The 140,972-nt window shown below is 40.0% G+C and overlaps 3 protein-coding genes across 6 annotated transcripts; 1 reads left to right on the forward strand and 2 right to left on the reverse strand.

The window, feature by feature from the left end:
• Positions 1 to 3,345: 3,345 nt before the first annotated feature.
• On the reverse strand, positions 3,346 to 12,995 carry wfs1a (Wolfram syndrome 1a (wolframin)). Its single transcript, XM_053326528.1, has 10 exons — positions 12,443 to 12,995; positions 11,323 to 11,402; positions 7,747 to 7,891; positions 7,471 to 7,644; positions 7,128 to 7,208; positions 6,908 to 7,050; positions 6,044 to 6,289; positions 5,502 to 5,780; positions 4,792 to 4,955; positions 3,346 to 4,534 (listed from the first exon to the last, which is right to left on the reverse strand). The coding sequence occupies exons 1-10, from the start codon at positions 12,993 to 12,995 to the stop codon at positions 3,346 to 3,348; spliced, it is 3,054 nt and encodes a 1,017-aa protein (XP_053182503.1).
• Positions 12,996 to 20,973: 7,978 nt separating this feature from the next.
• crmp1 (collapsin response mediator protein 1) lies at positions 20,974 to 30,535 on the forward strand. 4 transcript variants are annotated; one of them, XM_053328005.1, is made up of 15 exons: positions 20,974 to 21,324; positions 21,794 to 21,820; positions 23,214 to 23,302; positions 23,539 to 23,723; positions 23,822 to 23,986; positions 24,424 to 24,485; positions 24,608 to 24,688; positions 25,585 to 25,653; positions 25,747 to 25,867; positions 26,017 to 26,173; positions 27,663 to 27,804; positions 27,928 to 28,098; positions 29,447 to 29,626; positions 30,053 to 30,218; positions 30,355 to 30,535. In XM_053328005.1, the coding sequence occupies exons 1-15, from the start codon at positions 20,974 to 20,976 to the stop codon at positions 30,444 to 30,446; spliced, it is 2,058 nt and encodes a 685-aa protein (XP_053183980.1). In that variant the 3' UTR covers positions 30,447 to 30,535. The 4 variants fall into 4 exon arrangements, with proteins under 4 accessions (XP_053183980.1, XP_053183970.1, XP_053183988.1 ...); XM_053327995.1 differs by lacking the exon at positions 21,794 to 21,820 and having other exon boundaries at positions 20,974 to 21,336; XM_053328013.1 differs by lacking the exon at positions 21,794 to 21,820.
• A 10,976-nt stretch (positions 30,536 to 41,511) lies between these two features.
• pcdh7a (protocadherin 7a) lies at positions 41,512 to 77,619 on the reverse strand. Its single transcript, XM_053332127.1, has 5 exons — positions 76,196 to 77,619; positions 73,662 to 74,838; positions 68,007 to 68,789; positions 43,938 to 44,139; positions 41,512 to 42,305 (listed from the first exon to the last, which is right to left on the reverse strand). Exons 1-5 carry the CDS (start codon positions 77,617 to 77,619, stop codon positions 41,767 to 41,769), a joined length of 4,125 nt encoding a protein of 1,374 aa, XP_053188102.1. The 3' UTR covers positions 41,512 to 41,766.
• Positions 77,620 to 140,972: the final 63,353 nt, after the last annotated feature.

Below are 140,972 nucleotides of genomic sequence, written 5' to 3' on the forward strand. Positions count from 1 at the left end.
TGTCTGAATTGTGTGACTAAGTGAAGCTTTGATTGTTTACAGTGAAATGCTTCATTTTCAAGTGACCTTGGCCCTGATGGGATTATTATAAGTGGTCTGGATGTGTAGTAGGTGGAGTAACAGAATCAGTGCAGAGGTGGAAAGTGTCAAGTCCCTTTGCACTTTCAAATCTTAAAAGTACAGTTCACTGTGGAAACCTTTAATCCCAAGAAAAGAAATGTGTTATCATCTATGTTTCACTTGTCTGCTCTCTCCTCACTTTTCACCTCTTTTTCTTACAAAATCAGTGTTCACAGACATTTATGTTACCGCCTGTGAGCTTAAGAGGGTTCTCTGAAGGGTACCCCTGCAATGTTTCTGTCTTAACTGTCTGCTAGTGTTGCAAACACACTCTTGCACTGATTGGTTTAACAAAGTGTACAACACTGTAACATCCATGGCAACCATGAAAATGGCTTACATTGCAAGAGGCCACAAAGCATATAAGTTCCAGGACTCAGTCCTCCAATGATGAGTTGTATTTTAGAGCAAGTCAGTTGTATTCGCATCATAACCACCACCACTACATACAACCAGTGAGAGGAGTTGTGATCAGGAGCACAGCAGCAGCAGCAGCATGTTGCCATTATTCAATGCTACTAGTGTGTATATCTATCATAGTTTAAAAAAGGCAAATCTAACAATACAAAAAACATAACTCAAATGAGGTGAATGACAGGAATGTGCATTAATAAAATAATATGAAATCTTACAAAATGTTGTATTGGATCCTTTTTATGTCTATCTGTCTCTACCACACACCACTAAAATCTTTTTGAAACATGAGACTGAATAAAACGACCTAAAAGCGGGGTTTGTTTAAAAGAAGCACTTTAATAGTCATTGCACGCTCCCGTCAATTCCATCACTACATAAAGAAGGCACTCAAATTCACAGTGTACAGGCTCAACATCACTGACTGGCATTTACCAGCAACTAGAGGTAACATTGTACTTGTGTTCACTTGTGAGGCTTATGACATCATCATAAATGTGACAACATTGCCTTGACATTTGAGCAACGTAAAGGCACACTGCGTTGTGAAGCAAAACAAATAGTGTCTAATATTTCCATTATTGGCAGTCTATGGCTATGGAATGAACACTGTCAACTTTTCTTCTTGCTCTTAGATTTTGGAATAAATGTGATCATAGTTTTGTCTTATGTTGTTTTCCTCATCGGACCACTCATCCTAGGCTGTGTTGTAAATTATATATTAAAAAACACATCTAGAAGTCATCCTCCAGGTTACTTAATGCTCAATCAATCTATCAATCTGTCAATCTATCTATCTATCTATGATTGACTGCTTCTGCCAGACACCATAAACAGTAGGACAGTAGGATCATAAGCTATGACATCTTTATTATGATATTTAAGTCTGAGTTTGTGATACAAACTGACTACAGCTGCACACTCTGACAGGTTTGTGAGCCAAACATTAACAGCCTTATTATGAGCAAACAAACAGTTCAATGGGCTATTTTAGGTTTTTAAATGTTCGACATTTTATGTGAATTTAACCATAACACAAAAAAATCTGATCATAACCTGACAAAAAAATCTGATCATAAACAAAACACATTAAGACAACATGTGAAGACCACAAGGCAAGAAATAATTAGCTAACAGATCCAAAACATATAGTCTGCCAATAAAACTATAAATAAATGTAAATGTACATATTGTAAACATGTACTCATGTAACACAAATACAAAGGCTCACACATATACATGCAATCATGTACACAGCTGTACAATCATAACACAACAAAACAACAACATTGCTCTAAGGTGAAGTTCACTCTGATAATATTTTATTGTTAATGGCTATACAGTATCTCTATAGTTATTCAGAAGCACTCAGCATGCAATATGGCCTTCCCTGCATATCATTTGCTGCCATAAATTAAAAGGCTTTTGTGCAGTTCTTATAACAATTTTTGAAACTGGCAAACTTTTTAAAATGCATGACCATGGAAGAAGGATAAATTGTTTTAGACTATTCAACATGTCTTGCAATTATTGAAACACTTTAGAGGTACATAAACTGAAAGAATAAAATCTTAGTATCAATTGTTCTATCCAAAATATGAGATGTTTTTCTAGATAATATCAGCATGAAATAAGACATAAGCTGTAAATTAATTTTGGATCACAGTGTAAACACTGAAAAAAACTTATAATAAGTTATAATGGTGTATGTATGTGCATTTGTTTTATTTGTTGCTCTGCAAAATGTTCTTTACTTATTATGTATTTGCTGACTTGCCTGAAGATTTCTACATTTCTTTTAATTGACACTACTACTACTACGACTACTACTAATACTAATACTACTACAACTTAACTATAAACCTGAGACAAAAATTAATGTTAAATATAACATATCATAGAGTATCACCATGAATGTTAGTAGCTACCGTAAGATTTTCAAACCTCACCTGAGATTTGTATTATTTTCCATTCAACTACTGAACCTATGACTGGGTCTTTCACTGTGACATCAGAGCTCACCTAAGAGGCTGCAGTTCACCTGTGTGTGCACCTCTGTGGTGCCCAGGCTGCTGCAATAACTGAAAGTTACAGTTCTGTTGGAGAAATGACTAACCTATAAATAATATTCATATCTTAATGACACATATGCAATGATAACTAGTCTTAATAAACTCATGGAAAAAATAGGGATGACATTAATAATAAATATTTCTCCCACTAAATTAAAAGATTAATGTTTGGATTCTTATTACTTAAGCTCAACTGTTACACTCTGGTTTCTCTTTAAAAAGGACAGGGAAAGGGAAGTGTCTTAACCTGTGTTGAGGAGAAATTTTCCACCAACAGTAATAACTTTGTTTAATTAAACTCAATGTCTAAGCAATAACCACAAATTAACACCTTAACACTTTAATTAACGCCTACTGCTTGAAATTAAATATAATATCAATATCTGGTGAAATCGTTTTTAATTCTGTGATGTTTGGGTCATTTAAACTATAAAGATTAGATTCTCCATCTCAATGTCTCACTACTGCTGCTGGTATTGCTGAAGTTGAAGGATGCCAGTTCATCAGGCTGAGTTGCTCTTTCACGCTTATCATAACAGTGCACAGAATTAAAGTGGCTAGATTGTATGACAGTGGTAAAAATATTGGTAGGAACAATTTAGCAACACTTGGTAGTTAGGGACATGTCCCTATCATCCGTATCCAACTCCAAAGCCATAACTTTATAACTTTGTCAGCTGTGCATCTTGTGCTGTCTCCATCAAGTGTTTTTCTTTGTGTCTTGTTGATGACTTCGTTCTCAGGCAATGATTTTTGCTGACAGGAAGGGAGAAAAGAAAAAATCAAATGCAAACTTTAACGCTTTCATTGTAGTACATCTCCAGTCTCTCTCTATCTTCACCTGCCTGCCTCCAGTAAATGGTGAAGCAACACAATCCAAACAGTTGATAGCCTTCAACTCAAAGACTGGAGCTCTAACTCCTAGATGGCCCTCCAGCTCAGTGCTGAAGCCCACCAAGTTACCAGGGTTCAGGTTAAGCAGGACCTGCTGGAACTCATGACTGGCCATTAGGACTATATCACTGGCTGGGTCCTCTGCCTCTACATTTCCATCCTTCACCATCCCTATTGTCACCGCGAAGCGGAAGCTGTCGAAGCGCTTGACATGGCAGGTGTGTGTGGCAAGAGCTTTAATCTGACACAACTCTTCCTCTTCTTGCATTTGCAGCAGTATGGGCAGTGAGACTGTAGCCGATGCAGAGCTGGCCAAACTGGCAGCTGTTAGGTTTGCAGCTGTAGCATTCTTTGGCTCACATTTAGGATACACCTCTCCATACAGGCAGCGCAGCCAGTCTCCCATAAACACTGGCAGCATGTTGATGACTGACTGCGCCCCATTCTCTGTCTCAGCCACACCGGCATGCTTGAAGCGACCAACCCAGGTGACTCTGTGTCCCTGCAGGTGGCTGCAGAAGATCTGAGTCTGGGTCATGCCTTTAGTTTTCCAGGCAGGAGGCCCACACACCTGGCTGTAGCGGTTCCAAGACAGGGTAGAGTTGTACACCTTCTGTCCTTCTGAATGATACACATAAATAGAGAAGAATAGGATCACCATGGAGATACAGAGTAAGATAAGCTTGACTGGGCCATGACGCGTTAGTGAGTGGAAGACATCCAAAATAGACATGCTAAACCGTGTCCAGAGCCGCAGGGTGACTGGGATTGCACACACAACCAGGGTTACAATGACTTTGGTCAGCTCCAGTTCGAGAAACCACTTGAAGACCTGGATGAAGAGCATGGCAGCAAGGCCCAATGCCAAGACAGGCAGAGCGAACAGGAAAAGGAAGTAGGCCACACAGGTGCGGATCAGACCCACAGCAGAGGAATTCTGAAGGAGCACCACTGAGAACTCACACCACATGAAGCACACAAGGTATGGCACCAGGAAGCAGTAAGTCCCCCGGAAGCCACGCCTTCTGGCCATGCTAAAAGTGGACAAAGAAAGGAAAAAATAGGATGAAAAATAAATAATTTAGAGGGCATAAACTTCAATTAGTCCTAATTCTCAAATGTGTTGAAATGGATTTAAAAACAAACATAAAACAATAGCTGGGTTTTTTTAATTCTCAGGAATCAGTGAACACATATAAAGTAACCAAGCAGGCCAGAGAATAAACCATTTAAGAGTAAAAGTGAATGAGCAATGACCGACATGTCCAATGGACCAAATGTCCCTGCTCACCTGAAGAACAGATAGAACAGGTAGATGTACAGCAGGCATGGGAGACTGAGCTTCAGCTCCACTGACTCCCCTAGTGGCAGTGTGGTGAAGGTGCGTCCAAGGAAACAAATCCATGTAATCTTCCCCGGCAGTAACTGAGTCAGGCTACACAGAGATGATGCTACCTGGATTGAAAAGGAAGTACATTCATGAACATTTTTAGGTTATCTTTGAAGGATTGTCATAATTAGTTTGCCTGTGAGCGTATAATGTGCGATTGTCATGTGAATAAACCTTATTTATCTTATTGTGATCCCGTGTATGTGTTACCTGCTCTCAGGTCTCTCTTGCAAAAGAGATCCTGATATCAAAGAGATTTCCTGAATAAGTAAAGCTCAACATATTTTATTATATAATAATATTGTCATTATAAGGGAGAAAAAATAATTTTACTGTGCATGCGACTGATAAAAAAAACATTTAACCATGTACAGTTCACAGTTGTTAACTTGTTAAATACATGTGGGGTTTATTGCTATTCTATCATGATAATAATAAGATAGAGAAATGTTTATATAAAATCTGGGATGTTGAAGTTTCACACAAGTACTCCTGCAATGCATAGCCTATTTTTAAATATTGTCTGTGAAATTTGATATTTAGAAAGCACACATTAATCAAATTTGTAATTATTAGGTTACAACATGATCTCGTGTTGTGTCGCCTCTGACCTCTATGACCATAGCTTTGCGTGCATACATCACAGCACTGGGGCTGAGGCTCAAGTAGCTGATAGCAGTAAAGAGGATGGCCACTGTAGAGAGCTCAGAACAGGGGATCCAGCCCTTGTCAGCTACAGGGAACGAGAAAATGACGAAGAAGACAGAGAGGATAAAATAGAGGTACGGCTCGAGGTTATTCCAGCCAAAGTTGGTCTCTGCTTGTTCCACATCTAGGCCAGGTTCAAAACGTGTCAGCAGAGATGTCAGAGCTCTAAAGTTCTCCCAAGACTGGAAAAATGAAATGGAAAAAATAGTCAAAGGAAGAAACACACAAACTGTGTGTGTAGTTTGGAATAATTTATGGAACTAGTGACAGAAAAATGTTTATCAAATCTTGGGAAAGTGAAAGTGAAAACCAAGTGCTCAAAACAAGCAATCTTGAAAGGAGAGAGGGACAAGTAGCAACATATCTGCATTATGAAACAACCCAAAAAGGTGCTTGTAATATCCACCCTATTCATGCTGGAAAGAAAACACTAAAGTACACTCACCTTGCTGCTCTGGAAAACACGCAGAGTGCAAATAATCATGGAGATGAAGGAGAGGTAGAAGACAAGCAGAGGGATGACACAGGCAAATAAATCAACTGTCAGGTTGCTGATAATGAAGAAGAAGATGAGTGCATTAACGTGATGTGTAGGGATGACTGTGCTCAGCCACTGGACGCCGGCTCGTGATGCCCAGTCGACCAGGTGCTCCTTCATCTCAATAAAGGCACGCAGCGGGTACTGCAGCATCTGAAGGGAAGAGAGATAGATATGAAGTGGGAATGAAGACATTAGCATTAAGAGTTGCAACAATTAGTCAGTTTATTGACTAATTAGATATTTTATGATTTGGTGGTTCCATTCAAAACAAATATTTACTAATAGAGAAAATAATTGTCAGATTAATCAAACATAATCACTAGTTGCAGCCCTATTAACGTATGAAAACTAAAAAAAAGACGTAGTAAGTATTGAAATGACTGAATAGGAGTAAAAACATTGACAATAATTACATTCACTAGATTTTATGAATATGTGAAAACACAATGAAATGTGAAGACAAAATATGATACCATTAATCGTGATTTCATAAACATAGCTGTTTTTATGGCCCTAGTTTGCTTCCCGTGCAGCATCGTCCCACTTCGGCCAAAACTCCAAACACCTTTGTTGGACTTCTTTCCTCCTGAAGATAGCAGCTCAGCCTTGCACACACACACACACATACACACACACACACACACACACACACACACACACACACACGTATGCAATGTCTGAATTATTTTAATTAAGAATATAAATGCCTGTCTTCTAATGATGATTTTGTACTTTTTTTTTTATTTTAATTTTAATTGGTTCTTTTACCTCTTCACTGCTGTCATAAGCAATTGTAGGGCTTTCATTCGTGGCTGTGACTTTGCTACCACTTTGAGGTGCAGAGGGGACAATACCCTGTGCATAGTTCTTAGTCATCTCAACAAAGTCATCCAGGTCCACCAACTGTCTGGCTGAGAAGACACAAAGAAGGCAATTATAATAAAGGATACATTCTATTATTTCTATATGTATCTCTCTGAATACTCACACTCTTTGCTGACCATGTTCTCTAGCACTTTCTGCGTCTGGTCTGTGGTTGGGCTTGGAAGCCTGTTTGCAGTGCCACCTGCTGGTGAGGAATGAACATAGTTACAAACATCACCCTGAATGCAGACATGTAATGTGATATTCTTCAGCATGACAGCTGCAAATGTTGAAATCACTAAGGGGAATATATGTATATTTCACAGTAATGGCAACTATCACATGAAAACATGCTGAAGGATTTTGGTTAATCTGTCATACATCAGGTAGGATTGTTGTCACAATGCAAAGATACTGGTATTAATAGTGTTTTTAGCACATGTCTGTGATGTGTGGGTGTATCTTACTCTGCACTGCATGGACCTGGCTGACATTTCCTAGCATCTCAGCCACCGCCACCTTCTTCTTCCTCTCTGGATTGAGCTTCCAGTACATCATCATGGCAGCTTTACGCACCGCCTGCTCAAACTTACTCTCTGTTGACAACTTCCGCACATCTGCCTCATTCTCTGGAGTGATTCCTAGCAGAGGATGGCAGACAAGAAGAAGTTTAGAACACAACAAGCATAAATACATGTAAACGTGGAGACGCTTGTGCAAATATTGTATTCTGTGACATTAACCTTTATTCTGGATCCAACAACGCTGTAGTGCTCTTGCTGCTCCTTTTCTTCCCTGTTTCGCTGCTTGAATAAACCAAGTCACAGCAAGACAATTATTTTCCTCTGTGTCCTTCTCTTTAGCAAGAATCAAGTAGTGCTGACCCAGCTGAAAGACAAAAGAAAGGGAGATTAATTCAGCTTGTGTAGACTTGGTCTAAGTACAACCAGGTATAAAGTTCAGTGGAATGTACTCTATTACAATAGAGTACATTCCACTGCATGTATTTAGAATACAACATAAATAATTACAATTATTTCTATATAATAATAGAATTGTAAGTTGTATAATACAAAAATGATTAACATTATTACATGAACTAAGATTATTATTTAATCAGCCATTTACTATTATTAAAGACCCAGAGTTTGAGATTTCTGGTTTTGGTTCTGGTTTTCTTTCTTTTTTTTTTGTTACATTATTTTTGATAATCCACAAAACACAGTTTTTATGGTAAAAAACTAGTTCCAATACAATCACAGTGAGTTATATGAAACCCACTGACAACAAATGACCATAAAAATTCCCTGTTCCCCTAGCCATCAATGTCTCTGTCAAAGCCAACTGCTGTTCTTTCCAGGGGGAGCAGAGGCCCAGGAGCATATCAAATTACCGTTTTCTAATCTTAACTGTCATTTCATAACTTCATTCTCACTTCGTTACTATCAAATGCGTTTGGGGGGCATTAGTATTCTGACAAAAGGGTGCTATGGCCCAGCTGACAGTTAGAGTCCTGTCTGTCTGTGTTCATGTTATATACAATAAGAAGTCTCAACCCTGCTGTATTGGCATGAATAATTAACACTGATTCTTTTTTTATAACATTATATCCAACCCCAGCAGTGATAGGGTCACATGTTTAGACATTTTTACTTACACACACACACCTTGCACTTATTTAGGTGTGTCCTATGTCCAAATACATGACATACAACATGGAAAAGTTAAAGCTACACAGCCAGCCAGCTTAGGAATTTACCCTTTCAGAGTCGATGGGTACTGTCTGGTCTCATCTTCCAAGTCTAGCCCCCCTTCTACTACTGCCATAACCATTTCTTGTACGTGTCAGTAGAGAAGAAGTAGTAAAGAAAATGTGAATGTGTCATTATTATTTGGACAAATATAGGGCATGCTGCAATACATTGTTATAGTGTTTCTAACTGTTTATAGTGCAATTCCATTGGTGTAGTTTGTTTCTATAGGTATGTAAACATATGTGCACTGAAAGAAAACAAAGTTAAACAATTGAACATTTTGGTGAAATGGAGCAACAATTTATACTTTTAGAATATCTGTATATTGGGTATCTATGGACTTACACACAGGCTTACTCACCAGTTGTTGGGTACAGCAAGATAGGTTTGGGGTAGGAAGCTCAAAGAAAAGGGGTACAAATCTTGGAATAATGAAGGACTTGAGGCTTAATCATGTATGTACTTATAGTGGACTTAACAGTTCCTCCAAAATGCCCAGTTGTTACACCCTTGTGCCACATTGTCCTGTTTTCTTCCACTGTACCTGCATTTACATAAAATTATTATTTTATGGGCCCCTGACTGAGAAAATCACACACTTATTACAAAGTGATAACCATATTTGTTTGTGCGACAGTATCTTGTGTATCATATTGAAACCCTGGGATCATCTTCAGAGTGGACATAAATAGACACATGCGCACAACCAGAAGGAGTGAACCAGCAGCAGACCCGGCCCTAACCAATGTGGCGCCCTAGGCAAGATCTTAGGTGGCGCCCCCCTTGCATCGAGGTAAATTCCACTGCTGGTGTACATACTCACAAGAAACTGAATAGCTTTATCTTGGACATTCTTTTATTTAAAGAAAGCAATTGCCCAATCAAAATACTTAGAACAAATTAGAAAGAAATACAAAAAAATATGATATGAATATATGAAATATAATATAAATAGCTTACATAAAGTATAAGATTTAAATACCCACAAAATAAAAAGTGTAAACAAGTGACATGCTGCTGCATCACTTCTGGGTGGTGCTGCTGAGGTGGAGGCAACAGGAGGAGCGCTTGATGCTGTAGGTGGCCCAAGATTTGAGGAGTGGGACTGAGAAACCTCAACAGTGCATCTGAAGAGAGAAGAGGAGTATGTGACACCAGTCTAATAATAAATATGATATGATACATAATATGATTTCAAGAATAAAATGAAATGAAATAATATAAATGAACACCTAAGAGACACATGCATGATGTTCACTATACTGTACATGTATAATATACAATGTACTTTTTCTGATATGCACATTATATAAGATTCAATTTTATTGTCATTACAACAAAATGCTGATTAGCAGAATGCAAAGAAGTAGTAAACTGCAGTATAATATAGAATGTGGGAATGCTGAGTTATGCTATAACATGAATGATGTGCACTTTAACACTGATGTAAAGTTTAACACTATAAACACACTTTAGACAATATGAACTGTAACACAACATACAGCTACTGTAGGCTTACAATTATAATAAAAGGGTGGAAAAGGAATAGCATTTTGATTGACTATTACAAGCTAAGAAAACCTTAGCTAACCCAGATGTCAATAAAAATGCTGAATAGATCTAATATTTACACATTTCCCTGAAGAAACCCAGCGAGCACAAACCCTAATTTCATCGTTTGATTTCCGGTTAAAAACAGGTTGATATGAGGTCTGAATGTCTTTTCAACCGTCTGAAAACGGTTACAACATCAACGTGTCACAAAACACACATTTGTTTGCTTCCGGTTGATTGTATTGATTATTTTGACGTTTTTCTATAAATGAGAGGAGGTGAAATGACGTCTAAACAAAACGTAATTTCAAAGCATTTAATGTTGAATAAAATATCATAAATATGAAACTATATAGGCTATCTCTGCACACTAAATAAGCTGGGACTTTTCTATACAGCAATTCCCGGTGAAATATGTTTTCTATGTGAAAGTTGAATAAATGTCTCCATATAGCCGTTTAACAACAAACCATGTTATGCTAATGGTTAACGTCGTTATCGTCGTTCTGCAACACACAAATAATGTCATGACATCATCTTTATTGTAACGTTACCTCTGTCTTTGTCTCGTTTTTCCTCTTCTTCTTTTCTTGTTTTCCTCCCCTGGGCACCAGACAGTTTGGGACATTTTGACATGTTGTTGTCGAGCTTGTCTTGGGGTCACGTTAAAAAACGACCATCCTCCCCCAGGTAGCAGGTACAGTCTAATTAGTGGGGGGGGGCGTCTTAGGAAAGTAACGTGTCATCATTATTATTATTAGTATTCCTATTTAACAGGCTTTGCTATGCAGTTAAATTAATGTGGGCTTATTATCTTCATATTAAGACATGATACCAAGTAGTTTTAAGAATAGTGGAAGTTACTTTTTTTTTCTTCCCCCGTTTGTGGCGCCCCCTGGATGGACGGCGCCCTTAGCATTTGCCTATACTGCCTATGCCACGGGCCGGCCCTGACCAGCAGGATGGAAAACAATGCCAAGAGTCATTCTGTGTGCATGTGATTTCACTCACACGGGTTTGAGCTCTGGCATCACCAGCTTTTGCTTTCTCCTCCATCTGTTCGAAGGATAAATCTTCCTCTGGTTCATCATCTGGAGGAGAGGTGAGAAGAGGACAGGGGATGCCTTGAATATATACATATCATTCTCAATCAATCAAAAACTACTCCATATAACTTTACACTTGGTTATATACAGGTATAGGAGCATTGTTACTTAGCGCTTATTTTTACACATAATGTGTAAGCTAGCAATGAACAAATCCTACCTGACATATTTCTGGTAACATGAGCATAAAATGAAGTCAGAGATGGAGTAGAAGTGAGAGTGTGTCTATTTTAAAACTGTTTGTGCATCTGTCTGTCCATGCAGATATACAGTGACAAGACCCCAGAAATCCATCAACGCTGAACGCCTATGTCACATTAATACTTGTCGATTGTATAAGTTACTCCCAGTTTCCCTAGTGCCCTTAAGGCAAAGGGTCTTTGCTTCACAGTGAGCTGCAACTCTGAAATATAATGGCAGTAAAATATCACAAAGTTTTAATCAATAATTACATTATTTTCTCTCAAAAATGTATATTTAAATAATTTCTAAATGCAAACATTCCATTCACATTTTTCTGAAAAAAAAAACTTGTTAAAATTTGTTTTAACTACGTTTTCGAATTAAACATGCTGTGTTTAGTTCAAAAGCTATGTCTTGCAAGGAAAACATAAACAGGTATGTGCTGCATGAATGGAAATAGGAAAGACAAGTAGCTGCAAGACTGCAGGTTTGCATGATCACTAATCTTCACCTGTCAATCCATATGACCTGCTCCTTTCACTTACTCACAAAAAAGTCACTGAGTACAGCAGTGATCGAACAAGCAGGAATTGAAATTGCAGCCCAAAATACTTCACATTACAGGATTAAAATGAGAAAACATAGTTAGCCAAAAGCAGTTCTCTGTTCTGGTCAAGAGAGATGTTTAGCCAAGGATAGGTTACTCTTCTACACATGGAGAGACATTCTAAAACATAGCACAAGGCTTATCGCCTCAACACAGCAAGGAGTCTGTGACTTCAGCTTTCAGGGCCTTTAAATGTGTCATTTAGTCTTCAAGGCAAAAATGAAGGCATTCTTACCATCCTCTTCATCATTGGCATCCTCCTCCTCTGCTTTTCTAAGTCTTTCTTGTACTATTACCCGCTTGGCCATGGACGCAAAGGTGCGTTTCATGGGGATGGTGGAAGAGGCGGAGGGAGATGTAGTGGAAGCAGTGGTGGGGGAAGCTGGAGGGGAGTCTGTGGGAATGCTACATCCTATGCTGGCTGCAGAAGTGAGCTTAGATACTTGAGGAGTAATAAGTAGTGTTTTGTGTGCAGCAGGAGATGGAGGATTAGAGGAAATATCTGTGGATGTGGGTTTAGAGGACACAGCGAGAGATAAAGGTTCTGCGCTGTCTACAGAAGGAGGGGAATCCATTGATTTAGACATGGTGTGAGTGGATGGTAGGGAGGAATATGATCTGTCTTCTTTGGTTTTTTCTGCAGAGGATGGCGATTTAGTAGGCTGAGGGGGAGGAGCAGAGTGGTTATTGGAGATGTGTGACGGAGGAGTCTGTAGAGGAGATGGCCCATCCAAGAGAGGGCATGATTCCTGGGTGTTGACAGCAGTTGATGGGGAATCCTTCTCCATCTGTCTTGGAACAAAAAAGTATGAGACTAATATAACATGTATCTAAGGACAACCATAAACTGCAGCAAACTATTCAAGTTAATTTCTAATAGTCTCAGAATAGCAACAGGCATGGGACTCAGTGAACTTGCTTGTGAGGGAAATGTACACCTAAAATATGATACAACTACAACATGATACTGCTCCTTTGAAAGGAGAAAGAATTTTGACAGGGTAACATCAGTGAAACTCTGTTCTACTCAATGTGAGTCAAGGTCTAAAACAATAAATAAGTTGTTAATATACAATCAATCAAATGGTTGGACATACTTTCTCATTCACGTGAATGGGAGGGTGTGTCCAAACGTTTCACTAGTTCTGTACGTTGCAATAAGATATAATTAAACTGAACAAAGTGGCAAATAAACGGACCATGCAGAGGTAAAATTTATTATTTGACAGGAAAATATGAAGAGGTGATATTAAAGCCAATTTATCATTGAAACAGCTGTAATTATTCATAGCCTCCCATTTGAACTTTGATTTTTGCATCCTTCTGCAAATACGGACACTGGAAGGGACTCTGAACCTCAAGTCAAGACAATTCTCAATACTGAACCAGCACCAAAGCAGCACTCATTCAAGTAACATAAAGAAACCTTACTTGGTAACTAAACGAGCAGATGTCTTCACGATTTTAAAGTGAATTGTCCTTTAGAAGTTGTAACTGTGTTGCCTGTTGAGGTCCATTCCTCTCCACACAGCTATGCGAAACCAGAGACGCACACTGAGTGTGCAAACTCTCGTGTGTCTGGTCCATAAACAACACGCCAACTTTAGGGCCCGCCCTCTTAAAATAGACTCTCCCCTAATTGGGAATGATAAATGTCCATCAGACGGTGAATTATCCGAATGGCGGTTTGCTAATTCCTGTTGTGTGATTAGGTAACGCTTAATAGATTGTCAGTTAATTCATTCACACTTTATACATTTGGCTAATTGATATGCCACCAATTGAGCTGAACTCCAGTTATATATTATATATAATATTTAATCAGCCTCTATGAAACTGATTTTTGTTTGTTAGTTTTGTATTGTTTTGTGAAGGCTTTTTATCAAACTGGTTCAGTGGCCTTCGTGCTAGGTTTACAAGGTCGTATCGTGCCTTAATCTGTGAATTATCATTCAATATCTAGCTATTAAATGTAAACTGATGCATGAAGTCATATTTGTGCAGTGAGAGTATTGGTGTAATGTTCCTTTACAGTGACGTAACTACCTGTATGGCTGTTCTGGGTAATAAACAAACGTTCACGATGAGAGCAGATACACCCCCTGATAAAAAGTAATACGATACAGTGACATAACATGGTGTCAGAAGTGGTCCACAGCAGAAAAAAAGACTGCAACAAATCAAAGAACACCTAGAGAGGGACTACGTGCTGAAACGGGTGAAACAATACTGTATCAGTGGATGGCCAGACAAAAGGAGCATAGGAGGACCATGTTATCCTTACCATCAGCATCTTAGACAGATAACACACTGGTCACCAGGGCATAGCAAAAATGTTGAGAGCGTGCAAAGCAGTCTGTATGGTGGCCTGGGCTGAGCACACAACTTCTTCAGATGGTGGAGGAGTGTGAGACATGTGCAAAAGAAAGACTGAATCACAGAGAAACACTCCTGCCAACAGAATTTCCAGCCAGACCCTGGGAAATGGTTGGTGCAGATTTATTCGACTGGAATAACAGCCAGTATCTGGTTGTAATCGATTACTTCTCAAGGTACATTGAAGTCGCCACACTGAGCATCACCACAGCAGCCACAGTAATGGAACAGTTTGAGCCAAAATTTGCATGGCACAATATTTGAGCCTCATGCAAAAGACCCATATTTGACTCTCATAGCATATCGTGCTACGCCACTAACCAATCCAGTAGGGGCTGGCTCAATTTGCGGCAGCGGCATCTTCCGCGGCATTTCGTGCGGCACCCAGAGATGCCGCAGAAAGTGCCGCTGGCTGCCGCCGACAGCGGCATCTTCCGCGGCATTTCTTGCGGCACCCAGAGATGCCGCAGAAAGTGCCGCTGGCTGCCGCCGGCAGCCGCACTTTCCGCGGCATTTCTTGCGGCACCCAGAGATGCCGCAGCTAGATGTCGCTAGTAGGCACTTTCCGTGGCATTTTTTGCGGCATTTTCTGCGGCATTTCTTGCGGCACCCACAGATGCCGCGGCTAGATGTCGCTAGTAGGCACTTTAGTAGGCACTTTCCGTGGCATTTTTTGCGGCACTTTCCGTGGCATTTTTTGCAGCACCCAGAGATGCCGCGGCTGCTGGGTGCAATTATGTGATACGGCATGCCGCTGTGTGCCGGGGGATAATGCTTGTGTCACCATGTGCTGGAGCATGGAGGAACACGTAGGGGGACGGGGCAGATGATAATAGCCTAAGTGCGGGATAGGCTATTAGTTTGAATTTCGGGGAAACCTGAGGAAGTATTTAGCAATGATATCCAAATTATAGCCTACTACAATTTGTCCAGATAAACCATCAACCACGAAACATCTCAAAATTATAGCCAAACAGATTAATAGATTTGTTCTGCTGTTTATTTATTATTATTTTTAATAATTCTCTTCATTTCTGCCCTGTTCCTAACTTTAAGCATACGTAATTTTGATGAATTCAACCCTTGAAATTACATTTTTATGGTTTCAATTAATAGCCTTGCAATGTTTTCCATAAAAATTTATTAACAAAAAGAAACAAACACAACAATTGAACAAGGTTGTGTCTGTGTGTGTGTGTGTGTGTGTGTGTGTGTGTGTGTGTGAGAGAGAGAGAGAGAGAGAGAGAGAGAGGGAGAGGGAGAGGGAGAGAGAGAGAGAGAGAGAGAGCTATATGCACACATCCACTACTTACTGAATTTCAGCCTGCTCCTGGTTTCCCGTCCTACATTATTGGACAAACGGATTAATCCAGGTGTGTCTGACCTCAACTTTTGGTCAGACACACCTGGATTAATCCGTTTGTAGGACGGGAAACCAGGAGCAGGCTGAAATTCAGTAAGTAGTGGATGTGTGCATAAAGCACATTAATCTTCAAATCTAGCCCACACTTTCAAGTCCATTTTATCTATCAATTCTTGATTGAAAGTGTCATATTCTGTCTTTTTTCCAAACACAAATGTGAGGTGTTCTGCTGGAGAACATTCGTCGTAGTCCTCGTTCCACACTTTCAGTTTCTCCAGCAGGTCCTTTTTTTCTTTGTTGTCCATTGAAAGAACCGCTGGCAGTTTCAATTGTTCTTCAAAGGATCTCTTTTTGCACCAGTCTGCAGCTGCCACAACATCGCGGAGAAACACATTTTGCTGCAGTGAAGATGAAAACATGGTCCAGGTATGGATGTCATTCTCAAATAGGGTTAAAATTTTGAATTTTTTAATTGCACACCATTAACCAATAGAGCCTAGTTCATAACTTGTACGTAATAAGGAGGACCTGTAAGGTGTTGCTGAGGTGATGAATATCTCAATTTCCAATAAGTTACCATTGTGATCTTTTTCCGGATAAGCAACAGCAGATAGATGTATGGATTTCATCTACCAATTTTGTATTTGTTTAGATCCACTTTTACAATATACAATAATGGATCTGGCAAAATGTTTAGATATCTGTGACATTTAATATTTTTGATATATGGTGTCTCTAAATGTGCTGTATGGCTTCCCCCAATCAGCACTCACTACTGATCAAGTTAAGTGGGCTATAACATAAACCTGTAATACAAAATTACTTTTTCATTTCACAATAAGATGCAGCAGTACTTTCTGAGAGCCAATATGTAAAGCTCTTTTGTTAGGTGCAGAAATAGTAACTTGTTACCTCTTCCTCTGTGTCTGCTGTTATCATATCTTCAGCACTGGAAAATAAAAAAGAAATTATATAGGTTAAGTGTATTGATGCAAAACCACTTTATGCCACAACTAGCGCCATAAATTATTTACTGGCACAAATTTGGCATCTACACCCACACTGCAAATAAGTTGTGTACCTTTGCTCTTCCCAGGTAGTTGAGCACTCCTGAAGCACTTTTTCAGCTCGATATCGGCACATGTTGCTGCTTGTTTGCAACCACCGGATCAAAACCTAAAAACCAAATAACAATAAATAGAGTGAAGTCACGTTTTCATTATGCTGTAGTTGTGGTATTATTTTAATTGTCAAAAGCCCATTGACACTCATGGCTCCTACAGGCATATGCCATCAGTCACTCACTATTCTATCTTTTTATATTTATCTATTTATATCATGTACATGTAATTTCTTGAAGAGTTGACAGAGTTGTTGATTGGACTGAGTGCTTCTATTTGTCTAGGTATGTCCATGAGAATGTAAGTACTGTGGATAAACTTTGAGAATAAGCAGTGGTTGGAGAAACATGCTTGTTATAAGCTAGTGCCTAACTACTTTGGTGAGAGGGGGAGGGGGCCTTGCTAGAAGTTTTAAATTTGCCTACTTAATTGTCAAATTACTTGAGTGGAAATAGCAGACGCTTTAAATTATACAACTAAAATCAAGGCACACATTTGACTAAATTGATTATGACTTACCTATGTTTCTCCAGTCGTCAATGTCTCTTTAGGGATTTGAAATACAGGACTGACAGTCGTACGCTGATGTGACAAATGAGTGGGCAGTCGTCAAAATGATTTGACACGCTCTCGGGTTGCCAGGTGTGACAGGTAACTCTCCAAAGTAGGTTATGATATTTAAAAATGCGGTTTTATACACAATTTTCCATAATTAAAAAAAAAAATCTCTCATAAAAATTAAGTATAGGCTATTTTAGTAGGCCTTGCCTCTTATTATGTCACATATCTCCAACACTATAACAAAAATACACAAATCCGTTTATCAGTATTATAGACCAATTGCCTAAAAAGCTGATGTTAAAAATGTGACGCAGTCTCATTGTGTCATAAAGTGTCACAAATCTTATTGTAAGTATTGCCTTAGCACACGTCCATTTTAGTTATAGTGGATAAAGAAAGATGAGGACAGGGAAACCCAAACATGGCAACCATTCTATATGTATTCTTTAGGCTACGTTTAACATGTGTGGCATCAAAACATAATTATTTTCTAACGTTGACATGTCTGTAAATTGCCATCTAAAGCCTAAAACCATGCCACAGTCATGAAATCATTGCCGCGTAAAGTGCCTACTACCGACATCTAGTTGCGGCATCTGTGGGTGCCGCAAGAAATGCCGCAAAAAATGCCACGGAAAGTGCCTACAAGCGACATCTAGCTGCGGCATCTCTGGGTGCCGCAAGAAATGCCGCGGAAGATGCCGCTGCCGCAAATTGAGCCTGCCCTCTCTCAACCAATGGACATAGCCCCTCAGAGCTATTGATGGGGAGGAAACTCCGTACCACAGTGCATGTTCTCCCCTCTTGCCTCGACCCGGGATGGACATATGTCACAACACAGAGAGAGAGAACAGGGGGAGAGAGAGAAACAGTGGAGGAGGTTCAACACCAGACACAGAGCTCACGACGTGGCCATACTGAACCCAGGAAACCATGTCTGGGTGGTGGATATAAAGGAGAAAGGGACGGTGACAGCCAGACCAGGGTCACCACGGTCTTGCTTGATTAAGACCCCCAGAGGGACCCTTCGTCGCAACCGTGGCCATCTTATCACCTTACCAGAAGCTGGGGCTGAACTTGTGGAGCCACCAAACCCTGTCCCACCAGAGGACACTGCACCAGTCCATGTTCCAGCTCCAAGAAGGCGGTATCCTACTAGAGAAAGACACCCCTCGAGTTACCTTAAAGACTTTGAATTGAAATAAGATAGATGGTACTCGGGTGTCTGAGTGAACAGCATTGGGTAGAATAAATCCCCTCACTCAGCGGAAGGAATGGGTAGTCCAACCCACCTTCCTAGTTAGACAAAAAAAAAAAAAGTTCAAACAGAATAAATGTTAAGTTAAATGTTTGGTAGGACTGAAGAAACAGGGCAGGTTTTGGTTTGGCTTTATTTCAGTTGAAAAAGTTTGAGTTACAGCCTGGAATAATTTCTGAATATTTGGAATGGGAAGAAACTAATAGTTACAGATGTGATGAAACCACGGAGTTGCACTGTGATTACATTAATAATAACATTGGTAATGTACTCAGCAAGGGGGATGTGCAGTGAGAGTATTGGTGTAATGTTCTTTACAGTGACGTAACTTCCTGTATGGCTGTTTTGGGTAATAAACAAACGTTCACAATGAGAGCAGAAAGCGTCCAAGTGTGTCTTATAAAAAGTAATAAGATACAGTGGCATAACAATATTGACTTGATCATTTGTTAATAGTGAGCATCAAGCATTTATGATACATCCTGTATTCATTAAAGCAAGAAATCACCATAACTCATGTTTTATGTGTTTCATGTAACACATAAGAGTGAGACATGACTGTCGCAATGTCAAAGACTCAAGGGTCATATATGTCTCGTTTTGTTAGAGCAACAGTCCAAAATGCAAATATTGAGTTTACAATCGCGTAACAAAGAAAGGCATGTAATTCTCACAAATGAGAAGATGAAACAATAAACATTTGCCATTTTGCTTGTTAAATGAAAAAAAATGAGACTGATGTGCAAACAATGTATTTTATGCACCAAATGACCAAAAAGTAGTCTCCATGTGAATTATAATGTAAACCTATAGGCTACAATAATCCATTGAATTATACAATAGTAATGATTGATATGATTTGACAGTGTCAAGGACACGTTGATGTTACTGCCAATTCAGTGATGTTGTAGTATCTTCAAAGGTGCTGTCGTTTTTATTCTTCAAACGTATAAATTAACTTGACAAACATGTTTCAGTGTATAACTGATTATAACGGTCTCAAAACAGCGAAAACAGCCACCCATAAAACCAAGACAACACACAAGTATTGACGGCTTAATATATTTAACATTAACATGTGTAGGGCATTACAATACATATTTTCTGTTTCGGTCAATGCATTAACTTCATTTACGTTACTGGTTAGGCCCATATTGGCAAGTAGACTGAAATCAAAAATACACTTGGCCAGCCAAAAAGTGACTGTCATCTAAAGCATCAATGAAAAGTTGAAGCAAATGTCTAAGCATGGCATTAAGTAAGCTACACCTTAACTACGGTAGACTGTGTTTGTTGCATTGTTTCCCTGGGAGCTGTCCACCCTGCGGTAGTTCTGAAAACACAGCTCTCAGCTCCTCTCTCACCCTTTCTTAGTATCCTCCTGGGCCCCGAGAACGGCACGACTTAAACTCTCACTTTGGGCTCCCATCAGCAAATATCTAATGATCATACAGGTCACTTCCCGGCACACGGCCCAGTGGAGATAAAAGCTCCTGCTGCAGGATGGACACTTACCTGGGCAGCAGCTCTTATTAAATGCCCAGAATAATGCGAGAGAGCAGCCCCCATAACAGCAGCAGTCAAGTCTGATTGGCACACCAGACTATTTACCAGTCTGTCTACTCTTCCAGATGTGGGTTAAAAGATGACACATGCTGGTTTAATCCGTTGATGGTTTGACCTGCTCAGCACGCACAGCATCCCTGCTTTAAAGAGAGAGAGGGGGGCAACAATGACAAAGAGGGAGGCAAAAATCCAGACGATAGCTCATTTTAATTGTGGGTGTGTTAAAAACTGGGCTCCTGTGGATCTCAACTGGTTCACACTAACACACCACTCCTACCAAAAGTAGAGCACTGCATCATTTCTTTGTGTGTGTGTGTGTGTGTGTGTGTGTGTGTGTGTGTGTGTGTGTGTGTTTCAATGAGGAGGCAGGCCAGAGAGAGCTGCCTCTCACAGTTCACAACATCGAATAAGAGCTTGGGAGAGGCGGTACTGTCAGTGACCTGGTTAGACGTAACACAAGAGAGGCTGCTGTCTCCATCTCTTCAGGTTTGGGGAAGCCTCTGTTTCTGGTGGAAGCCACAATGTCGGACTGCAGAAGGCAGTGGAACCGAGAGGATGAGCTACCTGTCTACCTGGCGGGGCCGATTACCACCGGGCCGAACCAGCGGAAATCATACGGGATGTTCAGCTCCGTGGAGGGGGCGTTTGAAAGCAAGACCATAGATTTCGATAACTACGCAGTGGGGAGGAAAGGGAGCCGCACCCCGAGGAGCGGGAGCCGGGAGAGGGTTTTGGACACTGGTGACCCCACTGGCAAGGCGCCCAGCGAGGCCCATGAGGGGTCACCAACCAGCTCTCCCGGGGATAGAGACGACGGGCGCCCCGGTGTTGAGGTCAGATATTCATCTGGAAAAGGAAGCCCAAATGGGACGGTAAGATTGACGGTTCTTAGCTTTGTCTCCGTATATATCTGGATGGCTTTTTGGTTGAAATTTAGATATAGGCTACCTGTCTGAAAACCGCCTAGATAACAGCTGGCTGAGCACTTGACCTACTTAGACAAATAAATAACCATTAGGCTATTATATAGGCTGAAAGCCTACAGATTTGAATTATTTCTTTTTAAAAAGCAAAAATATTGTGTTTTGTCCTCGTTTTGGAAAAGCGCCTATTTCTACGCCTCGGGAGTTGTTATTTCGATACAGTTGCCTCAGTCTGCATATATGATCGTCTTATGTGCTGCATTGCAGTTTTGGCCATTTTGGTCTACATCTACGCAACTCTAAAACTATGCAAATGCATAAACAAGTCGAGCACAGTTTAGTCTGTGGTGCTGAACTGGATAGCGCCAGACACCATCTCTCCCTGTATTGTTATTGTGATCTCACGTGAGCTGTTGAGATGTGTGTGAGCGACTATAAAAGGGGTGTGAGGGCGCTAGTGTCTACACAGTCTCTCTTGATGCCGCTAATGCCTCCGGGCTGACTCTCTCTCTCTCGCGCGCATGCATGCACGCACGCACTCACGCACAGAATAGTCACCTGTCCTTCTCTGTGCGCGCTCCACGCTTCCTAACGCAGCCGTACGGCGGCGGATTCACCGCTCTCTACTTCACACACATAAGGAAACAATAACCAACACACATAGCGGGAGACAAAGGGCTCAAAAGAGTAGTGTACGGCCTTGGTGTCACAGCAACCCGCTTCTGAGTTGACTGCCCGGGGGGTAGAGTGACGGAGAGAGCATGTCTGGGACCAGTTACCAGGGGAAGAACAGCATCCCCCATCTGACGGTAAGGGACCCGGCCTGGTCAGCGTTGACCGGAGAAGCTCTCCGCTTGTCTACAAATCCCTGCTGCCACTGCCGGCAGATGGGATTAAATTCTTAGTGCGGCGGCAAAGAGCAGAAGGCCCCTCTACTGTTTCTCTTAAGTGAAATAGCACACCCATGACACAGAGGAGGCAATTCTTTATGCCTGTGTCAAATCGAGCGCGTATTCTCGCCGGTGGGTTGGACAGTGTTGTGTAATCTCGCCGCCTGACAAGGAGATTAACTCAGTTGACGTGACGGTCGAACCGGGAATCGCACAGTCAGGAAACAATGTCTGGCATAAAACAGCAGAGGTGTGACGCTGGTTTTGTGAAAAGGTGCATTCCTTTTCAGCTATATAGCATGCATTCTGCAGAAAGTCTTACTTTATCATTCAATGGTAGGCTATTATTAAATGCAAAATGAAGCCAAATGCAAAATGTAGTCATTATTATTAATAATTAAATTTCATGGTGTTGACAGAAATGAACCCATTTGACTGGATTCATTTTTTTTTTCATTTTTAAGCATCCTCATGGGTATAGATGCTCAGCATTCAGCAGTCAGCTGTCAGCTGCCTTCATCTCTCAACCATGGATGATCACAGGTTACCATGGAGACATAACATCTTCCTCATGCTGTTGCCAGGCATCCTCCATGATAGAGGGTGTGGATACTAGTGCTTAGCAGAAAAATTGTGCCTGTTTTATTGCTGTGCTTCTAAATATTCTGCATTTGATTGTACTGAGAATCTAATACAATATACAATTAATGCATTTAAGAGAGGAAGACATATAACATTAATATTAGCTTTGAGAGACCACACCCATGCAAATAAAAGCACTTGTGTGCCTATGCATTTTCACCCAGCCTCATCCACTTCACTATGCCATAATATTGCTATACGGTCATATATTACATAATTACATTGTGCAATATATCAAAATGTTAGGACTTAATTCAGCCCACCTCCCGTTCTCTCTCTTCCTCTCTCTGTGCCTCTCCCCTACAGAGCGAAAGGCTGTTGATTAAAGGAGGGCGTGTGGTCAATGATGACCAGTCTCTTTATGCAGATGTTTACATCGAAGATGGCCTCATCAAGTGCGTATACAAGATGTTTGCTATGTCAAAGAGCTGCAGAGGCATAAAAATATAGGCTTCAGTATTGAAAATATTTTGCAGCTGATAATGATTTTACTACTACACTCCCCATATTTTCTTTAACAACTCTGCATCCTCCACAAACACCTCTCATGCACACTCATGTATTTTCCTGCACTACATCTTTCCCTGTCATCTCTGCACCTCCTTGTCCATGCATATTTTATCCTTGGTAGGCAGGTGGGGGAGAATCTGGTTGTTCCAGGGGGTGTCACGGTGATCGAAGCTAATGGCCGCATGGTGATACCAGGGGGGATAGATGTCAACACTTGTCTGATGAAGCCTTTCCTGGGCACACAGCCTGTTGATGATTTCCTCCAGGGCACCAAGGCTGCACTTGCTGGGGGCACAACCATGATTAGTGAGTGTAGATGCATGTGGCATATATGTGCTACAATACTATAACTACATATGCACTGAAATTGCACTCTTTGTATCTTAACCCTTCCCATTTATTAGTTGACCATGTGTCCCCCCAGCCTGGGGACAGCCTGCTGGAGGCATTTGAGCACTGGCAGGAGGCTGCAGATAAGAAGGCATCTTGTGACTACTCCCTACATGTTGACATCCCTGAGTGGAATGAGACTGTTAAAGATGAATTGGAGTTGTTGGTGCAAGAGAAAGGTACCTCAATCTCTTGTTATTACAATATATCTTAGAGTTCTGGTAATTGTTGTAATTCTTGTTCCAGTGTTTTGTTTATCCCTATTTTGAACCCAATGTGCAAAAACAAGAGGGACAGATATAGAAAGAATTTGGCCTAGTGCTGAATCCTCTTATAATGGAAATCCATTGTTTTCATTGCACTGCTGTCATGGTGGCAGAGTATAAAATGTGCTTGTAATCTGTTTAAAGTAAAAAATCACTTTTCTTTTGGGGCAGCTACAAAACAGTTCAGAAGCTGAGCCAAGACAGCTGCTTGTGAGTTGAATGTTGTAGTTCTTGGCTCAGATGCTTGACAAGCTCTGCATGCTTTTTGTGTCACACGAGTTTGTTGGTCAATTTTTGTATTTCAACTTCATCACCCTCTAACTGAGGCTGCTAATTTCTACTGTTGTCAGGTATCAACTCCTTCCAAGTCTACATGGCATATAAGGATTTGTACCAGATGACCGACTCTCAGGTATTTCTTATAATCACTATTGGCACAAATCACTTATACTGTACTAATGTCCTCATAGAGTATGTGTCATTCTGCTTGTTTTGTTCCACTTTTAAACCGTTGTATTCTCCTCTCTTCCCCAGCTATATGAGGCTTTCTGCTTTTTGAAGAAACTGGGTGCTGTGGTGTTAGTTCATGCTGAAAATGGAGACCTGATTGCTCAGGTAAGTACAACCTAACCCGTTCTGTTTTTGTCTTGTAGTGGCAACCAGCCTTTTACCTCTTTCACTATCACCACCTGCCTATGAGCTAGTGTCTTAACTCATTCTGGCCACAGATATTTACTGTGGTGATATCAAGAAGAATATAAAAAATGGATGAACTAAAATACCAGCAATCGTTTCCCTTTATAGTTTGCTGCAATCTCCACTGCAGTTAAGAGATATTCTAGTTACATAATTCCCCTGCTCTCAGAGAGAGAAAGGATTAATGTTGCTGCTGATGCAGCTGCTGAGCATAGGAAAGGACAGTTTTTCCCTGGGTGGTCACCATTGCTGTTGACTGTTATTACACTAATGATGATGATGTAATGGTGATTAAGATGGTGTGGGTGAAAGGTGCTGACAATGATGACAGCAGTGATGAAAAGTGGTGATCGTGCAGATGATGGTCCTGATTAAGGGGACAATTATGGTGAAAACCATTATGTATGTGAAGATAAACGAGAGTAATGCATGATAATGGGAGTGCTGATGAATGATAATTATATACATTTCAACCTAACTGTAACAGAAATAGGGAGATATGTGATCGAAAACTGAGAACAAACAAAAAAGAAAAAAAGGAAAGGGGTAGGGGTGTCCCAGTTTCATTGTGTTCCTAACTGTGCTGTCGGAAGCAGAGCAGTTGAAGTCGACAAGAGCTGCCTACAGTGCACTGGTATTTAGGATTACAATGCACACTTCATTTTCTTCGATAGTGTGACAGACCATGAGATTTTCATTTTACAGCCACGACATGCCAGCAAAAGCACTAAGACATGAGTCTTGTGGGTAAAACATGACTTGACAAGTATGTAATGCTGACAGTGACATTACAGTTATTTTCATCTGTGTTTCAGGAACAGAGAAAAATCCTTGGGATGGGAATCACTGGACCTGAAGGCCATCCTCTGAGTCGTCCAGAAGAGGTGATATCATTTTCATTTTGTTTCATTCATTCATTCATTCATCCATCCATTGTTGTATAGGTTTTAACTCCTTTTTACTTCCTTTCAATGCAGCTGGAGGCTGAGGCGGTGTTCCGTGCCATCACCCTTGGTAACCGCGTCAACTGTCCAGTCTACATCACCAAGGTGATGAGCAAGAGTGCAGCCGACACTATTACCCAGGCCCGGAGGAAAGGTCAGTCTCTCTTTCTTGTCGCTACATTTCTAGCTCATGCTCATCAGGTTCTCAATATGTTTATGTGTGCATGATTACATTTTACTTACTATTCTACTTTTCACAGCTTTTCACAGTCTGAACTGAAATTTACCACTCTTCATCACTAGGTTCTGTGGTTTTTGGGGAACCAATTACAGCTAGCCTGGCCACTGATGGTTCTCACTACTGGAGCAAGAATTGGGCTAAAGCAGCGGCGTATGTGACTTCTCCACCTTTGAGTCCTGACCCTACAACCCCAGACCATCTCAACACACTTCTGTCCTGGTATGACATTTCCTTTTCACCTTTTCAGTAGTAGATGCAAATTCACTGATGTCATCTTTAAATGCTTGGTTCCAGTGTTTTACAGGATATGGTTGATAATGCTCTTAGAAGTCTTACAAAAATAGAGCCCACAGTCTATTTCATGAGCACTGGAACATTTTCATATTCATGCAGAGTGCAGACAGATGAAAATCTTAATTTAGCTATGACCTCTGCACAATGTGAAATGTAAATCAGTTTGATGACACCAAAGGAGACATATACAAGTAGCTAATCCTCATTGTTTGTCCCCTTAGATATTAGTTTGGTATTCATGTCACAAGCAACCTCCAATATAATGCTCAATGTCAAACTAGTTTTAGTAAAAAAGTAAAACAGATGGAGAGAAGATGTGTATGCATAAAGAGAAGAGGGGTAGGGAAAAGCTGGCTTGACTTGATATTTGATAAAGGACTGCAAACTCATTTGGAAGTCACTTTAATCATATATAAGTTACATACATTGTTAATATTAAGTTAAATTGTTATTCAAGATTGAAAAAGTGGACCAGATCAGCCCCACCTCAGGTCTCACCTCAAACATACAAAATGCACAGAACTTCCTGCAGTGCACTTTTGACTGTCCCCGATTCCATAAATAGCAAGTGAACCAGAACCCTTCATCATCTGTTGCCTTGGCTACCAAGTACCTCCCTCCTTTTCCTCCTCCTCCTCCTCCCCAATCCTCTGTGCTCCTCCACCCTTCGTCTGCAACTCCACCTTCTCTAGGCGGGTCCTTGCTGTCATGCCAGTGGTGTGATACTGCTGTTGTCTTTGAGCTTCTGCTGAAGTGACAGGGTGTATTTTTAGGTTCTTTTTCAGACACGCGAACAAAAAAACCCTCTTTTTTCCTTTCATTTCAGTGACATTTATTATTTCCATAATAAGCACTGTGATGGCATTGGGGCAATGATCCCACAGCCTAATATCATGGAGTAATCACTGTAATTAACAAATGAATACGGGTCCTTAGATGAGAATTTATGATAAAGATCACCCCTTATCAGTCAAATTCAGCCTCTTGTAATGAGCTAAGTGAGTATGTGCTGATGGTTTTTTGATAATACAGTCTATCTTTATGTGATAAAGGTAAGGCTTCCTCGGACTAGTACTAAAGCTGCATTTAATCATTCTGACTGGTTTAGCTGGCTGGCCTGTCTGCCCCAGGCCTTCTTCATGACTTGTATTTTAACGCACATGCTCAATGAGGACACCTGGTGGCTAACAGTAGGAATGTCTTTCTTGTCCCGTGTTGACCATTATTTCTACGAAAGGGAGTGAATACTGTTTTTTAAAAGATTTCTGCAACCAGATAGCCGTTAATTAAAAGTGTAATCTCAAATATATAGTAATAGTTTAAGACAACAATCTGCAAGGATTATGTAACATTTATCAGGTTAATCACTGGTGTTAAAAGCATGCTGATGTTTTTGTATTATGGTTTGATACAGTGGGGACCTACAGGCGGTGGGCAGCGCTCACTGTGCGTACAGCATTTCTCAGAAAGCAATTGGGAAAGATGACTTCACCCTGATCCCAGAGGGAACCAATGGAGTGGAGGAGAGAATGTGTTTCGTCTGGGACAAGGCTGTGGTGAGTGCTGAGAATATATGTGCATGTGTCTTGTGTGGAGCTGCAAGTGTACTCTTTGTACTCTTTTCTGTTAACGTGATGGTTTTATCTAACATGCTAAACACCCACTTCTCTGTTTCTCAGGCCATGGGGAAGATGGATGAGAATCAGTTTGTGGCAGTCACATCTACCAATGCTGCAAAAATCTTCAACCTATACCCACGTAAAGGTCGGATAGCGGTGGGCTCCGATGCTGACATCGTCATCTGGGACCCTGATACCATCAAAACTATCACTTCCAAACTTCAGCAGTCGGTGAGGATGAAGGAAAATAGGGCTGGGGGATTGATAGAACAGGTAGGATGAGTAAACTGTTGATGAGAACAGAAAGACTAAAAAACAATTCATAAACTTATCTTCAAATACTGAATCTGTTGCTGAGGGAGCAGAAGCACATGAAAGACAGGAGTGCAGCAGAAAGGCTGCAGGAGGAGGGTTTTATATGCAGAGTGTGAAATAGGATAAAAATCAAGTGCAAGATCACGGGAGGTATAGAGAAATTTGAGGTGTACCTTTAAGTTGGAGAGATATTCAGTCAAGCCTGGCGTTACTGTGCGCAGTATGATGCAATACTGCAGGGGTGTGGTGGAGTCAGAATAATACATGACATGCACAGACAAAACTACTGGTTATTAGGATTATGCAGAATATTAAAGAAAGCCAAGATAAGAGAATATGATCTTTAAAAGAGTAGTTTAGCCAAATGTTCTTATTTACCTGAAGTGGTATGTAGCCATGCAGATATTTTTGGATTTCTTTTTTTGATATATGCTCTGGCCTGGCATTTCTATCAACTAAAGCAATGTTTTCTGGATTTTTTTGCATTGCAAAAAATACATTGAATCAATTTTAAAATGACACTGTAAAAGAATACAGATCTTCAAAGGAAAGTAGCTCCAGTGAAAAGAGTTTACTATGAAGGCAGCAGATTATCAGGACACTGTTTTTTTAATCCTTTGAGCACCATGAATGAAACTCTATAAAGTATATTCACCCCCTGTTGTATTGGGGTTGCAGCAGAAATATTAGAGACAGACATCTAAAAACCTGGACAAATAAAGCCAAAATTATCTGCATGGCGTGATGCCAACAGAGGTACGTTAGAAAATATAAAGTTTTTTTGTTGTGATTTTTTGCTATTTAAATATCCCTTAAATTTCAAGACAGAAAATGAGACTCAGGAGAATGGCCTCAGATAAGAGGTGAAAATTTGCTTTGAACGATGTGACACAATACAGAGAAGACATTAGACAGTAGTTAATGTATTCAGTCCGCTCTACCACTCTCAAAGACCCTAATCCAGACTGGTGCCGGCTTTAGGTTATAATCCCCCTTCACCCCTCACCCATTCTGTGCTACCATCTCCCTACCCATCCCCCTGTATTCACACTGTCTCTCTTTTCTATATGCCCTCAGCCTCTCACTTATTCATCCCCCATCTCCTCAAATGCTGCATTTTCCTGCATCTATTACAATGCTTGCTAATATAGCACAGTGGGCTCAGACAGTATAGGGTACCACTTTTGCAAATGGTGGGGGGAGATGTAAGAGCTCTCTTTTGTCCTCCTGCTTGATGCCCTCTTTTTGATCCCTCTCCACACAGGCTTCAGAGTACAACATCTTTGAGGGCCTGGATTGCCGTGGGGGACCAGCGCTGGTGTTGAGTCAAGGTCGGGTGGTATATGAGGACGGAAAACTGCAGGCACAGCAGGGTACTGGTCGATTCATTCCCCGCAAGCCTTTCCCAGACTATGCTTACCAGCGCATAAAGTTCAGGAACCAGGTACAGTCCATGGATGGTTTTAAACACATTTCCAAAGCAGTATTATGACATTTAAAAAGATTTGCCATTGAAAGATCCAGTGTTAGTTTACCAATCATTGGACACTGGAAAAGTGAACAGTTTTACAAGAAGCAGACAAGCTAGAAATATTCATAGATACCCAAACAATGTAATTTACACCAATGTTTAACTACACAAGGAATATGTTTGGGTTTTACCATGCCATCCACCTATGCTGGTAATTTAAGAATAAAAAAATAAAAAACATTTTAATAGCAAATCATAATTTTCACAGTGGCTGATTACAGAAAAACAAAATTAACCACGTAGTCCTGTATTATGGTAACTAGTAGTTTACAAACTGTTTTGTTGTTTGAGGATGACAAATAAGTTGGCTTCTTGTGTGTTTCTGTGTTTTATATTCAGGTTAAGGGCAAGCAGGGTGTTATTCGTGGGATGTATGATGGCCCTGTGTATGATGTCATTCCTTCTCCCAAATATATCACACCAGCACCGTCGGCCAAAACATCACCCACAGCTCACCAGCCAGCACCAATACGCAATCTTCACCAGTCCAACTTCAGCCTATCAGGTAACAGGGATAACATACTTTAAAACCTAGTCATTCCTCTGAAGCTTTTAATATGTTATGTGAAACATATTGCAGCATATTGAAAATGTTAGATTTCTAGTAGTAATTTTTACATTATTTTATCTTTGTTTCACAGGGGCACAGATTGACGACAATGTGCCTCGTCGGTCTGGCCACCGTATAGTAGCACCCCCTGGTGGTCGCTCTAACATTACCAGTCTTGGTTGAACGATTGACACTTGTGCACAAAGTGTGGTTGTTGTGGGGTTTCACCTCTCGAGTGTGTGAGCATATGTGTATGACTGAGAGTGTGAGCACACTGGCATGGATGAATACCTTTGTATTTTTTTGGTACAATGGTGACACGCTCTTTATAGACCATTATGATTTTATCAGTTTGCCTTGAGTCCATGCTCACTGAGAGGAAACACATTTAAACTTAAATGTACAAAAAAAGTGTGATCTACAATCAAAACAAGTGACACCCACAAACTCATGATCGGGGCAATCACACACACATACACACACACATACATATGCACACACAGATCTGGTGTTTGACCCCCTCCAAGCACCCAAATATAACCCCAGTGTTATGTCATAATGTTGTTATCTCCTTGTCCATGAGCATGATTTCCTCCTTACTCTTCCTCACATCCCATGTGTTACTGTATGGGTCTCTTCAGACATGGTGCTCCTCTCCACCCATTTGGTGGACTGTCGTAGAAATAACAGATAACAGATATAACATCTTTGCAATATTTGTTTCAATGTGGCTAAAGTGGATCAGTTATACATATTGCATGGACACATCTTTAGGTGTTGCACTACTTGTGGTTTATTTTTTACAATGGAAGAACACTAAAATTGTATTAGAGGCACATTAGTATTCAACAGCACAAACATATTCTTATATGAATGTTTGCTTTGAAAACATAATGGCATTGACTGTGAATAGAGCCATCTGTTGCCACATTTAAAACATTTTTTAAAAACATTACTGTGAACTTCACTAAAAGCAATGCAACTTCCTCTCCACACTCCAATACTATATGCAAACGTATCAATACTCTCCTATAAAGTGTGAAACAACTAAAGTAGATTGAACCAAACACAGAAACAGCTTTTGGCTGCAAAATCAATTTCTAGACTGCTGTATAGTACCTGCATAATAGAATTTCACGATGAAGAATTTATGATGTGTGTTATAGTTTTTTTGCCAATCACTCATGCCAGAAATAGGTCTTTGTTGTGATGTCATGCTCAACTCACTGTTGTAAAAGGGCTTCAGCTCCCATTGCTCTTTGAAACTTTGCTGAAAATCGTTTAAAGCTGTTTTATTTTATTTTATTGATTCCGGGTGTTTTCTTGGTAAATGTTAAGTTTCTATGCCGCTTTGTTTTTGTTGCTGTTGTCTGGTGTCTCCAATGGAACCACTAATGATCAATAAAGACTTGACTGTTGTCAAAAATAATCGTGCAGCAACCATTCCTGTGAGTTAAAATTACTTCAAGTCCTTTCTCATGCCACATCTTTGCCTTTGTCAGCTGAATTTCTCTGGCATGGATAATTTGTGCCAATAAATTCTGTCAGGTTGAAGTGCAGGTGCTTCAGTTATGGGTTTAATGCCACACAATGCCTAAGGGAACTAACACAACCATCCAAGGGAGATGCGATCAGGTGAGGGTAACCTAAATTCAATTCCGCTCCAGTTAACAGTGGAATTGTTTTCTTTTAGTTTCAGAGGGAAAGTTAAACTAAGAGAGAGTTAGACAGGGAAAATGTGATTTGAATACCAATACTAAAAAAACCAACAAAAAAACGGTCCTGCACCAATACCATACGTATTTAAAATATATTGGTCATCATGAATATACTTTTTTCTTATCAGTCCATTTTTATGGTAAATATGTTATCAGGTGATGGACGCCGACACCAGGAATTGATTCTTATCTTAGAAGAAAGTGTTAAATGCCTTGAAAAGTTTGTGGTGACAGCAAGGATAAAAGAGTGAACACCATTTAAATTGAAACCTACAGGGAGTCTGTGCAATTTCCACATCAGAGCAGGTTGACAGATACATGCACATTAAAAAAGGTGAGAAAAAAGATAGCTTAAAGTTGAAACAGAAGTGAAAACAGATGATAACCTTTATCTGAAAAGGAAAGAGAACACAAATGACTAAGAACAGATCTTCTACCTCAGATGCAAATATCACGATGAGTATGAAATTAAAATCTTTCATAGATAAGGATTGACTGTAGGCTGTGATGATTATAAAAGTTTTGTGGCAATGAACATAGTTCAGTGTCTGTTTATAGCCTCTTTTCAGAAATTCACAAAAGCCTGTTGTAACAAATTGAAAAATGAAAAATGGGCAAATAAAGAAGAACAGGGTCTGGAAGAGATGCATAGTTTTAAATTTCTCCTTCTGATGGAAATACTGAAATGGAAATGATCTTTTTAGATGTAGCACATGAAACTGGGTGTAAGCATCCAGATCAGATCTTAATAAGAATACACTTTCATTATTTTGTGAAATTTGATTTTTTACTTTACAGATATGCTGTAGTGTGCGGTTCAGCACATTGTTATTGATTTTATAGTTCCTTCATTTCATTTTATTTCAAAGTTTTCCTTGGTTGCTTTGAAAGTGTGAAAGGGCAAGACACAACAAAGCCTCAGTCTATAACAAAACAAACCCAACCAAAAAACAAAGAAACTACAGTTAATACTTGCAACCTCCTGACCTTTTGAACAGATTTATCCAAACTCCTCACCTTTTGTCCTGTGCCCTATTCCTTTACCTTTAAACGTTGGTCCATGACAATGTATCTTAAGAATGAATATCTGAATTCCTGTATGTTCTGCAACTTCTTGGTCCTGAAAAAATTAATCCTAATGTTTTTGACCAACTATCTTTACTTTATGTCCACCATCAAGTCAACATTTTGTACACAAGATATATAAAATTCTCACTCATGAGTGTAATAAAAAATAAGCACTATTAGAGGAGCTTATAATAAGACTTGTACAACTGAACTTTTCATCTTGTTAAATTCTACAGGTGTCTGCTTATTATCAGATTGAAAATGCTTTCATTTTGAATGTGTCAAACACTGTATATAATTAATTATGCTACATCTGCAGTTTTATATACACCCATCTGTGTTCCCAGAGGAAGGTTTCCTTTTGTTGTATTCCTGAACACTAACAGCTAATTTCCCTCACTTAATTTTCCCATTTCATCTGGTAGAGATGTGCATCACTTGTTCTAAAGTGGTTTTCTCAAATGTAAACTTTTTGTGGATGAGTTTGTTCCAATTTGGTCCTTATTTAGTCACACATGCAAAAGTTGTATACATTTGTGTGTTATTGCTCTCTCATTAAACGCAGCAATGCAAATGTCAGCATACTAATGTGGGAACATGTGATCTTTTCTGTGAAACCTCTTTGCTACTACTACTTCAAATATTTTTTTATTTAATACATACAGATTATAAAAAAGAACATTTTCTGGCTTCAACTACAGACAAACTGATTCTAGACAACATCACCTTCACAGAGAACAACAGAGGCCCACATGCTGCTGCTGCCATCTGCTCTGGGACCAAACCAAAGGGATATATTATTGAGCTTGTGAGACTTAAGTTTAGCATTTTCTGTGGCAGGTCATGAAATCACAGATACTGAAAACATTGTCTGTGTGTCAGGGGTGCACAGTTGCCTGAATAGGTTCCATAACAATGTAGAGACTTCTTATATCTTTAAAGAAGTGGGCTGTTGTTACGGAACAGGATTGACTGTATCCAGGCAAATTACTGAGCCAGCTGTGCTGTTCTTCTACCACTGACAGTCCCTCAGGTCCCTGCTGTGCATACCTGAAAAGTGCATCCAGCTACTATACAATAAACAAAATTTTTCCTCTGAACTGAAACTCCATTGTAAATGACATTCACAACAAGGTATTTCAGTAGAATAGCAAATGTAATGGATTTGATAGTAATTTCTTGGGTATATAATATGGAACAATAATCTTTAATCTTTCAACATTTGTTATTAATATGAGGAGTGAAACACAATGTTTAAAATATAACAAGGCGCAACTGATATTGGTTTCAAGTTGATAACACTGGTGGTGCCTTGAGCATGAATATCATACTGTCCTCTAAATGTATTTGACCTAGTGGTCGCAATAACCCTTTTCTATATGATTCTTAAAGATGATCTTTTTATTTATTTATTTTTTGTAATTTACATTGAGACATTCAATTGTATAAACCATGAATCTAACAAATTAAGCACACAAAGGGAACTCTCACAGACATAGGATGATATTCCACCTGCAACACTGCCATTTGTCCAGTTGGTGTCCATGTTGAGCTTTTGTTACAAGGTCAACCTTGTTCATGAGCCAGGCTTATATAGATGTGGGTTCATTTGGAGTTTATGAGATGTATTGTCCCCTGTGTCCCAGTCCAGGCAAACTTGAGACTTTACATGAGATGGTGAGACTCACTACCAGTCTTTCCTGCTTTCAAGAACAGCAAGATTTGATTAAACTTTGAAGTAGAGCTATATTTTTTTTATATTTTTTTTCTTAGTAATTACAATCTATCCTCAGTCAATCTAAAACCTACCATCAAAGCACAACTTTTCACAGCTGGAAGCTGTCAATTTTTCTGATCACCAATTATCTGCAGGCAAGCTGAAACTTTCTCTATTAGTAGTTAAACCACACAGCAGCAGCAGAGATGTGCACTCATTGGGAACCAGAACAAGAGCTGGTTGTCTCTGGTCTTGAAGCCAGGAGCTGTCAACTATGGGCCAATCAGCAGATGAGACACACCTCTGCAATCACTTGAAAAAGCAAATCACACGTCACCATTTGCAGGTCATTACCACACACACGCATGAACGCACACACTCAGGCACTCACACACACACACACACACCCACACACACACACACACACACACACACACACACACACACACACACACACACACACACACACACACACACAGATCATACATGTCTATGTGGGAATAGAGCAATACTATATATAACCATATGTTTACATATATATATATTTTAGATGACACTCCTCATGTGGATATGCCCCATCCAAAATCTTATAGCCTCTTTATCCTCATGGTAAATATACAAACAACCTAACACAATGATGATGGTGCCTCTGTCTCCAGCACAACCATGACGAACATCATCAATATTATCATCAATATATAATGAAACAGCATAAACTAGGGTTAATTGAGGCTTCAAAGTTAATTAAAAAATATTTGATTTCCAAACAAGTATACGTCATATATTTTGAGAATTAATGCTGTAAAACAAGCTAGAAGGTAACGCTGCAACAAAAATATTTTATAGTTATCACCTTTTTGCACCTCATAAATTATTATGAAGATGTGGATAACTCAGTTTTAATTTCAATGTTTTCACTGTAGAGTCTGATACACGTACATAACCCACCCAAGGATATGCTTTTATACAAAATCATGTTATATATGTTATTTCCTGCTTTTCTACCAAGAATGCTGATAGCACAGCTTTGATGAGTTCAGGCTGATGTGACCATGAAAAGATGAAGAGACATAAATGACAGCCTATGGAGGAACACAGGGAGGATCAAATCTCACATCAGCCGCCTGGCATATCAGTGAGGAAGAATGTTTACAGCTCTCCTGCAAGGCTTTTCCTGAACAGAGGAACACAGCACCCTGACAGAATTGATCACATCTCTGATGCTTTATGCTCAGCTGTAGTGATGCTGAGTGTTTCTTTGGTGTTGGAGGGGTTGCAACACCCTTCTATAATGTTAACTTACTGGACATCAGAAAAATATTTCATTCTGAAAGGAGAAGCACAAATGAGGAAGATAAGGAAATTATACGATTATGTTATGTTTACTTTGAAGCCACAAGCTGAAGGTTCTCTGTTTGTGCATGTAAAGGCAATTCAAAGACATTTGACTTCAGTTCACTTTCAGTCAGAAAAGGAATCTGCTTAAACCACTGAAAGCATTTGACAAATCCAAAGACCATTTGATATACTGGTCAGTGTGTGAAGAGGTTAACATTCTGGGTTTTACCTCCCTCTTAACATTTTCCTCTATCGTTATAAAATCAATAAAATGCACATCCACTGGGTCTATCCCTGGAATTTAATTAAGAGTTCTAAGAAACTGACATCCTTTTTTTTTGCAGCGCAGACAATTCCTTGTCCATTTATCTGCTGAAACAATGTGATTTATTTACAAAGGCTTTTATGGACACCACTTATTTGAGATGAGTTACGGTGAGAGGTTGATTGATACAATACCTGAGGATTTTGATGTTTCAAAGAAGGTTACTAATACCTTTTACTGTGCAGTTTTATGATTTTCCTTTTATGTGTGTTTTTATGACTTTATTGCAGGCAGCAGAACAATTGGTCCTTTGGGATGGTAATGTCTAGACTGTTCTCTCCTGACAACATAGAACTGTGGTCAGTAAATCACATTTTTTAGCTAAAAAACTGACTTTTACAGGATGTGACACACTGTGGCATTTCAGTACACAGTAAGTGATTATACTAATTGCAGATAACAAGGATACTAAATTCAATGGCCTCCGGAATTCCTGAATTGACATTTCAACTAAACTCCAATACAATGTAAGATTGCTGTAAGCCATCAGGGTAGAAAAATGGCTCCGGTCCTTTCCTCAAACAGCATAATTCATTCAACCTGTGATGTGAATATTAAAATGTAATTGTTTGAAAAATTGAATGAGTAGACAGCAAAGGAACTCCATTAAGTGATGGGCGCAGATTAATAACCTGGCATGTAAAACTAAAAAACAGAGTAGATGTAGCGATTTGGTTGTTGATGCTGAGGATAACAGATGATTGTACATTAAAATGTGTTTGATTTGTTGGTGGTATTTGTACTGGCGGTTTTGCTGTACATGAGATGAATGATTGCCTACTGAAATAGACTGGAAAGCCTTTCAAATCTTTATCTTATCCATGAATGACTAGCACACGCTATAGCAACATCCATCCATTTCAACAGGACATCTCTTCCTACTTTTTTGCTCTGATTTAAACTTCTCAATTGCACCATCGGTAATCCACCTATTATTCATCTTTGTATCAGATATTCCATAAAATATGAACACTGAACATCCCTCCGTTTATAAAAGATAATTTGCCAGATTGTGTAGTGGGCCTACTGGATCTCTTTCTGCTCCTTTACTGTGCAATGGGCATGTGAGGTTACATTCTTGGATAAAAAAAACCGGATTTCTTGTTCCTCCACTCCCTTTTAATGACTGTATCCTTCACTACCATCATATTTATTCCAAACTCCGAGGAAGAACGCCTGCTACAGAATTATCAAATGCAGAAAACTGTAGCAATAATTATTCATGGCCACATGGTGGCAGTGTTTTATATTGGACAAAGGGAATTACGGATTGCGGGACTTTTTGACATTTTGAGTCCTTCATAGTAATCTCTGCAGTAGTTAACACCTCTGAAGCATTTTCTGATAAGTCTAAATCCAAATTGCCCTCTGCAGTTGAAAAGTTTTCTTACAGTGGGATCCAGTTGAAAATTCACCTTTCAAAGATAAAGTTGACGGGACTGTGTCGCACTTTAGAGATATTCCAGAATTACATTCTAGCCTGCATAGGCGCAAGAATGGAGAGATATTTGGTCTGTTGGTTGGGAATGTTTAAAAATTGAACAGTTACTTAAATTACTTAAATTAACTGTTACTCTCTAGTTGTAAATGTAAATAAATTGTTAATAAATGTTTTGATCCAGGGATTTTCCACAACCTGGCAACCTAAAATAGTTCTGGATTATAACTGATTTATAAAGCATAAAAAAATAATTTTGTACAAAGGTCTCACCACTTCTGTGTGTATGGACCATAAAATAGCTGGTTGTCTCAAACTGATACTTTTGACTTTGGAGTTTGGAGTTAGAGTTCCAACTATTGTTACTTTCACAGTTACTGTCTAAAATAGAGTATTCAAAAGGTTAAGAGACACAAAAGTGTTTGAAGTTTTTAATGTCAAAGTCAAACTTTTACATGATTCATCTTCATACCAAACCATTCGTCGACAGGTCCTCTTCTTCCTCGTCATAGCAAATGCAATTAGTTCATTATGTAATTACAGGACAGGAGCAGCAAAAACAGAGCCAGCCCCCGTAGGAAAATAAAACAAAGAAGAGGAAAATAAAAATAACAGTTTTTTTTTCATTTTTTCTCAAGTGCAGATTTGAAGACCTTAAGCATGCCAATGTCTGTTATGGTTTCCAGTTGTCTGTTCTACAGTGTAGTTTTATCTGTACATGGCTATAAGAGTAACAGCACGAGGGGGGATGACAAGTACATGGTGTCCGCTGAATTGTCTTTTAAAAATGTCTTGATTGGTGGATGATAGATCTCAGATGTTATACTCCTCTCTGTCTGTCTGTCTCCCCTCACTGTTTTGCAGTAGACTGAAACATATTCATGTTTAAACGTGCAGTATAAAAAAGATACACACCCACATGGATTCATGTACAGCAACTTCCCTTAAATCCGGATTGGAAAGGTTTGAAAGGTGCTATAATGAAACTGCCATAAAACAGCAGTTTGAAGAAATAGTTTCCACTTTAAAGAGGCAGGGCTGTGTCAAGAGTCTCTTTCCAAAACTCGCAAACTGGACCTTAGTTCCTTACAACCTGTCAGGCATCCAAGGGATTGAGACACACTTATCTCAACTCTTTCTCCCAGAGAATGAGCTTGTGTCCGTCTGTGTCTCGGAGTATGAACCCTGCAGGATATAGCACATTTTTTCACCAATTCAACATGAACGCTCTGTGAATAGAGTAACTCCATATGTTGGGCCTTGAGTTTTGTTCCATTCACAGCACAGTTTGTCAATAACAGAGCTCAGAGATTTGGGGGTAATGAAGGCTCTGGGAGTAAGTAGATCAGTGGGTTAAAACAAGCTAAAGGTGTCAGTCATAGAATTGTAAAGTTGAAGGTATATACAAAGTGTAATCACGCACATAGAACACACCCATTTTTCACTGTAATTACCATTGTAAAATAAACAGTCATCATGGTACTTTCTGCTTTACTGTTGTCACATATCTTTCAGTGAAGGGACAGTCAAGCAACATATGTGTGTTGCCACGTAAAAACCACAAGTAGTCAATTTGTAGGCTAAGCATTGTTGCACATCTTACCTGAGTGTTGCTCTTGATTCTAATTCTAAGCTCTACAATAATCTATGAATTAAACTGCAATACATCCTTAACAACCATGTCTCCTCCACTTCATCTGATCCAAAACAACCAGAAAAATGAAGAGACAGACTTACTGGAAATTTCCAGTGTTACATTCGCCTATCCAGACATTAATGAGATCAGCGCAGATCAAGGGAGGAGAAGAGAGAAGAAAGGAAACTCATTAAGACCACAGGGACGACCTAACCCTATTATCCCTATCACACCATTGAACCACACACTGATGATGGGAATTAAGATGTGCTGGCCTCGATCCACACCCACTCTTCAGCCCAGTGCAGCAGAGTGTGTCTGGAGTCGTGCAGTAGCTGCTGGGAAGGACGAATGTGAAGGAGTCTGTTATCTGCGCTATTCAGCACAGCAGTATGGGCGTGTTCAGGTCGGCACTGTGCGGTGAAAAAGGGTTGCAGCAGAACTCTGCGCTCACACATACATTGTGTTCTGTTTTGTTGCAGCCTGCGGCACCATCCGTGCCAACTCCAGGCTCTGGAAACAGGCAGGGCCAAGGTTACCCCAAACTCTCTCCACGATAAAGAAGTAACAGTTTAATCCACTGAAGCTAACTCCCTTGCTGCTATCATTATCACCATTTCCCTGTAAGCACACATATATACTACAGATGTATCCAAATAGGCGTGGTATCCAAAAAAGGCGTGTGGTTTAAAAAAGACAGAAAAAAAGTTAGCATTATCTTTCTTTCATGCAGAGTCCTTTTTTTCTTTTCTTTTTTTTTTCTTACAGAAATTTGGTTTTTCTATGAGTCCTACTTACAGTTGCAGAATATCTCGTATTCCCACATTGTCTATCATTACATACAGTAGATGTTGTTGAAATTCCCTTTAATGTAGCCCCACACATCAGTCAGAGAGATGAGTAATTATTTAAATACATTTCATGTTTAAATACTGGCTGGAGGGGATCAGGCAAAATGCTACAGCTATTTCAATGAGAGGCAATATGTTAAAATTATGATTAAGAGCACATACACACATAGTGCATATCAACTGCACATATCTTAATGTGGGTTTGTGTTCCTACTTATGTTCTAATATGCTTTATGTATGCGAGTGTATGTGTTTATATGTGTTTGTGTATGCTTAATGCTTCTGTATTAAAGGTAATGCAAGTTATACTTATGTTACATGGCCACTGAATCATGTCATAAACTGTGGCCTTATGCATGTTCACATTCTATAAATGCACTGTATGAGTTTGTGTTTACATGCTTTGAGTTTTAGTGTGTGTAACTGTGTGCATGCGCGTATGTGTGTGCATGTGTGTGAGAGAGCATTTATGATACATGAAAACTGTTTGGATACCGTAGATGAGCAGAGATCTTAGCATCTCAGTCTACTCTGAAACGCTGAGAGAAAACACTTTCGTTTTTATCAAACACACATACATATATACATACAGACTGGGTGTGAAGGAAAAAAAAAGATAAACATATTTTCACACACGCAGGAATATTGGAACAGCACTGACACTCTATGAGAACCTTGTATTCTGCATGGTTACATTTGATTATTGTAAAAAAAAGAGTATCTTTTCACATTGTTGCAGTTTGTTCTGAATCCTTTATGTTTGAAAGAACAATACCTGATTTTTGAGATCAGCACTTTTTTCCCTATCTTATAACTGTACAGTGACCACACTTATGTTGGTACTTTAATACTTTGTTCATGACTTGTTAAAATTCTCACGGGATTTGCAGGTTGATTGGTTAATATTCCCGTCTTGTGTTGTTAAGAATTGATTAGGCATTACAAAGTTTCATTGGCTTGAATTAGATCCAAATAACTCAAAGACCTTTATAGCATCAGGATTTACTCAGTCTTAGTCTCTTTCTTCTTCACACACATCCCTCTGTGCCAGAGGGTCAGGCATGCATTGGATTCAGGTAAAAAGAAGAGGAGATTAAGTTGTCCTCCTCTACATGGACATAATAGGATCTTTACCTGTAGGCAACTTTTACTAGTAGTTAAAAAAAGTTTTTTTTTAGAAAGTACTCTTGACCAGAGCTAGTTGTTTCATCACTTGCTTTAGTTTAAGTGCCTATAAATATTAGTCAGAATCCAGAAGTTCCAAATTGATATACGACTTTCAGAAAACATCTTTGACATTTTCATGTCTTCACAGGTTTAAAAGGCCTTCCAAACTGATGACTTGCCAGTAAAGTCTTTCCCATCCCTTTTTTTTTTTAGAGTCGTGTGGTGATTGCTCTATTGCAAGGCTGTCACAGGTAGACCTCACGGCGTGACAATGTGAGGCAGGACGTGGTCTTGTAGTCCCCTCCCGTCCGCGTCAGTGGTATGACCTCAGGCGGGTTATGGCCTTCTCCTCCTTCCTCTTCTTGCTGACGCCTCCCGAAGCCTGCACTGCTAAACGTGTCGTAGGATGCTGAAGTCATCTTGCGGTTCAGAAGGTTACGGTTGTGATCACCCATGTTCCTGTTGCGATCTCCACTACCCAGGGTGCCGAGAGGATCACCGTTGGCTAAGGGTAGTCTCTGACCTTCTCCGCTGATGACCACCCCTGGTTCTGAGCTCCCTGCACTGCCAGCGCTCTCGCTGTCACTCTCATGGTCGTTACCACGGAGATTGTTGTTGTCGTCTCCTGGGGCGAAAGTGGAGAGCCGTGGGGGGTCGCTGCCATGGCGCTGGCGCTGGCGAGGCGATGGACGGATGGGCATCCAACAAGTGTCAGAATGGCCAAACTCATCACACTCCCTCGTACACTTTCCTGTCAGAGCTACATCTGGCAGCTGTCTGGCATCTGGACACAAGAAAGAGACAAAACACGGGATTGAGGTGTGAAGTGAAAGGACAATTAAGAAAAAGGGCAGATAGATAAAAGAGTACAGCAGGATAGTTGAGATGAATATTGGGTGAGGGAGACAGGAGAAAGAAAAATTAGGGGACAAATGTAATAAGAGAGAGAGTGCAGAATTTGAAAAAGGCAAGACAGGCCGAAAAAACCAAACCCCAAACCAAACAAATCTGTGAGAGGAAAACAAGAAAAAATGCTGACTTCAAAATAATCCCAGTAGTGCTCAGCATTACGTACATTTAAGGTGAAAGGTGACGTCAAACGAAACAACTAGCGAGGCCAAGTGAGAATATTGAATGACAAATCTAAATCACTTTACATGCAAGGAAAAGATTAATTTACATATTGTTCCTATTATAGCCCCTTGGTGTTGGTTCAAAAGGTTAGTGAGGCCACCAGAGACTGAATATTAATGTCATACAGGGTCAAGTGTCAAAGGTTATGGTTATTATCTATGTACACCAGTCATTTATGAATCAATACTGACATAACGTTTAATGGAGACAGGAATTATAATGATGATAGATGAGGTAAATGTGACTTTCCTGCCAATTACACAAGCTTGTGTTACAGCTGGTTCAAGGTAAAGAATACACCTCATACACTTATAATGGAGAACTGAAAACAACTAACTTCATTCACTGTTTGGTAAATTGTATACTTGAATGACACACAAGAAATTAAATATTTCTGTTGTATTCTGAAAACAAATTACAATTTGGTTGTTTATGTGCAGCAGCAGCAGCAGCAGTAAATTCATGTGAAACCAAATAAACCCATAATTATACAGTATAATTACAACCGACACAATTAATTATCAGTTCAATTCCTCTCTCTATCTCCATGATGAAAACTTATTGAAGAGATTTCAAACGTCGCTGTGAAAGTGGCATTTAAGTGGAAGTACATTTACAGTCGCAGAAATACAGTCAGTCACCAAGGTCATAGTGAACTTGATGCTTTCCCAATTATTCCAGCTCTGGCGTGAGCATATATTGAGAAAGAGAAAAAATCGGAGCAAAGAAAACCTTTTTGTTTTGCTTCTCTCCATCCTTGACAAAAAGTCAGAGAACGGTAAAAACACAGTTTTGTGGGTGAAAGGAAAGATTTGAGCTGCTGACTGACAGCAAGGCCACAGATGAGCCTCTGGCACAAAATACTGCCACACATTAGCTTTTTTGAAAAAAGCACTTCACATAACACACACAGGCTTTCAAACAAACATCAATACAACATTTCTTTATTCTACAAAACATATTCCCTTCATGAGAAGAGAGAAAAGACTTCTAAGACCTTGACAGTAGGTCAAGGTTTCAATGGAAGTGTTTATCTGTGTGTGTGTGTGTGTGTGTGTGTGTGTGTGTGTGTGTGTGTGTGTGTGTTATCAAAACATGTGTAAGCCTTTCACAGAATATAGCACATATAGCCTTGAGAGACAATGAGACAATATATGTAAGTAAATATATCTGGGAGCCTCCTGACTGCTGTTCTGAATGAGTTCAATGAATTTTATTGACTGTTTACTGTATGATTTGTGTGGTTGTGTGTGTGTGTGTGTGTGTGTGTGGTAGCTCTGACCATTCTCCACATGCTCCTCCTCCCCCACACTGCCTTCTGGTGTGGTCCGCTCGTAGCCTTCCTCGGGCAGTGGCAGGGCTCCCAGTCGTGGCCCTGATGAACTCTTGCTGCTCGGTGTCTCTGAGTCCTCCATGCCACTGTCATAGCAACCGCCATCCTGGGGTTGGCTGACTACGGAGAAGGTCACCCGGCGAAGGGTCCCCTGCAGGGAACATACACACACAATATGGGATTAATCATCCACGATTCCTAATCTGAGATTCTAAATCTGAGGATTAGGCTGGTGGGCAGGGGTCTGCAAAGACATACTGAGATTATCTGATCGTGTTCGCCTTGATTATGGGTTTAGCTACTACAATGCAGAGTAATACTCATCAACCAATCATGGCAGTTTTTGAAAGTTTTTGGTTGGGTTTTAATCCCAGTTCAGATTAATGCTGCTGGACAATGCTGATGTTTACAAACCTCTGGCCTGCTCAGGGACAATTATTTTTCATCAGGAACAGCACCCAGTAGTAACAGCTGGGTAATATAAATAACCATCCGAATGACCCTTTAGTTCGTGTTTTGTTGAAATAAGTGAATATTTTAAATGCTAAGTGGCGATAGTAAAAATATTTTTTATTGTCACCAAATGCCAAGTGAAAAAAGATTTTAAAAATTGTATTTAAAACCTGATATGTCTTATTATTCTGTGTAATAGAGCCCCTTTGTTGTCCATTAAGAATGCATCAGTGAACCACTGTTGCACTGTAAAATTCAGCTGGCATAAACAGTTAAATTCATGCACTCCAGAATGATGTTGTATGACAACGCTGTGGTTACGGTCTGGTTAGGTTTAGGCACAAGAAACACTTAGGTAGGGTAAGGAAAAGATCATGGTTTGGGTTGAAATGATCCCTTGAAAAAATGGTTTGTACCTCCTTAATGCTGTGCAACCTTTATTGTCATGACAACAGTTAACATCAAAAGGTTATGTTTTTTTTAAGAAAAAAATGTCCCAACTTTTGGTTAGAAACAGTAAGTGGTCACCTGCAGCAAAGTGCACTTTTTGCCATCTAACCATCTACTGACCCAACCTGCCACCTCCTAATAAAACAAAATTATCTTATCAAGTCAACTTATATTGACATCACCTGAATTGCATCACTTCTTGCAATTACGATGGATGGCGTAAGTGTAAGTGTGTGGGTTGGGCCTGAATTTTAGACCTATAATTTTTCATGTTAGAATGGGCTGTGCACAGCGTTACAACATTCCTTCAATAAAACGAACACGGCCGCTGCAGTTTCCCACCTACACACTTCTGCTGTGTATGCAGGATAGTTATGCGGATAAATACATACTAGCACACTAAATGTGTACTAATCCGCAGCAGAAAATAGTCCCCAACAAATTAACTATTTACTCATGTTTGACGAACATTTGCTACAGTGCTCAGCTTTTTTCTGAAATTATTTAGTGTTTGGCACTAATGAGCTTTGGGCTGAGAGCCACAGACGGGCTAGGGAAGCTGGAAACTATTGAGAGATGGATTAACGCATTTGTTGGTTTTGGTCTTTTCACAGGATTTGTTGATAATAACAGAAATAGAGAATATTGCCGGCCTTTTTGCTTACTGTTCCTACAGCTGGATGTCAGAGCATCATTGTGCAGAATGACGTGCAGAGTTTTCACATCCATCTGCTGATAGAGGAAAGTTTCTCTGTGGTCACAGAAACCTGTGTTTAAAGCATACCTACAAGCATGATTTTGACATCACAACTAGACTGCATCTGGTTGTGGTGTAGTATGCAATTTACACATGTGAACGTGAAGACCCAAATGCAGAAATTCTGTATTAATTAATGAGCGAGAAGAAGAAAATGTCATTTTAATGACTTCAATGAGGTAAAACCATGTCAGACACAAATTATTATCCCAACCAGTGTATATTTATATATCTTAAAACATGTCTGGAGGGGATCTTTTTGAACTTTCTTTTGTTCCCAAGGCTTGCAACTAAAATAAAGATTAAAAAATAAATAATAAATCCTTCTTTAATTGGAGTTTAAAAGGCAAGCACCTACCACCAATGACAAATCACACAATCCTGCAATCCTGCAGTGGAAGTGGTGCTAATTCAGTAATGAATCATGTCATTCACTCAAACTGAGCATTACACCTGCTGCAGATTCAACACACAAATCACCATAGTCTAGTTAGCAGACCAGTATTCATTTTGCAGAGGGAAAAAAGATAGTAATAAGTCCATGCTGAGAGAATATCACAGAGTTAAATTACTCTGTCTGGCCTCAAGGGATCACTCTGCACCAGGAAGCCCATTTCTATACAACACCCCCACCCATATGTCTTCTTACACTCAGTTATCTGCTAGCAAAATTACAACCCTTTCAATTTAGATCTGGTTTGAAACATGTGGCGTACACTGAGGAAGTGAAGGAACAGGGAAGACGCAGATTAGGGCAGAAAAACTTCAACTCAGAACGTCACCTTGGGATAATCTGTAGGGAAAGTGATGGACGCCAAACGGCACCAATTCACCTATTTATTCAGAACACAGAAAGAAAAGGGAACATTTGGACATTTCACCTAATAAACATGCAAAACAAGAGAATAACACACCTAAATGAATTAAGAAAAGGGGAGAATTAATGGAGCACTTGTTTCTTCCGCCATTTCTATGTAATGTTTAGATGGAAGAGGGATGTGAGAGAGTTACTCCAAGAGCAGGGAGGGTGAGCACAGGCAAGAATGAGGATAGGAAGTGATATTAGAGTGTAATGAAAAAGCAGCGGTTCTTGGAATTTCAGTGGCTTCATCTTAACTCTCCACAGAGAGAAATGTATTTTTAGAGCATTAGCTTAGATGAAGCAGTTCAACCTATTTTCCACTTGTTCAGACTAGGAGCAATGGCAAAGAGAGGGAGTTAGAGAAAAAGTGGACAAAAGAGTATGATGATGCTGAGTACAGAGCCAGAGAGGGCACAGGTTTTTGTTGTGTTAACTGTGTGATCTCACCATAAGAGGTTTGTTTTTCTGAGATCAGAGGTATCCCAATCACAAGTACTTCCTCTGTTTCCTGACGTGTTTTCTTGGGATCAAGGACCAATAATAATTTGACAACATGGCAAATTTTCAGTATTTCATGATAGTAATGATGTGAAATAATAATTATTTTTGATTTAAGGAAGGCAAGAGAAACAGTTTCTCTACATACATTTCCTCTCCAGCTTTCAAAAAGGCAATATAAAACAGCAAGAAAATGAGATTACTGAGGGTTTGGGATTACTTTTAGTCCCAGTTTGTGCTTCTTATGTATCACCATTATATTCAAGTCACAGAGCTAAGCATTTTTACCCGGTGATCTTTGATAAACTCAAAAGGTCATTTGACAAAGCGTATAGTTGGTCTGAAGGTATTTCCAGAATACTGAAAGATTTCTCTAACTGTCTGGATGAAAAGATATTTTTTGCACAATAAAAATGATTTTAACCCGTCTCCCAAGTTGTGCCTTTTTTTCTCTATAATCCAAACAAAGATTGTAGCCAGAAAAAAACAAAAAACCAACAGAAAAAACAAATCCAAAGCCATTCAACATGAATAAAAATAAAAAAGGACAGTATATGTTATAGGCAAGGCAGGTTTACTTATAAAATTAATTTCATACTCAAGTGCTTTACAAAACGGACAACAATGAACATGAATAAGAATGACTTAGAATAAGAACAATCAAAATGAAAACAAGACTGAAGGTAAGAAATACATATAGAACAGTAAAAGAAATGAATAACATTGCTAAAAAGTAAAGGGGCATTACAAAGGCAGCATTAAGGATAAAACCTATGAAGAATGAAAAGTGATGGCAAACAGATGTGTCTTCAATTAAGATTTAATAGTAGTCAGCATCGTCTCTAGTCTGAGATCTTCAGGTATAGTTTGTTCCAGATGTGAGCAGCATACATGCTAAAAGCAGCTTTAACATGTTTATGAACAGCAAGTAGACCAGAAGCAGCTGTCCTCTGGGAGGCGCATATAGCCTCAAGTCATACTAGTATATACACATAATATGTTATGTTTTCATAAAAAATAACCTGCCAAAGAGCGAGGTGGGATAGGACATACAGTCGTAATTTGAGAAATGTGTGAAGAATGATTTTTATTGTATAACAGACAATATTTTTTCCTCTCAGTAGCTAGACTTATGGTTGAAGGTTTTGGAAATACCTTCAGAACACTGGTAAACATTATTAAATGCCCTTCTGGGTTTTTCAAAAATCACTGGGTATTTATCTATCTATCTGAGAAAACAGATCTGTGACTCAAATATAATGGTAATACATGAAAGGCACTGTGGTTTGGATTACTAAATGAACACAGATATCCAGCCTGTGCCACAGGGCGGGACTTGATTGACAGAGAAGTGAGTGACTACCATTGGGAGACCATTGCCGGTTGCTTTCTCTCTCTTTCTCTGTGTTTTCTATTATAGAATTCATCTGTTCAGCCATGATTTCATCTAATTCAATTTCTCTCTAACCCTCTTTCTGGCCAGAGCTGCCCCCTTTCATTCCTTCATCCCGATAATTTTATTTTCTGTTGCTCTAACCTTTCCTCTCTCAGCTGATCCTGCAGTCAGTTCTGCTTTTCACAGCTGTAATTCTCCCTCCTTTCTATGTTCTTTCCTCTCACTTCCTCCTTCCTTCTTCTCTTTGCTAGTCAGCTTTATGATGTGGCGATCAATGATGTGTCCTTGACCTCGTTATGAGTCCCTCTCCTCGTCCCCACAGCAGGCTTTATTGACCCATAACTCGTCTACATTCCCTAACCCCCTTTCCCCTCTCTTTCTCTCATCCTCCAGCTTCTCTAACTCAAAAGTCTTTTACTCGTTGACAGACGTCTCCTCTATTCTTCTGCCAAATCTCCTATTTTGGCTTCCTTTAGTCATTAAATTGTACTAACTGAACACATATTCTGTCTTTTCTCCCCTTGCTTCTTATCATTGCTGTCACTCCCACCCCCACAAAATTTAACTTTGAACTCTTTCACTCATACTTCTGCTACTCCCCAAACATTCTGACATTTTTCTGTCAAAATGGTCTTCTTAAAGCTTTTCACAGATGTCATCTGCTCTTACCTTAAATTGATCTCTTTTTTAATTTCTTTTTTTTACCAGCTTCCTACATTTCTCTAAAAACAAAATAAAAAACTCTCTTCACCCAAGCCTCCCTTGACATTTTCTAACCTGAGTTCCATAGGACAAAGCATTTTTGTGCGTGAGCGTCTGTATGTGTGCAAGTTTTCGATTATTTGGCAGAGTGGTTGCAATAAAGATTAAATGACTAAATATCCCAAATATCTTGTGAACATCCACACACATTCAGACTTGTGAACATACACGCACACATGCAGATGAATTGGCTAAAGTCCAGTGTGGCCTATGAATTCATGCCTGATGGAATATTAATTGAGTTTGACAGAGGACATAAAAAACCTTCCCCTTAATCTGACACGGGCCATTACAGTTCAATACTGACATGGGAGCCTCACTTATCTGTGCAGAGAGTGTGTTTGAGTGTGTGTGTGAGTTTGTTTGTGTGCATGTATTGCAACTCTGCTGTACAAGCATATGAGTATCCTGATACAGTATGGGAGTTATTGTGAAGTTATTTCTGGCAGATCTTTGTGATTCAAACACAGGTATGATGGGTCTGAACTCAGAATAAACTCCACCATCTGAAACTTGCAGCTCTGAAGGAACCGTAGAAAAGAAATGTTCCTAATATAGCTTTCATTTCAGGCCAAAAGCGTATTGCTGTGCACGTGTGTGCATATGCTTATGCATATGAGTGCGACTTCACACCTTTATGTTTGTGTTTAATTTGCTGTGTATGAGTGTGAGACTTTCAAGTCCTGCAAGATGTGTTATGTCAGCCTGTGAGAATACACGTGTGTGTGTGTGTGTGTGTGTGTGTGTTTGTGGTGTGAGGATGTGCATGTGTGTGCGGGCACAGGTTGGCTCAGTCATCAAGGTAATTAGTGTGTAAACCTCCTCGCTGTCGGTTCAAAGAGAATTAACGAGCTCTAGTTAATTAACAGTCGCCCTCTCTACTCGTTACGTGTCTGCATATTCAACACATGTATGCTTGCGTGTGTATGTGCAACATCTGCACATCTGACTGCTTGTGCGAGTGTGCGCACATTTGCAATGTGAGTGTGTGTTTTTGTTTGTCCATGCCCTGCTACACTCTGGTTTGCATAATGAATTGACAGGATGCGGCTTATGCATAAACCAAAACTACAAATATGGTTGTAGGACTAGAGCCACATTTCCCTTTGGCTCACCGCACATTCTCGTTTATGTTTGACATCATCTAGGTATGGGGGAAAGCCACAGTGTAATGACTGACTATATTAATAATTTGTTTTGTTACATGTACAGCATTGTTCCTTCCTTTGTTTAGATAGAAGTATTTTGGATATAACAATGCTCAGATTGGAGATCTAAGTCACATTGCAGCCAAATATATGTTCATGTTATACTTGCAAGCAGAGAAAGGCTGTCATACATAATCCATAGCTGACGAAAGTGCATAAACCTACTGTAGATCTAATTTTACATAAACCTGACTGCAAAGATGCAGTACACTAAATAAAAGTAAGAATTAATGTACAATAATTAATTATCTGCACAAAAATATGATTAGGGTGTTGACTGATACAGCCTACTTAAGGTTGATAACCAATATTTTTCAGATCAATATCCACTAGCAGCATGTGATAGCTTTTTGCTTCTGAATTTATATTTGATGGAGTGGATGAGGCTAAAATAATTGACAGAGGCTATTCAATGATTACAATTTAACTAAACAGTTCTTAGATCTTAATTACATTAAAGATGTGTTTCTTGCCTACTTGCTTTAGTTTATTAAAAATTTAATAGACTGTGGCAGCAGAGATTTATACGTTTTAATGGATAAGAGTGATAATATTTTTCTAATATTTGACAAATATTCATCAGTTATGCTGCCTGTTTTCATCTTTCTTTACCCAGCATCGCACTTCCTCTTTCCCTCTGTGTTGCTGCATGTTTACATTTGCTCAAAAGAATAAGTAACTACAGGTAGAAAGATAGTCTTTTCTGCATGATGGTTATGTTTTTGTCTGGAAGCAGGCAGACGTCAGACAGTTTTATGATCCAAGTGTCAATCAAGCGGACATCCTGTTTGCAATCGCTTCCTCTAGATACCTGATATTTTCCTAACGTTGATTGAAGGGTGCGACTTTGCGCACTAATTTCCCTGCCAGTCCTCCTTCGCTGGTGATTTCAACTTGTGGATACAGGCGTTTTGATGCTAGTATCCACCGCTTAAAATGAGATGATTTTCATGCCAAAAATTGGATTGTGTGATCCTCATGGGGTACTTACAGTCTCAATTAAAGACCAGATTTATGACATTCTTTGAGTGGCTTAGCAGTTCTAGAGGACAGGATGACCTATTCAGCATTGAATGGTTAGAGAAATGCTGGCATTAAAACATAAAATACAGTTTAATTGATTAATTAATATAAAAAACTGAATGTGAATATTTACAGAATATATTGATGGAGCTTTCAGGAAACCATACTAGAAAAGCAGATATCTGATATTCAAAGAAAGATCAATGTACAGTAACAGTATCAATATCACTATTTATATCAAATTATATCACCTCATCCTGTTCCTCATAATTTGATTACTTCTTTACTACATAAATATAACTGAGCTGATAAAATGTCAGTCTTCTGCTTATTCCAGCTATAACCATGATACGTAAGGTGATATTGCACTATACCACCAAAGCACACAACGAAAACTAATATGCTTCTGTTGACACCACATGGGTATAGTCCAGACTTCATATCTGGAATGCTGATCAGTCAAAATGACCTTTGCTTCTGCTCTTTTGCTTTGCCGCCGTTTAGAGATCATGTTGTGCTAATGCTGCCAGCAAATGTGTATCTGCTCACACTTTGGGAGGGAAGTGAGTGTTGGAATTAATAAGTTAACTCAATGGCTGCAAGTTTATTATAATAAAAAAACATTTACCGAAACGTAATTAGTTTGTATTGACAGCTTTTGTATTCAGTTACTGAGTAATTTAACACATTTGCATGACATGTAGAGATGCTTTGTGTGGAGTAATACTATGGATCAATGCACAATAATATCAACAGTAATTCCTATATGTTAAGTGACATGTCTTTTGAGTGTGGCTCCACTAACATGTTTCATTACCTCCTTAATTCAATTATTATGTTTCATTGTCACTCTTTACTTTTGTTTTCTACCATTTCAATTGTGTTGCCATGTATATTCTGTTCTCCACTGCAGATGTCTTGATTTATCATTTTACTGGACTCCCCCCCCCCCTCACTCACCTCAGGAGATAGTATTTCATTATTAGAATTTTCCATTTTTTAAATCTTGTTTAAAAAAAAAAAATCACATCACCTTTGAGTTTTATCACCATGCCAGTGAGGCTAATGAATAAAACAGAGCAAAACGAGTAAGAGACTCAGTCAATTGGTCAGATTTCACTTAACATTTCCTCCAAAAAATCTCTGAAATATTTGCTAGAAAATCTTTTGAAACCTTTTACTGTTGACTGCTATGCATCAAAGGCAACAAAGAACATAAACAACGGAACATGCTGACAGAGAGCCTCTTGCAGAGGCTGTGTGAACAGGATAGATATGTTAACTATTCATGTGACAATGATATATTTACACTGGTTATTTAAATATAGAACTGATCTAAAACTGCTTGAACAGAGTAATGTGCACAGTGTTGGAATGCAGTTTCTTGAGGCTATGCTGAAAAAAGAGCAGACATCCTGTTTACACAGTGTACCCATTAGGTCAAGCAAACAGGTAAAGACAAGTGTTGAGAGAGAAGTGTCGAGTGAGCAAGTGGGAGAGCACCAGCAACAGATGAATAAAACAACTGATAAATGGATGAGTAGCAAAAGAATTAAGACAAAGAAGGTACCAAGAGGCTGTTAATCAGACATCAGAAACAAAGAAAAAATAGAAAGAGAAAGACTTCCGCAACCTTGCATGACACAAACTGAAGTAGAAATGTAGAGACAAAGAATGCTATTTAGGGGAGAGACGGTGGACTGTGGTATTTGTAGAATGCAGAAAATGATTAGGAGCAGGTTGAAACTCAGCTGAAGCAATATGAATGGCATTTCTTCAGCTGTTGATTAGCCAAGGTGCCTTGTTACAACAACAAATACACACACACACACACACACACACACAGTCACCCAGCTTCCACGCCGATATTGTAAATCTACACATTAGGCACACCTGCTTGTTTATGCTCACTGCTCACACTTGCAGGTGTGCACGCACACACACACACACACACACAATGCAGTGTGTATGTTGCAATGGGACCACCTCTGCAGTAAGAGCAATCCTTCCTTATTTCTCTGCTCCCTTCACCCTTCGTTCACTCTCTCATTTCCCCTTTCTCTGCAGGCTACTTTCTACCCTCTTTCTGCAGCCCACCCGTCTTCTCCCCCTCTCTTCTGTCTTTCCTCTGTCTCAGCCTCCCTCTGTCCATTGCACCCTCTAGAAGCAGGTGATGTAGAAGGGTGCTCAGCAGTATCTGACTATCAGGCCTGACTCTGTGAGAGGAATGATAATCACTGTGCTGCACTGCAGAGAGAGAAAGAAGAGAGGGAGCGAGGGAGAGACAGGCAGAGAGGGAGGGAGGCAGAGGGGGCATGAGGTAGAAGGAAAGGGGGGCAAGTGCGGCAGTAGAAAAGAGGGGGCAAAATAAAGTGGGGAGGGGAGTAAATGAGAAGAGGACTGCAAGAGAGTAGGACAAAGAGAAAAGAGGGAGAGGAAGACAAAGAAAGAAAGAAAAAAGAAAAAGAAAGAAAGAAAGAAAGAGAAAAAAGAAAGAAAGAAAGAAAGGTGGAAAGAGGGAAAAAAGGAAGATTACAGAAATATAGCACTGCTTCAGTAACATATACCTCCATCTTTCCCTCACATAAACACCTCCTCCACCCCACATCCTTTCCTTGCTGCATGCACACTCCTGCATAGTCACACACACACACACACACACACACACACACACACACACACACACACTTCCAACATCACTAACACCACAATAGCTTGTACTACAGCAGCCCCGTGGTATGAGGGAGAGCCTTAGCCTTGTGTCTGAGCATGAGAGAACATTAACTGCAGCAGCGAGGTCATCTGATCGGCACTATGCGGTCCCTCTCTCTCTCACTCTACCCTTCACACTACTGCAGTCTGCTGTCGGCCCCCTTATGGTCACCACTGGAACTACCAGCCGTGCTATCCACTGACACGCCTGTCCCGATGAACAGTTTTGCAGCATACAATGTATGTAATATTGAAGCACGCTGGCCATAGACATCTTTTTTCTTTCTGGGGGCAATTAAAGCCAAACCCTGTGGCCAGTCCTTATTATAACAGCCCTAACTAATTACTGTAAGTGTGTGGGTGTGTATTTTGTTTGTAGGTGTACATGTAGTGTGTACATTTATGTAGAGAAAGACAGAAAGAGAGATCGCTTCACTGCATGCGGGTCTACTGCATTGCCATCCACCACAGCTTTGTTACCATCAAGCTGTCCACTCTGGCATTGAGCTTTCTCCCTTCTCCCTGTCTCCATCTGGGCTCTCCACCCTGCAGATACACACTGAAAATCACTGACTCTATTCACAGTGTCAGGCCTTTGAAATGTTTATCCTTTTGTGCTGTCTATAGGGGGAAAAACAAAACAGAAACAAAAGCTCATAGAGTGAGATGTGAAGCGAGGCTTACCGGACAAATGCCCATGACTCAGATTAGCTCCTTTGTTGGCGTATGTGCATGCGCGTGTGCGTGATGTTCATCACTTTCCACTGCTAGTCCCTAAAACAGTCATCTCTTATAATATCCATGACAGCAGTCATTGTTAAGAAAGATGCAAACAGGATGGTTGCGTACAAATGGTCTTCTGTGTGCACGCGTGAGTAAGAACGACCATACATATGTATGATTACTATTTAAATGGCATTTACTGCCCATTCTGTGTGTATATGTGTGTGTCTGTGTGTGTGTGTGCCAACCATTAGACTAATAGTATGCGCATTAGGAACAGGCTTTTCCCACCCACTGCTATTGTCCATTAAGGTTGACCAGAGAAAAGTGAACAATGACTTCACTGTGGGGGCCAGTGTATGAAGGAGTAAAAGTTAGGATGAGGCTAAAGATATGACACACAAAGCCAGCAGACACATACACACAGACAGACAGACAGACAGACAGACAGACAGACAGACAGACAGACACACATACACACACACACACACACACACACACACACACACACCCTCCCTGTTGAGAGTGATTAGGAGTGCTGCTGTGGACAATAGACAGAGTCAATAAAGGACCTCAGAGACATCCGGATACAAGAGCAAGGTCTCTATCCCTCCTCTCTCCCTCTCCACCTCCACCTCTCCCCTCTCTCTTCTATATTTTCTATTTTTCTGCATCCTTGTACACACGCTTTTTCTGTACGTCATTGTATTTCTCTCCACCAAAACTGCTCTTCCCCTTCACTTTCCAAACTATTCCATTTATCCTATCTGACCCTCCTTGCTCTATATATTTCTCATTTTTTTGTTGTCTTTGCCCTTTTTCTCTTGCATGAACTCTGTCTCCTTTGTGGTGCTCCCGTCTTTTATAAAAATGGGTAGATGGGCTGAGTTGACAGACTCTGACACGGAGGAGCGCCACAGCAAACTGAAATCCATCCTGTCAGTTTAGAATCAGTGTCACTCATTTTACAAGGTTAAAGATAGCTTTGCCTAATGTGCTGTCAGATACGAACAAACGTGTCGACACATAGGCCTTGCCAAACATTAAAAATATCACAAGCAGCAGAAGCACACATATAAACAGTAAAGTATAGAAATGCACACACACACTAATACATGCATGCTCTGCACTCCAGGAGAAGAGCGTGTTAACTCACCCACCTACATATAAATATGACCTAAAATAGTAATACAGCATATCTCTGTACTGGAGTATTAGATATTTCTGAGTGTGTGAGTGTGTGTGAGTGTGTGTGTGAGTGTGTGAGTGTGTGTGTGTGTGTGTGTGTGTGTGAACCCCATCTCAGCCCTATCACCCCCGTGACAGACACAGTGCCACAGAAATGTCTTGGGGCGCCTCGCCCAATGTCTTGACAATAGTCTCAGTGTGTGTGAGTGACAGAGAGTAGCTCGGGGACACAGAGGGGGCGTTATACTGGGTAGACGACATGCACGCACGCACACACATATACACACATCGGCAGACGCACACACACATTAAAGAGGGAAAACAGTGCACTCTTTCTCTCCCCCTGCGCAATTCCTCATTCCCTCTCTCCCTGACGCAGAGAGACTCAATCATTCTCTCACACTCTATCTCCTTTGACGCAGAGGAAAAACATAAAACAACTGCTCCCTCACTCTCACTCGCTCGCTCACTGTGCGTGTGCGCGAGCGCGCGTGCATGCGCGGATGCAGACTGTATAATTAATATGGCTTTCATTTTCTTTGAGCTATGAAGTATGCTTTTGGTATGCAAACAGACTTCTTGTATGTGAGTGCGTGACTGTGAGTGTATGTGTGTGCGTGCCGTTTGAGTGCAGAGTCAGGCCATTGAGTGGAAGGAGAGGGAAAGAGGAGAGTTAATGAGAAAGCAGGGGAGAATCCAGCCCGTTCCCATCGATAACCTCACACCACACTTCAAGCATGTACATACATTGGCTGCAGTTTTGCAGTCCCCTTTGAAAATTATGGTTCGGCATTAGGGTTAAGAAACGACTTGAGTGAATTCATATCCAGCAGAGTTTCAGAGAGCTCAGCCTTTGCTGAGAAGTCTGCCTGATTATTATGCGACTCCTGGCATTAAAAAAATGTTTAAAAATGCAAATTATTCCACAGCTACTGCAGTAAGATTGTTAAGCTGCAGTTGAAAAAAAAATCATGTTTGTGGCACACAAAAACTACAGGTATATATTGCACTAATTATACTATTTAAATATACTGTTTTACTCTACAGTATACTAATATAAGTGTATTTGAGCTGATAGCCTAGGCTTACAGTGGATCATTTAGGGATAGCAGGGTAAAATAAATGTGTATTTAAATATTGCAATGTTTACAAGCTTTGTCTATGACTTTCATGTTATTACATGAAGAATCCGTTATGTTCATTATTGATTGTTATTATTATATAATTAATCAGCTGGTTTATATAATGTGAAAGAAAATGGTGAAAAACAGGTATACTGGTTAACTTACTGGTTAACACCATTCCACATAACCACATAACTTCTGATGTATGTTGTACCCATATCTCTACCTATTTCACAGCACACTGAAACTGCCAAACAAAAATCCCCATTAAAATGTCCAAAACACCAAACTAATTTGCTTGTATTATCTGACCAACAGCTCAGTCAGACAGTCAGTTTATTTACATAGAAGACTATGAAAAATAGAAAATCTTTACGTTTGAGATGCTGACAAAGCTAGAGCTTTTTGGACATTTTTATTTAAAAAATTACGTAAAACAATACAGTCTGTGTTGACCAACTAATTGATTACTCAACTAACCACTTTAGAAACAAACACTGCTCTTGTTACTCTGCTGTGAAAACCTGTACGTCCAAAATGTTGTTTTTAATGGACAAAGCTATGAGACTAGGTATTAGTGAGATAATCAAATTACTTTTAATGGGACATTATCATAATAAGAAGTGTTTTTCCCATCTATTGAGGACCAATATTTTACTTTATCAAAAAAACTTAAAAGATCTACAAACCAACTTATGTGTTATATTATATGTATATGTATATGTGCTTGTATGACTTCACCATATACTAAAAAGCTCAAACTTTGAATCAAGACCTTTGTAGATGCAAGTGTACCATCTAATTTCTGCACAAAGAGAAGATGTAATGTGTATAAATTAGTTTCCTAACAATCTCGATCTCAGACTCACATTCTACATAAAGCCCCATAAGGGAGTAGGGAATGAATTATTAAACCATTCATAATGATCATATGAGAGTAACATCACTTTGTAAAAGTCACGCAGTGCCATTTTCCTGCAGCAGCGACTCAACATACACATGAAAAAAACACCAGGTTCTTTGATATTCAATTAGTAGTTTAGTCAGTAATTTTAAATTCAACGTTTGATCACACTTGAAACTTCACTTGCTGCTGCTGCTGCTGCTTTGTGGTTGAGATCTACTGAAAATGTGGCCAAGCATGGTGAGCACACTTGACATCTGCCTTTTAGAAAATTCAGAAAAAAAAAACAGGGAAAAAAAGAAAAACCCATAGTGAGCATGTTGAGGTGAAACCATTGATTCAACATATTTTTGATGGAAGGCTCCCTGCAAAGGCTCTGCTGGATTTAAAAGGGCTGTCGTCAGCAAAGGCCGGCATTAAGAAACACTCTTGCACATCAAATTCTAATCAAAGCCTACTCTTTTTAACAGCCGTGAAAGCTTTCATGTTAACACGACACCACGACCAAAGCTTTATTCACGCTTTTAAAAGGGACTGACCGGTCAATGAGTATGTGTGCGCCTGCGTCTGACAATACACCATATCTGTGTCAACACACTCTATCCCTGCTTCTCATCTTACCGCTGATACTGTGTGTGACTCCCACAATCATGCATAATTTGTTTGTGATCCCCACTTACACTGTGTACGCCTGTGCATGTTCATCTATGCATGCGCACAGGGATGTGTATTTTTTCCAGACCATCTCAGGCTGTCGGCTCAGATGTGAGTATTCTTTTATCCAGCCAATAAGAGGTTGCCCATTTCATCCCCATGGAAATCTGTTTGCGGCCCTAATTGGCAGATAGATTTGCATGACTTTGATTGCAATATTTTAGTGTGCTTGTCTTTAAGTTTGTGTGTAAGTCTGTGGATCTGAGTAATGTTCAATAAGAGTGTGTTTCTTTGTTTGTTGGTTTCATTTCCATTTCAAGTACTGTTAGTTGTCAACTTCGTAATATCTCTGTACTTCTGAAACAGGAGAACAGAATCTCCTAAATAATGCATATCTGACCTGTGCCGTGTGAAACCATTGAGAACCATCTTTACTGTGCAATTACTGTGCTGTATGAGGCCCAAACCATTGATTCAGAATGCAGAGTGCCTGCATGTAGACAATTAAAATATGTTGTCTCACACATTATGGACGATGGTAGTAGTTGATGTAATTCATTTGTAATATCCATGGGTGAGAGTTAAAATGGTGCGGTGTGAGTGTGTGATTATGAAGTGTGATAGAGTATGAATGTGTCAAACAGGTCAAACTATTTTAATGCATCTATTTGAAAGCACCGGGGGGATTTCTCGCCACTGGCTTGACCGGCTAGTTCTTGTAGATCAGCTGTATCAGTCTGTGTGTGTGAGTATGTGCAGGTTTTACTGTATAAGCGGGCGTCACTTATCTGGTCTATTTTCTGACATCAACAGGGAAGTGGGGTTGAACAAGAATCATAAACTCAAATGTGTACATGCATACAAACATGCACACATAAAATGAGAGAGGCTTGGGTCAGTGGTATAATATGAAGCATCGCTGCAGGCAGAGACCTGCCCACTCAGATTTATGTAACTTCAATAGGGCAGGTAGAAAGCTCCCACCTCACACAAACACACACACACACACACACACACACACACACACACACACACACACACACACACACACACACACACACCAAAATAGCCTGAAGAGTCTGAACTAGCTTTACTCATGGAGTAGAGCTCCCTCCCCTCCTCTCCTGTCTTCTTCTAACCCTAGACCCACATACCTCATTTATATCTTTTTCAGTCCATCTCCTCCTTCTCTACACTCTCTCCATCAGCTTCTCACCCCTAGGCGGTACCTTAGAACGCATTCTTGTTTTGTAGCTTCACATCTACCCTACCCTAACCCTTTCCCCCTCACCACCACCCACTCTTTTCCCTTCTTAAGACAAGGGTACTGAGCAACATTTCCTTTTCTCTTCCTCTCCCCCTTTCTCATCCTCTATCTCCATCTTGATCTTCTGATTTATCTATCTTCCACCAACAATTCTAAAACAGATGGCTACACTTAGCCTGGGGCAAAAACATTGGCTTTGGACTACAGCGCTACCAGGGCCAGTCTTTCGCACTCACACAAGATCTAATAAGCTGATATCCGATGAGAAATGTGTTCTGATATGCCAGTAGCATAAATGCATAAACCATATTGCACAGTACAGTTATTCACACCTTAGGCTTGTTCCTTGGTAGCACGCTTAATTTTATCCAATCAGAAAAATGAAAAGCAAAGATTAAAGCTGACTTTAACGGCAGTCTAAAAACAGAAGAAGGAGGGGGAGAGGGAAATGGAGAGGGTTGTTAAGGGCCATTTGCAAAATTTAAAGAAACTATTAAGTGTTATTAAAAAAAAACTTTGGAACCATTAAAAACATGTTTTGAAAAGCTGGAGATGGAGAGTGATGAAAAGAGATGAAACCACTTAGGGAGAACAGAGAGATCAATCAGAGGGAAGACAGACGGAGGAGGGTGTGTGTGTGGGGGGGTGTAGACAGACAGACATTGGGGATGGATTGGGGATGAAGGGTTGGAAAGACGACACACATTTATTGGATGAGTTACAGAGTACTGCAGAAACAGAATGTGCATTATATGGAATAGTCATTCATTCTGTTGTGCTTGGAAATAGATTTTTATTCTTGTCATCTTAGTTTTGTAAGTTTGTGCATTTAACCTCCCGAAGCAGAGAATCACACATACTTTACGCATCGATTGACTGAGGGCAAAGGTGTGAGGTCAGGCAGGATTTATCCCTCAAGCGCTTTTCTTTTCTTTTCGTTTTTTTTGATTCTTCATACAACTACAAACATCACTTTTGGTGTGTAACACCAGGTAAAAACACAAAAACCATGGAAGCCCAAGAGAAGAAAAAAAGAAAAAAGAAAAGAAAAAAAAGCATTATGTATTTTCAACCATGCTGAATCCTTTAGAAGTGGACAGAAAAACTGTAATTATTTTACCACACAGCTTGTAAGATTAAGCTTGAAGTTACAGAGCAGAAAAATACACAAAAATACAGAAGACTGTTCAAACTTAAAATCCTGCAAGCACAGACTTGAATATACAAACCTTCTGCAACAGAATTTACAGCTATAAGCTTCAATGTACAGGCTTACATCACTAAGATGACTGTTATAAAACTCAATGTTCAAGCAGACTTTTCATAAATAATTTCATAGAGTTGTCTAACAAAAAGAAGCTGAAAATGTTATGACAGTGTGGTTGGCAAGGTAAACAAATTTCAGTCACTTCAGTTTACTTTACCTAAATTTGATTCAGTTTGAGTTGACTCAGTCCAACTTGATTCCATACCACTTGAATTATTCAATTTAACCGAGTTGGGCTTAGTCCAATTCAGTTAAATTCAAAATTCCATTCAAGTCAATTGAATTCAAACCAACTCAATACCACTTAATGCACTAAAGATTCTTTTGTGTAGGTGGATAAAACCAGTCACAGGGCTACTAAGCCGTCTAGAATCCCTGTCTAGTGTGAGGAAGAGAGCTTTTGTTTAGCAATATTGGGTAAAATTGCTCAACCCACAGACAGCCATTAAGGTAATGCTGGAAGGCAGATGAGCTGAATGCAGAGCTGTACAATACAGAGCAGAGTCTTGAAGAAGCAAATAAAAGGAAGCATCTCAGCAAGGGGCTTGCTATGTAGGTCTTTGTGTGTGCTCGAGTGTGCATGCGTGTGTCAGGGAGTTAAAAGAGTGTGTGTTTGTAAGCCTCTACGGATATGTGTGATTCTAGGAGACAGAGTGTGCCCGGGCTTGTGCTTGTGATTCCATCCAGAGGGAATGGAAGAAGAAACTGATGTAAGAGCCAGAAAACTTTTCTCCCCGTTCTTGTGTCATCACATTTTTATCAGAGTTCGTCTGCTCACGGTGAAAAGTGTATATGCATAAGGATGTGGGAGGGTATGTAATTATGTGCTATTATGTACACATAAGAGCGTGTTTCAGTGGGCACGTCTGTGTGTGTTAAAATCACATGTCTGATGGTGTCGACTGTGTTTGCCCCTGCCTCAGCTTGTCTGTGTGTGTGTGCATGTGCGTGTGTGTGTTTGTGGGAATGACATTCCCACATTCCTGCCATTTCACAGAAAGCTTGAAACAAAGGCTAAAGGGAGGAGTTGTTAACAGAGTAACATTATCAGCTGAACAGCTTGTCTGTATTATCTCGTGTGGTAAACAGCCAAGACAGACCGGGGACTTCCAATCACATTCCAGCTCTATGTGACCTTGATGTGTGAGGAAACCGACAATTTCTCTCCCTCTGTCTCCTGCAATCTCACTCCGTATGATTTCCTCCTTGATTTGTCTTTTTGTCTTTGTCCTGATGTCCTGAATGCACACACGGAACAAACACACACATCCTTGATTTAATATATTTATGAAGATCTTCCACTGACTTTTAGTCTATGACTCCTTCACCCTTTACCTCAATATGTGTCCCTTTGCCTTTCCCTACACTCATTTTCACTCTGATCTTAACTCAAAACATTTAAAGAAGAAAGATTGAGCTGATGCCCCTTTTGTGGTCTCATCATCATTTTCCAGTGAGGACATTTGGACTTAGATGACACATGGTGAGAGCAGCACAGCAGCAGTTCTCCGCCAGTTTCTTTACCTGATAAATTCAGTCACACCACTGCTGTGCAAACAGAGGGAGAGAGTAAGAGAGGGAGAGAGAGAGGGAGAGAGAGAGAGAGAGAGAGAGAGAGAGAGAGAGAGAGAGAGAGAGAGAGAGAGAGAGAGAGAGAGAGAGAAAGAGAGAGAGAGAGAGAGAAAGAGAGAGAGAGAGATAGAGAGAGCACAGTGGCTAAAGGAATTGTTACTTACTGAGTGTTTCACAGCATTATGAATAAACATGCTCCCACCCCACACCGCTGCACAACCCTGTGGAGGTGCACCGTAAAGCCTGTTTTAGTCTGAATACAGCCTTAGAACTGTCCACTTGTGATCGGATCACCCAAGACGCATCACCACCCTGCTTCAAAGTGAGCTCTGGCATGGTAAATTTGTGATGTAAATGCAAAAGGGGCCAACCACAGGATTCTCTGACAGTGGATATGTGACATCAATAAGAATTAAACAAATTACAACAGTATTTGTCTGTTGATCATGGGAAATGTCAAACTATCAATGTTTTACACATTATGTAAACACACTGACAAGTGAGTGTGGGGATGTTTTTCTCTTCATTAAAAATTTAGTAAACCTTAATACTTTTTGACAGATGAGGTCCACTTGCTCACTTAACTACAGATGGTCATAATCAAATATTACTTTGGGGGTCTTATGTGGCCATCAAGTTGCAGTGAAATGTAGCAAAACTTGTGGTTAGTCACTCATTTAGTTTTGTTTTTCTCCAGTAGGTCCACATCCCACTGTAGGATGGCAGGCCACTGAAACTCTACAATAAGCAATGAACTATTAGTCAATGTGGTTTTATGTTTACAATTTTTTGTAAAAAAGTCAGTGTGAACATGAAATGGGAGGTGTTTATCATGTTTTTTCTTTGTCTAGACCAATGGAACTGAACAGCAGGGGTGAAAGCACCTTTAATCTCAGCATTCAGTTGTAATGTGGTCAAGTGCAAAATCAATATGTACAGGGTAAGCATTTGTTCCACCTCCACAGCAGGGCATCTAACACAAACACACATCTGTCTCCTTTTTTTCTGTAATGTTCGAACCTTTCTTTGACTCCTCTCATCATCCCACGTCTTTCTCTATGGCTCATATTCCCGCTGACTCTCACCTCCTGCCTGTCCCCTCCCCTCACTCTTTGTCTGCAGGTCAGTAGATCAGTTTTCAGTCTGGCTCGTTGGGTGCTGCCCGCTTTGGTTACCTCGTCCTTCTCACCTCTCGCTTAACCCCACCACCCCACCTCCCCACCTACTCACCCCATGAGCATATGGTCGGCGGCACGGCCTGAACTTGCCGTGGCTTTAATAAATACATCGGTGTGTTGGTATCATCATGACAGGGGTCACAGGTCGGTTACGGTGTGTCCGTGTAACAGAAAGAGGGAGAGGGAGGGGGATGTGTGTTTCTGTTAGTTTCTGGTCGACAACACCTTTACCCCTATGACCCCTAATGCATGCTGCATGTTATCAGAGGAGGCGTATGTGTGGATGTGTTCATGTGGTGTGCTGGAGTGTGTGGAGGGGTGAGTGTGAGTCTATGACAGACGCTCATCATATTTAATCCTGGAGGGATTTTGTTGAAATGAAAAGCTGCTTTTCAATTTTATAATCCAGTAGACATAATCGCTTCGCCCACGTCCATCCGTACAGTCCAATTAGACGAACAAGACTGGCCGGATGAGTCCAATTCACCACAAACTCATCTCCATAGTCTGTCCTTGCTGTGTCAAAACAGTGTGGCGCCCCGCGTCGTCAGAGCCCAGAGCTGACCTTCACCGTTCTTTGTAGAAGAGTGCAATGCGCAAAAAGCTGCGCTGTCAACCCACCTGTTTCCACTGCAGTCTTGGCCTTGTTAACGGGGGCATTGATTAGACTCTGAAAGTGTGCGTGTGTGTGTGTGTAAGTGAGTGTGTATCTGGTTCGATTCAGCCTTTGTGGCACCGCAGTATCACCCGCCCCCACACACGCTGGGTCCAAAGAGAGAAAGTGCTCACTACAGTAAAAGAAGAAGTCGCACTAGAGAAAATGCTGAGTCGACTCATTCTCAGAGGTCAGTGTAGGTAGGTAGCAGTAGTGGGGTGTTTTAGATTCAGGGTGAGAATTAAAAGGAAAGATAAAAAGAAAGAAGAAGATGACTTACGCACTGCCATGACAAGAATAACAAAACATACCAACCAAAGATAACACATGAACACTGAGTTTAAACACCCCCCCCCCCCCCCCCCCCCATTACATTTGTTTTTAGTCGATTGAGGACAGCAGACAGGAAAAATAGTTTTTCTATTGGAGTGTGAGTTGTGCATTCGTGCGTGTGGGAGTGGGAATGGTTGGTAGCAGTTAGAGGGTAGAAGGAGGCCGATTTGCCCATATTGACTGCAGTGCCATGTGACTGCTGTGATCATTAATGTGTCCTGATGCCAACGGGTATCCTGATGACCCACATCTCAGCAGTCCACTCTCACTCTCTGGCTGCCACCCAAACCAGACCTCTTCCTCTCTCTCTCAGCCTATCTCTCTCTCTCATTCGCTCACTCCCTATCCCCATCCCTACTTTTGAGCATATATTCCGATCCTCTCTTTTACACTTTTCCATCAATATCAGAGCTGGGTATCAAACCTCAATACTTTTTACTTTGGTACTAACCAAAATGTGTCTGTACTGAAAATGTTCATTGCATGTCTGGTCAGATTTGTTATCCTGTTCACTCATTCTCTTATCATTACATTGACTGATTTAAACATAATTTAGCTAGATTTATTAACATTTTGTTCAATTGTTATGTTAGCTTTAGATAAAATGTTATATTTCAGAACTTAAGCCTCTTTTGCTAAATGAAACTAAGAGGGTGTTGTAGGGAAAAAATATTTATACCCCTCAAGGAATGGAAAAAAGTTTTTGGTACCTGTTCTGACACTTAGATTGGTAGGCTATCACATTGGCAGTAGTACTGAAAAATTACAGATGGTACTCTGTCCTAATCAACACACAGACCACACTTTCTGTCTTCAACTTTTCCATTCTCTCCCTCTAACTCAGACACACTCTTATCGGCCGTGCCCAACACATTTACTTCACCTTCTTTTTATAAGCTCACGCTGCATTTTCTTTATCACTACCCCTCTCTCTTGCACATACTCTCCTTCAGCTAACCTCTATCTCTCAATCCTGTACCTGTTCTCTTGACTATACATCCCCTATATCAGACTTTTACTTTCTTTCCCCTCCTCTACTGTTCATTTCTGTATTTATTCATGTCCATTGAAATGGAATATCTTTTCTCTTCCACCTTCTTCCCCTCTCTTCAGTGAACAATTTAGATTCAAAATGAACCGACCGCGTTGACTGAGCTGTTTTATCATCCTGTTGCCTCTCTGATGCAATCTTGCTCTTCATCCATGATGCCCATTTTTTATTACTTGCCTTTTTTCATTGGTTTTTTTTCCCTTCCGATTTGGAGCACCCTAGTGAGCCTGATGATGTGCTGACTTCAGATGAACAGTTTTTAGAGTTTTCACTGACCCAGTAAAGTAGCTTTGAAATTCAAAGTTCCTTCCCCCATCTCGTTTACTCCATCTTCTTTCCCTCCTAACCTGATCTAATGTTATTCCAAAGTCTGTCAGCGTCCCAGTTCCTACATTTGGCACAAACTTGCCACCTATTACTCCCTGAGCCTATCTCTCATTTGCATTCACGTATAAAATGCATATGGCTTCATGAAATAAGCGGTCCCTAAAGCAAGTGACAGACACCCACTGACACAAACCTGCTCATGTCGCTAAACTGTTTGTGTTAAAAAATTCTGACGTGAACTCAGTCACGCACAACCAAAGTCTTAGACACAAACACACACACACACACACACACACACACACACACACACACACACAAAACCACTGGCTGTTGCATATTTTCGGGGTGGGCTAGAGAGGGGAAGGGGGCACGCTTCTCCACAGTGGTGGAGTTAATTACCCCATACGATCAATAATTCATTACGCTGTCAGTTTTATGGTTGTCTCTGTATGTGTGCTGGCATGTTTGGAGTGCACGTAAGCATGGACACCAAACTCTTCCAGTAAGCATTTTCTTTTCTCTGGGAACGGCAGATTAAGGGGATTGACTCTGTAATGGATTAACCTCTGGAGTGTATGTGAGTATGCGTGCGTGTTCCTGCGTGTGTGTTCAGCAGGATCAGTGAGCCCATGTATGAATTGATTAGCCCAAGAAGCTCCTCTCCTTCCCTTTTAATGACCACATCAGCACTTTTTCACTACTGCGAGGATAAATGTGGAGCTGTCCATCAAGGAAATGAGACACCGCCCCTTTAAGAAGGTTTAGCTGTCACTCAAATATCACTCTTGGGAGCACTCCTCATGGACTTGGGAGACCCTGCTGTGTCAGTGTGTCTACAATGATAGATGGTGCCTGTATGTGAGTTACTTTGTGTGTGGGCAGAGAGGTGACTGACCGTCTCTATGCAGTATTTATTTGTCAGCAGGACTTCAGCTTTTAACTGCAGCTTCCTAAGCAAACACCAAAGCTGGCACATCCATTATCGATGCAACTGATATTGTTTACGGAATAAACGTACAGTATATGCTAAATGGAAGAAAGATAACAGCTTGACAAGGGAAACAGAAACACAAAATGACCAATTACCCTGTTGGAAGCAACTCTTCGCCCACTCCCTCTGTGCCCTTACTCCAACTGAACTCCTCAGGGGTTCATATACATGGTCACACGCACGCATTCATGCATGCATACACAAGTGCACATTTGCATATTGTTCGGCTACAGTAGGGGGTTGACTCATATTCTCTGCATTAGATCTTGCTAAACAGAGGGCTGATGTTTGACACAGAGTGCACACACACTCTGACAGCAGGGTACCGTCACACAGTTCACAGGCTTAGGAAGCTGACACAGACACATAAGCGCGTGTGCATGTGTGCGCACACGCTGACAGCTATTTTGTGGAGATAAAATGGTGTTTAGACGTTAGCGACGGGGTGTGCGGTACAGGATGTCAGCGGATGCGTGAATAAGAAGACATGAAGCCAGGGAGTAGGAGGAAACAGATCAGGAGCAAGAGAGCGGACAAAGAGCGAGACAGAGAGTTAGAAAGATCTGACTTAATGTAGCTGACTAATCTTTTAGATCGTTTTGAATATAGAGAGAACAGACTCAAACCTACTATGTCATCCCAGTCCCTTCCCAGAACTCCTACCTGTTTGCTGTACTTGTTTCCCGTCTGGCAGCCATACTCTGAGCACTGGTCAGATCCCAGGGACATGGCATCAGCATTGCCACTGCCCCCACTACTGCTGCTGCTGGAGCCAGCACTCCCCACACAACCTCCACTGCCCACAAAGGTGTTTGAGGGAGGTAGCTCCTGGACTGCCTGATGCTTCTTTCCCTCAGCTGGAGGGGAATGGGGCTGTAGATTCACTGCAGGGAGAGGTGAGCTGGATTTGTAGTGCCTGGCCAGATCTGGGCTTGACTGGTGCCTTCTGCCACCACCCATCCGTGGGCTGCTGGGGTCACCGTCCACAGCGCAGTAGCGGGCTGCCAGGCGGTCACTAGCACTACTAATATCCTCGTCATCGTCGTCATTGGCATGGCGTCGCAGACCGTTAACTGTGACAATGCCGCTGTACAGTGATCTGTCTGACTTTCCTCCACCTGCTGCAGCACTGCCGCCACTTCCGTTGCGTTTGTCCCGCCGAGGTTTGCGTCCACGGTCTGATCCCCCGCCACGGCCTGCCTGTGGTTGAGCCCCTGGAGGACTGAAGAAATCCTCCTCTGGCTCCTTCTTACCAGCCTCATAGCCATTCTTGCCTTGAGCTCCACACTGCCGAGCTGTGACTACAAGGAGGATCACCAGGATAACCGCTGCGGCTCCAGCTAAGACACCAATAGCTACACTGAGGCGTTGTTTCCCTAATGCACGCTCACTGTCTGGGTCTCCTGCAATGTCCAGGGATAGTGGGGCCATCAGGCTTCGGGCCACCTAGGGTTATAGAAAGAAAGAACAGGAGAGTGAGAAAGACGAAAACAAGAAGAAAAGGCACAAAAAAGAGACAAACCATCAATGAGAAAAAAAAGTGTAAAATAGCGACTGTGAAAGATGACACATTGGGTATGAGCCAAGGAGAAACATCAAACAGCATCTTCAACTTAATTAAACTCATCACTGTGTTTTAATGGGATGGTGTGTGTGTGTGTGTGTGTGTGTGTGGGTGGGGGGGTGGGGGTGGATGTTCCATTATTCCCAGACACACAGAGTGTCACTAAATATATAATTGCTGTTGCTTCACAGTTGCAGCATTTCAAGTTGTGTCTGTAATCTGGTACAGGAAATGCCTAAGATTATGCTGCTTAAAGCTGATTAAAAAAATAAAAGAAAACTTTGAGGTCAGACAGTAAAATGAGGGAAAGTAGGAGAAACTGTCAATAAATGTGCAAATTAAGGCAAGAGAGATGCAATGACTGTATCCCATACACAAACACATCTACTGTCTCATCAATGAACAATGTCCCTATTGTAAATGACAGTGTAGGCGTGGAATTGTTAAGGATTTGCTATCACCATTTTTTGGCAGTAAGAATTGAATGGTTAGTCAGATAGAAGGCTACTGTAAATATGTGTGCTTCATGAAATAATATTTAGAACAATTTTCCTTTTGTTTCTTCAGGGTCGGGAGATTTTTGTTCTGTTACGCACATTACATTTTTGTTGCAAGGAAATACTAATTCACTGAGATCAATATATATTACACTTATAAAATACTGAAGGTCTTAGAGAGACAACCAGACAACCATGGTCTTCCATTATAAACACATACACAGGGATGAGTGCATATACACACACACACACACACACACACACACACACACACACATGCTCTAAGCTTGTACACTAATAAAAGGATCATTACAAGAAAGTGGGTTATGCTGAATCACAACACGGCCATTACTGGTTATGAGCCTGACTCGGCAGGAGACAATGAGGCTGTGGAGTTCTGGTCTGTACAGCCATGCTCGTAATATGGGACAGGGTCATGAATCTGAATATACCTAATCAATACATAGCAACTATGTTGGGAAAATCATTAGGAGAGACAACACAAATGCAGAAATACACAGACATTCTGATGTATGCATTCACCTATACAAGTCCACACAGACTGTAAGCTGTCCATTAGTGAGACAACTCATTTTGCAGCCCTGACACCTCATCTCAGACCTCACACGACAATCCCTTTGGCCTGTCAAGGCTGGAAATTATATACTCATGTAATCCCTGCTGCATTATGGATGGTTGGTAATAAGGGATGCAGGAATAAATGGAAGACAGACAGTGGGTGACAGCAAGAGAGAGAAGAAAGATTTGAGCCTGTGTGGTTTGGAATAATCAAATAAAATAAGTATAACCTGCAGTATTAGTAATGCTGCAGTGAGTGCTGCTCACACAACTGCACTATGTAATTTGCTTATTGCGTTATCCAAGTCATATTAGGCTTACTCATATATATTCACTCTCACTCCTTGCAACCCCCAAGCTAAGAATGGGACTGTGTTATATTTCATTGTTTCATCACCGTCTTTCTCTGGGTTAAGTTTCATTGTTTTTGAGCAAGTTGTGTTGGTTCTATTCCATTATTCTGCCTCCACTGCAGAAGGCCTCTCCACCAGGCTCCGCTCTCTCCTCAGCCCCATTGTTCTTCTTTTGCCTGCAGTATTTCTTTCCATTCTCATTCTGCAGGGCATCTCTCTGGCATAGCACATCTGTGAACTGTCTGCTGTATTGTGTGTGCAAAAGACAAGAGAAAATAGCAATGCACTGCCACATCTGACAGTTTAACAGCCAAATTTGTGGTTGGAACTGTGTGAGTGTGCATATGAGATGGTGAGAAGCATTACAGAATGTAAGGTGTATGGTAGTGAGTCAACTCTACTGAGTGCAAGCTATGTATAGCCATCCAAGTGCAGGTGTATATACAATATATGTGTAGGCACGCAGGACATTTAAGTGTTCAGCAGGATACAGGGCTGCAGCCTCCTCTACCTCTTCCGAGTGCATCCCTCTGATGCATCCCAAACTCCCAGTGGAATCTTCCATTCTGCTGCATGTGCTTTGTTCCGACTGGGCTTAATACCACCATATATCTCTTCCACTCTCTAAGGATTCTGTTATCTGCATGTCACTGTAGAAGCTGATTCCTGTGACCAAGACAAGGAGTTCTCTCCTGAACACATTATTGACCCAAGCTTAGAAAGTACCTGATCTCAGTTGTAGTTTAAAGCATTTACAGCACAATCTAAGAACAGAGAACTGTGGTTTGGTTTGGTGGTTCCTAGCAATTAATTGTATTAAAGAAAGCAGACTGTAAGTATTCAAAAACATGAAAACAAATCCAACATTTCAAGACAAAAATCTCAAGTTTTAACATTCTTACAACACAAGATGTAAAAATGTGAAATATTATGACTAAAAGCTGTACTCTGATTCACAGTGTCGTGTACGTCTGATGAACAAAGCACCATAAAGTTTCCCAGATAACAACCATGTCTGAAATCCGACGAATAAATTCCTTCTTCCTCTACCTTCTAACTCTGCAGCATCACATTGTAGCTAATTACCCAACATGTGGTCCACAGTACTGTTGGATAGAAAAGACTGGAGTAATTTTCTGCCGCGGTGCTGCAGCAGTAGCAGCCGTTTTCCTTCCCTAATTACTTCTGGCATCTATCCACCACTCAGTTTGACTTCATTATGAGATGGAGGTATTCTCCCTTCAATGACTTCTACTCAATTACTCTGCCAAGTTCCTCCCTACAATCAAACTAAACTATGCATATTGTAATCAAAGGCAGCTTTTATACCAGCTTGGACATATTACACCCTATTGTTCGATTCAATGGGCCCGGTCATTTAGGCACATTGCAGTTAATTCCACCTGTCAACACCATTGTTCCACTGCTTACCAAGTGTTCAGTTCTAATCCTTACCCCCTTGATTGTTGTGTTTGTACTCATTCTACACTTAAGTGACAGCATTACATTCAGTTCCACTTGCTGGCTATTGCTCAAATACCATATTTTCTTTCTATACTCAGTTGTTTGTTTCAAAAAAGTGCCATGAAACACAACATTTTTGGATGCTGAAATGTCTACATATGAGGTGAGTTAAAACTGTCAGGCTGTGATTACACAGCCTAAGAGTGCTAAAACACAGGATTTAGCCTTAGGTGTCGTTCAAAACATGGCTACAGAGAACGCAAAGGGCTCACAAAGCACACTGTTATTCTAGTTGCTATGCGACTGTCTAGAATATCTATAGTCTAAATGACAAATTACTTACTTACTTACTTTTCCTTATATAACCATATACCGTATATATATAGTATTTAATTATATTTTATTCTCTCTTTGACACAAGTTGAAAAACCCAGGGAAGCAGCACAAAAATATCACATATAAGGTTTACTGTATAAAGGTGCATTTGCACCAGTTGTTGAGGACCTCTTCCTAAAAGAAAATATGAGAGCACGTTCCCAAACTGAGTTCCAAGTGGGGGTTAAAACCACAAGCTGTTTGTCTCAGAACAAACACTGTAACCACAAGGCCATCGGGCCGATTTAATTATTAGTCAATACAAATTACTTTGTCTACACAAGAGAAGTTTTAGTAATTGTTACCTGTTATAGCTTAACTGAACATTTTTAAAGCATAATGGGATGCCCATTTGATTAATACAATGAGGAGAGAGAAGAAGAAAAAAAAGATTTGCACCAGCACAGCATAAGCTAAATTTGAACTCATGCTGTTGTAGTTATTTCTGGTATCCCAGTAATGTCTTTGAGTCTAGTCCACCTCTGCACCTCAGTGTTAATCTTTCAAGCCAACTGTAATCTCTCTGTGAAGTCCTCAGTTACAGGCGCCCACACAGTTTTACAAGATAATAGCGTATGTGTTTGGACACATGTATTTCATGTTGTTTTCCCCTATGAAGAGGATTTTTTTAGTGCAGTTTTAGTTACTTTGTACTCAGTCTGACCGATACAGCTCAGAATGTGCTGCATGGAACAATGAAAGCCCCTAAACCTCATCAATATTCAGGCCTATAGTGAAGAGACACTACTAAAGTACGACTTCTATTTAAATTAACATACTTCAACCTACTCTGTAATACAAGGCCAAAACTGGGACAGGCCCATCTCTTTCTGCCTCTCTAACACAAACTCACCCCTAATGCCCTCTCTCTCTCTCTCTGTCTCTGTCTCTCACACAAACGCACGAACACACGCGCACACACACACACACAAAACGTAATGCTCTCAGCTCTGAGTTCAATGTACCAAGAAGAACCACTTCAGTAATAACAGTTATTTTAACCACACAGTCATTATAAGAATGCATGCTGGACAAAGAACACACTCTAGTAGGATCAAAACTACAATGAAACTGGCAATGCCAATAGCCTTCAAAAGAGAAATGTGGTTCTTTATCTGGAACAAACACAGACACAATTATTTCCTCCGAAAGGGGCAGAAAATTGCAACACCAGACTGTAGAAACTGTACATTTATCTCACTCCATCAATAAAATAATCTTCTTACCAGTTAGATTAAACAGCTACAATCAGTTGTTATTACCATGCTCCTCCATTGTAATGTGTTACCACTGTGGCCAGTATTTGAATGGATCAAAGGACAGTATCATCACTATCATTATTGGGTATCATTACTAACTCTGTGGAACAACAGAGGTCTGCACACACTAAAATAGGACATGATTTCTTGTATTCAAGTTGCATGAATTTTAAAATACTTTTGTTGCTAGTGTTGAAATCACCTTAAAACATATCTTTAAAGATTACCTGTGCATCCACTAGGGTGGCGTTGGCCAAGCTCTCATTGATGAAGACATGAACCAGGGCAGTGGCACATAGAGAGGGCACCCCACTATCATTGACCCTGATCACAAGGCGATGCAGACCTCTGTGGCGCCGCTCCAGCGGTTCCGCCAGGGTAATCACTCCATTGGTGTGGCCAATCTCAAACAGTCTGAAGGGATTTCCCCCCACCAGAGCATAGCGAAGGTCTGCATTAGGGCCAGTGTCTGAGTCTGTGGCTGTTACAGTTCTGACTATGGTACGGGCACTACTGGCAGGTGGAAGAAGGGTGTAGGACTCATTGGCTGGAGAGGTGATTGAGGGGGCGTTGTCATTCTCATCCGTCACAAAGAGTGAGACAGTGGCAGTGGCTGTTTTCCGTGGCTCCCCTGCATCCACAGCCCGGACACGGAAGGTGTAGGTGGAAAGCCTTTCACGGTCAAACGATGCAGAGGAGAAGATAGTTCCTGTATTGTTCTCAATGGAAAACACCTCTTCTTGCTCCTTCTCTCCTTCTTCTCCCTCTGTCTTGTCTCCTGTCTTCTTCTCATCAACTCCATTCATCTCTACAAACAGACTAAGTTCTGCATTCTCACCTTCATCAGCATCAGTCACAGTGACCATGCCAACCGGGCTGTTGGCAAGCAAGTTCTCTTTGACGTAGAATGTAAAGATTTCCTGAACAAACTTTGGGGCATTGTCATTGCGATCGGTCACCTGAACAACAACAGTTGCAGAGCCTTGCAGAGAGGGCGTGCCCTTGTCTTTGGCAATTACCCGGAGTTCATACCTCTCTCGTTGCTCACGGTCCAGAACACCTGTTGCACGGATATCTCCGTTATCTGCATCTATGTAAAATGGCCCATTAACAACAGGGTCTAGGGAATATGCAATCTCTGCATTCTTGCCACTGTCTGCATCTGTGGCAACTACAGTGACAACCCTTTCACCAGGTGAGTTGTTCTCAGCAAAGTGGACCTCCACAACACTCTGGGCAAAGGTTGGGGCATGGTCATTGATGTCTACCACCCGTACCATCAGTGAGCTGTTGCTGGATAGACTGGGGCTTCCAGAATCTACTGCCACAATGGTAACACTGTACTCTTTGGTCACCTCATAGTCCAGCAAAGCAGAGGTGTGTAAGAAGTATTTTTTCTTGTTCCTGTGAAATCAATTGAAAAATAAATTTCACATATGTAGGGGTAAAACACATTACTGTTTGTATCCAAGCAGTGCTGCCACCTCTTAGCTGACTAGCCAACTAATCAATCAGCAGGGTTTTGGTTGAGTAAAATATTAACAGATGTTTGGCCAAAATTAACAAACTTGATTTGTTACTGTATGACTACAGTGAAATGCAGAGAAACAGTAACATATTTTTAAATCAATTTTCCTAAGACCTCCTATTTCAACTCAGCATGTCTTTATTTAAGGACAGCTACACATTCTAACTTCATTGCAAAGGTGTAGGAGGTAGTGGCAGCAATACCTAAAGGTCGCCTTTTCTATTTTCCTCACTCCCCCAGTTCAATAGCTTGAGGAAATATCTTTACAGTTGACTTGAGAGCACTGACATTTTCAGTCTGTATTGCTGCAATGATGTTACCAAAAAATTTTAAACCCTCGATTTTAATGAATATTTTTGCTCACAGTTTACAGATTGTATGACCCTGTAATCATTTGTAGCCTTAGTAAATGAGTGGCACCACTTGAACCAAATTAAATAAAATCTGCATGAAACGACACTTCTCTGTATTCTCTGTGGATAATATAAATTGTACAAACACTTCCTGGAGCAGCAGTGTGGGTGAGACTTACAACAACTGCATGTTGAATGTTTAGTTGGCAAGAACAGAATAAATAAATAAACAGTGCTAACTCCTGATAAACAGACACACATACTGTTTGTCTACAAACTATGTTAAGTTTTAAATTCCATAACATTTTGCAAAAATACATTGACATACCTGGGAAGTTACTCAGAAATGAGTCAGGAACTATTCTCAAATTGGTTTATGTGTAGTTCTCCATATCAAGGACTGTATAGTACATTACAGATTGCTAATTGTCATGTTAATGAAGCAGTGTTGAATAAATATAGGCATTCTCTAAATTATCAGTTTTTAATTAATTGCTAAATGGCACATATCCAATAATTAAATATTATTTGCTTATTATGTTCCACTTAGTTAATGTTTTTGTTCCCCTCAGGTAATGTGCTGCATCATCATACTGAGCTATTATTTGGAATGCATCATTATTTTATGATTAGTTTGCCATTCCTGACCACTTTTGTGTTCCCTCGAGAAAAGTAGTGTATCATACAACCCAAACGACAGGGACTGATAATTAGATGCTGCTACAGATACTCATCAAGCAGTCTGTTTTCAAGTGTCTTAGTATATCATATAGTCCATTATTCAGGATTATTTAGGAACTACATATTAATAAGAAATTAGTTCCTGACTCCAGAGATTTTGTGTAGTTTACTGTAAAAGTTTAAAATATTTTTGGCTTACCTGTCAAAGGCTTCATCTACAGGTAAGGGTGGAAGTGCTGTTTCACCTGCTGGCTTCAATGTGAATGGGACATCTCCTACAACTGTGCATGTCACAGCACCATTCTCTCCCTGGTCTCGATCTGACACCTGCACCAGAGCTACTGGTGTGTCCACCAGAACATTCTCTGGTACTAATGCTGCTCCATCTCGTACTGGGATCCGTCCAATCTTTCGGATCTCTACGACTGGGACATTGTCATTTTCATCCCGGACAGCCAAAACTACTGTGGTTCGGTCAGTGCGTGGGGGCTGACCCCTGTCCCTGGCCATTACAGTGAACCTGAGTTGAGCCACCTCTTCCCTGTCAATCCTGTGAAGAACGCTCAGCCATCCAGTTGCCTCGTCCAGCCGCAGAAGTCGCCTCACAGATTCAGTGGCAGCTCCAAAGACATACTCCACTTGTCCATTGACTCCAATGTCACGGTCTGAAGCTCTGACTTGGAGGACAGGTGTACCTGGAGGAGCATTCTCTGCCATTTCTGCCTCATATGTTGACCTTTCGAACTGTGGGCTGTTGTCATTCACATCAGTGATGGAAACACGAAGCAGGGCTTGGGAAGAACGTGGGGGGTTCCCTCCATCTCGAACCCGGAGGACAAGCTCATATGAGTCTTTTTGCTCACGATCCAATGTGCCTTTCACAATAAGTTGTGGTTGTTTTTCACCATCTGGTATATCTGCCACTTGTAGTTCAAACACAGTGCTCCTGGCTGCTCCTCCATTTTCTCCAATTCTACCCCTCCGGTCCCCAAGTCCATCCACTCTAGCAATAGGGTTTCCTCCTGCTATGCGTCTTGTTGAACTTGACCCAGCTCCACCATCTTGGATCAACTCATAGCGGTCGATACCATTTCGTCCAAAATCCCTGTCTGTTGCTGTGGGCAGAAGGTAAAGAGTGCCAATTGGGCGATTCTCCTCAACAGAAAGTTGGAGGACAGGTGAGGGGAAGGAAGGGGTGTTGTCATTGATGTCTGTTATGACCACACGGCCTTCAAACAAATCTACCCAGCTCTGCAGTGGTCCAATCACTGACACCTCAAAGTCTAAGAAACACTCATTTTCATCAAATATCATTTGACACTGGGGGAGCTTCTCTCGGTCAATACGCCGTGGGCCTGTTGTCAGCTCACCTGTCACATTGTCTATTTTGAAAAACTCAGAGCCGCTCTCCAGGGCGAAGGTGACATCACCGCTGCCTGTACCTGCCGTGAGGCCCAGGTCAGCGGCCACATTGCCAATCTTGACGTCAGGTGGGCCCTCCTCCGCTACCCGGTACCGGAGAGCTGAGTTGGCACCCGGTAGCTGAGTCAGCAGCTGCAGCACTAAGACCACGAGGCTGAGAGCCTGCGCCGCGGAGGAGTGCACTGCACCAAGCCTCTGCATGGCTTCTTCTCGCCTGTGTCTACCTCCGAGCTGCGGTTTGTCTCTTCTTTTATAGTGTGTTGTGGTCTTGTGTTCCTCACAGCGTGGGTGTTTGCTTTATTCTTTGTCACCTTCTCTCTATCGTTCTCTGCGGGCTGCCGCCTGAGGTCCGGATAACAGCTTCTGCACTCCCACTATAGTTCACTTAAGCGGTGCAGGCTCCTTTCTTTTATTCTCCTCCTATATTCGGCAGCTTAAAAAAACAAACTTCTATAATAACTCCGGTGTCTTGCTGGGCTGCTCATGCCACAAAGATATCAAAAAATCCATCTTGCTGCGTAAAAAGAAAAAAAAACTAATTCATCAGCCTTTGATTAATCCACTTCACTCTTCCTCACGCCTTTCTTTCCAGTAAACTGGAGAGGTACAGTATCCCGTTGTCCTACGAGGACGCTTTTCAGTTCATAATGTCATTTGTAAGTTCTTTTTATTCCAGTCACATTTGGGACAGCGGCTTTTCTCGCGTTTTTCACAGTTCGAAACTGCAATGCAGCACCACTAGGTTACACAAAAGGAGAAAAAAACTGCTCGGCTATCCGGACGCAAAGGAGAATGAACTCACATTCCCAAAGAGAGATTAAAAAAATGAATCTGAAAAAAGTCTGTGGGTGCTGCTGCTGGATCTTTTCTTACCTTAAGATCCAGATGCGTTCTCCTCTTTTTCCCGCAGTGGAGCAACGTGCCAATCCGTCGGATTTCTTCACGCAAGTTATGAGGAGACAAGAGTGCTTTTCAGAGGGAGTTTCTTACATTTTTTTTGTCAGAACATAGAATTTTGGAGCCTTGACGGGTTAAAAAGGAGATCCTGACATGGACATCAGTCGGGATGAATCTCTCATTGATGGACCGAGTGTAGATGCGTCTTTTTCCAAGAGTCCCGCATTCTCTCTCTCCTCCACATGCGCCTCCTCCTCCTCTGGCTTTTTTTCTTCTCACCTGCACTGCTTGGGACTGCTGCTGCTGCCAGTCTCCAACGATGCTGCAGTCTCTCTCTCTCTCTCTCTCTCTCTCTCTCTCTCTCTCTCCTCTACTGCAACATTTTCCCCGGCCGCGTAACTCGATCGCTGAGCTGTAACGGGAGAGGCAGCAGAGGCGGTGTTGGGTCGCCGTGTGTGTATGTCGGTTACCGGGGACAGACCTCACCCCCTCCTGTCATAGAGGAAGATTAAATGGCTTGGTGTCCCGGTTGCTGACAGCTCCTGCTGGGAAAATATCTTTATTCACACATTCATTCAAAGGACAAAGAGAGGGAAAGAAATGAGAGTGATCCGGTTTTAACAGCTACAAGTCAGCGCAGAGCTCAGTCATATTTCTGCTGGTGCAGCTATTTTGGCGGGGCAAGCGTGGAGGGCTTCATTCATTCTTTCCTGAAAGAGACAGTAATTGTAACAGCGTAATGGGAAACCATAACATAGCTACTGTACGTCTCAGTGGTACACATAACTATAGCAGCACTTAGTACTTTTACCTCTAGCCACTACTGCAGCCAGTATTGTAAGGGATATACATTAATTAATAAAAGACAAGAAAAGAACACACACACACACACACACATACAGGAACATAGATAAATATTGATATAATACCCTGTATATAAACAATAGAACTAAATCTTTAGGATATGATATTTTTAATTTAATTTAATTTAAATGTTTATGTTTATTTTTTGTAATACTCATGCTCTGTTGTCCGTTTGTCAGCAGTATCCTCTATCTCATGCATACACACAAACATGCACACTCTGCTGTGAGTGAGGATGTTGTCTCTCGGCGGACCGACCTGCTCGGTAGAGGAGCGCAATGCAGCATCGGTCTGCTGTTATTGAACACTACCGGGGCTCCCACGCTGCTGCTCTGTTAAACCCGCTCTGAATTTCTAATTTCCAGACCGGTCAGGTCGTTGAAGGCAACATCCTCTACAGGACCAGGTCACATATATCTGTCTCTCTCTCTTTTTCCTTCATCAGATAAGTCCTACCTCTGACTTTATTGCTTTCTCTCCTTACTCTCTTTTCTGTCTGTAACTCTTTCACCTGCACCAGGAGGAACTGTGTGTCTGTGTGTGTGTGTCTGTGTGTGTGTGTGTGTTTAGCATTCCAGAGGCATCGACATGCGTCCGCCTCAAGCACCTTCACGCTCCCTGTTGTCTGATCCACGTGCGCCCCCCCTCGAAATCAATTGCGTGATTGGCGTTATTGTCACTTTCAGGAATACACGCCAGTTGATTGTGGATGGTTTGTGCAACTGTATACAATTAGGTAAGGTTTAGGTTTAGGCAAAAATGAATGTAACTTAAGTAAACCTGTGTGTGCGTGTGCATTACTATCATGGCTGTGAGTTTAGAGAGATAGATGTGTGTTTATATTTATGCTCTGCCACCTGGTTCAGGTAAGTTCACTTTTATTTCAATTGATTTAGGAAAATCAGATTTGACCTAATGAAAAAATCAAATAAATTATTTTGGCCTGAGCTTGCTGTTATAACCAACCCATTAAGATATAATTGAGCATGAATCCTCTTTCATCAGCAAATGAACTACAGTTTCAATTTGCATATTGAATGAAAAGTGAACTGTGGTGTATTTGTGTGTGTATCTATATGTGCACGTGCGTGCATGTTATGTGTGTGTGTGCACGTGCGTGCATGTTGTGTGTGTGTATGCCAATACGCTTGTGTATGTTCTAGTTAAAAGCAGGATGTTCTTTGGAGAAACATAACCTGGGTTGACATCCATTATAGCCTAAATGCCTAATCTACTGTTTGTGCCACCACAAAACAGGATTGCAGCTTCACCACATGGCCTACAAGGGTCAAGTGTGAGGAAAATGATGACCATCTTTTTTTTCTCTTCTTTTATTGGAGAAAAAAGACATGTAACAACACCTACAAAACCACTACCAGTGATAGATGTAGGAATTCATATAACGTTGTTTCCCAAACCCCAAAGTAGTGACTGAATACACTTAACATACGGATAACATACATATGAAGACCTAGACAGAGAAAACCTTTAACAAGAGGGAAGGGGACAAAAATAGGAGTGAGAGAGGGAGAAAAAAAAGGAAGAGCCTAAGTTGATATAGACATAGGCATGGTGATGGAGCGAAGTTTGAGTTCTTTAAGGTGTATGTATGTAGAGTGTGTGTGTGTGTGTGTGTGCATGTTGTCCGGGGTGCGGGGGGGAGGGGGGGGGGGGGCAGAATGATAGTGTTGTAACATAATTATTAAAACAGTTTAGGCTAGTGGTGATAACTAGTTGGCTCCTTTGAGTGCCTTGACCCCGTGCAGGGAAATAACTCAGGCTTTAGCCCGCAAGCACTCTGGGGAGGGAGGAGAGAGGCAAGGGGTCACGGGACGCAGACACGAAGAGCCCCCGAGCCCCCCACCCACAGCCACCTCCCCAATGATGACCATCTTGATATGCATATGGCAATGGCAACAGCATTTGGCAATGGCAACTGATATTAAGGCGAAGTGTCAGGGGTCAAGTTTTCTAGATATCCCGAAGACAGTTTGTGCCCAGTTCCTCAGAGCCTTTGAAGAGGGTTTATTGAATAGGTCTTAGACAATAACAATATGTAATTGTCCATCCATCCATTGTCTTTGTAGCAACTGCAAAATAAAACACTGGCATTGTATGTTTTACATTGAATCTCTATGTTTCAATGCCAATCGCATTTTAGGCTTACTGTGTAATTTAATACTGCATTAAATGGCCATTGTCAATTGCATAATTATGTTTTATGGTGTAACAATGCTGTGGTTATGATAGGTACTATTAAAATGTTTATATCCTACATACCAAATGTACTGAGATGTAGAGATTTGTCGTAACTGTGGTTTGCAGAAACGTACAATACCTACATTTTATTCTGGCGATTGGGCTGTATAGCTTCATTGCTAGCTCAGGGTAGCAATAGCAAAAAGAGAAACCAGAGCAGCTCAGTTGGGCCCCTTCTGAAACTTCCACCATAATAGATTTCAGTGCTTTTATTTTAAACTGGCGGTAGAAAGAAAACAGCATAAGCTATTGCAATATACACGTATATTTGAATATTCAAGAGACAACAGCTTCAGTCATTTAGAAATCACTTAATTTGGCCATCAGTTTCTAGTTCATGGTTTGAATCCCTACAATTATAAACAGTTATGTTTTAAAAGGATAGGGTTGGCATTAGTCTCCATTTTCCTGACTGTTGTTAAATTCAGTGAAAAGACTTAAACCAATAATGTGTTAGTCTGTCTCTGAATACTTTCTGACTTCCCTACATTGCCTGCGGCACTCAGTCCCAAGCCCATTCGTTCCTATCGATGTGAATCTTTTAAAACAGGTCACAAATATATAATTCATTTTAGAAAAAGCTCGACAAACTCCTAAAACAACTGGGCCCTATAAGGTTTTAGCAAAGGTTACTCAAATTCGAGTACATTGTGCATTTTTACTCAAATATTAATACACAATTGTTACTCTATTGAATATACATCAGCAGGACAGTTTAGGTAAGATTGATTCAAAGTAAACCAGAGTCAGTGTTCATCATAAGGAAGGAACAGTGAGGTTTACTGACATGTTTTTAATAACACTGAAGTTTTATATCACATGCTATGTCAGGCTTTTGGTAAACAGACAATACTTGTTAGTTGGATGAATTCATTGTACGTTTTGGTCTGTTGACCTTTTGTTGACAATAAAAATATATTATGAGCCTTATCCCTTAATTATGAACAGCTATATATTAACTTACTGTATATATATTAAATATGTATTGACATTTTCTCAAGTCTATGTTTAATATTCACATCTCTGTAATTATACCTGCTATGATTTTGATATCATAAATGATCACACAGTAAGTTTCAATAAGTATTGCATTAAAATCCACTTCCTTTAGATTTCACTACAGAGATTTAGCACAGCAGAAGTTTGCCCCTCTCTTACAAAGTACAGTCACCTACAATTTTTAGAATCAATGTTTCAATGCCTCTCCATCGCCGATTCCATCAAAATTTGTCCTTTTCCTCAGTCTCCTCACATTTTCACACAAATTGCAGCATAAATGAGCAATGGTAATTGCTTATTGATTTTTGTTTTGCTGCTAGTATATACAGGAACCTCTGCTCTTGGATTTGGTCTAGTAACACAATAATTGTATACAGGAACAGTCTGCTGTTACAGCAATAACATTAATGATGGCACCTCTAATTAGTTCCTTTCATCTGTAGTAGTCCTGCCAATAGAAAATCCTGTATCAGGCTTGACGTCACACAGTAAAGCTTTGTAATAGTTTTGTGCTGGTTCTCCTAATGGACATCCCAAACCAACTACTGGGCCCTCTGCAGCTCATCTGCTGGACCACCTAATATGCAAACCAACCAAGCCCAATGATTTATGCAAAGATCCATCCTATTGGTGGTCTTAAGCTTAGGGTTCACCACTTTGATCCATTACTTCACATTAAGATCTCTCACCTCACCACACTTGCCATGCGAACAGCAGCTACCCAATAGGTAAGAAAGGAAATGAGGCTAGGGAAAGTATTTAATACAGTCATCACTGATGCACACCAGGGTGCCTAACCCTAATCCTAGGTAATATGGGACAGCAGATCACTGAGCACCAAAGCAATCAGACATGGGAAGAGGTTAGTTACAGATGCTGTCAATGTATGAATTGATTAACCTGAAGGTATGATCATTTTACTCTTATTGGACATAACATTTGACTATACCCATGATATTCTGCAGTCAGCCCTGTCTCCAAGAAAATGTGGTTTGCTTGCTACTAAATTGCAGCAGCAAATGTGTCCAAGTTACATTTTCTGTCAGCAGTATATCTGGCAAGATGTACAAATGTTGATAGTAGATACAAGTGTTCATATTTCATCTTTTTATACAAAAATATTTGACCTTGCAGTACAATGACTCCCACAGTATTTGGTCAAGGTTAGAGAAAGATATTGGTTGTGATTTAAATAGTCTGTAGTGACTTGAAGCAGGAGGCACAGTGTAACATTTAATAAAAACCACAATCTTTCAATAAGCTTAACCAAAATGTTTCTGTTGTGTAAAGCTATCAGTTAATGGACTCAGTATGCAAACCTCAACCTTAATACCATCCACCCTAACCACATCCCTATACATCTCCAGTGCAGTAAATATAAATATAGTGCTTTATTCACATGAAAAAACTTTGTCTTGAGACATAATCCAGGCTGTGACTACATTTGTTAATGTATCCTACGGTACATAAGAGCGTGGACAGAGAAATACAGAATAGACAGGAAATATTAACTGTGTACTCTACAATATCTCACAGGACATAGCTGGTGCACTCTTCTTTGTAATGTGCTTGAGAGGAAGTACCAAGGTTAGGGTTGCTAAATGGCTCAATAAGCTGGTCAGGAATGTCAGCTCTGTTGTAACACTAAGTCTAAATTGTCTGGAGGTGCTCACTTAGTAGGATGATGCCTGAAATTAAATCAGTCCTGGATGACACCCACCAGCTCTATGATGGTGAAAGAAGCAGCTTGTGAGCAGCTACAGCATGGGTCTCAGCCTCCGTTTTCACCCACCCACATTTGAATTATAATACGTCCACTAATTCATGCACGCTTCATGGAATGGGACTCCAGAGTAACTTAATCGCAACTGCAAATACTGCTACAGAGTTAGATTATATTAGGTTGAATGGCAATTACTTGCTTTTGTCAGCTGTGAGGCCTGGTAATCAGCAGCTGATATCTTTTCAAATCAACATGAAATGACTACTGTAACAGAGCTCTAAAGAAGCCAAAATCATTTGATGATGGCTGTTAAAATATTTAGTAGGTCCAGGGGAAGGGTCCCCAAAAACATGACAGCATATGCCAACACAGACAAACTGCAGTGACAAAGAGGAACAGCAGTCACAAGCCAAAAACAACCATTGGGGATATGACACATAAACTGGAGTTGAAAAAAAAAAACAGCCAATTGTCCAGCAGCCAATTATGTCCAACCTATTTGTTATAAGTGTGTATGATTTAGATTTAGTTCTATATTCTGTGCATTCTTGTGTATAATTTGCAAATTTGCCAAAATAATGACATACCTGAATTACCATTATAGTCAAGCATGTACAGTATATATTTAAAATAATTGATTTTATCTGTTTACATTTCATTAAATTTCCCCTTGAGGATCAACCTTATACCATTATATTGCATCATTTAGGTTTATGTTTATTGATAGCACTAAAATATATTTTAAAAACACCACATTTGAAACTTTGTCAGGGATAGAAAGATAAAGTCCTACTTTCATCGATGTCCCTGGTATTTTCACAAACCTTCAAACCTTTCAGCAAGATGGGGACAGGAATTTATATTCTGACCTGAATAAATATCACAACACAGTCACCAATCGTAGATAATTGTATCCCAAAAACAAAAAAAACAAAAACATTACATTTCTTAAACACGGGGTATCGGACCCCCTGATACGGACTTGTTTCCATTGAGGGTTGGACTCCGCCAGGGCTGCCCTTTGTCACCGATTCTGTTCATAATTTTTATGGACAGGATTTCTAGGCACAGCCAGGGCATTGAGGGGGTCCGGTTTATTGACCTCAGGATTGGGTCAATGTTTTTTGCAGATGATGTGGTCCTGTTGTCTTCATCAGACCGTGACCTCCGTGAGCTCGGAGTAGACCTGCTGCTCCTCCGCGTAGAGAGGAGCCAGATGAGGTGGCTCGGGCATCTAGTTAGGATGACCCCCGGACGCCTCCCTGGTGAGGTGTTCAGGGCACGCCCCACCGGTAGAAGACCCCGGGGAAGACCCAGGACACGCTGGAGAGACTATGTCTCTCGGCTGGCCTGGGAACGCCTCGGGATCCCCCGGGAAGAGCTGGACGAAGTGGCTGGGGAGAGGGAAGTCTGGGCTTCCCTGCATAGGCTGCTGCCCCCGCGACCCGACCCCGGATAAGCGGTAGAAGGTGGATGGATGGATGGCACTTAAATTTGCAGACTGGAGGAGCCAGATTGAAGCACTGATCTTCCAATTAGTGGACGACCCTGAGCCACAACCTATATGTACTACCTATAGTCTTATCCTGGCATACATGTACCTGCCAAAGGCTCTCATCCCCCTGTCAACTACACCTGATAGATGGATAAGTGACCATTAACTGTTTGAAATACCCATGTACAGTGTTGTTTCATTAGACTAAGAAACCTTTGAAAGTTCAGGTTTAATGTCTATGACAGATTACTTCTCATAAATAATGACAGAAAGAGATTTGAATCATTGTAGTGTTTGTCAGAAAGTTTACATTTTGAATGTTATAATATTACATTTCACCATGAAATGTTTTTTTTTAAAATCAAGATAAACTGGCCCTACCATGTTACCCTCATCAACTGAGGATTTACGTTCTGTTAAACAGTTGGTGCTTTATGTAACATAGAACAGATTCTACATTTTAATAACCACAGGTAGGATAATAATTTATCCCATTACATGCCCGATCAACTAATCCCTATTTAAGAGTTTATTTAAATCTTGCCTGCTTCCATCAAACTCTCAGTTGTAATGGAATGGGGTAATGGAGTTAATAAGAGAATCAACCAATATATAGAATTTTTGTATTTCCTAATACACAGGTAAATAAGGAGTAAATCTGTTGCTGATAGAAAACTTGTCACCTAATCAGTTTGGTGTAATATGAACAAAGGAGAGTTTTTATGATTCAAAACTGATTATATAAGAATTATATTATGATTGACAATTTTTTAAATAGATGATACATAATACAATAAAAAAAAACAGCCGCAATTATTGTTAAGTTCGCCCATCATCTTCTCTGTGACATTATTATATTATTTGCTTTTGACGTGCTGAACTATTTCCTTTTGTCTTTGTCATCATTGAGGCAAAATTTTCAGCTTTTTAAAACTTACATTTTTTAAAATTGAATTTTAAACTCTCATTGGAGTGGTTTCTCAGTGTGGTTGGAAGGTCAAAATAGTGTTTCATAAGTTTTCAAAACAACTCTTTTATCTACAGTAGGTATTGGTTTTGAGAAACATGCCAGAAATCCCATCACCTGCCTGTTTTGAGTAATTCATTGCAATATAAACATTGTGATTCTGATTCATTGCAACATATGTGTATTGAATTTCTGATGCTGCTTAATGGAGCTGGGATAGATAAATCAGTTGCAGAGGACAAATCTCAGAAGTGAGCTTAAACTGAAAGAGTGAGTTGGCCTTACTTTCCTCTCTCTCTCTGAGCCATTCTCACCTCCACGCGCATGCACACATGCACACACCCACCCACACACATTCAAACACTCACTGAATCACGATGCAAGAAGTGGAAATTCAAGTCATCTCAAACAGAACAAACTTGGTCTCAAATATGGATCCACAACATACATAATTGTGCATGCTATTCTTGTTTCCTTTTGCTGTCTCTCTTTGTCACTCTCTTACTGAAGTCAGACATGCAGGCATCCACACAGGCACACACACACATATGTATGCACTAACACACACATTCTCCCTTCTATTACTACTTTTTACTTCCCACCTGTCAGGTCTGGAAGAAAGGTATAAGCACGAATAGGTCTTGACAGAGCAGTGAGTATACACAATGCCTGTGTGTGTGTGCATGCACCCAAAGTCTTAGACACACACACACACACACACACACACACACACACACACACACACACACACAAGTCAGTCACTGCGTTATTTTCTAGTGATCCTTCATCTCTCTGAATCCCTCTTCAAGCCTTCCCTCCTAACTCTCTCTTTTGCTGTCTATAAAGATGTCTCCCATTCTTTTTCTTCATCCTCTCTGACACTGAGAAAGGTTGTGCATATCTGTAACACGTTTAACACTCAAACTTACATATACAGTATATAGCTCTTATGTCTCTTTGAAGAATAAATAAATAAAAGAAATCCCTCCTGATCCACCACTGTGTCCGTTTGCTTTGTTCAATTCACTGCATGTCAGCCAGCTTTGCTACAGAAAGCAAAAAAAAGGCATCTATAATGCTGAGCAAAACTGTCAGCATTATTGTAAAAATCCAGTCTATGCCAGTTTTGTACCTGCAGTTCCAAAACATCTCAGTTAAAACTTTTCTATAGTTTTGAACAACTTTTCAGTCAAAGAAACTTGAGGAAAACACAAGTAACCACCAGTCCAAAAAATGGAAAAGTCAGTGTGGGTCTTACAACATACACAAAGTTTATGTTTCTTTTGCTGATTTTACTGTAGAAAAACCCACATTTCCATCCGGATCTTATGCCCTTTACATCAAAAATGTTTCTATTTCCTGCTGCAAGTAACTGATTGCAACAGTTTATAGTAAATACAGTCCTCCTGCGGTGATCACAGCTGTGAAAGTGCTTGGGATAAATGAAGAGAAAAATGAGTAGAAAACACCTGCTGATTATGAACATCAAGTCTCTCTATGAAGTAAAAAAGCAAACAAAGACAAAAAAACTTTTCAATAAACTACAGGGTTTTACATAAGTTTATGATCCAATTGCTGTCTGGAAATCAAATGTTATGTGTTATTAAATAATAATAGCAAGAATAATTGGAAATAACGGAAATGTAATACATACTCAGTTGCTTTTTTAATGTTCCAACTCTTAGCTGCTCTTTAATCAGTTTAAGAATATTAATATAAAGAGCTTGTGACAAGTTCTTAATTTCCGACCCCGCTGCCCCGCAGACCACCCCACCACCCCCCGCCCCTCCCTTGCTCTCTCTCTCTCACACACACACACACACACACACACACACACACACACACAGGCACACACTATAGACACTTGCCAATTATGGTTTAATTCAGGCAGTGGCAGCCTTAGTCTTAAACTCTCAATTCCTGTGTTGAATAGCTCTCTCCCAGCAGTGCCCCTGGAACGTCATCAGCTTTGGAAATGCTGACAGCCTGAAAAAGCAGCTGAGTCATTCTTAATGAAGATCAGGAAGCTTTTCCTCCTTTCCTCCTTTCCCTCCATCATCAGAATAACAAGCATGCTGGCACAGACAGCAGAGGCTTACCCCACTGGAAATGTACTACTACAGCACTAGCTGTCAAAAAGTAAGACTGTCGGCAAATAAAAGGCAGGACCAGAACAATTTTTTTTACTTCACACACTTCACCTTTATTTGTCATAACAAGTTTTTCCCTTAGCAGATGCCAATCCTTGATTTGCATTGTTTAAAATCTCACAAGAATTCTGTTGAGTCAAAACGAGATGACCACTAAAATAATATCAGCAGAATACGTCTTTTTCAATAAGATGGAGAAGGACTGTAGCAGATAACCTTTGCAGCAGAAATCATTGTTTAATGTACAGTAGCTGCAATCCCATGAGGTTATAGGAAACCGTGTACACGTGGCTGCAAATATCATATATTGACAAATTCAGATATCTAAGTCATGGAACCATTTTGCAGTTTGACTCTGAAATTCTGACATTAGACCACAGTATATATCATGGATGCAATCATGCCTGAAGCAGAATCTCAGTGTAGAGGTCATGCAGCATCTAACATCTAACAATGTAGATTAAGAAGGAAATGCGTGCTCTCTTTAATGCCAACAGTTGATACATTTGGCCTCAAGATGGCTGAATATGCTTTTGATTTGATTTCAGTTTGCCAAATACTTGTGAAAAAGTATTGTCAACCAGCCAGATGATATTCTGTGCGGCTGTTGAGAGTTAAGGCTTTGGTGTCAGCTTTTATAAGTCAGCCTGACTGACTCCTTTGCTCTTGAACATCAGTTGCGCTTCCAGGTTGAGTTTGCCATGAAGGAAAAGGAGCTGCATAACATGTGACACTGCAGTCAGTGACGAAATAATAAACCTCAGCTTTTCATTCAAATTAAAAATTGCAAGATGCAAAGGGAAGATGCATGCTACAGTAGAAAGAGGTGATCCTGTATGACAAAGAGTCAGTGGTTGAAGAAAACAGTTTAAGTGCTTTAATGAATGTGTTGTAATCTTGGTAGTGTTGATCTCATTATTTGTTTATTTCTGCTCACACCTGCCTAGACATGCCGCTCCACAATGTTTCCCCTCTTCATTAGTAAGGAGCTACTGCTGTGCACTAATGCATGTACTCCGCTGATGTTCATGTCCTGGGCGTTTGTGTCTGTTTGTGTGAGTAACTCAGTGTCAGTGTATGTGTGTGTGTGTACACGCTGGCATATTTTTTCCTTCTGATTAAACTCCTGTGGTGAAGCAATACCTCCCATGTCTCTGCAAACTCCCCCTGTTTTTGACCTTTCTGTCGAACGCGCGCACATACACACACACATAACATGCACGCATGTCCACACAAGCTGGTGATGGATGGTGTTATTACCTGAAGCTTTTAAGGGGCAGAAAGGTGCTTAAGAGAACAAACACACCTGACTGTTGTGCTTTATCTTCAGGAATTAGCGCGCACACGCACACACACACACACACACACACACACACACACACACACACACCTACACACACACACAAGCAGCACAGGCAGATAGATACGCATATCCAATTTATGTGGTGTTTTTAAAGAATATTAGTATTTAGCAAGTGAAGACACTATGTTTTCACAAATTTTGTTTTCAGCTTTTCCTCACACTCACTCTCTCACCTGTGAAAATTATTCATTAATGATTTATTGAGACACACAAGCACAGCCACCCATGCTTGAGAAGCTGAATTAAGCTCTGCATTTCTAATACAGCATTAAGTACAGATACACACAAACACATACATACATTTTGTATACATTGTTGCCAGAGTGGATCTGTTTTAGGACTTCTTAGCCCTCGAGATGACCTTGCTTTGTTGTTTGATTAAATAAATACTACACCACTGAGGAAGAAAATAGGTTGATTCTGTAGGCTGATCGTGCTGCTGGTAAAAGTGATGATTCAAAATGCATATCATTTTGCTGGTAGTCTACATGTCACTCCAGGACTGGTAATAAAGACATATTGCTTTCACCCATCTCTCTTTCTTACTTTCCCCCCATCTCCATTTTTGCTGATTGCTTTGCACCATTAATATTTCATGTGTAATGTGGCTCTTTTGGATAGTGTGAGCATGTGTTTGTGCCCCTATGAGGCTGTGCTTGTGCACGGGCGCACACATGTATGTGCGTCTGCGTCTGTATACAGAATGTGTGTGCGTGCGTGTCTGTGTTTGTGTGCCTGTGCCGCAGTATCAAATTCTGCTCTCACAGCTGTCGGCCAGTCTCAGCTTGGTTGTGATCTGTATGTCTACCTCTCAACCTTCAACCTCTCCTTCTGTTTCACTCGCTTTCTTCCTTTCTTCTGAGTTTTTCATCTGCATCCCTCTGTTCTGCATCCCTCCGTTGCTCCTTCTTATCTTTTCTTCCTCACTGCTTCCCTGTTTTCTTTCTTCCATGGCATCTCTTCCTGTCTCTATCCCTCAATGCCCTCTCCATCCCTCCCTCTGAGCTTTTTCACCCCCCCCCCCCTCTTTTTTTCTTGCATTACTTTCAAACTCTCAGCTTCAATAACACTGTTTTCACCTCTTGACCATTCCTTCTTAAAATACTTCCTTGATATTCTTTTTCTTTTTTCAAATCTTGGATTTCACTTAAGAAGTGTATGTGAAAATGTGTCAAAATGTGATGTGTGTGTGAAACATCAGGCAGAGGGGTAGTTTCTATAAAAGACATTTTTATGTTTTTATATATATGCTTAAAAAATGCAAGAAAAAAAGAGTGCATATTTCTTTCATAAAGCTTTTTGCTAAATTGGACTGTGAAGATGGATACAGAGGATGAAATGATAAATAGTGGGGATTTGCAACACATACAATGAGTCTCTGAGTTGATGTCAGTCTTCTGTTATGGACTGTTGGGTGACAGTGCTCCCTGCCCAATTATTGATGGAGTTCTGTAAGGAGAGTGGGGCAGTGGCAGTAAGCAAGTGACAACCTCATATTGAACAGGAGAAATATGTTTAGAAGACATGATGCCCAGTAGGATCGGGTTAGATCTCTCCAGCAAATGAGGGGGGCAGGAGTTTTAGAAAAGTGTGGGAGTGTGACTATAGAGTAATGTAGCGCTGTTCAATTTCATATGCAAACTTCGCCCCATTGAATGTGGCAACAACTCAGAGAAGTTCAGAGGTTGAAATGGCTTTATATTGCCTGTCATAAAGCATCCTTAAATGTCTCTTTAGACAGCCTTTTCTGGCTGGTTCGTGTAGAGAGAGAGAGAGAGGGAGAGAGAGGGAGAGAGGGAGAGAGAGAGAGAGAGAGAGAGAGAGAGAGAGAGAGAGAGAGAGAGAGAGAGTGTGTGTGTGTGTGTGTGTGTTTGTGTGTTTCCAAAGCCTCCTGCTGATTACAGGCACACAGTGTTCCCTGCACCTTAATGAATAGAATCACTACAGACACACACACTTTCCATTTATTACCCTCGTCCCTCATTATGGAATTTCCATGAACGCGCACCTCTGTGTGTGTGTGTTAATTCTGGTGTATATATATGTGTGTTTGTGTGTATGCATTAACTCTGCTCTACCGTGGGTCCAGGCGTATGATTGGCTGTGGATGAGAGCTAAGGTTGGCACAGCAACATTTCCGCAGAAGGCCATAAAGCAGTAGGCCTGGAGCGCAGGCAGCATCTGCCCCTCCGCCACTGCCAAGACACACACACATACACATCCAGACACACACGCATACACTTACATGCATGGATTTGCAGAAACACACAGACTGACATATATGTATTGACACACACTAGATAATTCACTATTTCTCATTTAGTCCCAGCCCTGTCAGTTGTGCCCATATCTCCTATCTCCTGGCACTCATCTGGCATTCTCTCACTCCGCTGACCTCTGTCTGTCTCTCCTCTTCCATCTCTGCCACAGCTTTGACCTCTTATAAGCTGTCTCTCTTGGTCTCATATTCAATTCTCCAGCCCCCCACTCTATTTTTCTTTTCTTAAAGCTGTCCTTTTCTATCAGGCACTCTGAGGTAAACTGCCTCTGTATACCCACTTCTCAAGCATGGTGCTCATTTTCTCCATTTTGCAGCTTTCCAGTCCTGCGGCAGCACTGCACACTCATTACAGGTCTGCCCCTGCTCTCACACATACATAAACACACACATACGGACATTTACTAAACACACACACAGGCCACCCACGCTTTGGTTGTTGTGGCCAGGAGATTTTGTCATAACTCAAAGACTGACCTTTCATAAGCCACTGCTCCAGACAGATGAATAGCCTTATAGCACTGTGTCTATGTGCATGTGTCAGTGTGTGTGAGTTGCATAGTTGTTGTTGAGCAAGTACCTGCTATTGTTTGTGCATGTGTGTGTATTTTTGTGCATATGGGGGAGTGGTAATGCATCATGAGTTTAGACTTGTGTATGTTCGTGTTTACCTTTAAGTGTTTGTCTTTGTGTGGACTGTGGCCTGGGTGGAGACATAGGAAGGGGTGACTGAACAATGTGGATAACAAGGAAGAATAAATAAAAAGTGAGTTAGTTAGAGCTCTAGCAATAGAACAAAAAAGCTAATTTGTTGTGTATTACATCTGCATTATTGTGTTACTGTGTTTTATTCATGCTTCAATATTATAAATACAGGATTAAATGAATAATTAAAATGTTTATATTTTTTTGCAATGGAAACCTTAAAACTGCGTGGGCTTGTTTATCAGCATGTGGAGGGCAACTTTGCTGAGACTATGTTCTTTGAGGCCCTCTGGACATGTTAGTGTACTATTGATAATCAATACAGCTTCTGCCCCACTATTTTTTCATCAAATTAGAGATTTTGGAACTTTCTCTCTCTCTCTCTCTCTCTCCACATACGCATGTAGGCAGGCACACGTACAAACTCAAGTACAAATCTGCATACTAAAGCACACATTTGGATATAGATATAAATATGCATGTTTGCACACACACACACACACACACACACACACACACACACACACACACACACACACACACACACACACACACACACACACACACACACACACACAACAATAAGAGCTATACATTGCCTTAAGAAATTACAAGGTTAGAAGGCAAGTTGGTCTCAAGAGTGCTCAGTCACTAGCACAATAAGACTGATCTACTGTAGAGAGTTTTGTGTAATCAGGCTCTTGTCTTGGGGAGATTCAGAGTTTAATTGTTTGCACCTGTGTGTTGTAAATTACTGTTAGAAAGATGATACTAGGAACAATACTGCTCAGAGTGAACCCAAACACATCGCGATTCTCAGGTTGACTAAATACTGGTCCAGAGGAACATGCCACACAACAACACTATCTTCCTCTGTCTCCATGATGTCTAAAAAAAGCCATGGTAACAACGTTGCCATGACCACCTTGAAACCACAGGCAACAGAGCAGGAAAGTAATGTCAAAAAATAATGAAAGAGTTCTTTCAGAGGACACAGTGTAACTGATTATTTAAAATGTCATTTTTAGACTTTGTTCATGAAGAAACATGCAATGATTCAGAAAAACTTGCAAATGCATATGCATAAACGCACAGCACACCCTGACAGACCGTCTGCTCAGATAAATTATAGATCATGTTCCCACTCAGAGCTTCTGCCTCAGTCAGACAGAGTTTCCAGCTAAAATGCTGAGACAGTGTTTCAGAGTCTCATCTCGGTCCAAAGTGAGAAAAGAACTGTCACAGGTGACATACAGATTGACACTTAAACACTCATGCCCTGAGTATTACAACACCTTAGTGAATGTAAGGTACTTTCTTTTAAAACTAAGTTAGCACATATGGAAATATTAACAGAAGTTTCCTGAGTTTCATTGTAATTCTAAAAGGAATTATTTCAGTTATTATATGTATTTTACATACTGTATATATGTAATTTAGATATAGTGCTGTATTTTCAAAAAGCATTTTAGTATGCTTCTATGCACTGAAAATAAGTGCACTTTGTGTAAAATTGCAAACACTCGGGTGATCTACGTGTATTAACAGCTGCAGTGAAGATATAACTATTAATTTTGTGGATATTTTTAGGTACTTTAGACTACAAAGGTAGCGCACTATCCTCTATGTACACTATAATATACATTATATACTATATTATTATATATTGTTGTTATTATACTGTTTATAATATTATATAAACAGTATAAACAGAAATATCTTTACATATCCCATCATGCAAAATGTACTTTAAGTATCACAAGTGTACTTTTTTACATGTAAAACATTTGAAAACGATGTACACAAAGTACAAAACACAGAATTTAATCAATAAACATGTCATTTATTTTAACCATTCAATACAGTTGTAAGTGTTGTTTCACAACCAACACAGTAAAAAATTAAAACTTTGCAAATGTAAACTTCCAGTTACATACGATCTGATAACAAAATTGACATGGGATGGGAATGTTAGGTTAGGTAGACAGAAATCAGTCTCCTTTTTCATAATTTATGATCTTTTCACATCCATCTAAATGTTTTGTTGCTTTTGGAATAACTTTAAAATTATCTGGGGGTGAAAAAAACACACACAAGTTATTAAAAACATATCAGATCTCACTTCCACTGGATTACATTTAAATATCTACACATATGGCATGGAACAGGCATAACTTACAACTGTATTAAATATAAGTATCTAAAATCAGTAAACATAGCAACATGTAGCCTACATGCAGTCTCAAAGCCACTGTTTACAATTTATTGCAACACTGATATTCCTTCAGTGTCTCCACAGGATGTTGATTGTAATATTAACACACAAGCTACAAGAAGTGCACTGCCCCTCTGAACTTATAATAACTGATAATAATAATAATCATCATAATCATCATCAATCACCAATTCACATCCCTTTCGCTATTCACCTTGGTACTTCAGGCTGAGGCTGACAGTACCATACACTGTATAAAAATAATGAACATGGCTACCACAATGTCAACCATTGGTTTGTGACATTTAAATTAAGTGTTGATTGTCACTATCTTGGATTTTTAGTCCAAGTAGTTTGGGCGAGAAGATACAGTTGACCCTAATGCTAGCTGATAGCTTGATTAGCATGGTGCATTTACAGTCTATGATTAACCGTGATAATACTAATGCAAATTTTCCCTAGCAAAAAAGTACTTACCAGAAAAGCATCTGACACCTTATAGAGTCTTTGAGTACAACCAAATACTGAACAATACTTTTTTTTGGGGTGACCAAAATGTTACTATTAATTTTCATGAACAAAAACCACACTGAAATAGCAACGGCTATGGCTACACCTTTAGTCTGTGATTCTGGAGTTATGCGATGGTTATGTTACTTAACTAAAATCGTCGACATGGTAAAGACTTGTACCATGCCCCAAAGCATACCCGGATTTATTTTTAAATGGGACCATAATTTACAAAATCAACATGACTTTCTCATAGACTTTCATACCACCATGCTTCTTTTTGGAGACAGTGGAATTGCCCTCTGATGGCCATTAGAGAGAATGCAGGTTTAAGGCACTCCCACACTGGCTTCACTTTTCAGCATTAATACAGACATTCATACATGCAATTACGATGCATTTTCATTGTATTTGTAAGACTTACCAAAAACTACACTGTTACTATGCTTCAAGACTAGCAGACTTGTTTAAACACCTTTTATGCTAAAAGTATAACTTGAGTATAGGACAACACACACACACACACACACACACACACACACTTTACATGGGATAGGTTTTTCAGCTGACAGAGTTTTCTACATATTGTAAGCTTTCGGCTTGGATCTATCTATTTCAGGAGGCTGAAGAGGATAATTGTATGTTTTACTGCTAAGTCTAATACTGCTAGTGAAACAGAAATATGGTAATTATTTGCTAAAATGATCTTTACCAGGAAATTAATAAATACAGCTAATTGTTATTGCTGAATATATTTTTTCTACTAAAACCGTTGTCCTCATGCATGTATTATTATACTGCTTAGTCTGGTGCTTTTTAATTAAATCCCATCATCCTTATCCGAATGTCTTTTTCCTTAAGGGCACTGTATTTGTTTTTGGAATAAACCTTTGTTCTTTATCCCAAAGTGCAATTTCAGAGTCACAGATTTATTTGTCTAATAGAGGGAAAGGGCCCTTCATCCTCCTTCAGTACATCATTAGCCTCTGCTTCAGAAAAAAAATTAATCAAAGAGGCAGTACTGAAAACCTGCCATATACTGTATATATTAACAAAATATTTAAAAATGAATACTGAACAACAATTATATTTACAATTTGTGTATGTTTCCAGTGCAACTGGGTTTTTTACAGACATGGGCTCACCAGTATGTCCCATTGTGGCTACATGGAAGAAGTAGAAAGCAGAACCCTGAACTCCCTCAGAGCAACAGCACTGAGACACAGGTTTAGTGCGGATGTGGATGACACATGGGTCAAAATGAAAACCCAGGAGGTGCAAGCCTTCACTACACACATTAACTGAGTGGACAGTAACATCAAGTTCAGACAGGACGAGCAACAGCTTGGCTTTTTTAGAATATGCTGTACACATAAAGGAGCAGGGGCCTCAACATTGGAGTATACATGGAATCCACACAGACCAAATCAGAACCTGCACCACCAAGCTGATAATGTAACAACAACTGCCCAGGTCCAAGAGAAGGAGCACAAACACCTGAGGGGTGCAATTAAAGCTTGTGGACCCTAACTGGATTTTAGTGAAAACAGCCACGAAGGTGTGTTGCTGGTTTTGAAAACCCAGCAACACATCTTTGTGGCTAAGACAGAGACTGGTCCACCACACCTACAACTCAAGAAAAGCAATCTATGCAGTCCAATGAAGTGAGGGATGCACAGACTTGTATATTGGGGAAACTGAACAACCATTTAACAAACGCATGGCTCAACACAGGCGGGCCAACTCCTCAGGCCAAGACTCAGCAGTTTACCTACACCTGAAAAATAAGGGACAGTCCTTAGAGGACAACAACATACTTTAGATAGGGAGAACAGATGGTGTGAAAGAGGAGGAAAGAGGTTATCCATGTTAAAGGAGAGAAACCATCCCTCAGCAGAGGAAGTCTATGACACCACTTATTCCCCACCTACAACGCTGTCCTTTCATCCCTTTCTAGGAGACTTAACAACCATTCACATTTGGCCTCATGTGACCGCTCCGACTGTCATTTATAACTGGCCTCAGGTGTCCCTAACAACTCTAACGCCTGTTGTTACAACAGCCAGGAGCACTGACTAACCAATTGGTATTAATGACCTTGATAACAATCTCACAGAGGTTAAATACCCATGCCAGACAGTTAGAACTGAAGAAGCCACTTGGATGAACGGTGTCTTTCGGTAAATACAACCAAATCCAGTTGACCTCAATTCAACTCTCTTTGGATTGTATGTTTCAGACCTCGCACAGGTATTTAAAGTTGTTTTACACCTTTTACGGTTGCCTCTTTTGAAAAAGATCAGAAAAATCACAGCTATATCACAAAACAAGTCACAAGGACAAACAAGTATACATATAAAAGAAACCAGTACATACAAAGGCAATATTACTTGTGAAAACCCTGCATATACTCATATAAACACTGTATATAAAAAGCTGCAATATATTTGCTCAATACAACAATATTTTGTCACTAGACACTCAGTTACAGCACAGTAGTTTCCACTTTGCTTATCATAGTAAGGAAGGAATGACTGAAAGAAACCAGAGGTCACATGATAGCAGTCTATTATGATCTCTTCATCTCTCTTTTCGAGTAGCAGAGAGTGAACTACAGAAAGAAAACAGAGAAGTAGCATAATGTTATGGTAACTTAATAACACTCCCCCACCACCACTCCCTTCTTGCCTGTCTCTCTACCTCTGTCCATCTGTATATGTCTCAGTTGCTGACTCTGCAGAGCTTTACATTGACCAATGTTCTAATTATAGAACACACAGAGAATGTTCGACTGGTATATGATTTGGTGTGTGTGTCCTTCCCTGTGTCCCTTTCTCCTCCCTGGCGAATTTAAAAAACAGGCATGTGTATGTTTTGTATGTGTGCAGCCTGTAAGTGTAATGCATATTCCTCTTTACTCATTTGACTTTTTAGTGCATGTGTAGCCCATGTGTTTCTGCATTTGGCTGGTTCTACTGTATGCATGTGTGGTTAAATGTAAGTCGCTTTTGGCCAGACCATTTTAATTTACTTTATTTTTTGCTATAATCCCAGGCTCTGGCCAAAAATACAGACTGAATCATCTTTAATCCATGGGACTTGGATGGAAAAGAAGAAAGGAGGAGGGAAGGGAATAGAGGAGCGGAATGAAAGTAGAAGGAAAGTGTGGAGTGATGGCAAGAGGCTTATGGAAACCAGGGAGATGTATGGGGAAGAGAGGGGAGGATGTGGGACTCTAGGGGGTCATTTAAGTAAAAGAAGAGGATAGGTGAGAAAAAAAGGAGGAGTGACACACACAGAGGGAGGAGAGCGAGACGAAGAAAGAATTGCAGCACTTGGAGACACAGTGAGAACAGCTGAGGTGTTCAGGCTGTGGTATGTTTAAACAAACTATTTTGCATTAATTGTATTCGGACCATATCTATAAGGAGAAATGTTAGTAGCTGTTCCAAATGGCCACATTAAAGTCAGGGGTGCAAAGCTTGCTGTGCTGTCAGAGAGAGAGAGATGTGATAACCATTAAAATAGGGATAATGGTGGGCATGTTAACACAATCCTTCTTGAAAGACATTCATTGTGTTGCACTTGGTCGTAGGCATAAGAGAGAAGTTCAGATTACCTTCTTACTCACCTCTGCACATATGGCCAATTGCTGTGTGAAGTGTACATGTTTGTCAGGTCTGAAAAGTTGCAGAAATTGTTGGACACAGCTCCCCTGACTATTGCAAAGATATGCTGGAGGGGCACCAGGCACTGTTTGATGATGGGACAATCACAAAGCCCCATTTACTCCTGGTATTTACATGTGATCTGTATCTAAATATATTATCTAGGTATTGGTATCTGATGTATGTGTCTTTGACTTAATTCAGGCATTAAAATGCATTCTTGTTATCTCAGTTGTACCTGCATTGTGACCGGATCTCAATTTGCAAATTAGGTAGGACGGGGTTGGCGGATATGGTGCATCCCAGGTCAAAGCAAGCAGTGCCACTAACGGACGTGATTAATTTCTAAATTTCTTGAGGACTAGAAAGCTATTGTTTGCTTTAGCTGGCAGGAAGATGCAGAGGTAGGTGACCTTTCAGCTTACTAGATCAATATTTTTCTTTTGAATGTGGTTATGCTGCAACAGATTTCATTTACACCTTACATCTAATCACAATCTGATCTGCATTAACATGTGTTTGCCCTTATCCAGAGAATGTATCCAGATACTGGTGTAAATCCAGACCAGATGTAAATGGGGTATATAGGGGTATATGTTTGAAGCATACTGAAGCATACCTTTATGGTGTGTTCAGATAGAATACAAAACGGCTTTTAGAGGTTGACACCATAAAATGTAAAGTCAATATGAAGAGTCAAGTGGATGGTAACAGATTAATATTACCCTTGGAGGCACAAACTGAGACAAAAACTGCAAGAAAATTGGCTCTCATTTTGAAATTTGTGACTCCACTTCGTAGATGTACATTGAATAACAACAAAATATGCTTCACTGGTACATACACTCACAACTTTAGGAGGGAAAAGAAAGAGGCAGCAGAAATAGAAAAGGATGAAGAAAGAGAGGTGTCCGGTGTAATGGAAATCTGTGTGACAGGTCAAAGTTGGGATAGCGAAGAGCACAAGTGGACCTCCCCTCACTATGGAAACAGGTTTGAAACTCACTGAGTGACCATTGTTGGAAAAAACCCTTTCAAATAGTTGGGAAGGGAAAAGGGAGAATGGACAGAATTTGTGTGAGGGCAGGAAGGGCTAAAGGAGGAAAAGAAAGTGGGAGGTAGGGGGAGAAGACAGTAGAAAAGGACAGTCAAAGTGGGAGGCTGAAGGGTAAGAGATAAAAACAGACACAATGTAAGGAATTGAGGAGAGAGGAGGGTGAGAAAGTTTGAAAGAAAGGGGGAGAGAGAACTGGAGAGAAGGAGAGAGGCCTGGAAAGTCAGAGAGAAAGAGGGAGGTGGAGAGAGAATCCAGCCATTCATCCATGCCTCTGGAGACGGACGCAGGCTGAATTCAGGATAACTCATTCAAAACGCCAACTCTACTTTGTCCCACAGCACCTCTGTCAGTCTCTGCTATAGTTGCTAAGTGGCTGGGACACATCCAGAATACCTTAACACTATGATTGACAGAAAATTCCATGATGTGACAACCACCCACCCACGCATGCACACGTACACACACCAGATAACACATTGCACGTTTCTCATGCAATGTTGTTTTTGGGGCAATCAACACGTTCAGAGCAAAACCCTGGAAAGCCATGTTCGTTACTAGTGTGTCAGCTAATGGGGATTTTGGTGATAAATAATACACGTTATGTGCACATATGCATGCATACGGAGGACACACACAAACACAGTCAGCATGCCTGAGGATACATGCTGGAGTGTTGTCAGAACCCCACAATCTATCTTCTCTGGCACTGGAGAGCTTCCTTAACCCTGTCAGATAATTGGTCTCTGGGGATACAATGCTGCTTAAAGCTAAAAGTTAAACCTTAATAAGGTTGTAAACACACACGCAAATGTAAAAATTACAGACGTATGCAAGACTGAGGGATGCAAGATACAAGCACGCGAACACACAAACATGGCCATAAATCATTGAAGTCTGTGTTTCTACAACCAAAATGAGAAGTGATAAATGCTGAAGTCGTAAAGGAACAACTCAATCAATTAGCCTCTCAGGCAACAAGAGCAGCACAAACACACTGGCACACCGTCCTGGTTGTACTTGCATTTTTCACTCAGGCATTAGTGTTTTCTTCTTCTTTTCTTTCAGTTTTTGCTTTGCACTTATGTGTTTTGGAGATGGCAGCACATCCCAAAGGTGTTTTGACCAAGCTCTGTGCATGTGTGTCTGCATGTGTGTGTGTCTCTGTGTGTCTATACGTGTAAGTCTTTGTGACCTTGTCAAGAGTGTTCCTATTTAATCATCTCGGGGAAATCTCAAACATTCCTTTAAAATTGAACATGAAAGGTAACCTTCTCTATTTTTACTCACTGTCTCTCTGCAGAGAACCAGGGAATCATCTTTTTCACTCTGCCTGGGATCCGTGGAAAGTGCATGAACAGGATGGAGAGAGAGGGAGAAAGGAAGGGAGAAAGACACACACATGCGCACACATACACAGAGGGAGATGGGGACAGAGAAAAGTTAGAGTGAGTGGGTAGACAAGGGGGAGAGAGAGACTGAAAGAGGAAGAGTGACAGTGAGACTTGAAGTAAGTTAGAGAGAGAAAGTGAGGCACAAAAAAGAGGGTGAAACAAGGCAACAGGGGAAAGGGCTCCTGGTAAAGGATTAAGGCCATGTAAATATTTGGTATAGTCCTGAAGTGCTGAATAAGATGTCAATTTAACAAGGTGCAAACAGAGCATGATATAATGAAGTAGTGGTTCATTTTAGTGAACTCCATTTTAAGTAACTTGGAGATCTGGAAATGCAGCTAATCCTGCCAGTTGCTAGACAGCAGTTTAATGACAGCTTGTCATTATGATATGCTTGCTTCCACAGATGGATGTTACTAACACTTTCATACTTGCAGTAGCACCTACAAAAGATGTGTGTGACCATTATGCACACACATTAACCGCTCACCCTCATCAGACACACTCTTCATGTCTGTTAGGCGGCTCCTGGTCTCTTTTTTGCTCTCTCTCAGAGGTGAGGGCAGGCGGCTAAGTGGTGGTGTTTGGCTGAGCCTGAGGCAAGAGCAAAGAGACCTCACGTTTGGCTGGGCTGAAATATTTAAGGAAGTCATCCAAAGCCTGTTTCACTCAATACCCAGTGGGTCAGTCCCATCAGAGACCAATTACAACTACTGCTGAGCCATGGACGAAAGGCTCAAAGGAAACAATGCTATATATGGTGTGCACATACACTGACACATATGATCACGCGTATATGAAGTGACAGATGCGTGCACATGAACATGTACACACTCGCACACTCCACCCTTTTCTTTCCTTCTGTTTCTGTTGTCATCTCTCTTACCAGCTTCTGTCTGTGTGGCTCTTGATCCTTATTTCTCAATTTCTTAACAAACACAATAATCCTTCTGTCTTTTACTGCTCCACCAAATCCCAGAGGCTTCACAGTAATACTCACAGAGAACCACATACCAAATGTTCCACTGCCAAACAATATTTACCAAAAAAGTGTCTTCCACGAATACAGAATTAACCAAGGACAGCGAGAGGTGAGTTGGTGCGCAGTCAGTCACGAGCAAGCTCACAGTCTGTTCACTGGTGAGTCACTCTGTCTGCAGCACACACTCACACGCACATTATCTTCTCATTGTCACACACATGCACGCAAGTACACACACACAGACACCAGCAGAGGATAAATCATTCATAATGATCACTAAAAGGGGGGGGGGGGGGGGGGGTGTAGGTGGCATAAATCGCTCCTATAGCCCCCTCCCTTAGTCACAGTGATGTCAACTGACAGGCCACCAGATAAAGAGCAATTACCCAGAGTCATCTGGGCCAGGGAGCATAAGGTACGGACACACACGCCGATGGTTACACTCAGTACACACTCACACACAGGTATAAATACACCTGCATGCAGATAATCACACACACACACACAAACGACGTGACACTGACATGCACACATGCAAATAGACTGACACACATAAACAAGGACTGACAGATGATCTCTCTCAGTCACACACAGAGTACACTTACTTTGATTTATTCCATTTTTTCTTCCTGGCTAGAGGGGAAAAGGTTTCTGTCTCTCTCTGTCTTCCCTTTCGTAAGCCCCAGGGAGAAAAGGCACTTAAGATAACATAGACACGACACATGTTGAACTGGGGCTGCTGCTGAGACATACGGAAGCAGAGGAGAGGGGAACAAGAGAGCTCTATTCAAACAAAGATAAAATACCTCTTCTTGACTGGCAAATGACAAGCCTGGAGGCTGGGGCTGGATTGGGACAGTTTAACACTCACTGTATTTACATTGTAGTTCTCCCTCTTTGGCAGTAATGAATATCATTGTATTGGGAAATCCCTTTTATTGTGTCATTTAAAACAATTCCTACTTTTTCAAATGCCTGCAACAAAAGAAAAAGAAAAAGAAAACATTAAAGTAATAAGTAATATTGCTGTGGTTGATGTCAGTTGACCTCTCTTTTATTTAGTGAGGGAGTATATTTATTCAGTATGCAGAGCCATCTTAAATGCATATGTTTATGTTTTTAATATAAAGCATATAACTCTGCCTAATTAGCAACTCTGCTGCATTATCAATTTAGACTTGGCAGACTAACCATAGAATGATTTAAGTGCAACCTTAAAGAGCAGATGGAGTAGATGATTCAATAGAGCAATATAGACAAATCAAATCTTTTTTGCAGTCCAACTAACCTAACAGATTGTTGTTCACTTGAAAACCACAATCTACCAAACACTTTAAAGGTCATGTTTATTAAAGGCAAAAGCTTTTATTTTGCCATACAAATGTGTTAGTGTTTAAACGGGACTCAAAAAAGGAGAATTGGAGAGCACTAATGTCATTGCAAAAGGGGCAACCGTCATAGATGTCCTAGACCTTGTGCACAGAGGATGCCAGAGTTGAGCTCACACAGTGTGATTAATTACGGCAAAAACATTTTCCTATATTTTATGTAAGGCTCATTAAATGAAGCCTCTGAGCCTGTGAGAACATCTGTAGTAGCGGCAAGAGTCACTCATCGAAAGAGAGGCACTTTGCAAGAAAAACGTTGCAAGCATTAACATAAGACAAACAGAAAAAAGATGCTGGAATGTATTATATTTTTCAGGTATTATTACCATTTAAATCTAAAAGGGGTCAAAAGTTGAAAAGTTTTGCCTCAACCCACAGGAAATCATCTGAAATTGCCATCTAGGAGTTGATAATTCATGGAAGGGTGAGGGTCACAAATGTTTCCGACTAAATGTGGGGATGTGTACTTCTGTCGTCTAAAAACATGTCACACAATATGTTCCTGTCTGCACCAGATAAACTGGCACATTTGCTGGAAATGAGCTGATTTGATATCTGCTACATGTGTTCTGTCAGTTTGTCCTTGATAAGATACAGACCTCCCTCTTCCTGTTCACTTCAAGGCCCAATAAGCAATGTCTCAGATAATGTAATAGCTTCAGTAAACTCCCATTTCAAATTTTTGTTTTACTGTCATTCATCAGTTCATAATAATGATCCCACAGGGAGTAGATAAAACAAAGACAAAACAAATCCACTACATATGCTGAAACAATGCTGAACAGGTGTGTAAGGTTTCGTGGCAATTAGAAGCAATTTTCCAGCTGTGAGGATCAGAAGACAGGAGATGACTAAGGCTACATTCACACTGCAGGCCTTAATGCTCAATTCCGATTTATTGCTCAAATCCGATTTTTTGTTTGGCTGTTCATATTACACTTTTTAATGTGGCCTCCTGAAGTGACCCACATGCTCAGTTGATCATTAATGACGTCACGCACAGAACAGCAACAGCTGATGAAGTTACTGGTAGTCTCATTTATGGTCTAATGTTAAAAACAGTGTGTGGTGGCAGCCAGCAAATTTGTAAGCGGGTGATGTTAAAAAGGAGGAAGAGAAGAAAGAAAATCAATACTTTACTGATGTTTTTATGCAGAACATTAGGTGTGTGTTGCTCCAGAATAACGTCAAAGCCCCATTAAATGTGACCTGACTGTTCAGATTGTGGTCACATTCAAAAAAATCTGATATGTATCCGAACATTTGAAAGTGGGCTGAATCGGATTTGGAAATGTCAGATTCAATGCAACTTGTGCTGTTCACATTGTCAGAAACAAATCAGATATGGGTCACATTTGAGCCAACAAATCGGATTCAGGTCACTTTTAACTGCAGTGTGAACATAGCCTTATACACTCATGAGGACCCAACTTGCTCCATGGCAAAACACATCCCAAACAGAGGTGTACTGCATATGCCTTTTTCATGGAAGACATCTGGCATGTCACAGCAGAAAAAAACAAAGGTGTAAATCATAAAATGAATGATGGCTGAATTCCATTTAGCTGGTTCAGTTTCAGGGTCCTGGTGTTGTGCATGTTGGCTCACAGTCACACTATTACAGCTTAGTGCAACACTTGAATGTAGAGTCATGTGTGTGAAAAAAAGGCCTATCAATAAAGAGTGGTTGCAGGATATACACAACTAGTATTCAATCTAATCAACCTGATCCAACTGACAGTGTTTGCAGTAATGACTTACTCTCTTACTGTTTACTGTACATTATTTTGTATAATTTTCAAAGAGTGGATAAAAAATTCAATCAAACTCAAACTCTGAATGAACTTCAACTTAAAACTCAGTTCTTAAGATGTTACTGAAATAGAGGACACAGCTGTCATCTGTGCTGCTGGTTGAAGGTTGCTGCTGGGGCCACTTGGAGAACTATAAATAAAAGACAGCGTCAATGTATAACAAAGAAAGTCAGTATTCTCTTGACAGCATTCAAACTCTGTATACAGAAAGGGCAAAGTCAGCAGGCGGATTTGTTTTAAGTTAATTTGATGTTAGAAATGAGCCTGTTTACTTCAGTGTAATTTTTTTCTTCCTTTTTTCCTCCGCCTCTCATTCCATTCTCCTTCTTTCACCTTTTTCCCTTCAAATACGATCTAACTGGGGGGGGAGCTGAACAAGTTCAAAACATGTAGCAGACCATGTGCCTGCCCAGTGCGCACTGACACGATGCAGTGCTGCCGCTCAAGTGATGCTGTGGAGATGATGTAGCCCCCGGGCCACACATGCGTCAGGCTGAGGTTGAGAACAGTAAATAGCAACGTTATTATTTAACAGACTGCAGAGTCAAACGCAGCTGCAATGTGTGACCTTTACATTGCTGGTGGGCTAATACAAAAATGGAGAGCGAGCAAGAGAGGTGGAGGAAAGAAATTGGGGGAGCAGACACACCCAGATGAGCACTTACACATTCACCCATACGGTTGTATATGCGCATATGGTCTCATTTAAAATTAAGCATTCATGCATGAGGATCTAATGCTGTTATTAGCGATGCAGAAGATACTCACACAAACAATCCTGCACACTTGCTGACTGTTCTGGTCACACTATGTTAGCACCATACAGAAAAAGGGTGGGTGTGAGTGCATGTGTGTGTGTGTGTATGCATGTGCATGTGGTAAAATCAGGCAATTCTGCAGTGAAAGTGACTGTCAGACCCGACTATTGCAGGGATGTGCTGATAGAGAGGTTTTAAAGCAGCAGACTACTGCCTAAGGCCTGGAAGAACTTGAAAAACGAGGAAGAGGGGGTGGGGGGCGAACAGTGGAAAGGAGGAGAAGCAACAGAGATAAAGAAAACAGGAATGCCGCAGAAAATAAACAAGGTTATAGAAATGAGGAGGGAGGCAACGAGCAAGGGATTTGTGAGAGGTGGGAACCAAGGTCAAGCCAGTGAAGCAGAGAAAGAAAAGAGAGAGAAAGGTGAGAAAGGGAAGAAAAGAGGGAGAGAAGAGAGAACAAGTGATAATGAAAGAGAGAGGGACGAAAGGAGGGAGGGCTGGGGGGAGGGGGTGGAGAGTGAGACCTTTGCATGATAATTCATTCATTAGGAAAGACCTTGACCGAGAATTTTTTCTCTACATCACAATCTCCTGACTCCACTCCTCCTCTTTCCTCCTTTCCTGCCCCCTCCACCCATCCCTCCTCCTGACACCCCCACAACCCACTCTGCTTAGTTTTCTCTTTTTCTCCCCCTCAACGTCACTGTTCTCTCATTATAGAATCCCTACTCAGCAACTCTAAAACATGAAAGCATGGCGAGAGAGCGAGAGAGCGAGAGAGAGAGAGGGAGAGAGAGAGAGAGAGAGAGAGAGAGAGAGAGAGAGAAAGTGAGGGCAGGAGAGAGACTATGACAGCCTACCATCATGTGATTTCTCTATGTTCTGATTTGCGCCTTCTTCTACATCGAGTATCCCCTTTTCAGCTGGGAGTTTCAAGTTCCCTGAGCTTAAATGAGATAAATAAATCATTTCAACAGAAAAGGAGAGAAGGGGAAAAGGTGATTTTTTTAAACAGGCATGCACTTTGGCAAATAAATGTGAAATCAATAAGGAGTACCCTTAGACACGTAAAGCGCGCCCCATCAGCTGCATACAAAAGAAGCGCAAGGGGATCTTGGAGCTCATGAAGTAATAAAAAATGCTTTAAGTGAATCATTTACAAAATACTAATCACATTGGATCACTAAGAGATAAATAGACAACACAGATATTGTGGTGTATTGAAAATATTCTAAGGAAGATGGTGGTGCATGCAGCAGTTACAAAGACAGGTGGGCTTCATCGTTGTGGCCAATTTCATAAGTTGACTAATAGACACAAAGATTTTGTAGATTTTGAATACCAAACTCCAGCTGACCAGTGTGTTAGGAGAATGCAAATAAAGGCACAAAGTAGAAAAAAATGCTAAATTTCACTAGCTCCTATACAACACCACACAGAAATCAACTTTGACTACCTAAAATCTACAATGCCAGTAGTCATCATCACAAGGCAGACAGATAAATACACACTGCAACACAATCTTCAAACAGTATTCAATTTGGCAACATTATCCCAGACAGAACAGTCAATATAAAAAGGAATTCTATGAAGCACTGTGTTCACTGGTGGTGCTATCAAGCAGCACTGTTAATGATGGGTCCCATGAGAGACTCTTATCTCTAGGGGTGCCACAAGAGATGTTGAGCCCCATGGCACAGGCCATGCCAACCATGCACAATTGCTGTAACCAGACCCCCAGAACCCAAAGGAACTATTCAAAGCCATAAATTACTCTACCTGTGCAACTCTCTTGTAATCCAATACAAACTGCATAATATTAACTGACATTGAGCTATGAAAATATAACACTGTGCAGAAATGCATGCAACAGTCACATAATGTGCTTAGACTGACTTTTAAAGTCTAAATGTGATCTTAATGGTAACATTCTTAAATGCAAAATTATCTTAACATTAATAAAAATCATAAAACAAATATTACTTAAATACATTTACCTCTTCAGTTAAGTAAATCAACATTATCATCTACATAGTGACACATGAATAAAAATAATAAAATCAGCAGTAGATTTCTGAACAAAGTATTCATACCAACCAAGCCTACTACCAATTCTTATCATTGAAAATAATTGTATCATTTTTCTTTTTTTTTAAATAACACAATAAAAAGAAATTCCAACAGACCTCCTTCAGTTATGGCAAGTGACATGTCATTCAACACAATGTTGCTCACCTCCTTCAGTTTTCAGTAGGGCTGGTTCATTATTATGGGGGCACAGAGCTGCTGAGCTTGAAGATACATCTGTTAGTCCTGGCACCAGGGGCAGGGGCACTTGATTTAGTATGTTTTGTTAGAAGTTTAACTGCATTCATTAGATGTAAGCTGAAATGCAAAGACTCTTTCTGTGAAGATGTGGTAACTAATGTTAGAGGAGCAAAACTAATATTAGCCTGTTTCACTGTGGACTAAGCTTAGCTAACAGGTTCATTTCCACCACTCATGGACTAGTCGCACCCTTTTTAAGAAAAACTTTGTGACATATTGTCACCCTCTCAGTTCCCTCTCTTGTCTTTCACTTTTTTTGGAAAGATGATCATATTTTATGAAGCTGTTGAGAAATTATGCTCATGCTGCACTCCTCCTTGCTAGCATTCATTGCTGTCATGTGGGCACCTGGTTTGAAGGCAGGACTGAACCATTTCATGTAAACAGCGGGGGGTGTTTGGGCAATGCAGAGGCTTAAGGTGGTAATTTTTTGCTGAAAAACTATTTTAAAAATGTTCTTTCAATGTATATTAATGTTGAATGATAACAGGTTTATATAAAAAAGTTTACCAATGTTGTAACACTTTTTGTGGCCCCTGTCAGAAACACACCCTTGGAATTGTCCTAACCTAATAACAATCTGTAGCTTATAGTGGAATTTTCCATTTCTCAGTCCAGTTAATCATAGTTCAATTGTGTCTTTCTACACTGGAGCAAAGGGCAGCACAGAGGTGCAAGAACTACATGTCAACCACCTCTGACATGTACTCAACACCACAGGTGTCACCTGGAACCTGTGCAGGTGGCACTTAATGCCTGACTGTGTAGTGTAACTACCGCCAGAAGGCTACTTGCTGTCAGCAAAGCAGGAAGCCAAATGAAAGACTAGTGGTCAAGGACAAACATGTAATGTACTTTTCAGAGGAGGTGTAAAATACATTTAACATGTGTTTATTACTACAGTAAAAGAGGTAGACCAGACTAAGGAACCATAGTTGGCAGCCTTGGGGGAGACTCTAAGGCTGCGTTCACACTGCAAGCCAAAATCTGATTTTTAGCCCATCTAGATTGGAACCAGATGGCTCTTATGAAGTCTGAACAGCCATAAATCACATGAGATCCGAATTTTGCAAACCAGATTGAAACCACCTTTGGGAGGTAGTTTCAAATCGCATTTGGACAGATGTGTCTGAGTCTGAACAGCTCCAAACACTCATATCGGATTTGACTGTCCGTGACGTCTCTCTACGTCTCTACGCTACGTTACTCTATGCGACACCAGACTCACGCTTATTCCAGTTGTTGTTGCTAGCTGATATCACTGGAGGCAACGGGGACGTCGAAAACATCAGTCAATGGACAGAGGACGATACCAAATTCTTAATCTTTGGGGAGATGGCTCGGTTCAAGCAAAGCTCAAGGGTTTGTTGTTGCTGTCGCTGTCGCAATTATATGACATCACACAATACACGTTAGATGACGTTGCCACAGCAACCTGTCAGATTGGTCATTAATGTGGCCCAGTCTGAACAGAGCCAAATCAGATTTGGACACTTGCTAAAAACAGTGTGGACAGTCAGGCCTAAAAATCAGATTTGAGAAGGAATCAGATTTGAATCAGATTTGCCTGCAGTGTGAACGCAGCCCAAGAGACGAGTGAACAGCTTGGAGCTTGTGAGCATCTCTGTTTTCACTGCAGATCTAAAAAAAACACAACTGTGTGGTAGAGTCCTCAGATGAGCAGATGTCTGGCTAGATTCATCTGGAGCTGATATGCAGGTTTTACCTGCCATTGACTGTGTGGTACCAGCTCAGTGGCTGTAGTGTAACAGTGTGTTTGTTTTGGGTTTGCTCCCAGGTGGGAATATTTGTGTACTAACTGTGCCTTTTCCTGCAACCACTCCCACACCCATGTACTGTGAACATGACCTTGGTTAACTTGTGTGATTAAATGGACACAGTGGAAAAGAAGATGTAACAAGGGAGGCGCTGCTTTTATTTCATCTTAGTTTTGCAGCACAATATCTGAGAGCTTTTGTCATCACTAGCAACCACGCTGGTGAGAACATTTTGCTGGCTTAGCTACATTTAACCTCTCAAGGGAAATTCCATTTTCAGCCTGCAGTGCTGTAACTTGCCATACTGCTACGAGGTGTCCATCTTTGGGTATGGATCAATATGGCTTATAATAGATCTGTTTGGGTATGTTTCACACTGCAGTCTGTGCTCATCGTGATTCCACATCCCACAGCTCAAATAGCTTAACACAGGCTCAGGTATTGTTTATTGGAAGACAACAATGCTTATACATTTCTAACTCACTGTTGCAAGTGCTCTCCAGGAGTTAATGATTTTACAATTTCATGATGTGTTTAACAAAACTGCCAGTAAATACTGTAGATGGGAACAGATGCTGCATCTTTGAAATAATGTATCTTTGATAAAAAACTAAAATAAACAAACAAACAAACAAAAAAAGTTATACTGAGCAGCATAATGTCCCCAAAATGAACCCTTCAATTTGGCGTGACAAAAAATAAGGTTCACACTTTAGTATTGAACTCTGATGATGCTGAGGCCAGTATTTCTTGCAGGGCCAATGTTAAAAAAGGTATAAGGAGTGCTCGTGACTCTGCCTCAGGATGCTGAGGAAACTCTATCAAGAGTAACTTATAAATTTTTATTACTGCACCATCAATAGCATCCTGGCAAGTGCTGTCTGGAAGCTTGCTTTGTTTCTGACAGGAGAGCCCTTCAAAGGGAATTCTCCAAAGACTGGTGTATTTAAAGGGGGCATATTCTGCTTTTCCTTATTTTCTGTCATAAATATAATGTCAAAAATATGGAATGCTCATATTAAATGTGGCCAAAGTTTTGTATAATGAAGTAAACTTAAAAGTAGTCCTTGTGAGCAAAAAGCTCAAGCTGTAGACTGCTTAGAATCATAGGTTTACAACTGTTTTTTCTACTTTTGAGACAAATTTACATCAACTTGTGACAGATTTCTTTATATGGTCATCTGCTCCAGGCAGTGTGCATGGTGCAGGGAGATACTAGTGTTTGGTGACAGCCGAACAACATTTTACATTTATCATTTCCTGACAACAGACATTTTCCACCTTAGTCAGTATTTAAGCACATTTCACACACATAACTTAGACTGTTATGTGACACAGTAAGCAGATAATGAGATATTTACCAAACAGAAATGTCCTGCTGTAATCTTTGTTGCGGTGGATGTTCATGCTGTCCAGTCATATTCTGGATTGGATTGAGACTGAACATGTACCAATAGATTTGAGATATTGCCATTTGGAGTAGGAAAGGAGAAAAACAAGTGAAATCCTCTTACGATAGGAGGCAGTGCAAGTCAGCTGTGACACAGCTTTTGAAAGCTAACCAATCAGAACAGAGTTGGGTCAGAATGGGGGCCTTAAAGAGACAGGAGCTAAAACTGCCTGTTTCAGGCAGAGGCTGAACTGAGGGGCTGCTTGAGAGGCCAATATAAGACAAATAGAGTGTTTTGAACTGTGAATCATGCAAACCGCCTCTAGTGGAGTCTCAGAATAATAATATAGAGCTGGAAATGAGCATAATAGTTCCCCTTTAAGGTTAGACAAGACTTAAGCCTAATTTCCACCAGGTCTGTCAGCAGTGTGGAACGGCTTCGCCGCGGTCACTGAAGCTGATCGCTGCCACTCTAATCAATGAGAGTGTTTCCACTGGGCGCGCCGTGGCATGTCTCAGCAGTGTCCCAGCAGTGGCTCTCCACACTGCAGCGCTATCAACCCGCAGCATTTCTATTTTTGATGGAGCCATTCCTAAATCACAACCCTTGCAGCCTCCCAATCGTATTTAAGCAACAAACACCATACAAATAAAACAAACGGATAAAGACACCACCTATCTATGTAGCCTACTGACACATGATATAAGCACAAAAATCAAATAAAAAATACTAAATTTGAGCAAGTTAACAAAATCGTCCTGTTTAGTTGTGCTGCTACTACAGTAATTACAGTAGCCTAAAGGCACTCGTCCAGATTTGATTGGGCTGCCGTAACTACTGCATTAACAGTGCTACTTCATTTAAAAGGCAGGTGTCTCTCCCAGAGCACGCTCCGCTCTGCTGCCGTAATGAGCCCGGTGTGAGTTGACGCCAGGCAGAGGACGGAGCAAAACCTTGGTGCAGCCGCTTCACACTGCTGACAGACCCGGTGGAAATCCTGGGTTAGATTTACTCTTTGAACAATCTGAGTTATATACTTTACAAAGAATATAGGCTGACTCATTTTAAACCTTAAAAATTATAACCATCCTACCCCTAAGCTACCTCTGAGCTAAGAGCTTTGTTTCCATGACAACAATCAATGATTCCTGCTGACAGCTCACAATCAACTATCACTGACAACTCCTGACAAAAAAGAGAAAACTATGGCTCAGTGTGTGGTTTGTTAGTGAGCAATGTTAAATTATTATTTTATTTACAATTATTGCTACACCCATCACTGAATTGAATAATTATGCTTGCTACTTTAATTCTTCCAGAGGGTATAATACTTCTGTTCGAGTGAAAGGAGCTGGGCAGTATGAGTGTGTAGATAGATCAGCTGTGTTTTTTTTAAAATAGGTTTAAGTTTACCAAGAATTTACAGCTTATTAGTCAGATAATAATAACTTGACAGCTTTAGCGAGGAACATAATCTGAAGTCCAAATATTTGTTTACCATAGAGGAAACTTGTTTTCCACTTCCTGAACATTAAATTTGAATTGATCTGAGCTGAAATGAATTGAAAGTAGAGTGAGTACATTTTCGATGACCCTGTTTGGTCCTTCCTCATCCCATGCTACAAAACAAAGACAGAGAAGTAGTTTACCCACACAACAACATGCCTAGACAATGACAAGGACAAAGGATGACAAAGACACAGTGAAAAGAAGTAGAAAAGAAATTAATGTGAGATCAGAAAACACTGAATGCATGCATTATGGCATATGCCCCTGGGGAGTGGGGAGGAGTAGAAAACATATACTCATGTCTCACACAGCAAAGACTATGTATATGCACACAGACACATCTCAGCAGCATCTCATGAGCCACAATTGGTTGAGCACTTTGACCTGGTTCAGTGTGTTTGTGTGTGCGCACACATGCATTTAAGTGCTTATGCAGGTTTCCAGGCAGACTTGAACTCCAGCATGCAGGTCTCAGAAATGTTTCATTTAGCTGCGCAAGCATCTTCTTATTCCTACCGTATTAAAATTATATGTGATGGATGGACCTTTAATAGATGGAGGCCCTGGGCTCTTACACTGTGTGTGTCTGTGTCTGTGTCTGCGTATGTGTGAGAGCTTGACCGTGTGTGAGAGCCTGACTGTGTGTGTGTGGAGAGAGATGGGGAGTTTAGAGACAGGGGTCAAAACCTCCTGTCATTTTGGTGAAAAGCATAATGCAAGCATAAGATATAGAGACAATAACAAGAGGGATGCAGAGACAAAGGAAATGAGGAGGAAAGTAATTCTTGCATTAAACGAAAGATCTTTGAAATCCCGCTCTTACCCATTCCACCTCAAGCATACTGTATACTCTATATTACTGTGCATGCTAGAGTATTAAAGTGAGCTCACACACACAGACACAAAGGTATTTGCACATTACCACTAATACACACAGCAAGCAAGTCCCTATTCACTCACACACACGCTGGTTTCCAAAACCCACATGCCTTTGGATGTAGAGTGCTGAGAGGAGAATTGCCGGCAGCAAGAGTTGTCCTATCTAATAAGGCCCTAAAATGGAGAGAACATGGGAGAGGAGTGAAAAGAGGAGGAGAAAAAAAAGCGCAAAGTGCTGAATATGTATTTTGAACGGGACGTGGCCAGTTAAGCAAGCAAGCATGAAGACACAACATGCATGAACATCCGTGTGCACACGTGCCAGCCAGCACACATACATACACAGGACAAGATGTGCTCATGCACCCAAAATGACACAAAGATGTATACACAGAAATAACAGATACACATGCACACACACACACACACACTGTCAGGCTAAAGGAACTGACGCCTGTTTTGATCTGGGCTGCTAAGAGTCTCTGTTTAGGGCTCTGGAGATATAGACAGAAATGTAGGATGACCTCTCAGCCTGAGAAAGCACACATGCATATACATCACAGAATCACACACTTGCACGCGCATGCAGACACATTTCCATAAACACAACATGAATTCTAGATATTTCCACATATATTAAAAAAAATAAACCATATCCCAACCAATGGTCTAAAGCATCCATAATAGGTCTCTATTTAATGTGTTTACAAACTAGAAAAAATACAAAATATTCACTGAACAATGCCCTTATAGCAAAAACAAGTCACGTTGAACTGTTTCACTAGATGAGTAACATGCATGCAGGCTATTTTTCTGTACAGAAGATGCTGATGAATATTCTAACAATCACAACAAGAAACACCACGGATTGCTTGGCTCTGTGTTCTGTGTCAACACAGTTAGCAGCCTGTGTTATCCTGCATCTCTTTCTCATCTCGCATCCAAGCAACTAATTAGTGAGTAATGGTCCTGATTCTTCTCGATTATTATGTATAGAGTTCTGTCTAACATGAAATCTACCCCCTCCCCCCGACTTGAAAATATTTTTTCATATTAGTTGGACCCAGTGAACCACAGTATTAGGGACACTGACTGATTTTATTCATGTGCGTAGAAAATGGGTGGATTAATACATTCACTGGCACATCATGGCAATGTGATGACCTCCTTCCTAGGTCAATCGGTAGAAATAATTTAAGATTTCTGTTTGTGTATCAAAGATATTCCATAGCTTAACTAAACAGAATTTTCTGAGGCATACTATATCTTCTACTCAAAATCACTTTCTTGAAGCACAAGCTAAAACCAAATATCTTATATAAGAAAACTCCACTGCTAAATTAGAGTTCATTCTCACTCAAGATAGACAGTTAAAAAAGAATAAAAATTGATGTTGCTGAACCAGATATATCATCTTGTACATTCCATGCATTTTTTTTCTTCCTTGGTATCCATACTGCAACTCAGTCTGACACAGAGATGAAGAGTGGGCTACAGAGGTCTGGTAACCTCACCTCTTTCTAACTACACATCTCCAGATTTTCAAATTTTCTTCAGTTCCAACCAACATGACGTCAAGTGACGGTACCCGAGGCAATTTATCAGAATTCGCACAGCTCCCTGTGAAGCCACAAAAGGCTTTATACAACTTAATTAACATTTGCAGCACTACTCCCTAATACCTGCAACAGAAATTAACTTTATGTTGTAAGCCACTCAGAATTTTTGTTAGTAGTTTTCCATAAATAATAATGTACTGTGACTGGTCCACCCTTTATTCCTATTTTCATACTAACTCTTTGTCTGCCCACCCCTTGGCTGATTTTGCCTGTCCTCACTGATTGATTGCCTGTTGTCAGCTACTGCCTTTGACAAAGCAAACACCCTTTTTCCTTCAAATGCTCTGTTATTGAGTCCAAACCTCTGTGTTCAGAATCATGACAGTTCTTTCATTTTTCAGATAAGTTGTCCCAACCATTTTGATGGTAGTGTTGTCATGATTTTTTTGTGGATTAAATGTTTTCATTTTCAGATGCACAAGCAGTGTGGCTCTATTGATGCCAATATCTTCAGTCCACTGGTCCGCTTGTCAGTGTACCACTTTGATCCAATTGACCTATGGCTAAGTCCCGCCCTCAAATGTGATGAGCCAATCACAGTGCGTATAGCCATTCCCATACACTCGGACATTCTCTGCCTGCACGTCCATTGAAATGCATTGCAGAAAGTCAGTTTTTGTTGGGTTTTATGAGTTTTTTTTATGAAATTTGAAGTTTAAAAATGGTAAAACGGTGTTCATGGTGTACATCCAACTCCAACACAAGGTATCCTGAGAGGCTGGGCGACGAGGTATATTTTTTGCCCTTTCCTAAGCCACATCTCAACTGAGAAAAATGTCTTCTTTGGATAAAGTTGTGCGGTAGACCACAACATCAACTCAATGTGAATACAATTAACAAGGATCTCTACATCTGTTCTAAGGTAAATCAACATCGTATTTGAGGCAACATATTGTCACTTTGCTGGAAAGAAATATAAAGTTATCTTTAACATCCCTAAAGTTAGCCTAACGTTAGCTCCTAGCTGCGTTGTTCATCATGTCACTTTGTTTGCTGGGACTTCATTGGCCTATTTTGTTCTTGTTTTTGTACTTTGGTGATGGTACATCATTGTTAGCTGTTGTCCAAAGGGCTCTAGTTAAACTAACGTTAACTTCTGGAGCTTAGCTTCATTAACTTATCTGTAATAGCCGAGATAACAAAGACTGGCAAACGTTATGCTGAATGATTCAATGTAAATACTGTTGCACCAAACTAACGGAGAGACACTCTTGGTAAAGATGGTAAGAAGGCCATTATATTTTTCTCATATTCTGAGCCAAAAACCTTAACTTCAGTGGGACAGCGATGTCAACAACATTGTCTCAGATGGTGATGGCAACGAAATCACGTTTGAAAGCTTTTTATCGACCTTCTCAACAATAAAATGATTAATATATCCCTCCAATGCGTAGTTTAGACGCTTTTGGTGACTTCTAGATGATACCTGATCTGTCTGTCTCCAAACATCATCAATGTCCTCCTGCGAAATGTCTCCTACTGTGACACCTGCCATAGCGCCTGTCACTGAATGCTGATTGTTTGTCTGAGTGAGTGGAGGGGGGCATGGCTCAGCCATAGGTCAATTATTGAATGGGTTGCAATGAAGTTGGGAACAGTCATTCATTGTGAATGAATTCTAAAGACCTTAGTGATACCCTGACTTTACATTGAATCATAAAATGTGCAACACTTTCATGACAGAATTAATCTAAAAAATAAGTCTAGCCTGGTTTATTCTGTGATATTTGTGGTTTATTGTTGGTAGAGCAGCCTAAAACCTGGCATTGTTTGTTTCCTGATTGGCTGGTTGAAATTACAGAATTGTGTAATTGTTGATGGTTGGCCCATGGATGGCAGTTTCTGATATAGAAATGCAGGTCAAGTTGCCATGGTTTCTTCTATCTCAGTGGCAAATGCAACAGTGAACAACTGCTATCATGCATTCACATAGAAATAGAACACTGAAAACATAGCTAAATTGTCAAAGAGCTTTTATGCAATTGACAGCATAAGAAATATATATTTTTACAGACGACTACTGTTGCTAAACAGAGGAGAAGCAAAGTTTCACATCCTGAAGGGGCTATGTTACTTGGTAAGGTGATATTGCATGAAAAAAGTGTCAGCTCACACCTTTTATAAAGACCAGATGACAGCTACCCCACTGAGGCTTCACTTTTCATCTTAGCCCCCAACAACTGCCACTAGTTCCTCAGTGTTGTGAACTTGTTTGACAGAATATTGTGTGTTGGTGAATCGCAGCTTGAAGCTGTAGATGAGAGAGATGTGATTTGTGTAGGTATTATACTGCTTCAGGCTGTAATCTTGACGCATCTAAAATGTGTTGCAAATACAACGCAGCAAAAACCACAACCTTTGTTGCAAAGCTGTAAAGAGTCTGGGAATGGGTGAGAAGTCACATTTTCTTTTTTGCAGTTTATTTTTCCTTGACTGTTGTGTTTTGGTCACAAGTACAACAGTCTTCACCTAACCACAGCAACAGTTCCTGTGATTATAGGCACTATTCACACCTAGCATTAACATCTTCCAACATCTTGGGTGATCTGATCACAAGTGGAGAGCTCTTAGTATGTCAGTTCACTCCTGGCATTATAATGTGTCTCCACATGGATCTTGAGTGACCACTTGACCACTTGATATATATATATAATTAAATTGACTTGACATTGTATATGTTTATATGTATATATATATATATACACACACACAATGTCAAGTCAATTTAATTTAGATATCACACATCACAAATTTCCCTCAATGAGCTTTACATTCTATATAGCATATAAAACCCTCTACCCTTAGACCCTCGATTCAGATAAACTCCCCCAAGAAAACCTTTAACAGGGAAAAACTGGAAGAAACGTCAAGAATAGTGAGGAAGGGTACCTCTTCCAGGGCGGACAGACATGCAATAGGTGTGTTTACAGAATAGATCATGATATCAAAATTATAGTAAAAACAGAAAAAAACAGGATGACTAAATTATAGATACATTGATAAACATATGTGAAGAATATGTATGATGAGTAGGATATCTGCCAACTTCCAGGTGCCACCAAACACTGTAGATAGGGCCTGAGCAATACTACATCAGCTCACCATGGAAACATGAAAGAAGGACAGATAACACATATACGATGATAGATATAGATGTTTTTCTTTTAAACCTTGCACACACAACTGGTATACCTCTGCAGTTTCTACAATCATAAATGCACAAGCCAATGGTTGTTACATGTCATGTGTTTATGGGAATTGTAGGACTTTGACTAACTGAATTGCAGCTTTAGCTCTCATTAGACAATGTTTCAGACATAACATAGGCCTATTTAAAATCTAATTCACGTCTGAGCCTTTGACTAATATATGAGCAAGGGCATTGTAAAATTGACAATTAAAAAATAGAATTAATTATTTTTATATAAGAAGATAGTGTCTTGGTCACAATGTAGTTCACACACTATGCACAAACATGCCATGGTAAATGGATGTGAAATGTTCAAAAGGTATTTTGGGCCTGTTTCGTTAAGTCTTTTATGATATTTCATGGCTCATCATCTGGCAACACTACTTTACTGTCTATCCTTAATGCCTGCAGGGACATTTACAGTGTGTTTGTATTTGAATTTGGAAGAAGTGAGGATACAAAGGCTATGTTCACTGAATATATGAATTTACAAGGATATGTGCTTGAGTGTGTTTGTGCCACGGTGGTGAGACTTAAATTTTATGGGAGTGTATGTGTCCGTGGCATGCAAAGTGATTATGTGAGGCAGAGGTGATGCATGTTTTTCTTTTGGTTGAAGATCTCTGCCTTTAGGGGAATTCCCTCAGCGGTAGCCCTCGTTGAAGCCCTGAGGCCACATTATACACACTCACACTGTGTTCATAGATACTGAGGTGCATAAACATTCTAACTCTACAATTCAAGAAGCAAGATGCTATCCTTCCACAACTCTTTCCTCTGTAAAAAGGTAACAACACAACTAAAGTTTACATATTAACATAGTTTATCTGGTTTGTTTAATCTATGCAAAAACCAAAGTGTAAAAGTTTCATTGTGTGGTGTTATATAGGGTTATTTGCTGGAATGTGCTTGGTCGATGCATTAACTTCCTAGAGTCTCAGTTTACCTGGTAACTAGTAACCTGGTAACGAGTAATGACAACGAAGTTATTGCACCAAGAAATAGTTCAGGACTTAACCTGTAGTGTTTTTTTTGTTTTTTTTACTGTTGTTAATTTATTGGTTGTACTAAACCAATGTGATAAAACATCTTAATTAGTGAACTTTACGTTTGATGGTTTATGGCCAGAGCCAACTGGTTAGCTGTTTCCCTTTAAAGTGCTTGTGCTAAGCTAAGCTAACTGACTGCTAGTAGTAGTATCACATTTACCATACAGGCGTGAGTATTAATCTTGTCCTCTAACTCCAGGTAAGATAGTACTACTCTACTCTTTTTTTCAGTGTTTAACCAAGACCATGATCTCTCGCCAACCTTAGCCAAAGCTTAACCACTCAATGTTAAGTTAGAGAGAGTGGATACTACCACATTTGGGTTGTCTTCAATTACCCCTTTTCCACCGAGCTGGAGCTGGTGCTGGCTCGGAGCGAGAGCCTGACTAAGCACCGGTTCTTTGCTTTTCCACCGCCAAAGCTCCAGCCCCGAGCCTCAGAACAGGTGCCAGAGCAAGGACCAACTCTTTGCTGGTCTAAAGTAAGAACCAATTACGTCAGCAGAATGGGGGCGGGGCTAACGTTTATTAGCCGGCTAGCGGGGCTAACGTTTATTAACATACTAGGGGGGTTAACGTTCATTAGCTGACTAGCGTGGCATTTACAGAGGGTTAAAGATTTGTTGATTAAAAGTACTATTTTTATCCTTTTTTTTGCCAGAGCTGTCTTCTTCTTCTTCTTCGTTTCTGGCAGGCTAGATGCCTTGCGCCATTTTGCTGCCTCTCACTGGTGAGTCATGGAAGTGCTTCAAAGGCGCGCGCTGGCTACGTTATACAGTGACGTAATCGCGTGGCTCCTTGCCGGTGGAAAAGCAACAGGTTCGTAAGAGGTACTCGGGTTAGCACCAACTGAGCACTAGCTCTAACACGAGCTCTGAACCAGCACTGGCTCCATCTCGGTGGAAAAGGGCTAAGTGTAGACCCTAGCACAATGGTGTCATATTGTGACAAGTCTGGTTGTTGGGGCAGACTGTCTGCAGGAGTGACTCCAATGTTTAACAAGTAGGGGATGACAGTGATGCAGTCCAAGAATGGAAAGGAACAAAAGAAAAGAGGAGAAATAAGACAGAATGAGCTGTGTGATGATACTAAATATGGAAATGAATGAGTGGGGTGTATACTCTTTGTGTTATATTGTGTTTGGAGAATAGGGTGGTGCTGGATAGATAAATGACATGGTATGTGACACTTTCATATTTACAATTCTGACCCCTAACTCCCTAGGCTTGTCTCTTCCTCACAGAATGACACACACATACACACACACACGGCACACATGCATTGTAAATCAGGTTTGATCTGTCAGAGAAGCGTGTCTTAGCTGTCAGTCGGCAGCGTTTGAGTGTCAGATGAGTGTTTTGAGTGTCAGGAGATGAGCAAATGTGTGTGTGTGTGTGTGTGTGTGTGTGTGTGTGTGTGCGTGTGCGTGTGTTTGTGTGCATGTTTGACTCTAGTTGCTTAACAGGCGTCTGTCACTACTGAGGCTTCAGAGCTCCATCATTGGGATCCTTAACAGACTCATTGTCTCCTGTGGGCTGTGCAGGGATGCCACTCTTTGTGTCTGTATCAGTCGAATTATCTGTTTTTGTGTGCATGAATTCAAATATCTCAGGATGTGGGTGTATTTTACAGTAACTAACTTAGAAAAGTTGAATTAGTAAATTGTTAAAATATGTTTAAAGGATAGGTTCACAGACAAGATAGTCTTTCTTAAAACAATATTCAGGTGTCCATACATTGCAAGAGGGTTTTGCTCACTCTTATTATTCATCCTGTTCATATTGGAAGATCCCCTCTAAAATGTGCTTAAAATATAAGTGATGGTGGACAAAATCCTTGTCCTTGTTTTTTGATTTGTTGTTTTATATTGTTTTGAAAATGTAATGTAAAAAGATGCTAATATAAGGCTTCAGCAGTCTGAGTTAGTCAAATCAATATCTTCCAGAGGTACAGTCTTCTTAGGTTAAAATTCCCCCTTTGTGTTTCCCTGGACATTTGGCTCTAAATAATATTAACTTTGAAAAATGTCCACTTGATTTGACTAATTTGGAGGGCTGACACTTCATGTTAACTTACGGTAAATATTTAAATAGATCTTTGCATGGAGGCAAGGATGTGGATTTTGTCCCCCATCACTAACAATGGAAGCACATTAGGAAGGGATCTATTCATGGCCAGTAAGAACAGAAGGAATGATAACAGCAAGAAAACCCATTCCATGTTCATTTATTATGTTCATTTTTTTAAAGACAGACTAAAAAAATGGTGAACCTATCTTTTAAGCATTATGTGAACTACCTGTCAATCAATGAGACTATGACATGAAGATAATGTACAATTTGACTAACAAGTCCATTAAAATTTATAAACTGAAGTAATAACTCCACTTTAGGAATATTCCCTAAAAGCAAATTACATTTCAACTCACTGATGGGAAAATGAATAATAATAATATTGATACATTTTATTTATAACTGATTATTATTATAACTAGCTTTTACAAGTGCTCAAAGACGCTTTAGAAAGGACACAATTAAAATATAGAGCAATGTGGAGTAACACACCATCAAACAATGTAGAAGTTTAAAAAAAGACATAAAATGAAAAGAACAAACAATGTAGAAGGTTAAAAAAGACATAAAATGAAAAGAGGATAAAAGAACAGTTTACAGGTTAAAAGCCAGTTTAAAAAGGTGTGTTTTTAGGAGTGATTTAAAAGGTATGGGGGTCTGTACAATCTCTGATGGGTTTGGGGAGTGAATTCCAGAGGGTGGGGGCGGCAGCGGAGAAGGCTCTGTCCCCCCAAGTTCAGTGCTTGGTCCGAGGGGGTAGGGCAAGGAGATTTCCCTCTGAGGATCGGAGGGCACGGGAGGGGGTGTAATGGTGGAGCAGGTCTGTGAGGTAGGTGGGGGCCAGGTTGTTAAGTGATTTGTGGGTGAGCAGGATTTTGAATTGCCAGTGCAGTTTTTGGAGGACAGGGGTGATGTGTTCTCGGGAGCGGGTGTGGGTGAGCAGGCGGGCAGCGGAGTTTATTGAGGAGTTTGGAAAATTGGCCATAAGAGGATGGCCCGTTCTTTAATTAATTTTTTCAGACACAGTTTTCATTCTGTGTAAACCAATAATTAACCCAAACACTTAAAAATCTATATTTTATTTGCAACAGAGAGCTTTCCATTAGGTTATACCTATTTCAATTTTGTATACACAAAGCATTAAAAAGTTACGTTAGGTGAGGTTTGTTGAATTGCTATTACTCTAACCGTTTTCTGGTTGCATCTAATTTTTGGCAACTTTAAACAACCACCACAACACAATTGAAAAGGGTGAAACAGGTGTATGTGTGGGTTTGTGTGTGTGTGTGCGTGTGTGCGTGCGTGCATATGTGTGTGTCTGTATGAGTGTCTATGTTGCTGTATCTTTTTATGTGTGATGGAACAGAATTTATATCTCATTAACACATTTAGATTGAACTAAAAACAGCTCTCATTGAACAGAGCTAGGTGTAACATTTAGATACAAGACGGGAATACACGTGGATGTGGAGTAGCAATTTATGTTCAGAGCCAAATACCAGTAAGAGTTAGGGAGGCTGTTGAAGTAAACTGAGTACAAATTCAACTGTCTTATGTAAAGCCAGTAGTTATTGGGTGCTTTTATAGACCACCAAATGCAATGATAACGTACCTGGCTCATGAAATGTTAGATATTGTGTGATATAATGAGATTATAAGATTTACTTCCTGGGTGACTTAACTTATAAAACTAATAAAAACTAAATAATAATACATTTTGTGCATTGTGGACTCAGAAACACATCACATACAATACCAGTCAAACATTTGGACACACTTTCTCATGGATGTGAAAGGTAAGGTGTGTCCAAACGTGATGCTGTACATTGAATTTGTTTTAAAGTTATGAAAATGTAGCAGAGCTGATGGTTCACTATCATCGACTTGCATTAATCTAAATTTTACAATTGTTACTGAGCTACTGAACTATAATGGTAGTTCCAATTGGCTGTAGTGATCATAATATAATTTCAACTGGAACGTGAAGACTAAAGTCTTAGAAAATAAAAGAGGATGTTGAATAGTTTAACAAAATGCTTACTATGATAAAATAAGAAATATTGTCTCGACAACGGTTTTACAGGAGGAAGATCTTGATTTGGTTAGTTACTAACTTGTCAGCACCAATTATTGACAAACATAAGGAATTCTCTTTAAACCAAAAAAATAAGACTTACTATCAAAATAGAACTGAAGATGGTACATGATTGGACAGTATAGTACTCAATGAATTATTGAGAAGAAAATAACTTTCTTACCAAATCAATGGATATTAGTAATCTTTAAGTAATTACTTCAGCATTAAATCCTGGATTTAGATGATGGTATGGATCTCAGAGGAAGAAGATGGGCTTTCTAGCAGATTAATAAAAGAATAATGAGTAATAACTCAGACAAGTGATGACTGGATGAAAGAAATAGATGTTATTGAAAAAGTAACACTGTTATGGCTTTGAAGCATGTGCTGCTGCATGGATGAAAAGGTATCTCACCAAGAGGAAATATACTGTGCATTTTAATAATAGTTATCCTGAAGTAAGAGCAGTGAGTTGTGGAGTTCCTGAAGGAAGTTGTATAAGGCCAAATGATTTACATCTAATTTTGTATTATGCCACCATTGTGATGTATGGAGATGATTCCACATTAAATCTGTAGAACTTGGTAGGGTATTCAATTAGGAAATAAATTCTTAATGTTCAAAAGAGAAAATGTGTGATATTTGGTTCAAAATATTAGTTTCACTAATTTTAAACTTAACTATATAGGCAGTGTTGGGTGTATCATGTTACGCATTACTGTATCACATTACATTTATCTGTAACTCAGCAATGTAACACATTACAGTGTCTACATTTAGTAATCACATTACAGTTACTAAACAAACAAATATGTCATTACATAAATTCTTCAATTATTATGTATAAATTGGGCAGATGAAAAAATAATCAAAGGTACTTTTCATGCATGCTTGCGCAATAACTGCGGAGTGTATGCAGACCCCAACCAAGCAGCCAAAGCTTGTGCATTGCTCTTTTGTACAGTGGAATCTTATGTTTTTCAGAAACAAACTCAGCAAAGAGCTGATAAAATTGAGAACATGGCTGTCATCAAACAGGAAAACTTGTGTCATGCCAGGATGGAAACGCCATCTAGTGTGCCTGTGGAGAGGTTCTTCAGCCTGGCCAGTCTTGTGCTGACTCCGAGGAGAAACAGGTTGTCTATATGTTATTTTGAGGCAGTTATTATGAGTACAACATGGTGTTATGATGGTCTAGACTCATTATTTTATTTGTTGATATGTTATTTTTACACAACATCGCCGGTGTTGCTAAGGAGTAACGCAAAAATAATGACACAAGTAATTGATTACTTTCCACAGGGAGTAATTAAGTTAAGTATCGCATTTTTTTTTTAAAGTAACGAGTAATGTGTAATACATTACTTTTTTGAGTAATGACCCCAACACTGACTATAGGGGATAACAGTAGTTCCTGAACAAATAGCAATCACAGTGTTGTTAAGTATCACTGTTGATATTAAAATGTCTTGGAACAACCAAATTGATCAAGTGGTGGTAAAAATTGGCAGAGGCATGGCTGCTATAAAACACAGTAGAAAATGCATGCCAAGCTATTTCATCTTTTTTTCAGTCTATTTGGCGGTCATCAGAGGATCTTTTATGTTTCCTTTGTATAGAATTATTTTATTACAGTTAAATATCGAGCAATGGTGGCATGGAATTCATTACCAAATTGTATTTTACTTCAGAAAGTAATTTTTGACAAAAAGTCTTAGTGTTCTTGAATATGAATGTATCAGATGTATATTGCTATATTTTCTGTTATTTAAGTATTGTTAAAAAATACAAATGGGGACCTCAGGAAGAGAAGCTATTATCTCAACAAACAAAACAAAGCTTTCACTTTTCAACCCAAGTTCAAATAATTTAAGGAAGGCCCAGTGTTTTAATTTCATCCATTTTCATTGAAAATATCTGGATTTTTTAAAACTTCCTTTCATCTGCATTTTATGCCACTCATTCAGATGTTGATATGCATCCTGATGAAACTAGAAGAATTGATGTTAACAGTAAAACAAGGGCCACTTTTATATGAATGTTGTATGAATATTTTTTTTGAGATATCTGAAATCACTTTCTTCCCATTTTCATTTTTACACAGAATGCATTTGACCCATCCATTACAGTTGTGCTAGTGGCTATCACTGGTCATTTTAGCTTCACTGGCTTATCAAATATTAACATCATACCAATTACCCAGCCTTTCTTGACTTAGCAAAGCTTTTTGGTTTGGATTATTTATTATCGCTGCCACTGCTAGCCTGCTTCCCTTTGGGAAAATTACTTAGCGGTACCATTAACTATTGTCTACTAGTTGTTTGTTGACTGTCTGATTGGTTGGTAGGTATTCTTCTTTTCTCTCCACATAACTGTCAATCAAACTTTACACACAGTAAATGGTGATGTCTGTCCTTCAGGTATTTCCTCTGTTGTTTCTTTTCTTCATCTGTTCAGCCATGGTTGCTATCACGGCTCATGCTATTACCCACTTCTTCTTCTGTTTATTCCAAACCAGCCTGTGGCTGCTGATGAAAACACACTATGAATCATCCTCCTGTGTAATTGCAGGAAATATTGCATATTATTCATTTTGAATATAAATGTGAGCATGCACACATCAATAGTTGAAATATGGGTGCCTATTTTGTTTGCCTGCTGTTGCTGTCTATTTAAGTGTTCTGCAGTAGCACTTTATCTTTAATTCTTTCCTACACTCCTTTCTTCCCTCTTGTCCTTCCATCTTTCCTCCCTGTTGTCTCCACTTATGTTTTTTGTCCTCAAACCACCTATCTCCTTATTTGTCCTCTACTGCCTACCTCTCGCTGCGATTTCAACATACTTCTTCGATCTGTCCTTGAATCTGTCACTATATTTGTATTAAACATTAATATATCTATATTTTTTTGTCTTCTCTTTCTTCATTTCTTCATCTCCCTGACAAACATGAGAGCAAAGGTGTGATGTACAGTAGTGTAGCTCAAGTGACAAGGACTTTGGTAGGCAGGCAGACTCAGGCTGTTGTTTGAATGAGTAAAAAACGATGTATTCAGTCGGTGTAACAACAAAAAGAACGTGTGTCCAAAAATGAAAAGAATACAAACACACAACAATGAACTGGCTTAACTCAAGATACTAAACTAAGGCATGAACAAGTGCACACAACTACACCCTCATTCTCTGACCCCCTCTAAACCTACATCTCTCCCCTTAACACTACCCCCCTGGCATTTTCAAATGCATGTAACTCTGTTAAATGAAACCCCTACATCTTTCAGTTCATGACTTTTCCTAAAATGGGTTTATTAATCATCTAGTGAATTATGGGGGATGTGAGATAAAAAATAAAATTAAAAAAAGATCATTTATACCTCAAACCGCCGAAGGGTTAATTTTTACCCCTCATAAAACCACTGTATATTTGCCATGCTCAACATTTACGCAAAGTTCGTTTGCTTAGCAACGCCTATTGTTCAGACGCAATTTGACATGCCCGAGGAGAAGAGGAAGTCTATGTGTAAAACGCAAGTGCACAAAAAACAAAACCACAAAAATCTGCTAACGTGCAGTGTGTGGACAGTGCACCGTCAAAGTCTACAGCGTGTGTGCTGATTGTTGCAGTTTTCAGTCATAATTTCAGTGTTCTTGACACTTGCTGTGGCAGCTTTGGTATTCAAGTTTGCTGTCTGTTGTTGCAATATTTATTATTATAATATTATTATTATTATTATTAATTATTGTTATATATTGTCATATCTCCCAAACCTACTATATACATATATTTACACATATAATCCATCGGTGAACAGATGAGGAGTGTGTGTGTGTGTGTGTGTGCGTGTGCGAGAGAGATAGCCCTCCGTATATTTATTCCCTGTACAAAACGCGTTATTATCCAAAATTCGTTTTTAACTTTTAATTGTTCCTCTTCTATAATAATTAAATTATTAAAATTATTAATCATTTTGTTGTTTGTTTGTTGTAGCCCATAGTTTATTGGTGAATTTTTGACCTTTTCTATTTGTAAAGAAAACAATTGTAAATATTGAGCGCCCCATTTCTTTATTCCCAGTAGCGTTACTAAAACAACACATTATTATCCAAAATGTATTTTTAACTGTTTTAACTTTGAACTTTCTTCTAATACAATAATTAAATACTTTAATTAAATTATTTAACAATTTAACAGTCCTACGCAGTCGAATTAGACCTATCTGTCCTTTTCGATCTGTAATGAAATAACCTAAAGCAATTGTAGGCCTAAAATTAATAAACCCCATAAACTGAAATTCTCTATGCTCCTGAAGCTGCTCTCGGAGATATGAGCTTGACCGAGCTGAGGAGGAAGGGGGAGGGGGCTGTGTGCGTGAGCAGTGATTGACAGCTGTCAGACACTCCATCAGACACAATCCTGGCTCTGATTGGTTATTTTTGTCCGGTCGCGTTGGATTCTGGCAATTTGCAGTAGGAGCAGTAGGACAGTCATAGTGACAGTCTTAGCAAATATGACAAAAAGTTACTTTTATAAGACTTACCAACTGCAGCTTTAACTGAGTAAAATCGACATGCTTGGTCCAACCCACTGACATCACCAGCGTATAAATACAGGAAGTAGTTGGGTGGTTTTTCCTTTTGTGGTGGGTATGGTAAGTAACAAAGAAAGACAATGCATAACTTATGAAACTTAGAACTAAACCCAGTAAACGCTAATGAACCTTAATACATGTCTGTGTTCTACTTTAACCAAAAGTTTGCTGAATGCAAATTGTAACCAAATATAATGCAAAACAAACAAACCCGGGATAGTATGCATCTGCATATGATTACTGTTAAACTAATGGTTTAACAAACAAGCATAGTCAAATGAATAAGTTAGTGTGTGTTGATGGTGGAAAAAAGGTGACAAATAATGGGATTCACCCACTTTGTCACAAAAGGCACAAAGTTTTGCTGTCATTCAGTGAAGGCTGATGAAGAAGAACAGGTTATAATTCTATGCTGACACTTACATGCACTCACGCGTGTGCACCCAAACACACACACACACACACACATGCACTTTGATTCATGCCATCAATTATATCAATCACTTATTAAACAGCAAGTGTTATCTTAGTGCTTAATTACCAATTAACAATGAGTGATTAACTGACACTTTACAGCACACAGCGAGTACAAATGTGGGCAGAGACAGCGAGCACAACACAAGGACACATGAAAATTAGAGAGGATTTATGCCTGTTGATCTGTGGGTGTGTGTGTGATTCTACCGTAGTTTAATTCACTTTAGTGTGTGTGTCTTGTGCTGTACATGTGCTCAGCATGTGTGCACGTGTGCCTGTCTTCATGTGCCTGATTGAGAGTGAGCTCATAATCAGTTGTATTGGGTTTATAGCATCAGTGTGACTCCCCACCTTCATGGAGATTTATCGTTCCAGCATTGTGAACGCTGTCACGTTTTATCTAAGCACGCCCGCTCCATTAATGAAGATGGGAGTGAGGACAGCTTTTCATGTCATTAGGAAAACATGATACTGCAATGATTTAAGACTTCATTGAAATTGTATTTAATGCATTCAAAAGCCAACAATCCATAACTGCTACATATTAAGAAGATTGCATTACATCTTGTCTTTTAAACCAAGAGTAAAAAAAAACACCCTGATTTATTAAGCTAAAGGTGGCCTATTGGACGTGCAATGATACAGCTCAATTAACAGGCTGACTTCTCAGAGAGAAACCTTTTCTTTCTTTTACAAGGACCTCTTTCAGTAATTTCTTTAAACATAAATACATATGTCTAGACCTCAAGCTGACAACAAAACAGTATGTGGTAGCCATGGTGAAGGTTATTTCACCAGGGCAGCTCCAGGCACTGCATGTCTCCAGCATCTGTGTGAGTAATAATGTACAAACTGTGGAAGTCATGCAGTAAGCAAGTGCAAAAAGGAGCTTCTGTGATAGCTGAATTTGTAAGTGCAATGTTATGTGTGGTATGGGAAACTTAAAATTACTGCAGTAGCGGTAGATTACTTGAATCACACATTAATTGGGTTGCCGTGTTAAGAGCACTTTGATGCTGGATGTGAGTGCATTTTGCAACTAGATGGAGTAGTGTAGCATTGTAATATTTCTATCTAGCGCATATATTAACATATTCCTTCATGGATTTAGGATTGACTTGAAATTGAGCCCAGGAGTTTCTGCCTTGGGTGAATTTAATTTGTTATGACACTTTTCGTGCTGTAGAAGACTGAATTATCTTGTGTGTGTGCCTGCCCACTTGCACATTCACCCTTGGAGACACTCCTCAAAGCAACAACTCATTTTCACTCTTTAAATACGCTTAAAGTCAGATAGACATGCATGTGCACAACACTCACATACACAGGCACCTCTATCTGGAAACAGAGCAGGTATGTGACAACGGGTGTAGTGAGAAGCTCTCCCGCTCCCACTCTGCAAGAGATAAGACACTCTCCTTTAGACTGTCTCAAGGACTCTAAAAGAGTGAGACTGCAGAGAGAAAGAGAGCAACCCTAAACTAAAATGTGTCTGTTGCAGATATCTCTCTTGTGATTGCATACTGAACAGTGTGTAGTCAACATACATTTGAATACACAGAAGGGTTTAGATAAGGTTCAAAGAAACTAACCACTGTGATAACTACACACATTTCTGTGTCATGCTGAGGCTTAGACTTTAAATTCTAAACAATAGCCCATCTTGTGCAACACTACTTCAGCAGCAGCGTCATACTGCTAATAAGGACAACCATGTTAATATAATGCAGAGTTTTCTCCAAGCAGGCACATTTTAATGGCCTGTTTTTTGTTTTGTTTCAGTAAGAAATGCCCTTACCTGTAATACTGCATATGTTACTTATTCTGATACTAGAGGAGGTAGGGCAGCAAAATCAGGGAGGAGACAGGATAATCAGCACTTGGCCAACAGAGGCCCATGTTTGAATCCAGAGGCTGAGGATTTAACCACTTGACTATCTGGGCACACCACCACAGGTCTTGTTTCTATGAAAAGGATTGACCTCTCTTCCTTCTCTTCTCTATCTCATGCTGTCTCCATCGTCATCTCTCTGTCTCCAAGGTCCTGTGCACAAACTGCTAAACTGTCAGGGCACGCACAACCTTCTCAACTGCAGAGACAAAGACAAGCCATCCATTTGAAGTAACAGAAATAATTCTGTGGGAACATATTCACTTTTGCTGTCCCAATGTCCATAGGTGGCTAGAAAGTGAATATTAAGTCCAAAGGTAGGTACTGAATCATTCTTTTGGAGTAGGAATTACAAATTGACTCAAAACCAACCTTGAACTAAAGCTCAATAATTCGAAAACCGATTTTATCTGCAAGTGGTTGTAGTTTTTTATGTGAAAAATGTTTCCAGTTACTTTAGTATTGTATCTGCTCTAATATTTTTAACTATGACAATGCGTAATGTATAAGGATTTACGGTGCAACCACAGACAATTATTACCTGATATTACAGTTTATCTTCTGAGCTTTTTAGTATCTTTCTTTGGTTTGGACAGCCCACAACTTAGCTGTTTTGATTCACAATCACAGCTCTCAACCCTAACCCTAACCCTAACCCAGACTGGACAGAATAAACAGACTGCAACTAGGTGGTGATCGTAGTGCACCATTCAGCAACTATGGGAACAGATGTTTTCCTCAGGATTTGGTGGAGACTAAAAACTGAACAAGAAGGTGTGAAGTTGAAATGAATATTGGACTTACATTCACCAGATGGCCAGAAGCAAGACTCAAAAATTCATGCTAATGTCACTCCATGTCAGCTGGATGTGTAGATAAGAAGCTGTTTGCTAACACATTCACCAGCTTTACTAATGTCAGTGTTGTGTTACAAAGCAAACACAAGTGGAAGCACAAGCCTGAATAGAAAAATGTGCTCCAAATCAAGAAATTCTTCACTCACTTAATTCAACATTTAAACTGCCAGTCAGCAGATCAAAAAGTAATCCCTGCACAGTGCAATAAAGTGAAAGCCTGAAAGTGTCCTCCCCTACAATCAACTTCTCTCTTCCTCAGGAGATTTTGAAATTCTAAATTAGTTCTAATGCTTTGTTCAAGATCAGGCTGATTGAATTGATTTTCCTCTTCTAGCACCATGGCCCGCAGGTATACTTCACTACTTTGTGGACTCACTGCTCGCCAGTCTTCTGTCTTTTTTATTCTGTCAACATCTTTGACAGTTTCTTAATGTAGTTAATGTATCATCAGTTTAGTTCTTATGTGAATCTATTTTCTAACACTCACATTTCTGCCTTAGAGTGTTACCATCACTCACCTACTGCTATTTTTCAAGTGTCTTTCATTTCTCAGTCTCACTCACTCACTCACTCACTCCCTCACTCACTCCCTCACTCCCTCACTCACTCACTCACTCCTATCTTCATAAACATTCATCCATCCATACAATCAAATTAAAAAGAAACACACAAAGGTATAAAGTGAAACACACACACACACACACACACACACACACACACACACACACACACACACACACACACACACACACACACACACACACACACACACACACACACACACACACACACACCCCTCCCTGCATGGATTTAATTGCCTCTGTGTTTGTAATTACGGCTCTGCAGGAAGTAGAACGGAGCACCTGGGTGCCCTGCAGTGGAATACACTCTGAATGAACTCTGGATGTAAAAACCTTTCTAAGTGGGATATAAAGGTTGAATTTCTCTTGTGCCTGGACAATTAAAACCTCATCCAAATACCAGGACAAACTGTATTTCAAATACTTATATTCATCAAAATGGCCTATTTTTACTCCGTAGATTATTTACTCATATTATTGTTTTTGTTTTTGTCTAATGTACAGTATTCAGTACACCAGAGTGGAGGGCAAATTTAAGGCAATTCATACATAAAAATATACAAAAAGCCAGTTCATTGCTGTCTGTAACTAATATAAAGTAAACATAATTTTTCACCCCTGTTTCAGATCACAGTCAGCATATTTCAACATACAGCATGTAATGTTTTACATGCTTTTATATAATATGCTGACAAATTAACAATGTATTTCATTCATATGTGTATATATGCATGCTTTATTATGGATTTTGCATCATTTTGATCTTTCCCTTCTTTTCTTAGCTTATTGTAATTGCCCATATGATTCTCTCTATTTGGTGGTTTCAATTCATATGAAGCAGTTCAAGGATCCCAAAAGCAACCAATTCACTTTGGCATGAAAATTCATTCCTGATCTTGAAAACACATAGATTGGCAAAATACTCTTGATTTAAGGTCCACATACTAGGTTTTTCAGCAACATCCCACAGTCGTCATCACTGGATGTAGTTTCTACTACTGTGTGTGGTATACATATGTGAAGTAGTGAACTTCTGTGAAACTCAATTCCTTAGTGCTTTCATTTATTCATTTCTTTATTCAATCTCTTCAATTTCTACGTAAGTGCTGTTACAGTATATTCTGGTAACAATGTTACACACATAAATTAAGATCCATGTTTTCTCAGGCATATTTTTCTTCTCTGCAATTTTAAAAGTGGCTGACCCTCTTGGTTATTGGTTATATGTTGGTTATTTATGTTGCATGCTCTTCAACAAATCCATTTGACATCTTAGAGATTTTTTGTATCCTTGTGTTTTATTTACTTTAATGCTGTTTTGCATTCACTGCTGAATACCTGATCTTGGCAGGTTTGGTTCCATAGAGGAAAGCATGATTATGATGATACACAAACACGCATTCCAATAGAGTAATACACAGGTGTGGAGTTATTGATTTATCAATCAATCAATACATATGGAGCAGTCTAATTTACAGTGTTTTGATTGCATTGTAGCACCTACCAGAGAACTAAATTTGAACAATATCAGACAGTGTAAATGACCAGTAGTTTCAGGTTTGGTTGTTGACTGGGTCAGGTTTCATATGAAATGATGCATGCAAATCATTTTGTTAACTGACTTCACGTTGGTTTTGTAGAGATGTACAATTTAGCACTGAGCAGTCACTCTCAGACACTTCTAAGTACATCACTCTTCATGCAGACCTTTGAAAATCCTCAGTGTGGAGGCTTACTTGAAAGGCCACTTGTGCTCTATCTAAACTTAAACAGTCAAGAGGAAACCAACTGACTTGTTTATGGACTGCAGTCTCTCAGTGTAGTGCTACAGGTGTGTGCATGTGTGTGTGTGTTTGATATTTGCCAAGATACAATTCCCAAGAGAAGGGGAAGGAGAGAGATAAAGAGAGGGCAGACAGAGAGAAAACTGAAGTCAGACCAAAGAAGTGAAATAGCACAGCCCACAGTTGGAACTAATAAGTTCCACCTCTGCATGGTACCTGTCTGTCTGTATTTTTCAGCTGAGCAGCTCTCCACTTAACCATGTCAGCCTGAACATGGCTGAAATTTGTGTCCAGTCAAAAGTCTGTCCCATTTACATTTTTTTGTGCTGCGTTGCAAATTCACTTAAATAATTTCTGACAGCAATAAACATGCAGCTGAAAATACTGCACATGGTCATATTTAGTTATGGACAGTGTTGGGCACGTTACTTTGAAAAAGTAATTAATTATAGTTACTCATTACTTCTCCCCAAAAGTAACTGAGTTAGTAACTGAGTTACATCAATGACAAAGTAATTAACCAGGAAAAAATTGTTCCAATATGTCAAATTACTTGGCTGTCCCAATCAACAACAACTGGCCCAAAATACGTTCAAAATGTAATTATTAAGTTATGCATATAGCAGATGTGCAGCAATTGGATTGTATTCCTCAAAAAGCAATAACAATATAAATTTCTCTAATATGACAAGGAAACATTGTACTGGAAATGAATGAATAAATAAAATAAAAAGGTCTGGTGAGGGGGGGCAGGGGTGCGATTGATCTAATAAGCAGCAACACAGAGCTATCAGGATGCTTTGCTCTCACATGCGCTGCATTGATAGTCACATAAGGGCCGTGTCCACTGAAGAAGTTCCTGGAACTATTTGGGGGACAGGAACTTTACAGGAACCTTCTTCTCACTCGGCCCTCTCAACCGCCGTGTCTCCACTGAGAGGGCTGAGTGAGAAGAAGGTTCCTGTAAAGTTACCGGGCTCTGGGTGTGACGCATACCATTTTGACTGAGGAAAAAGCAACAGAACAACAACAACAAATAAGAAGTAGCAGAAGTAAGAAGAAGAAAGAAGACAGAAGAAGCAGAAGTAAGTCCATTTGTCATAAGACTCTGCCATATTCTTCTTTTAAAAATAGATTCCTGTGTTTAGTTTAGTTAGTCTACTGGGTTTTAAAAATGCCGGCTATTTTGTCACTTTCTGTTGACGTCACTTCCCGCCTTGAGTATGAGTATATTCAATCAGCACCCAAGTGTTTTTCGGGACCGTTCTGAGTATCTACTCCGAGGTAGGGACTTGTTTAGCCCCTGTAAAAGTTCCCGAAGAACACACACACACGTGCAGTCATTCTCTACAGCGCACTCTTGCTCCCTCGCTAAAGATTCCGGGAGATTCTGTCTCATTTGTGCCTACTCTGTCTTTGGTTATGTCCCTAATTGCAGCCACTCTTTGGCAGGGAGACAGAGAGAGAGAGAGAAGCACCTGCGCCTGAGGTCTGAAGAAGTAACGCCGCATTTTTTGGGCAGTAATGGTAACGGCATTGTAACAGGGGAAACAGCAATTCATTTGATCACTCGTTACTGAAAAAAGTAACGCCGTTAGTAACACCGTTATTCCCATCACTGGTTATGGAAATATTATACCGTTGCAGTCTGAATATACTGTAATAAGATGCTCCATTAGTTTGTCAGTGCTAGTGGCAATATGTAGCAGAGAAGAAAGAGGTATAAACTGGTGGTAATTGAATACCAGGATCCCAGTGGGAAGATGAAGGGTAGCCGTTCTATTAGACAGAATTAGCCACCCTCTCCCACAGGAGCACGCGTTTAGACACTGCGCACACAAGTGCTTGAGTGTATGTGTGGATATACAGAGGACCTGCATTTGTAGATGTGTGTATGTGTCCATTTGCACTTCCATGCAGATATTGTATTTGACAGGCTAAAACCCATTACATTAAGAGACTTAAATTTCATACCTTGAGTGTCATTTTGCCATTGCTGTTTATGAATAACCCATCAAGGATTAATATTAATAAATTAAAGGATTGGGTTTCCATGAAAAGAGATGAAGTTGGATCCAAGGCTGTGTGTGTGTTTGTGTGTATGTATGTGTGTGTGTGCTTGTGCAAATAGAGGGGGAGGCAGGTGAGTCAAAGAGCAGGGAAAAGATGAAATACTTTTGAAACAGACAATGTTAAATGTCAAAGATAAATATAGCGATTACAGAGGAGAGAGCTGTGCGTCGGAGGGAGGAAAAGATGGAGGGAGGCATGAAGCCAAGGCTAGTTTGGAGGGAGGTAAATGATTATATTATTCAAATCCAGTCAGGTGATTCCCCCTGCATCTGCGTCACTGAGTGCCAAATAGTAACAGTGTGTGTGTGTGTGTGTGTGTGTGTGTGTGTGTGTGTGTGTGTGTGTGTGTGTGTGTGTTTGTGTTTGTGTATGCTGGCACATTCTAAAGAAGCTAAAATAGGTTGTCTATTACTTTCAGTATTAAAAGCCTATAATTAGATCTAGCAGAAGGACATTACAAGCTGTTATAGCTAAGGATGGATGGATAGATGAATGGATGGATTACGTATTTGGATGAATACCCGAATAGAGGATTTGACGGACATATTGTATGAAAAGGATAGGCAATTTAATTTAATCATTGTTTATATGAATGAACGACTGGAGAGGACAATGATTTATAAGTATGACACTGTGGTCAGACTAACACTTATAAATACAATGGCTGTGTTTGAATCCGCATACTACATACTACATACTTCTATACTACATACTTCCATCCTACACACTACACACTAAATGACCAGATAGTAAGCAGGCCGTTTACACTGTAGTAAACTACACGTTAACCCACAATGCATTTCATCCCTACCCGAGCTGAAATCAGTAGGCAGAAGCTGATTTCATTTTAGCTCTAACTCTGTAAATATACCACTTTATCAACATTTCTAACCTTTTTAGGTGAGAAAGTAGCCCTTTAGATCCACAATGGGACGCTAATTTGTACAAATAGCACCTGAACATACCCTCGCTGGAGCTAATTTGAAACCACCAGGTGGTGATTTGCGACATTTGTATTTTGGGTTTTTTTCAGAAGTTACGTTGCATCTTGGGTAATTTGAGTAGTGTGAGTAGTCAGCTCTTGATGCATACTCTGCATTTCTGGAGAATCTAGTAAACCATCCGGGAACTTCTCACATACTCTAAATCACATACTGTACTACGCAGTTGAAACACACTACATACTTCAAATGACGTCAGAGTTAGTACGAGTAGTAGGAAAGTATGCGGTTTCGAACAGACTCATAATTTACTGCAGTTGTTAAAGCTGTAAACATACTTCATCAGTCCATTTGGTATGTGTGACCTTTGTTGAGCTTGCCTTAGTATTTTTAATCACAATAGATGTTAATGAATCAGTTTTTATCAATTTGACTGATTTGCATCGTGGGTCTTTCCAGTGTAGAGTAGAATTCTTGTCACAGTTAATTTTAATCCCATTTCCTAGTTTGACCTTTCTTCTTCCTCACAATCCCTGTGAACTTGATATTACCAGAGAAGCAGTCAGTTTTATTTACTATCCCCTTCTATATTTCACTTCATTTAATGTTGTGCAAACTGCATCTATAGCATTTCAGCTAAATGTTTTGCTTAATAAAGCATAAAAACGCCATTGTTTTGTGAATCAAAAGTAGGGAGATCCAGACACACTGTAGGTGGCACAACTGGCAAGTGATGAGAGGATTTGCATGGAAATGCAGATCTCTGTCTCCAGCTGACATATTTGTGTGTCTTGTACACACAGTATGCATGTCTTGTGTTAACTGAGCACTAGGTTGGACATTGTTAACTGCCTTGTCTACTTTCTGTAAAATCTGTGCTGGAAAAAAAAAAAGTTTAACTTTATCAGATAGAAAAACATCTGAGATCTTGAACTAGAAATTGAATTATTTAGGTTCTTGGAGCAGCATTTTTACAACTGTGCTTATGTTTATATCTTGACTTCTTTGACTTTTTAAAACATATCTGAAACTATTTCATCTTGTTAACTTCAGTAGTGATAGTACATTTGTATGTTTTTAAAGGAGTATGTGTTACTACCACAAAGGTGATTTTCAGGATATAGAAAATAGGTTTCTTGTATTTATGGTGTGGATTTTGACAACAACGCAACATGTTGACTGTGGGGATGGTGGCTTTTTTTGTTCACTTTTTCTCTATCCTTTAATTCATTCCTTGTGCATTAATTTGCATTTTCATGTTACATTTTGAATCTCACCCATTGTATATTTACTCCCTTCTAAAACCTTGTAGGAGGAAGGATGACATACCATTTATTTTTTATTCTTGTAAAGGTTGTAAATGTGTTAAACTGATCCCATAAATAGGTTTTGTGGATGCTTAGACCTTTTGTGTTTTGTATTGAGGTGAATCTAATGCAGCTCTTTAGTCATACCCTAAATTTAAAATGTGACTTTTTTTTTTATTGAGCTGCTGTTTGACCAAGAGGGCAAGTGCTGGAGTTTTAAGGTATAGGTTTGGATTTTTTCCAAATCTGTCTTAGAGTTAGAGCTGCTATGAATGATGATTGAGGGTATCTTAATAGCATCACCATGCACATTAAATATCTCTACTAAGGACATGAATGTTGTATCAATCCGATTTTCACATAATGAAGTCAGCAAAAAGTGATTTAAACCCCTAAACAGATACAGGAACACTTTAAAGGAATACTCCACCAAAATGATAATCATGGTAATCAGTCATGAAACCTTTAGACAAGAAAATCTTCAAACATCCTTAACTAAGAATTTTAAATGTGGAGGAAAATACGTGTTTGAAAAACGTTATAAGAACTCCATTATTAATTCATTGACTACTGTGATGCAAGTATGAAAGTATCCAGTGAGAGAGCTGGAACTTAATTCTTTTGCTAATGGGTGACCAATGAGCCAGAGCTATAAGGTATTTATATAGATAATTTTGAGAAAGTATTTAATTTTATAATTCTGTTGTAAAAATATGAACTGTGTTTGTGACAAATTCTGCATACATTTGGATACCTCAAACTTAAGTTGCACTTTGATAAGTTTTTGTGGATGTCTTGAGGTTGTTATAAATGTGTCCAATCAACTTTTTTATTATAAGTTGTTGATGAATGCAATTTTTTTCATATTGCTTTCTAGGGTTATACTTTTAATTCCTCTCATACGGTGAAGCAGCCAAAAGCAGTGCTGAAGTAGGCACAAATGTTAAAATCAAATATAACAGAAGACCAACAAATCAAAATAATTTCATTATCATTTTTAAATAAAACAATCAGACAGAAGGAAGCCCTTTGCTATAACCATAGTTGCTTTATGTGATCTGATTTTCTTTTATCTGTTTTTTAGGTCATAATTGTTTAGTAGAGTAAAAAGAAAAGTCATCACACCATAGGAGCTCCCATGCAGGTATAAGTTGATAAAACATGACGTTAAAAAACATTAAAAAACACTGGCACATAATTGAATCAGATCCACTTTTTAAAAAACACCTAGAGTGGTCTTAAAAAGACTTTCTTTGTTCCATCCCCTCTGGAAACTACCCATGCTCAAATGTCCATGTGGGTTGGCATACATTGGAAAAACAAACAGACAGTTGAAAACACGTATTTCTGAACATGGGAGCACCATCAGAAACCAGGTTGCCTCAAGCTCTGTAGCATTACATTTTGCAGAAGCAAAACACAACGTCTCTACTCTTAAATATATCAATATCGAGGCTGTTAAACATCCACGCAGAGGAGGTGATATAAACTCCATGCTTCTCAAATGAGAACTGTTCTGGATCCACACATTGGGAACACTGGCGCCTAAGGGCCTAAATGAGAACTTTGACATCAGACCTTTTTTGTAGATATTGATGTATGTCCTTGTGTTGCTGTCTGATGGAATTTAGAGTGTACATTTTGAGCTCAATTTCATGACGTTTATATCATTGTCCTTGC

Source organism: Scomber japonicus, chromosome 2 (genome assembly GCF_027409825.1).
Source record: "Scomber japonicus isolate fScoJap1 chromosome 2, fScoJap1.pri, whole genome shotgun sequence".
NCBI lineage: Eukaryota > Metazoa > Chordata > Actinopteri > Scombriformes > Scombridae > Scomber > Scomber japonicus.

Excerpts from the sequence above, each read along its gene's own strand:
- wfs1a (XM_053326528.1), bottom strand. The coding sequence starts at position 12,995 with ATGGAGAAGGATTCCCCATCAACTGCTGTCAACACCCAGGAATCATGC. Across the intron at positions 7,209-7,470 it reads CCAGGTCCATGCAGTGCAGA|CAGGTGGCACTGCAAACAGG; the intron begins GTAAGATACACC and ends ATTCCTCACCAG. Across the intron at positions 6,290-6,907 it reads CTTATGACAGCAGTGAAGAG|ATGCTGCAGTACCCGCTGCG; the intron begins GTAAAAGAACCA and ends TCTTCCCTTCAG.
- crmp1 (XM_053328005.1), top strand. The coding sequence starts at position 20,974 with ATGTCGGACTGCAGAAGGCAGTGGAACCGAGAGGATGAGCTACCTGTC. Across the intron at positions 24,486-24,607 it reads ACCAGATGACCGACTCTCAG|CTATATGAGGCTTTCTGCTT; the intron begins GTATTTCTTATA and ends TCTCTTCCCCAG. Across the intron at positions 25,868-26,016 it reads TACCCAGGCCCGGAGGAAAG|GTTCTGTGGTTTTTGGGGAA; the intron begins GTCAGTCTCTCT and ends CTTCATCACTAG.
- pcdh7a (XM_053332127.1), bottom strand. The coding sequence starts at position 77,619 with ATGCAGAGGCTTGGTGCAGTGCACTCCTCCGCGGCGCAGGCTCTCAGC. Across the intron at positions 74,839-76,195 it reads GTAGATGAAGCCTTTGACAG|GAACAAGAAAAAATACTTCT; the intron begins GTAAGCCAAAAA and ends TTGATTTCACAG. Across the intron at positions 44,140-68,006 it reads GAAACAAGTACAGCAAACAG|GGGACCCTTCGCCGGGTGAC; the intron begins GTAGGAGTTCTG and ends TGTTCCCTGCAG.